General features: G+C 32.9%; 7 protein-coding genes across 10 annotated transcripts in view; 3 read left to right on the forward strand and 4 right to left on the reverse strand.

The window, feature by feature from the left end:
* The window catches only part of LOC144845460 (doublesex- and mab-3-related transcription factor A2-like), an 11,840-nt gene extending 6,986 nt beyond the window's left edge, over positions 1–4,854 (reverse strand). Inside the window, exon 1 of the mRNA XM_078702821.1 lies at positions 4,232–4,854. Within this exon, the coding sequence (XP_078558947.1) occupies positions 4,232–4,631 (400 nt within the window). The 5' untranslated portion in view covers positions 4,632–4,854. The remainder of the gene's footprint in view (positions 1–4,231) is intronic.
* A 15,368-nt stretch (positions 4,855–20,222) lies between these two features.
* On the reverse strand, positions 20,223–37,178 carry LOC144845473 (NADH-cytochrome b5 reductase-like). Of its 2 annotated transcripts, none has more exons than XM_078702847.1 (8): positions 37,041–37,178; positions 26,828–27,026; positions 26,017–26,221; positions 25,768–25,919; positions 25,146–25,233; positions 22,967–23,071; positions 21,114–21,317; positions 20,223–20,574 (listed from the first exon to the last, which is right to left on the reverse strand). In XM_078702847.1, exons 3-8 carry the CDS (start codon positions 26,209–26,211, stop codon positions 20,374–20,376), a joined length of 945 nt encoding a protein of 314 aa, XP_078558973.1. In that variant the 5' UTR covers positions 26,212–26,221; positions 26,828–27,026; positions 37,041–37,178; the 3' UTR covers positions 20,223–20,373. The 2 variants fall into 2 exon arrangements, with proteins under 2 accessions (XP_078558973.1, XP_078558974.1); XM_078702848.1 differs by having other exon boundaries at positions 20,400–20,574; positions 21,119–21,317.
* An 80-nt stretch (positions 37,179–37,258) lies between these two features.
* On the forward strand, positions 37,259–42,061 carry LOC144844683 (uncharacterized). The gene is made up of 6 exons (XM_078701707.1): positions 37,259–37,449; positions 37,744–37,900; positions 38,718–38,945; positions 39,215–39,287; positions 39,829–39,939; positions 40,897–42,061. The coding sequence occupies exons 1-6, from the start codon at positions 37,357–37,359 to the stop codon at positions 40,979–40,981; spliced, it is 747 nt and encodes a 248-aa protein (XP_078557833.1). The 5' UTR covers positions 37,259–37,356; the 3' UTR covers positions 40,982–42,061.
* Positions 42,062–42,457: 396 nt separating this feature from the next.
* On the reverse strand, positions 42,458–54,971 carry LOC144845441 (E3 ubiquitin-protein ligase TRIM23-like). Its single transcript, XM_078702785.1, has 10 exons — positions 54,847–54,971; positions 52,225–52,512; positions 50,500–50,778; positions 49,788–49,970; positions 49,223–49,438; positions 47,016–47,150; positions 46,441–46,570; positions 46,212–46,322; positions 45,759–45,883; positions 42,458–44,913 (listed from the first exon to the last, which is right to left on the reverse strand). Exons 1-10 carry the CDS (start codon positions 54,904–54,906, stop codon positions 44,734–44,736), a joined length of 1,707 nt encoding a protein of 568 aa, XP_078558911.1. The 5' UTR covers positions 54,907–54,971; the 3' UTR covers positions 42,458–44,733.
* Positions 54,972–55,149: 178 nt separating this feature from the next.
* Positions 55,150–70,840, forward strand: LOC144845456 (trafficking protein particle complex subunit 13-like). Of its 2 annotated transcripts, XM_078702812.1 has the most exons (12): positions 55,150–55,261; positions 58,057–58,125; positions 58,989–59,088; positions 59,428–59,643; positions 60,046–60,118; positions 60,400–60,444; positions 63,333–63,368; positions 66,396–66,529; positions 66,847–67,045; positions 67,723–67,823; positions 68,885–69,035; positions 69,324–70,840. In XM_078702812.1, the coding sequence occupies exons 1-12, from the start codon at positions 55,213–55,215 to the stop codon at positions 69,423–69,425; spliced, it is 1,275 nt and encodes a 424-aa protein (XP_078558938.1). In that variant the 5' UTR covers positions 55,150–55,212; the 3' UTR covers positions 69,426–70,840. The 2 variants fall into 2 exon arrangements, with proteins under 2 accessions (XP_078558938.1, XP_078558939.1); XM_078702813.1 differs by lacking the exon at positions 63,333–63,368.
* A 685-nt stretch (positions 70,841–71,525) lies between these two features.
* LOC144845465 (small glutamine-rich tetratricopeptide repeat-containing protein alpha-like) lies at positions 71,526–88,716 on the reverse strand. 2 transcript variants are annotated; one of them, XM_078702832.1, is made up of 11 exons: positions 88,683–88,716; positions 82,972–83,083; positions 81,451–81,572; positions 80,521–80,611; positions 79,663–79,867; positions 76,211–76,349; positions 75,579–75,665; positions 75,196–75,233; positions 74,526–74,687; positions 74,029–74,156; positions 71,526–73,191 (listed from the first exon to the last, which is right to left on the reverse strand). In XM_078702832.1, the coding sequence occupies exons 2-11, from the start codon at positions 83,069–83,071 to the stop codon at positions 73,184–73,186; spliced, it is 1,080 nt and encodes a 359-aa protein (XP_078558958.1). In that variant the 5' UTR covers positions 83,072–83,083; positions 88,683–88,716; the 3' UTR covers positions 71,526–73,183. The 2 variants fall into 2 exon arrangements, with proteins under 2 accessions (XP_078558958.1, XP_078558959.1); XM_078702833.1 differs by having other exon boundaries at positions 88,679–88,698.
* Positions 88,717–97,945: 9,229 nt separating this feature from the next.
* On the forward strand, positions 97,946–111,366 carry LOC144844478 (patched domain-containing protein 3-like). The gene is made up of 17 exons (XM_078701414.1): positions 97,946–98,106; positions 100,247–100,490; positions 101,100–101,167; positions 101,505–101,621; positions 102,307–102,448; positions 102,916–103,010; positions 104,701–104,821; positions 105,163–105,286; positions 105,553–105,662; positions 106,114–106,428; positions 106,619–106,756; positions 106,903–107,220; positions 107,625–107,783; positions 108,127–108,252; positions 108,687–108,831; positions 109,211–109,332; positions 109,534–111,366. The coding sequence occupies exons 1-17, from the start codon at positions 98,027–98,029 to the stop codon at positions 109,780–109,782; spliced, it is 2,673 nt and encodes an 890-aa protein (XP_078557540.1). The 5' UTR covers positions 97,946–98,026; the 3' UTR covers positions 109,783–111,366.
* Positions 111,367–121,896: the final 10,530 nt, after the last annotated feature.

Here is a 121,896-nt window from a genome sequence, read left to right on the forward strand (position 1 = left end):
TAAAAATAGTAGCCGTTACATGTCATATTTTTATAACGCCATTAGCGTCAATTATAAGTTTCAGCCGTAATTAAACTCTGTAAGTGTATCAATAAACATGCCTTAAGTATAAGCCGCAATTATGAGGTCAAAAAATCACATATTATAAGGTACGATATCCTGAAAGTTAGATAGCTATAATAACAAACAAAAATCGAATAAACTTATCACCATGGTAATAAAGTTCATTTATTTAATATATAATACAAATATATAAATAACTATGTGTTCTTATTTAGGACTGTTAATGTGAATCAATGTGAATATCTCTTTCCATTAAAACACAAAGCATTGTTTTTAAAGTAATTTGGGTTGAGAGTATACGGTATTGAAGAAAGATAAACCTCAACCGCAATTAACTGTTTAATATAAGAATCAGTTCAACAGCAGAATATTATTTACTATAAATTGTAAAAAATAAATAATAAGACAACTTTTGAGTTATTACCGTATTGATTATTTATAATAAATAATATTTTTTTCTTTTATTGTATTTTTCTTCAGATCTTCTTTGTTAAGAGTTTATCTTTACACGTAATACACGTGTTATTACTTCTAACAACCGAAACAAATAAGTTTGTAACAAAGAGATACAATCATAATTGATAGCCAAATATACATGATTCATTTTTTACAATTAAAGCAATGATAATTAATAAACAATGTCATATATTTAATTTCGATTTGACGGACTGGACTGGTGTTCGACGGTGCGCTTTATTGATCGTTATTGTTTAGTGTTTTCAATTTAAGTGCTACCGACAAAAAACACATTTCATATTTCAATTATACACTCAGCTTCAGATGCATCTGCCCGTAATATGGATAATCTTAGATCTTTAGAGTTAACTTTCAAAGTTTTACAAAACGCAATAACATGTTCGCTTGGTTAGTAACACTCGGTGTATCACACGTGTGAATTCCAAAACACTGTTACTTCAAAACAACCAAATCGGTTGACTGGTGTATTTTTTTGTTGTGTTTTGACGGCATAGTTATTTTCAATTTTATTACTGATATGACTGACTAATGGACCGGAACGAAGGAACCATTTCGGTAAACAACATATTCACAAAGTAAATAATTTGCCCACGCCTTACATGTCATTTAATACTTCTTAGAGGTTGGAAAATACTGAATTTATGGGATTATTGTTTGCCAAAATGTGTTTGTTTCAAGTGTGAGTAGTTGTTACATTTTATTTGGTAATAAGATCAGTGTCCATCAAAATTAAATCAATATGTCAAAAACAATCCTAGACTATTTTAAATATAAACAATTATCAATTCCTTAAATTTAAATTCTTCATGATTAACATTTGATTTTAAATTATAATTTTATTTCTCATTTTAATTACCGTAATAAACCTAAATATACACCATCATAATTTTAATTTAAGACATAGGCCTATTTGTACAGGATGCCAGGAAATAAAGCTGGTACAACTGGTTTATAAAAAAAAGAGACGTTACTACAGTGGAATGACGTTGGGGCATTAATATAGAAAAAGAGAAAATAGAAAAATTATTTTTTTTTTGTAATTAACTTGAACCTTTGAATATAGAAGTGAATTGTTGTATTTGTACAGATATTATATTAAACTGTAATGCGTAGTAGAAGTGTAATTTGTTCATTCTTATACCTTTTCTATGAATGAATGAAATATAACGAACAGTGTTTGGATAATATGAAGACCTATATATTATAAATTTAGATTATTACAACTAGGAGTGTTTGTTTTTAATTATACATTTTTTCATGTTATCACCTGAGAAAAAGTGTGAACAATATGGTGCAATGTTGAATCGTTAATCCCGCCCTATAGAAAACTGATTTAAACTGACTTGCCTTCGAGACACACTAAACACGTCTTTATAAAGTACTTTTTAAAAGAAAAACAATCGAGAGAGCTTTGTATTCATTTACGAACTCTTGTTACACTTTTTAGTAACCAAGTCAATTAAAACTAATAATCTTTACAACAGGTTTAATAATCTACTTTAAATGGTGAATACAATACAATATATTGTGTATGGTACCGGTAAATATTAAATGGTAAATTTATAATTTACAATGATTTAAATTGACGTACAAGTTGATGTCAGTGTTTGGTAGGTGTTAAAATGAGGAGGTTCAAATTGTTTAGAATATTTTGTACAGATATCAGACGTATCAGTTATTGTTAATAATAATACTATTGAACATTAACATTAAAAACATATTTATTTATATAAATCATTTATGTTACTTTCATTTTTAAAATGTTTCCAAATCAAATAGAATTTATAACATTACGCACGAGTTAAAATTTTGATGAAGATAATAGAATTGAACGAGTTTGTATGCGCGCGTAAGTTTTATGTTAATTCAACATTTTTTTCACAATTGTTTGTTTATAAATGTCTTTATAAAGGTAAATAATTAGGAAAGTATCAATATCCTAAAAAAAGGAGTCAGCCTTTATATTTTTGTTACATTGTGTTTGATTTTAATCACGATAACATTGATCTGAACCAACACGCGATAAACATCAGGTTTTCTACAGTTGAATTGAATAAAACGTTTGTAATATAACTTCCGCCGTATAACAAATAAGAAATCAAATACTAACAAAAGTTCATTCTTTTTATAAGCCATAATAATACGATTGCTGTGTATATTGCGGTACAAATTCAATGAAACAAACGGCTTTGAATGTATAAAATAGTAATTAGAAAAATATATAAGTATTTTTATAACATAATTGATATAGCATAATATAATGTATAAGTGTGCAATATTAGTAATTTAAATCATTGTAAATTAAACTATTTACCAATGTACAATACATATTATACGATATAATATTTAATATAGCATAATAAGTGATATTTGTAATATAATGTAACGGTAGGTATATTTGATTAAATAAAAAATCTATCAATTTATAACAAGAGATAAATGATATAATGTACGGTACTTATTTATTATATATTTATGTTGTGTGCACGCAGTGTATTTTTAGAATGATGTTGGTGTACCGGTACATACGAAGAAATCAGCATAGGCCTATCATTCTGTAATTAATGATAAAATAAAAATGAAATATGACTTTGTAACAATTCATTAATCTATTGTAAATATTGATTGTTGGCAGTGATGTCCGAAAATGACAGAAAAAAGGATCAAAGAAATAAAATTATTGTTGAAATAAATAAAAATATGAATTTCAATCTGTATGTGCTTAGCTTCGAAAGCATCTGAAAAATATATAAAGTAATAGACATGGAATAAAAATGCACTTTATAAAGACTTTGTCTATACGTTTTATGAAGAAAAGTTATCTCGTAGCTAATTAAGCTAAGGCCTATTATTATTGTTCTTAACGGATTTTCTATGTTTTTTCCCACCCTTTACAATCGATTCCTTATTAGGGAAACAAACCTTCAATTGCTACGCTACTGCTACACTATCGATTCAATGACTTTTGCACCTTGGGTCATAAATTATCGATTTTAAAACAAAAGTAACTTATAATCGCTATCAAACAACAAAGAAATCAACCGATATCAAATATACAAATGTATAAATGAATAAATATTCGTCTTTCATGCATGTTAAACTCATTAATTATGAAATAATTACTAGTTCGTTTATCATTGTAATTAATACTACTGTGCATATTAAACATGGTTTGGCTTAAATGAGGCATGTTTTATTCACGTTTTCGTTTCCCTCACCTAGGGCCTTCGAACAACTTAATGTTACAAATTATATAGACCTACTTGTTTCATGTTTTTGAAGAAAACATTGTAGGCCTAATAAAAGAAAAATTGATTTATTAGAAGCAAGAAGAAACAAAAGATATCAAATTCCTAAATTTCTTAGGGTAATTGGTACTCGCAATATTGTACATCGATTGTCATCACGTTTAAACTTTCGGAAGAAACTTAATCGAAAAACTAATCCTAAAGTTCTTAATATAACACAAGTATAGTGTACTGCCTGGTTCACTGGTATTGACTTTTTAAATTTTATTTTACTTTTTTTTTATTGACTAAAAGGGCGATACATTTAAATTTATGACTGTTTCATAGTTTATATAGAGCACAGCTAGATAATAGTCAATAGTGACACATTCATTTCGTTTATTATGAAATAGGCCTAAGTACTTTGAAAATTTGAAATAAACTGTACTTAAAGTTATTCTTACCAGGACTGTCAAGTTGTTGATATGGATCTGCTCTCTTATGTGTTTGTACTGCTACACCGTTCATTGCATAAATTGCTCCGTCAGTTGTCTCATAATAAAGACCTAATTCTTTTGCTTCGTTCTCTTCTTGGGCCTGTTGCCTTCGTAGGGCCACTTGCGCAGCCATCACCCTCTGTCTTTCTGCAATAAGGGTACATTTCGCACAAACACAGTCCCTCCATCTACAATATCGTTTATGTCCTTTCAAAGCGGAGACAACTCCGTGATTTCGGCATCTGGCGCATTTTGGTGTCCTGGGGTATGGTTTATCGGCCCGGATAAGTAAAGTCGAAGGGCCTCCAGAATGTGGTAAAGAAATATCTGACGATTGCTTAGCATCCATTTGTCCGCCTACACTCATTCTTCTTGTCGATCAGACTTCAACTCAACAACTAAATGCCGATTATTATTGAAATTCAATTTATTCTCCAGTTAAACCGCTTAAGAAAAATTGACCCGGAGGTGCCAAGCTCGTACTAATGTCACAACTTCTTAGCACGAATACCTTGTATCGTTCAGGCTCGTGGCTGTGTCTGTATTGCTACATACGACAAAGTGTGGCCCGCCCTCTTGACTCTTTATCGCTCGTTACAATATTTCGTCAAATGTGACAGTCACCTCGACGGGTTGTCCATTACTTGACGAGTTTCTGATTGGCTGTTGTCAACTTAAGATATCAAACTTAACCGTGACGTCACAAATACGGTATACGCTCCGACTGACTTTTCAATAAGGTCACCGCAAACCACAATAAGGTTTGGTAGTTACCCAATGTTTTGTCAAAATCGAGATCTGAACAAATATAACGGAAATAAAACATCATCAATGATAATAAAAGAGTACGAACAATTTAACTGTAGAATACTGTCAATACAGACCTATTGTATTTTCACAGATCTCATATATTTTCTTTTTTAACTGAATTAACTGAGGAGAGTATGCTAGACTCAATTACAAAACAAATTACTGCCTTGAATAATAAAATAGAACATAACTTCTCTGAAATGAGTGCTAGTTTCTATGAAGTAAATACTAAGGTAGATGAATTAAAAGCAAACATAAATGAAATAGATGAAAACGTAAAGATAGCTGACGAAAAAATTGATGTAATAAGTACTTCCATAGAACAGATTGAAGGTAGACTAACAGAGCTAGAGAAAGAAAATTCAGAGTTAAAAAAAGGAATAAATACTTATCGTCAAAAATAGATGACATTGAAGGTCAAAGTAGTCGGAACAATCTCATATTGTAAGGGATGGCCGAAAACGAAATTGGAATGAGAGCGAACGCCGTATAAAGGAACATGTGAAAAATACCTACAATAGGTATACAAAATGATATCGCGATAGAACGAGCACATAGGCTAAAAACTTTAACAAAACCAAGAACAATAATTGTTAAATTTAAATCGTTTTAAGAAAAAGAAGAGGTATTAGCAAATTAGGTATTAGACAATAATGAGTTACGTCAGGAGTTATTGCCAGTTACCTTTTATAATTTCCCTTCTGAAAGTAAGTTCATTATTTTAATGGCTTCCAGAAATATTATATTACTTTAATTGAAAATATGTCTAAGTTAATTTTGTGTGCATTTAAAAAAAGAAATAATTCTTTCTGCATCTAATTTTTGTAAATAATATATATGTACTACGGGTGCCGCTGGCCTACCGGTATGTGCTGTAAAAATAAATGCCCTAGACCAGGAGTCTAGGGAAGAAGAAGAATGAAGAAAGAAGAAGAATAAATTAAATACATTAATAAAATTAAATCAATAAAACCAAACGATGTGTTTAATCTCATGCAGATCCATTTCAAATATTTATTTCTTGATGTCTTGTAGTATTATAATTACTAAAATGTATAAGACAACATGACAAAATGAAATATTCGTTAATATCAATATCTATTCATTCGGTCATGTTATTATTCTTTTTATCTCAGCTCTAAATAAAACTTAAAATACAGTGTTAGGCCTATTTAATTTTGAAATATTTCGCACAGAACGGATTCGAATAAATGCAGGTTTGGCCAAACAACATTTAGGAAGAATCAGATAATTTAAGTTTTTATTTAAATTTTAAAAATACAGTTTTGTATAGGATATAACACATATTGTAATATTAGGCCAATACATACAGAAAAGTAGCTTTAGGTTAGCTCGTGTTGTACATTAGCCACATACAGGATCCGTGATCCTTGTGCTAGGCTGGCGAACTTATCCCCGCGTGACCTGTCCTCAGGCAACAAGCAGAAGCCTCATAAGTGTACGATAAAAATGTAATTTATCTTTTTCGTTATCGAATTTTATAACAATCAGTCAATTAATAAAATAAAAGTAAAATATGAATATATTCAATGACCAGTTCTTTATTTTTTAATCAATATTGTAAAATTACTTATTATTATTATTTTAATAATATAAATATAAAAATGGTATTTGATAATTTAATATATCTATTTTTCTGTAACTGTATTGGTTTTCTTAAACAAAGATAAATATTGTTGACTTTTGACTGGCTTTTATTAGGTGAAATGTTCATGTTCTTCTTCCTCTTACAGAAAACATAAACTGTATCGTTAGCCTTACTTTTTGTTTTAAGGATCCCTCTGGCAATATCCACGGAATAGCTGGTAACTCTCGACCCAAGGATAACGTGTAACAATTAGCCGATGATAATTAGGCCAATTAATGGCTTAGAAACCTGCAAATACACCACACCAACCTATCGTGAATAAACAAAAATAAAGAGCACGTCGGGAGAGCGCTACGAATGCATCTAATTATAAGTATTAAAATACACAACACACACTTCTCTTTCAAATGTAGGCCTAATACAGAAGGTCTACTAAATGAAAACTTTAGATTTTGACGTGTGTCTATTTTAAAATACACTGGTTTCTTTCAGTCCTGTACAATAGATAAATTAAAATGGTTTCTTGTAAATAACACAAACTCTGAATAAAGATAGTAAATAATATTAGTTGATTGATCAGCGAAGATACTAAGCGACAGTCAATCTCAGTTGACTAACCAATAGTTAGGAGCGAATTCATTGCGGCTATAGCTACAAGAGTAACAGGGTCAAAGGCAACTTTCGGCTAGGACCAAATCTTCAATCCATGTGTCCGTATTTTGTGGGTTATCTTTGGGTTAGGGCCTAAATAATCCCAAAGTTGAACATCTGCTGGTAACAAATCAGATCTAATAAGATGAAACTGAGAAACTAACGTCATCATAATGCTTTACAATAAGTCGATTACAATCAATGTAGCCTACACTGGAGAAAACAAAGTTACTATAAAATACAATATACAAAGGAACATAATTCGATGTACTTTAGTCGGATTGTACAGACAATGTTATTTTTGTCCTACAGTTTTATTGCTCTGGTACGAACAATTCACCGCCACCTGTAAATTTTGTATTATAAAAATATGTTAATAAAGTATGACATTTAATTTGATTCTTATAAAATATAGTCTGCGTCTTTATGCCTAAATTTCGAATGTTTACTTCTTGATTCTACAGTAAATGTTTATAAATGAATACTTCAATTCGTTTCTCGCTAGGTGTACATACATTATTGTTTGAATATTAAAATAAAATATGTAGGCCCAACATACTTAAAATCTTCCCTATCTAAAGAGGTTTGCAACAAAATTTTAAAACATTATAAATTATTTATGCCAAAGCGAAGTGTTTCTAATTCCTCGAACATCGCAAAATGTAATCAAAACAAACACTTTAATGTTTCTATTTTACGCAACCATTTTTTGTAAGTCCCTTGTGGAACTTTGTTGTTTGCCAAAAATATTCACCTAATGTGGTATTTATACGTTAGTGAAGTGTTTATTGATAATGTTTGCAATATATTATCACAACGTGTTTGTATTCTTGTAACTACTGTACTGCATTGGAAACTAATATGGTGGTAAACACTTATCACAAATGTGTTGTTACCTTCACGAAATAACAGTATCGGGAAACCTTATTGAAAATACTTTTGTTCACATAATAAAGATATATAGTATCTATCAGTGAACCACCGTAGCAGAAAACGAGGCGTGAAATGTGAGTTTTGATCTTGAATTCTTTTTCGGATAAAAGAATAGTTATATGAAGCAAAGGGCGGCGGCGGTTTTTAGATGCAATCATGCGCGCGAATTCATTCTTGCGTCCCGTCCCGAGTCCAGCTGGCGTTACAAGCAGTAGTTAACTTTTAGATTTCTTGAGATTAATTGATTTTCAACACCTCCAGAGACTCATCTCCGTTGAAATGAAAATAAAAATAAACAAACATTTAAACAAGCATAATCCTGCCATCACACAGTTGATGTTGTTGATCACTTGGTAATTTACCTTTGCCGATGTTAAAACAGTAATACTTATAAAGTACAAGTTCATAGTAAACAAGCATACTGTAATTCTATTAAAACATATTGAAAACTAATCAATTATAGGCCTAGCAAGTATAGTACTATAAATACTATAGATTTTTGCCAAGTAATATTAATTACGGTACTAATTGTCCAGGCATTTTTTTTCAAAATGATAATAATAAAAATTAAATAAAATCAAAATCAAATAAACAAAAAACTTTAGTATGTCGTTTTATTTCCTTATTTTGTTTTATTCATTTTTTAAGACAGAAAATTTGTTCACAGAAAATGGTGTGGTGGGAGAATAGAATACTTAAATTCCATATACAAACAATTAGTCATGAAGATATCTGTGAGTAAATCATCAGGATATAAATAAGGATACAACTTATTATGTGTTATAGAATTAATAGCAGCTGTTTAACCCAACAGATTGCTTCCTATAGTACCTCACTTTCCAGGTGAAGAAACTGAAGTTCTCACACCTAACGTGTTTACAACATATAAATCAACACAAATAGTCCATAAACAATTAGGTACCTGCGATTAATAATAATTAATTTCACCCCTAGAGAGGGCGCTACAAATTTCGACAGAAACGGTCATTGGCAACCTGACTGGGATCATTGTATTAAAACTCTAGCAGCCAATGCCCTTGCCTGGTCACCTCCGCCTGTCAGGGGAATAGATACTTCCTTATCTGAAATTGTTTCTGAATTTTCTAATCGTTTTTAATGGCAATGCGACAAAATTTAAATGTTTTCTTGTATGGAAGGTTGAAGGTGTCACTGTTAATTGCTCAATAGGTGAAATATATTCGGAATGGCGACCGTAAATCAGGAACATTAAGAGCGACAAAATGATTACTACCAGACACAGTATCCATAACGGGCTCCAAGATTTATCTGGATACTCAATACTGAATGTATCATTTCCCTGATAGACATATATATCATATCAATAATTTTCATTGCCGAATAACTGGACGGACACTCACTGTTTCGCTTCCCAATTTCAGAAATTGCCATCTCTAGCTAACCATAATAATACCAAGGCAATGTGGTTTGATCGACTTGCTAATACAGTACTAGCAATAGCAACTAAACAGCCTGATCTATATTGCTTAATATCAATAGTATTACTACCACTTCATGCATATTCGTAAACGTACGGTATACGTTCGGCTAGGAGACTAAACTTTATATTAGCATTTTACAAAAGCTACCTATTGCTCAGATCAAACTCGGCACCGGTAAAAATTGCCCAGATAAGCGGATGCATGTCATATTTAGGTTAATTCACATCACAATAATTAATATACCATTTTACAATAACTTTATAGTGACACACAGACGGAGCTGTTATGTGGGTGTCTTGTCATTACTCAAAGTCAATTTATGTCATATATCTTTTTAAACTAAATTCTATATTTGAACGAGACATTTTGTTAAAGTTTAATCTGTGATCAGAAGACGCGCCTTCCGATCCTTGTGACTTTTTATTATCTGTAGTGTAAAATCCCCGCCTCTTCTCGCGTGTAAAAGTTATAGATAAAACTTCCACGCTCCAAAAACAAATATATTAAGTAAGTGTGTAGAAATTTGTAATTTGCTACACCTGTCTGGTTTGCTACACTGCGGGGGCCCTTTTATTCTATTACATCCTTGAAATAGCTTTCAGCCCCAGAAGTTCCATACAAATTTGAATCATATCTAGAAATGAAATCACCAATATTAAAAACACAAAGAAATGTTTAAGTCAATTACAATACATAGTTCTCTTTGATCTTCCCGATACTATTGTAATAAAACAATTGTATTTTAAGCAAGAGGAGGTTGATATCAACATTTCTCTTTGTTACAATCAACGAAATCGACGACCGGTCTACAGAAATCAACACCTTTTTCGATAGTGTTAAATTAGATTTCATAAGCGACAATTTCTACTAATGAGTATAATTTCACAAAGAGATTAGTGTATTGGATTAAATAAGTTTATTTAAGATTTCGTTGATAACAAATTAATCAAAATAAGTTCGGATTAGGCTTTTCAGACATCTGCGCTTTTTTTTATTAAATTACAACATACAAACATAAAATAATTAAATAGCCATAATTTCATCATTTATCAATACTGAAGTAAATTTAAATAGGTAGATATTTTCTATATTACGGTATGTCCTTATTATTTATTACGCTAGAAAATCATCCAAGGAACCCTACTGAGGTTAATGTGGATGGCAGTGGTTTTATATACAAGCTATAACTCTAATTCGAGGAGGACATTTTACTACCGTTAATAACTCTAAATGAATGGTGGTACAATTTGTCTTTCACCAACATTCTAAAATTGTAATCAGAACCAGGGATATCTTTGAGACCCAACAAAGTTCCCCTGAATAGGGGTTGAATAGGGGTTGGTCATAATATAATTACACCAATATTGTCCATTATTATATTTCCGTGTCCCATTTATAAGGGTTATCTGAAATCGTATCTATACCTGCAAAACCATAATATACTTTTAAACATCACTTTGAATAGTAATTTTTTATTTCTTAAATATCCTTTATGGATATGTGATAAAAATTCAATTGTACAGTATTAAAACATATTTATGGTGGCAAAAAGCACGCTCTAGGCGTTATCAGAGGGTTGGACATTGTCGAGTGTCGGCGTCAACATTCCCGAAATAACCGTTCAGAATTTTGTCAGAACAGGCGCACCGTAAACCCAATCAAACTTTCCTAACACAACTACAATCCGATCGCTTTTATTAATGTTCAAATACTGGAAAAGTTACTCTTTACTTATAACCGGCTAAGGGGGACGGCACCTTTAAAGCGCCGGGATTAAGAAGCTTAACAATTACAAATCGTATGCACGAGAACAATCGACAAATTTCCGTCGCCTAACCTATACCAGAAAAAATATCAAGAAAGTTTCTTTTAGTCGCACCGCTTCTAAACAAATAGAAAATATAAGAGTATCAGTGTTACACACGAGGAATTCTGGGCACAAAATTAGTAATTTATTTAAGGGTGTAAACAAGCATATCGATGAATACTGTGTATACACCTGAGTGGCATCGGCACTTTGATGTTGGTTACGATTCGGGTTTCTGTTTGCTTTCATTATACAATTCGTAACTTTGACTCATGCAATTGTTATTATCAATAAATCACTTAACAATTACATTTCCTATAACTTGTAAAATCAATTGTATTTCTCTTATATTGCCTTTAGTTATATATATTTTCAGTATATAAATTATTTGTTTTTTTCTTTCTTTTCAATTATTTATTTAACGTCAATAACAGACTTGAAGTAAGGAATTATAAACTATGATTGGTGTTATAGTCCCTAAGGTCTCAGAGTAATATAACATAAATAAAATGCTCTCTGGATTTAAAAACGTTAAAAGTTATTATAAATTAATAACAATTAATGATCACAAACCCTCCATTCAGTTGGAAGAGAGTTTATAGTAAATAAAGTGACAAGCCCAACGATAGGTTTAAAACCAGCCAAAGTAAGCATAGCTTTATCTTTATAAAGACTAAAAATACATGCAGTTTATCATTTTCATTATTTGCTTCTGCAAATCTGTCTATGAGTAAGTTATTTTCAATTATAGAAAATCAGTGTATCTTTTTCTTTTCACTAACTAACTAACTAGAAAAACATAATCAAGGGACAACTTCGACCAAATAAAGTGTCCCCTTAACAGGCGTGTGCCTTAAATTGTGGTTATAGCCTCATTTACACATTTTTTTTTTATGATTGAAAAAAAACATAACTGAATATAATAGGCTTACACTGAATAACTAACTAAATACTTAATCTAATCATTGATATGCTGTTATGCAGGGCACGCATACGGAATATGTAATCATTTCGCCGTTAATAACAGAAAACCGTTGTTTTTCCTGTAAATCGCGAGCCAGATATGATTACAAAAATGATAGCTGTCTGCTGTTAGAAAGCCAATAAATGCAGCTCACTTTTGTGGTAATACCGAATAAGTGAATATTCTTTGTAATTTGAATCTAATTTGATTAAATTACTTGTTTGTAGCATTAATTTCAATTGTTTGAAATCAAAACTGACTTTCTTAAAAACTATTCATGAACAACGGGGTTTCACCCTCAACGCAATTTGTCGGCAAATCGCAGTTTCGTTTGAAGACATTAAGATGGCAAGTGCCCCTTACTTTCGTTCTCTTTTACTTCTTCCTTCTTCTAAATCCCACTCAAACTGCTGTATTGTTACGTTTTTTAATAATTATTTTATTCCGACCGTTGATGTTATATTCATGTGCTAATCTTTTATATTTGAAGTATAGGCCTAATTGTGTGTGTTGTTTAAATATGTCTCTTCTCAGATAGTTCTTCTATTAAATAAAATTCAATTTCAGACAGTCTATCATGACTCTTATTTTTGGCATCGTCATCAAATATTATCTTTTACCATCAGTTTTATGTTCAACCTGTTACTCCGTTCTCTATCTATCCCATGTGCTGTACATGGTGTATCAACAGGCATAAATAATCTTGTCAGGATTACGCAAATTGTTTTATGTTCACTTATCATGTGGTATTGCCTATATTTTTTTACACCTTGGTGTGGTCTTGCCATAACTTAATATATTACAGATATCGGTACTACCCCCTACATAGGCCCATACAGCACGAGGGGGATTACCTCACAACATGAACGGCTTATAGTATTTCAAGCTAGGTTGGTGTTCAGAGATCAGCGCAACAGTTTCAAATAAACCGGCACGGATACCTGTTGATGTTATACGCATGGTTTGTAAATAGTTTACTCCTGTGTCCTCAACACCTGAAAAGCGGTGTTGTTTCATCACATTCCTAACGTATCACCTTGGAGAAGCTAATTACTAACATTTGGAAAGGCAGAAGATCCCCGTGACATCACATTTAAGCATACAGGACTGGCTCTTAATCCGGTAATCCATCGCTATTAACTGTAGTTGTTCCTGCGGGGATATGAATCTCAAAGTTACATCTGAAAACATCTTTTGATCGTGATTGTCTCGGATTCCAGAGGCCTAGTAATCACTTCATAGTAGGTGCTCGTCGGTTCGATAGGACAGCCAATCGATTCCATTGATAGCAACCTTCTTATGGGAATTACAGATCAACATAATAATATCATATAGGGCCTAGAACTAAACTATGGTTTTAAAGGTTCTGTCGTCATCAATTCATATCCATACCTTGTTGGGTAATGAAATTCCAGTAACCACTTTTTATAATTATTAATAGAAAATGTTGTTTGTTTGTGAAGTAATTTTTAATTGATATAATAAATATCTAGGGCCGATAAATTGTTAATATGATAAAAAAAAGGAATAAATGTTTTCTTGGTTTTTTCGTTGTTTTGCTTTTCAACAATTAGTTTTAGTTCGTAAAAGCCTTTGAATGTTAAAAAAGTAACAACGGAACTCAGATCGGGAATAAATACCGGGTAATATCTATCTCTCTCCTACCCATTTTAAAATGTATATTTAGATTTATGTCTAAATTTCACTCATTATATTTTTTGTATTATATTTTATATACTTATAAAGACAACCAATTTTAATTGTATTAGGCCTATAACCTCATTCATACAAACCTCCATCGTTTCATGGACCCCCACCCCTATTTATAAAACACCGTAAATACTTTTTTTGTATTGATGTGATTGTATGATATGATGAATAAATGTATTCGTATTCGAATATTTCAGCAGTTCGGGTCTCGGTTGGCGCCGACTTCAAGTTCGGGTCTCGGTTGGTGCCGACTTCGAGTTTGGGTCTTGGTTGGTGCCGACTTCGAGCTCGGGTCTCGGTTGGCGCCGACTTCGAGTTTGGGTCTCGGTTGGCGCCGACTCCAGGTTCTGCAATTTGCGTAACCAATTTTTACATTTTGGTTTTTAATGATCTTTTTAACAATTAATATTAAACCTTCAAATGCACCGTTCTACTTTAGTAGTTGATATTACGTAAGTTTAAAATAATGTTAAAAATGCTTTTAGATGTACAGTCGCTTCGCTTTCGCGATTTCAATGCCAAAACAAATACTAATTTAGTAACTACTCAAAATACAAATTAACTCTGTCTTTTCATTGTCACTTGAAACGTACATTGATAAAGTAGTCTTACAATGACAAAATCATTTAGGCTAACAATACGAATACAACAATCTGCTTTTTACAGCCACCAGTTGAATATATACCAATTGATATGCAATGAAGTTAAAACGAATTCAACAATTGAATCATTAAGTGAACGATATCAGCAAATGTATAAAACAAGGACATTCTAGCGATTAGCGAAGGCGAAGGAACCAAGTACGTTGATTATTGTAAACAATACACTAAATACGCTAATTTGACAATTATTTTGAAGGGTCGGTTTTTAAATAATTTCCGAAATTGTGATGTTTATAACAGAAATACTTAAAAAGAACAAACTAATTGATATAGTTTTGAGAATAATATTGGGAAACTACAAACGAATTGTTTGGCATAAACTAAGGAATGGCATCTAAAGGCATACTGTAAAAATGTATAAACAAGAAATAATTATTTTTTACAAAAACTGCCGCTTGAATTTTTGAGGTAACTGTTTATAATGTTCTTTCTTCATTAAATCAGGGGCGGACGCAGGGGTGTTGTTGCCCCAGTTGCTTGGTAATTCATACTAATTTTCTTTCTGTTACTAAATTAAAATTTAGATCCCATTTAATCATAACATAATAATAACCATTAACGTCAGCATATATTATGTTTCTAAACATGCTCAGAATGAAGTTCTGACTGGATTGCTTGTGTGCGTCATGAGAAGGTACGAAAGGCCACATATCCATTGCATTTTGCCGGGATTCCCCATCATTTAAGTATTTCCGTAGTAGGCCTACCCTATTTATCTTCATTTCTTTACGTCCGTATATTGGGCCAAATTTCCGTATAGTAATTACGGACGTTCCGAACTTTGAAAATATTCAGTGTTCAATTTCTTCTTTCTGCAAATTTCGATCATATTTTCTTTTCTCTGGAGTGTGGTTTCTGTTTTAAAACTACAGGCATGATATTCGATTTATAGATATTTAGCACTTTTGCCCTTTCCTTGCCTTATTTATTTATTTCGTTTTGTCTTTTTCTTTGTATTGTATATGGCAAAAATTGAATAAATAAAATAATTATCCCCATATTTCAGACAATAATTTAAAACTTAGCAATACACTAGCTTTATAAATGATTGCAATACTTTTAAGACACACACATTGGAAGATTCTTACGGACACTGTTTCTCTATTCATTTTCTTTGTTTATTAAAAGTTTCACATTTTTAGGCAAACAATAATTATGACTAGCCATTATTGATTAAAACTAGGCTAGGTCCAGGCCTACTTACTTTTATTAAAGAAAGCGGGACCGAGTGCGATTTTTATTTTGAATAATTTTTTATATTTTTGATAACGTACTCTGTATCTTGGAAACCGCTAGTCACAGATACTTAATTATGGTGTCAAAATCGTTAGAATAGGCCTATATGTTTTTATATTCACTTGAATGAAAAGGTTTGTCCAAAAAATATGGCTCAAAATGTTCAGAAACTACACATTTATATTTAGTCTAATGGTATGTTTTTGCAAAAAATGGCCGATTATAACATTATTGACCTTTGAACTTTACACTACATAAAATCGCATAACTTTTTAAATATTGTACATATGAAATTATTTTTGGTATCAAATTGTTCAGAACATACATGTTTCTATAGAGTCCAATGACACATTATTTGTCCAATAATGGCCTATTGTATGGTTATTAACATTTGAACTATATTTGAAAAGGATTTAAACTCAGAATCTTCTTCATGTAGCCCAGGCATTCATTAGAACATGTGATTTGGCACTATATTGTTTAGAATATGGTGGTAATTTAAAGTGCATTTAAACAGTTGTTTTAATTTGGTTACTGAAAATATTCACTTTTTTTTAAAATATTAGACTATGTATACATACAGTATAGGTTTGGATTATTACTAAATTTGAAAAATATGTCTCACACGTTATTTAGGAGAAAGTTGGTGTTGACACTATTAACAGAGCCAATAAAGTTTTTTGATGATATACAGTATTGTACATATTTTGGAGTGGAGTTGTGGCTTGGTGGGTATGATGCTTGGCTACCACTCCAAGGGTCCTGGGTTCAAGTCCCGTCACATGTCAGGATTTTTTCTAAGGACAAAATTACAACTCCACTCCCAAAGACTTGTAATAAGAATTTGTTTATGTAGAGCATCTTGTGCATATGTTTGTCTTGTGAACCTCTGAGGGTCCCTAATGATCAGCAATTGCTGGATGGATCACCCTCTTTAAATATGGTAACAGTTTTTTTCAAGTTAGTAATTTATTTTTCGATCAAATTAAATTGGTATTAAATGACATATTCAACAAACAAATTTCTAAAGATGTGTTTTGTTTATTCTTTATAAAAATTTTTTCTTTTTATAGGGAAATCCGGCAACTTTCGCTAATAGATAATAGTTTAGCAATCATTGCAACGTAATGTAGAAAACCAAACTTGACACTATACAACGATCATCTTCCTCAGAGCCATAGTACATTGTGAAAATAATTCGAAGAGATTCATTTGCCCACTGCAACCAGCAAATAGCGTAAACCGCCACTATTACAACACACGCCCTAACACAAGTTTTATCAATTTATAGTTACCTTCTCAGTTCAATCTACCGGCCATTCGTTTATCACGTGAATGTATTTATAATATTGAAAAGTAAAGTATTAAAATCCCAATCATTATTACAACAACGGGGTATAATAACAATAATTGTATATACAATGAAATAGGATCAACATTTTAATTTAGTGGCAGAAAAAAAGATTTAGTATGAAATTAAGGGTGTTGTCTGGGCAACTATGACAACACCCTTGGGCCCGCCCCTGTAAATGATTCTTTTTATTGATATTGTAGTTAATAATTTAAGAAAAAATGATTTATTATCAATTATTTTTGCTTAACAATGAGTAGTAAAACGTTTGTGTAACGTAAATATTCTGACATGAAAAAAGTCCTAAAAGACTACTGTCTGTATATATCTCTTGCCAGTCCGAATTTCCAAATACTGTTTGTTTTCAGCCGTACCAATTTGTTTTCAGCCGTCAGTAAACATAAGCTTCCGCGTTTTCTAATGCGTCCGTCCTCTTGAAAATAAACTGGCTAACGACGCGCGCGGGGTGGTTGTGGATGGGGAGGGGAAATTAAATAGTGTAAAAACGGTGATCAAAAGACGTGCCAAATTGATAAAAAGAAACTTACATAATTAAGGAAGACATAGAATAAATGTTAGAAATCTGCCGATTGATAGCCGAGTTGTTGCTGCTATCTGAGACCCGGGATTCTGGTGACCCAAGTTGCAATCCGTTTAAAACGACTTCCTTAGGCCTAAACGGCTAACTGATGTCAGTGTGTGGTGTTTGATCAAGATTTACCAGATTTAAACTAAATAATGTATTGATTATACCACCAATTAAGCCTCGCAATTATTTGAATAAACGCCCTCCCCAAAAAACATCATTTGGAATAAACCTCCACCCTCTATAATAAACGCCCTGCAGCCCACCACATATATTTATACACACAATATTGTATGATAACACAAGCTCAATTCTATTTGTAGTAGAATTCATTGACTGCTATATCTACAATTTACCAAGCATTTTGATAACATTATACTGTATTTATCACTTGATTATTAATGACGGTGTGTTGTACAACAAACAAACGCCTCCCTCCCCCTAAAAAACGAACAATAAACATGGTACTGTACTTTAAACTGTTATATTCCTCACCTTTTTTAGTCTAAAAAACAAATTGGACAAACAGATTAGGTTTATTTTACGAAAAGCAAGCATTTCAATAAGTGTATGGTAACCGAGGCTTTTTACCCGAGTACGGTATTTAAATTTGTAAATTAATAAATTAGGCCTAATAAGAATTTATGGTGGAAATAATAGATGTTTCAGAATAAGGTTCTGGCTTCATTTTGATAATGTTCGATTAAAATGCTTTCTTTTTGTTCAAACATTTATTACAAATACCGAAATAAGTAGTGATTTTGTCGCACATGTGGTGTTAGGCCTCATGGTTTAGCGCGCCGTTTCTGTACGCGTGCGAATTTCTACAGTATTCATCATATGACTTCTTTTGTCCAATCGTAGCTTTATAAACTGTTTGCCATGGCACGTACGGCACTAGTAACATATCAACAGAACACATTCACATTTTTAATATCGGTTATTCACAGCTAATCTTGAAATTTGCTTTCGTTTATCTACGTATTTCTTCTTTTCTTCACTTAAAAAGAGAGTATACAAACAATTTAATATCTAAATTAATTTGGAATATTTCAACAAAAGAACAATAATAACACAGATCACAATATGATATTTCTTTCTTTATTATGAAATACCTGCGATCTGCTGTTTTAGGCTGACGATATGCCTCGCCGATCTTGGTTTCGCAAACTTCAAATGCGCAATCTTACTTTTTGGCCATTGATATCAATGCTTAGTACGTTCGAGTTCGAAACCGCGACAGGTGTAATTATTGAGTATCACCGCTAAAGCTAAAAATCAAAACTAGACCACAGTGTAATTACAAAACTAGCAAAAAAGATACGAAACCTCACACAAAATAAATTGCAAAATATAAAGAACCTTGAAATAAAAAAAATGTAATGAAAAAAAAATACACACACACAAATAAAACGAATCCAAATGGGTGCCGTGTTTCCGCTAAATATAAAATATCAACGAAAAATACACCCAAAATGTAAAAGTTTGTGTTGATTTCAGATTCCGTAAGCATTATTATTATTCCAATCCAATTCATATTTATCATTAAAATGTATTAATCTGCCGACTGATAACAAATCTCCCATACAGAAAAATTGCAAAAATAAAATGTAAATGAATAAACTTAACAATTCGTGTTTCCGCAGCAATGTGTTTCTCATTCGATTTTTGTCCACTTTTTTATTTCATCTCTAATGTATCAAATAATTAATACACAACAAAAAACACACAAAATAATAGTTTGGCATTTTATATTTTCGTTAGTGTTTGCGCGCACATCTAATTCACACAGCACAATTTTTCTTTAGCGTCTTTTATTATCCAGTCAAAAGTAAAGTCTAGAGTTCCATATCCACTGTACTATTGCTTTAATTTTTTAGCCTACATATATTTTAAAGTGAAGGGATAGTGTATAACAAATCAATGGCCGTAAATACAGTAATTCCGAATTTTATTAGTGATACAATTTTTCAAAGTACGTTTATCAGAGTGCGCTTTTATTATACTTGCCCATGCAAAGTATATAATCACATATTATGGCAAAAAAAGACCATGCGGAGCAGGAGTTACTGTTAGTGTATCATAAATCATGTCATCATGTTCCAAACGCGCGCGCGTGTGTGTGTTCATGTGACTTTTTCAGGCCAATCATAGCTTTATAAACTGTTTGCCATGGTAGTATGGTACCTAGTGTATTTAATTTTATTTAACAATAAACTATATTTCAAATGGAAAGTGAAAAAGTATAATATTACAACAGTGTAAATATGTTTTTCTTTTTTGTAAAAAGTTTATCAATATATAAAAAATATATTATAGTATTTTTATAATCAGAATTTGAAATAGTTGCCATCTTTAACACCAAGTTGTTTTATATATTTTATCATGTCTTTATCAAATGACTTAGTTCCACAAATCAGAAAGTGTGCTTTTGTTGGTGTTACAATCAATTCCTTTTCCAGTAGAGATTTAGTAAGCCGTGTATACTTAAGCTTCTCATTATACTTGCCAGTTACTTCTTCTTTTCTTTCCTAAAAAATAAATTATAGTCATGTTACATAAAATAAATTATTTTATTTGGTATAACATACAATATAAAAGAATTCTTGGTTTAAGTTTAATTAAAATTTATAACAGAACAGTACTTCTAATTGGTCTCCCAAAAGCAGACGTCCTGAAAATGGGAAACTCTAAAAAAAAACAGTCATGTTCTTCCATTCAAGGTTAAGTCAAAACACCATTAGATTTAAAAAGTTCTCCTATCTAAATATTTATTTTTACTATTAGGAATTGAATGCATTGCAAGTGAATATGAAAATAACACATTTATGAATGGTCCTTCTCCTAAAACAAAAAAATGGCTAGAAAAAGAGTATCTGGGTTGGAAGAGTTAAGCTTTGTCTACATTATCAAATTTTATGTGAAAAAAAATGTGATGTGCTCATATATGAACATTATGATGTCACAGTCATATAACTACCACATTTGGGCACATCACACTTTTTTGTAAAACCAGTTTGATAGTGTAGACAGAGCTTTACATATTTAGTGTATTGCAAAAAACGCATACCTTACTTAGTACATACAAGATGTTAATGTTCCAATATGAAGATAGCTCATCTAGCAATGGCTTCATAAGTAAATCTTGATAATTTCTACAAGCATAGATAAGCTGGATGACTGTGTCATCTTCATCGTTGCTAACTACATGTTGCATAACCTGCAGCATTGGGGCTAGTCCAGTACCAGCAGCGAGTAGTACTAAGTGCGAATACTTAAAAGAAACAGTAAAAATCTGTAATGAATGTGCAATCAAAACATTGTGCAACACACAGCTGATGGCTGGCCACTATCTTTTCAAATGGTCTAGACTGTCATCTAGCCTTTGACATTGATCAAATATGGAATCAGTGGATTTATTAAATATGGAATCAGTGGATTTATTAAATATGGAATCAGTGGATTGATTAAATATGGAATCAGTGGATTGATTAAATATGGAATCAGTGGATTGATTAAATATGGAATCAGTGGATTGATTAAATATGGAATCAGTGGATTGATCAAATATGGAATCAGTGGATTTATTAAATATGGAATCAGTGGATTGATTAAATATGGAATCAGTGGATTGATTAAATATGGAATCAGTGGATTGATTAAATATGGAATCAGTGGATTGATTAAATATGGAATCAGTGGATTGATTAAATATGGAATCAGTGGATTGATTAAATGAAGTTTACTTTAGAACAATAGGTGTATTATAAATATTCTCCCCATTTAACTCATATAACATTCATTATTTGTAAACTACTGAATTTATTTAGGAGGAACAAATTGAGAATTTTTGTTTGTATAATGCACCAAAATATATAAAATAGTTTCATTTCATTCATTTATAGTACAAAAACATGACAAAACAAAGAACATATAGGTCTAATATATTATACTTAATCGATCCTAATTTTGGTAAAAGTGAATAACTATTATGCGATATTAAAATGGCATAATCAACAAAAACAATTTTTCAAAAATTGTTTTTTTCAGGGGACACTATATCTTTAAGAATTGTGGCAATTGTATGTATGTGCATACAAGGGTATTTAAATTATTTACAATTATAAATCAGCTATAAAACTGTAAAATAAGGTCAAATTGAAGTCAAATACTTCAACACCTTCATAAATAACACTATATCAATTATATAGTAATATATTATTCAAATAAATAGGTCAAAACCTACTGTTTAATGAGCAATGAAAAACAATTAAAACATTCCATTGATAGCTTAGGTATTAGTAATGTTTCAATTTGCAATATCATTCAAGTTGACTAACATAAGTCATAGAAACATTTTGTGTGATGTTAATATAGAATATGAAGTACAAATGTTGGGTTTGATGTAAACAGTAAGGTAAAACAACATTTACACTAATACATTTCCATTTTATCTTATTAAGTTGTATAAAACTTGTGATATTGATTGATAAAATGGCACCTCTCACTAGTCTAGTTGACTCGGAAATGACACTCCCATGTATCGTACGCAGTAATCAGCAAAACGTAATAATTTTTGCGTATGTTAGAGATTCATGTTCATGGGAACCTTCACACAGAGTCGACAGTGTTTTGTTTTGATTTTTGTTCAATGCATAGTCACTATTTTATTTTTTTTAAATTGCTGAAGAGACATGACTGTTAAATTTAGCCTGTATAGCCTCATCTGGTACAGGAGTATGAATAAAAATATCAGCTGAAACAACGAGAGCAATAAATTGAAGGGTTGCCCACTGTTATTATCCAATGGCTGAAGTGGGGTACTGTACACATCCCCACATAGGTTCAAGGCAAAGTCTTGGTGGTGTACACAGGGGCATGCTATATTATAAATACTTTAGTTTCTGATACAATATTTTTTACCTGGTTATGAGAATATTTGAAGTTTCCATAGGGACCACGCCATTCCATTACTTGTCCTACCTCCCACTGTTTTATGTACTGTGACATTGGACCATCTGCATAAATCTATTCAAAATAGTAATTGAAAATAAAAAGGCCTTCAATGTATAAGTAACAGTAATTCATAAGTCACAAATTAAAGAAAGTGATAAAATAATGAAAAGTTAAGACCTGTATATATTTACCGTTTTCACTAAAAATATATCATATATAGGTATACTGCTATGCATTTTAACTTAGCTTTAACAAAAGAATAGTGTTTTCAGTTATATTAGAATTCATTTATGGTCAAACACAGTAAAATATGTACATGGTTTTAAAATTATTTTTGTTTGTTCAAAGTAAAAAATTCACATAAAAATATAAAAATGAGTTAAAAAGGTTAAAATTTGGTAAAATACAGAAAAAACACATCACTAGATTTGAACCGCCGATTATCCGCCGCTCAAACGCCACGTGCACGTCATCATGACGTCATCAAAATGAAACACGTAGATAGCAATTTGGAAAGTGAATTATCTGAGCAACAACATTGTTGAAGAAATTTGTATACCGGTACATAGAATATGGATGCGCACTCTTTTAAATGTCATGAACTATGACGCAAAATATGAAAATACGACTTTTATAATTCAACTGGCCATATGATGATGTCACAACATCCGATGCGCAAAATTTGTACATGAATTCGTATCTACAATTCAACATCTTCCAGAAAACGTTTTAATCATGAGTATTATGACTTTTCATTTTGAGGAGATATAACATATTGAAATTTACTGGAATGATGAAAATAAGTGACCCAAGTTATTCACGCTTTTGAACATGATGACGTCATCAAAATTTAAAAAGTGGTAAATCATTGGAAAGATAATTGATTGACCTAGACAATATAATATGGATAAGTGGAGATGCGCTCTATTAAATGTGATGAGCTATAATGAAAGAGATAAAAATCCTATATTTTATATTCCAGTGGCCATACGATGACTTCACAATGTCCGGTTAGCCATATTAATGCATGATCCGATATCTACAACTCATCAACCTCCAGAATATGTAATAAAAATAAACTGTTTAAAAAAGGCATAATTTTGACGAATTTTGAACTTTTTCATCAAAAACGTGTGCGAATTGTCCAATTCGACGTGCTCGTATGACGTGATTTTAAGTCGAAATTGTTTAAAAGTTAGTAAAATAACTAGAAAAGGTTGGAAAAAACATAATTGACACGGAAAAAAGATATTTTTAGCGCTACATGCGCACCATGCATGTCATAATTTGCGCACACATTGAAATTGTTACATGCTTAAAATGACAAGAAAGTTGATTGGAAAATTATTTTTCGCATTATAAACTTTAAACGTGCGTGTGCATAAAATTTTGTGTGCAACATGCCATTTTTACTCCACAGAAAATAATAATATAATAATAATAATATTTATTCGGTAAAAGTTCTTAAAAGTAGGTTTTACATTTCATCTTGCCAGGAGCAAGTAATAGTCATGAGCCCAAACAGAAAACTGCTCTTACTCCATCATTATATTTACAACACAAAAACAAAACTAAGTAGTACAAATTAATTAAAAACATTAATTAAAAGAATAAGTTGCAATGAATAAACAATATAAACAATTTAATATTTTGAGATCAAATGTTTGGTGAGTCTGAAATTGTAGAACATTGTTTAATTTCATTGGGAAGTTGCTCCCATAATCTATGAAAAATAATAAACAATGAATTTAAAAATGTATTGGTCTTAGCCTTCCAATGTATTAAAGGCCCTTCACACCTCTCACTTTATCTCACAAACTCGTTAAAGGATGAGGGACAGAGGTCATGCATTATTTTAAAACCTAATGTAAGTCTATACACTTTAAATATATCTTCAATACTTAAAATATTTAGGGTCTTTAACCTATATAAATACGAAGTGTACCAAATTTTGGTTACACATTTTGAAAAGGTCAAAAGGTTAAAATCCATGCCAGTAGAGGGTGACATACATGTACAGTATATAACATTAGTGCTAATTTTAGAAACTAATTTTCTCATAATGTAAACTCAAAAGGTGTATTCCACTGGGTTGTTTTGAGCAGAAAATGAATAGTTGAAAATGCCTAAAGGGTCATTTGCTTACCTTTATAAAAACATCAAAGTAGCCTTTTGAATGTAAAGAGCTGACAGGGGTGTACTGCCTGGTAATGCTCCGCCCTTCATATGTGCCTCTGGAAAATATAATATACAATTAAAATCTTAATCAAAGCACTCGAAAAGTGAGTGAAGTACTAAACTATATTCGGGGAGAGAATGCTCCATGTTAAAGGAATACAGAGGGTGTGCTACTAAATAAACAAATAAGTCAGATTTTAATATAAGCTTTTGTGACATAACAAATATAATCAATTTTCCTGAAAATTAATAGGCATGTTCTGTAAGTATATACACCCCTATAACAACCAAACATTCAGGACGATAACTTAAAAATTGTGGATGTTATCATGCTAACAAACAAAGCAAGTACTATACTAAGCAAAATGCTATTTTGCCAAGTAATAAGTATTTAAATAAAATACTATATACAGTAATAGCTTAGACAGATTCGGGAGGCCAATCCTACTTTATTTAAGCCCACTAACCTCAATTTCAAAATCCTGGATCCGCCACTGAATATTCCTCTTTGCTTTGCTATATTGGCACTATTATACGCATTGCTATTATCATACACATTGCCATTACTATACACAATATGCCTACTTTACCTTAAGACAACATGTTGTCCTACAGACAGATGTAAGCTTCCACCATTTGGTATCTTAAATCTGTAAAGATTTGTATCACCAGATACAGCTGTGATTTTGATGAGTTCAAAGGTAGTGAATGAAGAGGGGGTTAGAACAGGTGAATTATTTATCTAAAAAAAAAAAGAAAAAAATGTCTCTGAGATGCTCTTTGATAACTAATACATAAAATATAAATATTAACAATTACTTATTTTATCTAATACTTACTGCGACAACACTATGTCTGCCTTGATGATTTTCATAACAGTGCCGTTTCCAGTTTTGTAAGTCTTCGTCGTAAAGATCGAAAACACACGGTGTGCAGCCTGTTCCGCAACAATAACTCTGTAAGGGTTCAGTGGGCTTATCAACTTGGCATTCTTCGCATACAGAGCTTTCATCAGGGTATAGTGATGAGTCCATTGAAGATTATCTAAAACAGTAACAAAATATAAAAAAAATCATTAATAAAATTAATATGTGTAAGGAGGGAGTTTTGACGACGGTATTGAAAATTCATATAATCATTGGTGGATAATTTTAAAATTGGGGGCGGGCACAGGAACTTAAGATTTGTAAAATTAAATACCTAACATATTGTATCTTTTGTATTGTATTGACCAGGGCCAGTCAGATATAAAATTGTGCGCAGTGTGTCAGACTACTGAGATTGTGTGTTCCATTCCAAGACACTTATGGATACCTGGTAAAGTCAAGACACAACTTTGCACTGATTACTAAATGCATTATGCGAGTATGTTTACATACGTGTTAGATTAAAAAGGGGTTATAATATGTACATCTCTTAGAGGTTTCACAACATCAGGCGCTTTACAAATCCAGGATATTATTATATATGGACCTATAAATTAGATAAATAATAATTTATATTATAGGTCCATGATTATATTATAAAACTATTAAATTTCAATACACATTGGGTAACCAGGCTGTACATTTTGAAAAAAAACAAACATACAGTACATCATTATTACCCATTGTAATTAAAATTATTGCGATAATACTTATTATATCTTACCAATAAAGAGTTAGTACAATATTTATAAAAGACTGGGAAGCATATTATTTCTTATCATTATTAGTCTGTTGAACTGGAACAAGTCTTGGTTTTGTATTTTCATATGACATGTCAAGTTGTAAACATGTCCACCATGACATGCCTTCCTTCACTGCAAATTTGGTTGAATTTCCATCGTTTGTTTGCTTTCTTTTTTGTGCTGCAAAAAAAAAGTATAGGCCTATAAATAAATACTATGAAACATTTTAATTTTGCTTTAGATTTATTTTTTATGTTTTAATAGCATTTTAAAATAATAAATAAGGCCCTACCTAGACCTTATTTTAACAATTAAAATTTCTAAAGACCTGCTAGGTATAGGCTAGGCCTAGAGGTAAGCAGAACCGAGGACATATGGTGAACAGACGATCGGGGCCAAGGGCGATCGAGGTTACGGACGATCGGGCCCATTTTTTATGTGCCCGATCGTCTTATACATGGCCAGATCGTCTTAGGCGTTGGGCCCGAACGACCACAAAGTTGGGCCCGATAGTCTTAACATTGGGCCCAATAGCAAAGTGCATCGTTTGTAAATCCGTTCCATTATAGTTTATAATTTTTAATTAGGTGATCATTTAGAATAAAATGATCACCTATTGTTATTGTATCAAATCTTTATTAGTTATCCGCAACGAAGTTGCAGGATAACTCCTTGTGATTGTACGAAATCATCATCTTTTTTTTCTTTATCTTCTTTCTTTCTGTAATTTTTGTGTCACGCGTATCTGTAAAACTTGCAAACATAACATTTCGTAACTTTCCCAACATATCTTCATTCATATGAAGTTGTGCAGCGAACCTTTTCAGGATGTTTACAATTGCGCAACGTGACTTACGCGCGATTTAACGATTTTCTCGTATTTAACATAGGTCAAAAACCAAATAACATTTTAAATTGAAACTTTGCAAAAGTTTAATTTATATCATGCGCTAACTTTCTGTTGAAAAAAAATTGCGTGTTTTACAAAAAGTTACGCGTGCACGCTTATTTAAAGTTTCAAAATGCGCAAAATTAATTTCTAATCAACTTTCTACGCGTTTCATGTCGTTTTAAGCATGTCAAAAATTCCCACGCGTGCGCAAATTTGTACGTGTGCGGTGCGCACGTAGCATTAAAAACATATTTTTTTCGCGTGATTTATGTTTTTCCAGCCTTTTCTAGTAATTTTACCAACTTTTAAACACTTTCGACTTAAAGTTACGTCATACGAGCACGTCAAATTGGACAATTTGCGCGCGTTTTTGATGAAAAAGTTCAAAAATTCGTCAAAATTATGCCTTTTTTTAAACAGTCGTAATTTCTAAACTGCACGGTCAACTTTTTGTGGATGACATATTATGGAAGTTGATGAGTTGTAGATATCAGATCATGTATTAATATGGCTAACCGGACATTGTGACGTCATCGTATGGCCACGCGAATATAAAATTTATGATTTTTGTATCTTTCGTCATAGCTCATCACATTTAATAGAGCGCATCTCCACTTATCCGTTTTCCATTTTCACCCCGATTTTGATATTGTCTAGGTCAATCAACTATCTTTCGCATGATTTAAAAATATTTTAATTTTTATGACGTCATCATGCCTAAAAATTAAAATTACGTCTGGCATTAATTTCATCTTTATAGTAAATTTTAATCTGTTATAGCTCGTAAGAATAAAATGTGATAATCACGATTAAAACGTTTTCTGGAAGCTATTGGATTGTAGATACGAAATCATGTGAACATTTTGCCAATCGGATGTTGTGACGTCATCATATGGCCAGTTAAATAAAAAATGTCGTATTTTCATCTTTTGCGTCATAATTCATTACATTTAAATGAGCGCGCATCAATATTTCACGTATTCAAATTTCTTCTACACGTTAATATGTTGTTGCTGAGATAATTTCCTTCTGAAATTGCTACCTTCGCGTTTCATTTTAAAACCGTCAACATGTTAAAAATTGCAATAAATGGCAGGTCCCATAATTTCACTTATTCTACACTTATGTAATATGTATACATATTATACTATATATACTATACGACACAAAATTGACAGAAATCAGCACTAACAACATATCATATTCTTCAGTTCAGGTCATAATGCCATAATCTTTTTCTGTGTGCAATATTCCAACGTATGACGTGCACGTAGCGTTTGTCGTGCGGATAACTAACTCGTCAAAGTGACGAGTTACATGTCTAGTTAGTTATCCGCATTCAGCGGATAACTCCTTGTAACTGTCCTGTTTCATCATCTTTTTGGTTTTCCGCAACGAAGTTGCAGGAAAACCTCTTGTGATTGTACGAAATCAACATCTTTTTCTTGATCTTCTTTCTTTCTGTATGATTTTTGTGGAACGCTTTTCTCTAAAACTTGCAAACATAACATTTTGTAACTTTCTCAACATATCGTCATGCACATGAAGATGTACTGCGAAGCTTTTCATGACGTTTACAATTGCGCAACGTGACTTACGCGTGATTTAACGATTTCCTTCTATTTAACATAGGTCGAAAACTAAATAACATTTTATATTGAAACTTTCCAAAAGTTTAATTTATATCATGCGCTAACTTTCTGTGGAAAAAAAATTGCGTGTTTTACACAAAGTTACGCGCGCACGCGCATTTAAAATTTCAAAATGCGCAAAATTAATTTATAATCAATTTTCTACGCGTTTCATGTCGTTTTAAGCATGTCAAAAATTCCCACGCGTGCGCACATTTTTACGTGTGCGGTGCGCACGTAGCATTGAAAACGTATTTTTTTCGCGTGATTTATGTTTTTCCAGCCTTTTCTAGTAATTTTACCAAATTTTAAACAATTTCGACTTAAAGATACGTCATACGAGCACGTCGAATTGGACAATTTGCGCGCGTTTTTTATGAAAAGGTTAAAAAATTCGTTTAAAATATGCATTTTTTTAAACAATCGTAATTTCTAAACTAGACGGTCAACTTTTTGTGGATGGCATATTCTGGAAGTAGATGAGTTGTAGATATCGTATCAGGTATTAATATGGCTAACCGGACATTGTGACGTCATCGTATGGCCACGCGAATATAAAATTTAGGATTTTTGTATCTTTCGTCATAGCTCACCAGATTGAATAGAGCGCATCTCCACTTATCCGTTTTCCATTTTCACCCAAATTTTGATATTGTCTAGGTCAATCAACTGTCTTTCGCATGAATTATAAATATTTTATTTTTTTTGACGTCATCATTCCTAAAAATTTAAATTACGTGTGGCATTAATTTCATCTTTACAGTAAATTTTAATCTGTTATAGCTCGTAAGAATAAAATTTGATAATCACGATTAAAACGTTTTCTGGAAGCTATTGGATTTTAGATACGAAATCATGTGAAAATTTTGCCAATCGGATGTTGTGACGTCATCATATGGCCAGTTAAATGAAAAAAGTCGTATTTTCATCTTTTGCGTCATAATTCATTGCATTTAAAAGAGCGCGCATCAATATTTCACGTATTCAAATTTCTTTTGCACGTTAATATGTTGTTGCTGAGATAATATCCTTCCGAAATTGCTATCTTTGTATTTCATTTTGATGCCGTCGCCATGTTAAAAATTGCAATAAATAGCGGGTCCCGTAATTTCACCTATTCTACACTGTATGTGATATGGATACAGATTATACTGTGTATACTATATATGAATCAAACTAATAGAATTCAGCAATAAAAACATATCATATTCTTCAGTTCAGGTCATAATGCCAACGTGGACACTTCCTTTTGTCCTCAACCTATCCCCTTAATGTTCGGTACGGTAAGGTACGTCGTTACACGTTCATGTTGCACCACTTGCGCGGCGGAAAACCAAACTCGTCAAAGTGACGAGTTACATGTCTAGTTTTCTTCATCTTTCTTTCTGTCATTTTTGTGCAGAGCGTATCTCTAAAACATGTAAAGTTAAAATTTCATAACTTTGTCAACATATGAGCATTCACGTGAAGTTGTGCTTTTCTATTTTTGAATGACGTCAGAGTTGCGCAACATGACTTACGCGCGTTTTTATGATTTTCGCGTATTTAACATAGATTGAAAACCATATAACAATTTAAATTGAAACTTAGCAAAAGTTTAATTTATGTCTTGCGCTAACTTTTTGTGCAAAAAAAATGTCATGTTTTACAAGAAGTTACGCGCGCACGCGCGTTTAAAATTTTAAAATGCGAAAAAAAAATTTCTAATCAACTTTCTACGCGTTTCATGTCATTTTGAACATGTCAAAAATTCCCATGAGCGCGCAATTTTTTACGCGCGCGGTGCGCACGTAGCGTTAAAAACATAATTTTTTCGAATGATTTATGTTTTTCCAGCCTTTTCTAGTAATGTTACCCACTTTTAAACAATTTCGACTTAAAGTTACGTCATACGAGCACGTCGAATTGGACAATTTTCGCACGTTTTTGATGAAAAAGTTCAAAAATTCGTCAAAATTATGCCTTTTTTTAAACAGTCATAATTTCTAAAATGCACGGTCAACTTTTTGTGGATGACATATTCTGGAAGTTGATGAGTTGTAGATATCAGATCATGTATTAATATGGCTAACCGGACATTGTGACGTCATCGTATGGCCACGCGAATATAAAATTTATGATTTTTGTATCTTTCGTCATAGCTCATCACATTTAATAGAGCGCATCTCCACTTATCCGTTTTCCATTTTCACCCCGATTTTGATATTGTCTAGGTCAATCAACTATCTTTCGCATGAGTTAAAAATATTTTAATTTTTATGACGTCATCATGCCTAAAAATTTAAATTACGTCTGGCATTAATTTCATCTTTACAGTAAATTTTAATCTGTTATAGCTCGTAAGAATAAAATGTGATAATCACGATTAAAACGTTTTCTGGAAGCTATTGGATTTTAGATACGAAATCATGTGAACATTTTGCCAATCGGATGTTGTGACGTCATCATATGGCCAGTTAAATAAAAAATGTCGTATTTTCATTTTTTGCGTCATAATTCATTACATTTAAATGAGCGCGCATCAATATTTCACGTTTTCAAATTTCTTCTACACGTTAATATGTTGTTGCTGAGATAATTTCCTTCTGAAATTGCTACCTTCGCGTTTTATTTTAAAACCGTCAACATGTTAAAAATTGTAATAAATGGCAGGTCCCATAATTTCACTTATTCTACACTTATGTAATATGTATACATATTATACTATATATACTATATGACACAAAATTGACAGAATTCAGCACTAACAACATATCATATTCTTCAGTTCAGGTCATAATGCCATAATCTTTTTCCGTGTGCAATATTCCAACGTATGACGTGCACGTAGCGTTTGTCATGCGGATAACTAACTCGTCAAAGTGACGAGTTACATGTCTAGTTAGTTATCCGCATTCAGCGGATAACTCCTTGTAACTGTCCTGTTTCATCTTCTTTTTTTTCTGTATTCTTCTTTCTTTCTGTCATTTTTGTGCAGAGCGTATCTCTAAAACATGTAAACATAACATTTCATAACTTTGTCAACATATGGGCATTCACGTGAAGTTGTGCCCCTCTTATTGTGAATGACGTCAGAGTTACGCAATGTGACTTACGCGCGTTTTTACGTTTTTCGCGTATTTAACATAGATCGAAAACCATATAACAATTTTAAATGAAACTTAGCAAAAGTTTAATTTATATCATGCGCTAATTTTCTGTGTAAAAAAAATGACATGTTTCACACAAAGTTACGCGCGCACGCGCGTTTAAAATTTCAAAATGCGAAAAATTAATTTCTAATCAACTTTCTACGCGTTTCATGTCATTTTAAGCATGTCAAAAATTCCCAGGCGCGCGCATTTTTTTTACGCACGTGTGCGCACGTAGCGCAAAAAACTTTTTTTTTCGCGTGATTTATGTTTTTCCAGCTTTTTCTAGTAATTTTACAAACTTTTAAACTATTTCGACTTAAAATCACGTCATACGGGCACGTAGAATTGGATAATTTTCGCGAGTTTTTGATGAAAAAGTTTAAAAATTCGTCAAAATTTGTCAAAATTATGCCTTTTTTTAAACAGTCGTAATTTCTAAACTGGACGGTCAACTTTTTGTGGATGACATATTCTTGAAGTTGATGAGTTATAGATATCGGATCATGTATTAATATGGCTAACCGGACATTGTGACGTCATCGTATGGCCACGCGAATATAAAATTTAGGATTTTTGTATCTTTCGTCATAGCTCATCACATTTAATAGAGCGCATCTCTACTTATCCGTTTTCCATTTTCACCCCGATTTTGATAGTGTCTAGGTCAATCAACTATCTTTCGCATGAGTTAAAAATATTTTAATTTTTATTACGTCATCATGTCTAAAAACGTAAATAACGTGGGTCACTTATTTTCATCTTTACAGTAAATTTCAATCTGTTATAGCTCGTCAGAATAAAAAGTGATAATCATGATTAAAACGTTTCCTGGAAGCTATTGGATTGTAGATACGAATTCATGTGAACTTTTTTCCAATACGACGTTGTGACGTCATTACATGGCCAGTTTAATAAAAAAAGTCGTATTTTCATATTTTGCGTCATAGTTCATCACATTTAAAAGAGCGCGCATCTATATTTTACGTATCCAAATTTCTTTTTCACGTTAACATGTTGCTGCTGAGATAATGTCCTTCCGAAATTGCTGTCTTAGTTTTTCATTTTGATACCGTCGCCATGTTAAAAATAGGAATAACCGGGGGTCCCGTAATTTCACCTATTCTACACTGTATGTTATAATGTATACAGATTATACTGTTTATACTGTATATACTATATGACACAAAATTGACAGAATTCAGCACTAACAACATATCATATTCTTCAGATCAGGTCATAATGCCATAATCTTTTTCTGTGTGCAAAAGTCTAACGTATGACGTGCACGTGGCGTTTGTCGTGCGGATAACTAACTCGTCAAAGTGACGAGTTACATGTCTAGTTGTTATTATTGTTTCTGGGCACTATTTTGTGTAACAAATATCTAAAAAAGTTTAATGTCAATGATTACCAAAATTTCACAATGTCTTTCAAATACTTTAACTTAGTCCTAATAAGCTTTTCAGCGTGATCACTCATCCGTGACGTCATTTATACGCCATTTTGTGAAATCACATTATCAATCATATCTCCATAATTCATTATCACATATTAATGAAATTTATTACACGTAAACTTCAGGTCAAGGGTAAAAATATTAGCAAGTAAAAACGCACGCGCACGTAGGGTCATGCGCGTAAAATCGCGCGTTCAAAATTTAAAAAGCTCAAAATTAAGTTTTAATCAATTTAGAGCATGAATTAGGCCATTTGCGTGTTTCAAAAAATTACTGCGCAAAAATGCGTTTTTGAGCGCGCGATTCTTAAAAAGCGTAAAAATACGATTTTTTTGTAGAAATCGCATTCTACTCACCATCCTTAGTACATTCACCGAATTTGAGTTCGTTCCGACTTAAAATAACGCTATACGAGCATGTTAAAAATGACAAAATGCGCACATTAATTTCACAAAAGTTCTGAAAATGGTGAAAAATATGTCTTTTTTTAAATGAAAATAACTCTTCAGAATGGACGATGACCCCTAAATTTTTTAACTTATTCGGGAAGCCATTGAGTTGTAGATATAAATGTATATACACATTAGACGTACAAAATGGTATTACGTCATCACATGGCCACTTGAATTAAAAAATTAGGTTTTTTTCTCTTTTGTCATAGATTATCACATTCAACTGAGCGCATCTCGGTTATTTTGCGCCCGATTTTCGCTCAATTTTTTGTATATGATTGCTCATTTAATTATCTTTCTCATGAGTTGTCAACATTTTTATTTCGATGACGTCATCACGCGTAAAAATTTGAATAACCTAGGTCGTGTAATTTTAGCTACACCATACATTTGAATATCTAATAGCTCTTCAGAATTAAAGGTGACCTTGAAGATTATAACTTATTATGAAAGCTGTTGAACTGTAGATATGAATTCATATAAAAATTAAGCCTATCGGATGTTGTGATGTTATCATATGGCCAGTTGAAGTTAAAACGTAGTTTTTATATTTCTTTAGTCGAAGTTATACAAATTTCAATGAGCGCGCATTGCGCTTCTACGTATCAAATTCTCTTCCAATCCTTATATTTATTTGCTCAATTGATTATCTTTCGAAATTGTCATCTTCGAGTTTATTTTGATAATTCCATCATACCAACAAATTTGAACATGATGTGGGTCCAGTCATTTCACCTATGCTACACTGTATATAGATATACAGTATATACTGTACATAATAGGTACAACTCAGCACTATAAGTGTATATGCATCATGTCATAGGATGGCGTACATCAGCTTTTTACGATCGTATGTTAACGTACGTGCATGTTTAAAAAATGTTAATTTCATTAAAATGATAAAAATGATCACCTATAATTCGTCAAAGTGACGAATTAAATTCTAGTTTAATTAATTATAATTCTCGGCAAGTGAAGTATTGTGTTCGTTACAGTAACTAAATTATCGCACATGGGACCCACTCTGACCAGGGAGGTAGCAATGTCGTATTCGGTTGGGACTTTTACCTATGGGTATAGATTTTCCGCTGATTTACCTTTCCGTTATTATTTAACGGCCAGTATTTTGAGCGTTGAGATGGTTTTTAATGAAAAAGCTGGCTTTGTAATGTTTTCTATTCGAATGATTTTCTGTTGAGTACAATCCAGTTTCAATTAGAAATTGACAAACTGACTGTGCCTCCTGTGTAGAAGCAGTCGTCGTGGGTTTGATTGGTGTGCTTTTTTTTTTATTGGACACCAAACCATTATTGTTCCTTTGCTGAAAACACTTGTAACATGCAATAAGGTAAATACACGGTTGCTTTTTTTTCTTTACTATTACTTGACTAGATTTAATGACTTTTCTAAATAAGGAAAACTTTAAAACATTAACCACCATATTAATACTTTCTTGCCTGTGCTAAAAATGATCAAGATAACAAATTGCTTTACAATAAAATTTAAATAACGTTTAAGCCTACAGTACAGAGACATAATCTTGAAATAACTTATTATTCTCAACAGAATGGGCCGGAAAACTCAAACCCTATGCTCACATTTAAAATGAGTATTGTTTTATCCACTTATATTATTTAAAATATGGCGGATAAGTATCATTTTATGAATCCATTAAAATAAAGAAAAAGTGGTTTTATAATAGAGGTCATAGTGAAGAATATATTATTGAGACTGGACCGGTTCATCCGTTTTAAGAAAACAATCGGCTGTCAATATGTAATTTTTGTTGCATCCTAAGGAAACTTATTTTTTTTAAGGTTCCGATCGACGACTGGCCATCTTTGTCGGAAGCGAGGTCTTCACCTAGTATGAAAAAAAACTAAATGCATGTTTTTTTTTTATAAAAGGGAAATCCCAGCAAAAACATGTAGCACAAAATCTACGAGAAATTCGACCCTATAGCCCTCATGCAGGCTTTTTTGCATAAAACAGGGAGTTCTTTAATTCAAACAATCTTACATACCAATAAAATGTACATATTAGGGTTTTTATTGAATCTAAATTGAAATAGGCCTAATATTTACTTGATCAATAATTATAATCGGGGAAGATGGTGATAAGGATAAGTATAAAAATGATACGTTGTTGGTTGATACTTTATCTGTGCTTAATTGAATTGTAATACTATACTATACTTAACAGTAGAATGAATTTTTTTTTTAATTAAATGTTCTCTTACGTAAATAAAAGACACAAATGTACGTTTTCTCTATACATACATTTAAATGAATGTTAACAAATAAATATGTCTAATTAAACGATGTTTACAATCAATGGTCATTTTTATTTGGACACATTTCTCAGAGACCTGTAAAATTTAAAAAAAAAACAATTTAAATATAAAAATATTCACACGGCAAAAACATACCTTTGCGCCATCAAATCGGTAAGTATGTAAGCCAATGGGTACGAGTTGACCAGCACCCCTATAGGCTAGGCTCTAGTAGGCCTACCTAGCTAACTTTCAAATAATGTAGGCCTAGGCCTAGGCTAGCCTAACCTAGTTTAGGCCTACTTGTAGGTCTCCAATTAGGCCAGATAAACGATTACATTATTCTTATTGTATTACCTGTTCTAGTTGTATCCATTAGATTTACCACATCAGCAGAATAATTAAACAATCTTGGACATTTACTAGCTAGGCCTAGGCCTATATACTATCTAGGGCTAGGATAGGAAAAGAAACAACAAACCCCGCAACATTGAAAAGGAAGAGACCTAGCCTTAGTTTTAGGGAAATTTTAATCTCGCGCCCTCTCTATTTCCAATGTCTTACGTCATGGAGATGGTAAACAATACATTTATTTTGGATCTGACGGACAGATTTTAGGACGTAACATTTTTAAGATGTTCCTTTTTTGTAATTTATAAATACGTTTAAAAAGATGGGTTCAGCTGCAACTAAAGGACCAGTTATAGGAATGCCACTCAGTCCACGTGTGGATTTTGTTGAAAAACAAGCTAAAAAGGGAGAAACGGTTAGGCCCCTATTTTATTTTTACTACGTTATGCCTTTTACATTCTAAGTACGTACTTACGCCTATATAGTAAGCGTACTACCTTCGCCACTACAAGTCTAGGCCTTGCTTAATAAAAATTAATAAGGACTATTATTGTGATGTGAAGATTTATGTGCAAACATTCCGGATTGATCCAACTTTCCGTTTTAGATATTAATATTGTATGAACCAGAATTAGAATAGTTTTTAGTACATGTTGTGACTTTTGTGTGCGAGTATTATTAAATCATTTCATATTTTATTTTGTTTCAGCCAATGGTTATTGATGCTCCAGCATTGCTAGATTTGGGCCATGGTACCGTCCGATATCGACAAGGAGAAGAAAATAACAGAAATAGAGTCATAATTAGTGATCCACAAAATAAGAAAGGTTACTTTTACCATGCCCGCCTTGATGATTACAGTGAAGGTGAATATAAATATCTATTTTTACATATTTCATTCATTTCTCTTTATTTAGGACTTCATATCAATAGAATAAACAGTATGTAATAAATAAAAGTTACTCAGAAATCTGACAACAGTTTACATTTAGGTTGACTTAAAATAATGTACGTCATGAAACAGTTTTAGATAATGGCTATAAAGCTCTGTGTACATTATCAAAGTTTATGTGACAAAAACATGTGTTTGATAGTGTAGACAGAGCTTTACATGCATTTTATTAAAAAATATATACAGGCATTAGAAGAAATTTTAAACATTGATATACTGAATATGAATTAATTTATAAATATATATATGTATTAAATTATATATATATATAAATCAAAGAGCTGCATAGGCAGGATATAGAAAAAAATCAAGATCAAATAGGTTAAAACTGCCTCAATATAGATTTATTTTTACAACATGTTTCGGGCATAGCCCATCATCAGGTGAAGAGAATTGTAACAAAGGATAACATATATAAGTCACAAAATTACATAATAAAACAAATCAGCCAATCAAAGATGTTAACAAACAAAAGGCATAGTTATAAAGGCACACCTCCAAAAGCTATGGGGTACAAAGCAGAAATGGTTGCTTATAAAGCAGGAAATTTAAAACAAAGAAAAAAGCTTCAAGAGTAAATAATTGTTAATATGTGAATGTCTCTGGCAAAATTAATGTTTGTTAAAATTTAATATTATGTATTAAATTAATTCTCTCAATATCTATAAAACTGTGATAAGTATTAGTTGGATTTAACGTACAATCCTAAATGCTTGTTTTCATTATTTCAGCTGCAAGTGTAAAAAATGAAGACAAATTTAAGTTTAAATACATTAACAAAGCTCCACTTAAGGCAAAAGACAAAAAGCTATACTACTGTTATGGAATCGGCATGAAATCAACTGATGGAAGATTGTTAGCCAAGGCCCAGTACAAACCAAAGGGAAAGGGCTACATTTGGCCTAGCTCATACAGGAAATCAAATCATATGTATTACAATCTATCATTTGTACCACAAGGTAATCAATTGGCCAACACTTTACTGCCAGCCAAACACGGTAATAGGCATTGACAGGTTGTTTGAAACAACAAGGAACTTGGGAAGCTCCCAAGAATTTGAGAGTTGTTTGAATGTGGCGAATGATTCGGAAATATGCCCGTTTGAGTGGAGGAAGTTCCAAATTAGTTCCGACCAGTTAATTTTTATTTATATACCCATATATATGTTTTGTTTTACTTTTATCTCTGTTTTCACAAATAATGTGTAATTTTTACTTTCATTGACTAGACAATGAGCTCTCGGATTCAGATGATGAAACTGAAGACGTGATGGAGAGTAAAGTTGATGCAAACAAAATGAGGTGTGGTAACTCTTTATATTGATTTGTATTACTTTTAAATTAATAATGTATGTGTTTATGTTATAAATAAATAAATAAATGCCTTCTTTTTTGTTGGAGCAATCATTAGAGTGCATTCAGTAGTTTAGTTAAAGATATATTGCCCCCTGAAAAAAAAATGTTTTTGTTGAATATGTAATTTTAATGTTGCAAAATAGTTATTCACTTTGCCCCAAAAAAAAAAAAAATTATATATTCGAATCTCGGAGACTTTTTCTCATTCTCAAAGATTTCCTCATCTTATCGTTTGAAATTAGTTAATTAAATTTCAGTATATCACCGGGCGGTATAGAATTAACGTTCTTTGCCTGTTGTGTTTATATATATATATATTGTATGGAAAAAACTGTAAATTAAAGCAAAAAAATAGTTAAATTGACTGGATGTCAATGGGATTTGGGTTTAATTTTATTTTGTCTTTTTACAAGTGAAAACATTATTTTTAAAGTGATTAACTATTAGTGGCACAATACATACAGGTTACTCACATTTTTTTTCTTAGCTTCAAGTTAAAAAGTGCAGATAATGTGGAAACCTTAAAGAAGAGAGTTGCTGTTAGACTTATTATGCCTGTCTCCAACATACATGTCAGCTTTGGAGATAGTGAACTTGTGTAAGTTATGCAATTTATGTTATAAAGATAATAAAGGATGTACTATCTGAAATTCGGTCAAATGGCCGAGCGGTAAGGCAGGTGTGCCGGTTACCATACCTAAAGAGCCAACAATATCGGTATGGGTTCGAGGCCGGCTGTGTCCTAGTTCTGGTGGTGGATAAGGACTATAAATTGTAGGTCCAGTGTACAGTTTGTCCATGTGCACTTTAAAGAACCCAGTTCATTATTCGAGACAAGTAGGGGGTGAACTGAACAAAATAGCACTTGTTCAGGGGGGATTACTGATAGGACAGTGATTGATTTACTATTGGTAATCCTTGGCCACATGTACTTAAATACATAAATAAGAAATGAATGAATGAGGCTAACCTTAACACTTGATTTTCTCTACATAAAACAAATTACTTGCAAGTAACAACAAGCAAGTACTTGCCGTGCATGTTATATCTCTCTGGTATGGTAAGATGGGATCATTTTGAATATGTTGTTATTTTTTGGCTATCTTTATTCAACAAGAATCTTCATCGACAGTAAACCATGCCATAGTTTCTGGCCAGTTTACATTTCACAACCCAGTCTGGACACACACATGGTCTATGTCTGGCCAGTCCACACCCAACTTTGAGACAATGCTATTGTTTTTAGCTTGTCTCACCTTGCTTTTCACACCTATCAGAAACAATGCTCTTCTATAGCAAGTTTCCATCCCTCCCACTGTGTGAACTTGCCATTGTTTTTGGCTTTCACACCAGTCCCACGATTTCCACTTATATTCCAAGTTTCCTGGACTTTCTGCATTCTCACTCCTGAGGACGATCAAAGCATATTGATCGAAACGTCAAGAAACTCAACAGTTCTTTTCAGAACTAATACATGTGGTGTACCGCAAACTTTATATCAACATTTGATTTCACCATGCAAACCTTCAAACAATATGTTGTTATTTTGTTATAGAAATGAAGATGTGATTGGAGATCTGAGAACGCCAACAGAAGATGCTGAATATCAGAGGTTTACAGTAGAATTGACTGCTGTTTAATAAACACATACATGTTGATTTCGTAAATACTGTAGAGGAATTTCCATAACATTATTTTTATTTTATTAAATTAGGCACAAGTACAAACAAACAAAGAGCTTAATAATTAAAGATGCATTTTTAATAAAATTACTCACTTCTGAGTGTTAACAAAAACCAAAAAACTAGATTTGAACTTGTCACGGTGATGCTCAACGCATCGTAACATGCACATGCTATTTATTAGGCTTAGTCTACAGTAGGCTGCACCACAGCGATTGTACAAACAGCATAGCATCGGTCAAAACCGCTAAACAAGCGTCAACAGTTGACAGTATTGGCATTGTAAACGGTTTAGTTGACGGTTAGTTTTTATTTTACACCACTCACGTTTATTTAATTGTTTGAATATGATGACCTTGATGACCAACAAAAAATGATCACAAAAAAAATATTTGTTGAGAGCGATAGCCTAAAAATAATTATTTAAGAAACAGTTAATTAATTAGATGTTTTGCCCTACTCTGACACCAGGTTAGTGATCTGGAGGTCGTGGGTTCGAGTCCCACCCGAGAACTACTTGCAAATTTTTTCGCAAGTATTCTCAATTGTACTTAGTATAAAGTAGAAATTACGTCAGAGTAGGGCAAAACATCTAATCACTCAACTCCATGACGCAAAACTACAATTACAAACAGTTAATTCTAACCAAAAGCCATTGTCTGACAGACATGTAAATAATTTTTTTTTCAATCCAGTTTTTGGTCAAAGTGAATAACTATTATGTGACATTAAAATGGCATATTCAACAACAAATTTGAAAAAAAATGTTTAGGGTGACAATATATCTTTATTAGTTGATACACTGTGGCTAGCTATAAACGGGGTTAGATGTTTCTTGTTTTTGCTAATCTGTACAAAAGTCCAACCTAATTATTATAGGTATTAGCAGATCCAGGATTTTGAAAGATTGGGGCCATCTATGGTACGAATCAAAAATTGAAATATATTTTATGAATATTTTCAATGTAGGTTTTTAAACTGTAAATAATATTATTGATTTGAATAAATTATGTGAACAAAATTACTGTTGTATTGTTGATTTTCTGTTAATTTCTTTCTTCTTTCCATATATAATATACAAAGTATAAATATATTTTGTTTTTTTTGCTTTATGTAACTGGCAGCTAGCCAGACACATCTGAAGTCAAAATATACTATGCCTTCTTAAAGATGGTTATGGCATTGTTGATACTAAATCGAAAGTACACTCTACTAAAGGCCAATTTACAGAGACGAGCAGTAACGGAAAGCAAAAAATCACGTATCAACCCATGTAGAATCTGTATCTATCCTGAGCAGAAACCGCCCGTCCACTCCGCATTGTGTGTAAATGTGTGAAGGAATATAGATTCTATATTTTGATTACCGTTACTGCTCGTCTGTGTAAATTGGTTAAAGTCAATTCATACAAAACTAAGAACGAACAATTAACTGTTTGATTTAGGTAACCACTAGACTTTTATTGAATACTTCTAACTGTAAACACAGTCATTTAACTTTTTTTTACATTTTCAAATGATGATAAATATTGCATTATATTTCTATTAGATTATTTAAATAACTACATGGAAGAAATAATAATATAAGCAAACACTTTATACATATTTTTGACCTTTTGGTTGGTTCTTTGTTTTAAACATTAAAACAGAATAAAATATAAATAGATAATTTATAAAACTGAAAAAATGATTTCTCTGAAAATATCAATGTGGAATCAACAGAAAATCACAACATAGATTAAAAATACTGTACAATAGCTAGGCCATAGAAACATTTGCTTACACTTAATTCCGGTCATTGCAATAAAATGTTCATTATGGGGTGTATGTAAATGTTGTAACGTTCAGTGGAGGAGGATCCAGGATTTTGAAATAGTGGAGGAATGGATTTTTTTTTTGGATGCCTTGAATCAGTACAATGAAATGACAGATTTGCATGCATTTATATGTTCATGTTTTTAACAAACTAGTAAAGTAACTAAATAAATCAGCTGCTTTATAAAATGAAATAATTCGGTATATTCTTATGATTTGATTTTACTATATTATAAAAATTATCCTAATTTTTCCTCAATTTTTGTGCATGCACAAAATTAATGTTGATTTTGTTTATCAACAAACAAGTATTTTCCATACATTTTTAGAACTTTATATTAGGCTTGGTTACCACCAAGACGTAACACAATGACGTAAGTGACACCGAAAGTAATTTGACCAATACGACGCGATCTGTCATCCAAAATATTGCTTGTGATTGGTCAACTAACTTGTGCTGTGCCTACGTTGTTACGTCAAAGTGGGAACCAAGCATTATAAAAATGTTCAAATCCTCTTCCAAGGCCATGATAATCATCTTGTACAGGAATACAAAACACCTTGTACCTAAAGATCCTCAGAGATATACAGGTAAATAACTACAAGTACCTATCTTGAACAAACAAAGCCAACAGGTAATAATTAGTTTGACTAAGCAACAGCAACAAGTTTTTCATAAGCTTTAACTGGAAAATAGTCTATATACAGTGGGCATGTAATGATTAAATACAGAATTATGAAGAAGTATGGGCTTTGCTTTACAGAAACTATGCCGTATTATATAACACCTAAATAAATTTCTGTCATTTGATTGGACGAATGTAGGTCACATGGCATGCAATAGTACGCACTATTAAACGATCGTTTAATAGTACTTTTTTTCATGTACGAAAAAAAAAATCTGTTCGCCTTTGGAAAATATTTGTTTTATACTACTTTTGAAATACAACAGCACCACCTATTTTGTACTTTCACCGCGATTTGAATGTTATGACTGTTTTTTTTGCGATGGAAGTACATTTCTGGAGAGATATATGTACTAATTTAGATCAAAAAGGCATTTAAATTAGTTTTAGATCATTTTTAGGATTTTGATTAATTAATGGGAACACCTCTACAAGACGTGGAATCGTTGGAAAAAACATAATTAGCCTAGATGAGTGTCCAAGTTTTGCCTTTCAGCCAAGCTAGTACTAGGCCTAGCCTAGGCCTGTTAGTATTAGGCTAAGCCTATAGTCTAGGCGTTTTAGCCTTGCTAGGCATACGATTGTTTGGTCGTTTGTTGACATAATTAACACTAAACTAGGTGTGTTTATAAAATCCATATAAATATAACATTTAATATAATTTTATAGGAATCTATTTAGATGTTATATAAAACAAATAATGAATGTTTTATATTCGTGTAATGGTACAAATAATGGCATTTGGCACCTCATGCTATTATTTGTACCATACATTATTTATATACTGTTGTATGTTCATGTCATGAACTTTTTAAGAATTTGTCACAAAACTTAGAAATCAGTGCTTTATACACAAACTTTATGTGACAAAAAAATGTGATGTGCCCATATATGGACACAATGATATCATATCACTACCATATTTGGGCACATCGCACTTTTTTGTCGAAACTAATTTGATAGTGTAGACCGAGCTTTACAATGTACTTTCAAACATTTAGTACACACAAGTATATTCATTTTGTAAAAGCTCATCTTTTTAATCTACATATTCATACTGGCTTTCAGCTTGGCTAACAATTGATACACAACACCTACTTTCCTCTAGCCAAGAATTTCAGTAAAACATGGATTTTAAACTCACCGAGTTAATAAAAAAAATGAATTAACTGCTTAAACTCTAATTAAAGTATCACACACTTTTGACTTATTAGGCTATATCTAAAACACCAGCAGCAACCAGTTGTCTTGATAGCCACTCTAGCCCTTCTTTGAGGCCTGTACCACTTTGGGCATCACAAGGCTGGATAAACCAATTACGTCCAAAACATAACTTGTGTAAGGACAGTCGTTCCGAAATTACATCTATACCTACAGCACCGTCAACATCCTTAAAGAACAAGAAGTTACAGAAAAAATAATTTTTTATTAACTTGATTAGAATTTGTATCATGTGATGTTTATTAGGATGCTTTCGCAGGAGCACGTAAATGTTAATTTTAACGCTATATAACAGCATGTACTACGCAAGCTCTGTCCTCTTTGTAAACAAAACGATTTTCGCATGTGTAAGTATTACGAAAAACTTTAGTTAGGTGAAAAGAAAGAAAAACGTTAACTGAAAAAGTATTGCAACATTGAGGAATCATTAATTTCTGTAGAAGTAAATGGTAAATTTAAGGTAAGAATTTTTTTTTCTTCATTGCAATAAGCTACTTATCACCCAATATGCCTAGCTAGGCCTAGTCTCTAGGTCCAATTAAGGCATTCCATGTTTTGTTTTCATGCAAACGGCATATTTTGCGCTACATTCTACACTTTCCATCAAGCAAAATACGCAACTGAACTACGTTGTTATGCAACTGAGTAGAATGTTGACGTCATCTGTTAAAGTTGACATTTACGTGCTCCTGCGAATGCATGAATACTGCTCAATGGGAAAGACAACCTGACATCTGAGCACCAATTGGCTTAGCTTTTGACAAACAACTTAAGATGAAATAGCTGAATAAACATTTATTTAGAACAGTTGTAAGTAAAACAACTCATGAATGTTTTGTATTCATTATATATGGAGGAAATTAATGTGTTGTATTTGTTAAATGGATGAATAATTTAATTCATTGAAAGCATGACCTGCTTACTAATAGAACTGACAAATATTCTCCCACAAACATTTATATTGAGATCATTGTAAATTACATTTGGTTTCTGATAGTTTGCATGTTTTTATACCTGTTTGTTGGCAAACACAAGTACCACGGCATCTCTAAGCTGTTTCTCAGACATCAGTGACGCCAACTCATCATAAGCCTCTTCTAATCTATCAGAATCACAGCTGTCAACTACAAATAGTACAGCTGTAAAAGAAAAAATAAACTCATAAAAATGCCATAAAACAGTAAGCATAATATTGACAAAGAAGTATAATGCAATACTCATATAAGGTACCTTTCACAGCGGAGAACATTCAGCTATTTCAACATCAACCACAACTCTGGAGTTGACATCTCGGTGTGTGAAAACTCCGGAGTGTTGCTAGTTGATGTGAAAGGGGTATAAGATGAAAATTCCTAATCCTAAACAGTCTTTGAGTCTATACATAGTGTCATAAATCACTGAGAATTGTTGTGAATTAAGGTTGATAGCGGTTATAATATTGTGCTGAACATATAACTGTATACATACCTTGAGTGTTGAGATAATAATGTTTCCATAATGGTCTCAGTTTTGGATCTCCGCCCACATCCCAAATTGTAAAATTTAAGTTACGATATTCTACTGTTTCAACATTGAAACCTACAAAAAAAAATGAAAGTATTAAAATCAATTAAACTTGGAACAAAAAAAACAGATGACTATAATTATAAATTATCATAACTTTACTTGAAATTATATTTTTAGTCTGTATGTTTACCTATAGTTGGTATTGTCTGAATAAATTCATTTTGTTTCAGTTTAAATAAAATACTTGTTTTTCCAGCATTGTCAAGACCTAGCACCACGACTCTCATCTCCATCTTAGGCCCAATGTGGACACGATTATCCTACAAAATGCAAGCAAGTTAAAGAGAAAACCATTTTGAAAATTGTGATTTGAAATATTACCCGCAAGCTGTCAATTGGTAGAACTCAAATAGCTTTTTTTAAACTTAATAACTTAATATACTCCAATTAAAAAAACAAACTCAAGTTTAATCAAATAAAAATATTAGTCTAGACTATCCTCTCTTAATGTAGTTAACGTGTTAATCCTCCAATCTCAGGGTCTAGGGTTCAATCCTGACCTAGTGCCAGGGTTGTAACTCATGACTCTTTCAACTCCACTCCCTAAGCCTCAAATGAGACTTAGTTTATAAGCAGGATAAATTATGAAATAGTTTATACATCCTGTAATTGGCAAGATGCCCACATATGTTGGATGAATCATGCGTATGAACAAAAATTACATTTCCTAGAAATTGATTTATATTTAAGAACATTTTATCATACCTTTGTAAAAGTAATTGGAATCCCTGCACTGAGTTGAATGTTTTGTGAAAGTTCATTGAACTGTTGCTGGTGAACTCGCAAAGACTCCAGAAGTTTATTAATTTCTATCTTTGCTAACAGCACTCTAGCATTGTCCTAGAACAGTAAAAAATCATGGCAATTAATGTAGTTTGATGGAAAATAGTATTTTATTATTTATCCGCACCTTGGCGGATAACTCCTTGTGACTATATGAGATCATCTTTTGTTGCGGACAACTCTTGTGATTGTCAGGATCTTTTTTTTTCATCTTTATTCTACTTTCTTTCCACGATTTTTGTGCGCATAGCCCCTATTGCTTGTGAACATAACTTTGTATAACTTGGTAAAAAGATTGGCTTTGAAGTGTAGATAGACATTAGAGTCGCCCAGTTCTCCTTATGGTTAATCATAAATTCTAAACAAAAATTCATTTTTCAATGAAACTTTACAAAAGTGTATTTCATAATATAGAGCAAATTTTGACATGATAAAAATAGCGTGCTACACAAAAAAATATGCGAGTACGCATATTTGAAATTTCAAAATGCGCAAAATTAATTTCTAATAAATTTTTCTTTATAATTCCTTGTAATTATATGAAATCATTTTTTTTCTGTATTATTCCTTCTTTCATTTCATTTTTGTGTCTCGCATATCTCTAAAACGTGTAAACATATATTTCATAACTTTGTCAACATATGAACAGTTAAGTGAAGTTGTGAACCTCCTATTTTTGAATGACGTCAGAGTTGCGCAACATGACTTACGCGCAATTTTATGAATTTTTATGATCAATCATAGATTGATACGTTAATATGTTGTTCTTCTGAAATTTCCAACTTGGTGTTTTATTTTGATATCATCATGTTATAATTATAATTAAAGGCAGGACTCGTAATTTCAAGCATTGTACACTGTATGTAGAATGTATACAGTATATACTGTATATAATAACACAAAATAGGTCATAATGGCATAATTTTTCTGTGCGCAACATTCCAACGTATGGAATATGGAATCTCATCTTTACAGTAAATGTAATAGTTATAGTTTGTCAGAATAAAAAGTGATACTCAGGATTATAACGTTTTCTGGAAGCTGTTGAATTGTAGATACGAATTCATAAAACATTTTGCAAATCGGATGTTGTGACGTCATCATATGGCCAGTTAAATGAAAACAAGTTGGATTTCCATCTTTTGCGTCATAGTTCATCACATTTATAAGAGCGCACATCTCGATTCTATGTATCAGAATTTCTACTTGAAACATTTTAATATGTTGTTGCTAAAACAATTATCTTCTGAAACTGCTATCTTCATGTTTAATTTTGGTGACGTTGTCATGTTAAAAATTTGAATAAAAGTTGGGTCCAGTAATTTCAACTATGCTACACTGTATGTAGTTATATACAGTATTATACTGTATATAAATATAAGGCACAAAATAGAAAAAATTTAGCACCAACATATTATTATCAGGTCATAAGTGCTTTGATCTTTTTCTGTTTGCATTTTCTAGCGTATGTGCACGTGGCGTTGTTGTTGTGCGGATAGGATAACTAACTCGTCAAAGTGACGAGTTCAAATCTAGTTTAAATTTTATTTCTCATAATTTTAGGGCACATCTTATCTCTTTATCTTTTTAAGAATATTTGATTTGAATGAATACATGAATAAAATTAATTAATCATTAAATTTGAACTTTATCACACACCCAATAAAATAGTGTAATAATTTTACATTTAGTAGTTAAATAGATTTCATTGTAATAAACAAAATGTGTCATATCAAATGTCATATCAACTGTACTGTACTTTACATCATAGGAATGATATATATTGATAAGACCAAGGCAATCTAACAACAGGACACTGAGTTCACCTTGCCAAGATAGGAACTTGTAACAGTCCTTTGATCTTATGTCTGGCTGCGACAAATACCAATAGTACTGTAACATGTACATATTCTCTGTGGCGCGCAGTGTCTGTTAAACTAATCGTGTTGCAGCCACAGATAAAACCCTTTGATCTCCGGAGCTCAGCATACTATTGTTTTATTGCCTTGATAAGACAAGAAACAAGACCATGAAATCAAGAAATAACCACTGTAGTATTGAGCACTGGTCCCAAAGGTGGCTTATTATAATGCCCTGTGCTGGGATACAGTAGTTGACTGTATACTTACATATTGCAATACTCGGTCACACTGCATGCATATGACGGACACATTTGATATCATACTTGCGAAGGCTTCCTGCTGATGTCGAAGAACATACAATCGTTCACGTAAGTGCGAGTCAATCACACTCTTAGCTACTTCTTCTTGTCGTTGTAGTGTTTCGTGAAGCTCTTGGAAATGTTGACGTACGCGAGAGCGAACAATCTCTGCAGTTCCTGGAAACTGTTTCAAAATTTAAATAAATGAAATGATCAAACTAAATATTGCACTGTAGCGTATACTTACTTATAAATATGGTTCTGCCTCAGCTTTGAATTGGCAAATTTGGATAAAAATCGTCAAAATAATCATCAAAAAGGTTGATTTTCAGTTAATTTGAGTAATATTTGTAATTATTCATTTGTACAAGTACCTCTTAAATATCTAAAACCAATAAAACAATAATACTGAAAATTACTACTTATTATTTGAGTTTGGTTCTCTAATTCAGAATCATTTAAATACAAAAACAAAAAGCTGTTGATGTTGATTAAAAAATGAAAACTCAAATTGACATTTAAAAGTTGCTAACATGTCTTGGTTCAGCAATTCCGTCAAGATCTTCTACTAAACGTGTACCGCCTTCTATTTCCTCAATTGTTGTGTTCAACCGTTGCATTAGCTCTGAAATCTCATCGATAAAAGGTCTGATATGCGATACTGTCTCCGAGATGGTTGTCCTCGTTTGACTAGCTTCTTGACCTAATGGCGAGTACTGAATTTAAATAACATAGATTAAAACAAAATATTATAGCTTCACTCAATTCAATTTTAGTATGCAATAATATTCTATTGATGTGGCACAACATAGTATTCTTTTAACTAAATAATATGGTGTTTGTAATGTTGTTACCACCATTGAACAGCATACATGACTCTCTAATTACAGCATGGAAATCCCATTTCTACTGTAGACCTGTGGCCGTATTCACCAATCACACTTAGGCTAAGGGAAACACAATTTAAAAAAATCTCCTATCTAAGTGAATACACTTAACATTAAGTTAAGTGAAATACTTAATATTTAAGGAAAATATCTCAAAGTGTGATTGTTGAATACGGCCACAGGTCTCACTTGAGGTTTACTTTAGGTACAGGAGCTATATTGGGCATAAGAAATATCCTGGAACTATGAGAGGATTTGATCCAAGAACCAAGTGTGTCAACCACCAAGACTACTCTATGACACTTAATACTTAAATCAACATTTGCAATTTTATAGTGAAAAGTAAATATAAATTTACCATGTGTGATTTATGCATGCCATGATCTTTACAAACAGAGCACATCAATGGATTGGATTGACATTCTGGTTCAATGCAAGAGAACTCAACAAGATGTGGTGCATGTATGTTACACGCTGGACGTTCACGTGGCTTCTCGGATAGAGGAATACGTTTGTGTTTGGCAAGTGTACGTGTAGAGTGCGTGTTCAGAGCACATGGTGCACATAAATTTGTACTGCATACTGTACAATAGATGACTGCTTTGTGGTCTTCATTCTCATCACATGGTATACAGGTCTGTAGGATCAAATAGTAATGAATGTATTAGTAAACTAGAAAGCAGAAATCTAATCATAAACAACACTAAAACAGAAGAATATATAATCAAACGAAAAGGAGATGAATCATGGAAAAAATGTAAATATCTAGGATCGTTAATTGACACAGATAACGATATGAAACGCCGAAAACAACTCGCAATATCAGCCTTCAACAACTACAAAGAAATTCTAACACGCAAAAACTTATCACTAGAAGTAAGAATGAGACTATTCAATGTATACAATAACCAAAAAACAAGAGGACGAAATTGACTGTTTCCATAGGAAATTATTAAGAAAAATTATAAAAATTAAGTGGCCGTACACAATCAGAAATATAGAACTATATAGCAGAACGAAAGAACTAAAATGGTCAAACATAATAAGGAAAAGAAAATACAAATGGACCGGACATATGCTAAGGCTTCCGATGGACACTCCAGCCAAATTAGCGTTGACAGAATCCATTCGAAAAGTTAAAAGACCAGTGGGCAAACCAAAAACTACCTGGATAGGAAACATAAATAAAGAACTCAAAAAAGCAAATACATCGATCGCAAAATTAATGACAGACCATCAGACCACCGAAAGAGAGTCATGGAAACAATTAGCGTACGCAATGTCTACCCAAGACGAATAGCGTAATGGATGATGATGATGATGATGATGATGATGATGATGATGATGATGATGTATTAGTAACTGTATACATGCCTGTAGGAATAATTGTATTATTAACTGTACCAGTGTTAATAGTCAATTACCAGAAACTATCCTAACAACCAGATTGTTAATGTATACATTCCAAAGGGTCCCAAATTTAACTTTAAGTATGTATTCTGAAAACCAGTTTTTCAACAAATTCAGCTGTTTTGGGTGTCCAGTTTTTGGAGAATTATTAAATTATTTAAAAAAAAGATAACATTTCTTTTTTGAAAGAGCTATACAAAACGAAGTACAGTACTTACAGTACAGTAATAACATTTTTTATCTTTTATAAATTAGAAGCTAAATGGAATTCTTTGAAGATTTAAATTATTTTACTGATATCATTTACAATTGCATACCACATGGTAAAAAAATAGATATTTTAGCCTTTCTCAAATTATGAGCTTTATTACTGGCTATTGTATTGTTATATATTTTGTTAATCATCATGTGTATTGTTCCAAAAGTAAATGTTTCATTAATACTATCAATACATTCTAAATGTAGTACAGTAGTAGTAGTTTGTTTTGTACTGTATGTAAATTTGTTATTTTTAGATTTATATTTGTTAATTTCATATTTGAATGAACTTTAAAACGGAATTTTATATTTTGTTGTAATACCTTTTTTGTTATAATGTAAATTTGGTGCAATTCAGATGATTCTGCAATGCCACTTATATTTTTAATAAACAAGAATTGAATTGAACATGTACCTTATCTGTAGCAGTTGTTGTTATATTATCTCTCAAGATATTAAACTGCTCTTTTGATATGTGCAACCTTTCAATAAGATCAATGAGTGCAAAGTTTTTCTTGAGGCCAGCAACACCTGAGTCTGTTAGTTGAGTTGCCTGACGATCAAATGGACAAAGGAGAGCGCCACCATAAACAGGAAGCCGTGTTAAACATTCATGGCAAAGTGTATGGCCACAGTGAAGTAGACGAGGTATTTTCTTTCCTTGGAGAGTAAACACATCATCACATACTCTGCACTCCAACACCTAAATAAAAGAAAAAAATAATATATTCAAAAGTATAAATTATTGTATACTTTAGAACAATAATTTAAATACTAACATTTTTTTAAAAGTAGGCCCTATCTATTTCAAATGTTCATTATGGAATGTAACATTAATTTTTAAGTTTTAAATTTTTATATATTTTTACCTGTTCAATAATAGAAAGTAAATATATACAGTGTAGGCCTAGCATCTTTTTCAGTGTCATAAGTGTTGCAATTTGAAAACTGTGTATTAAACTAGCACTAACCCGTGCTGCACACGGTCTTTTTCTGCCATAATATGTGGTTATATACTTTGCATGGGCAAGTATAATAAAAGTGCACTCTGATAAAAGTACTTTGAGAAATTATTAAGATAAAAACAAATTGTATCAAGAAACAAATTCGGAACTATTTACACTATTTATACACTATCCCTTCACTTTGAAATGTATGTAAGCTAAAAAATGAAAGCAATACTGGATATGGAACTTTAGACTTTACTTTGCCCAGACTTTATGAAAATAAAAGACACTAAAGAAAAATTCTGCTGTGTGGATTAGATGATGCACGCAAACACGAATATCAAATGCCAAACTAATTTTTTTTTGGGTGTTTTTCGTGGTGTATTAATTATTTGATTCATATATTAAAATAAAAAAGTGGACATAAATCGAATGAAAAACACATTGCTGCGGAAACACGAATTGTTTTCATGTTCAACAATCAAACCATTTGGGGGTATTGCTAAACCTTGCAAACCTCCAAAAAAACATAGCAAACCCCACCAAACCAACATAAAAGTGATTGAATCATGTAGTGTATGACCCACTGGGTATATCCATGTAAAAAAATATTAAATTTCTACTGTTAACTATGGCTAAACAAAATTAAATGTTAGTGCTACTCAGGCTACTTTTATAGTTAAGTTGTCTAGCAGTAATCCGTTCTTGTCTGCCTTAATAATAATTCGCATGGGATAACTAAGTATAATAAAAGCGCACTCTTCCCGGCCCCTGACAAATTATTTTTAAAAAAAAACAAAGTGTCAAGAATATAATTCGGAACTATTTAGGGCCATTGATTTTGTTAATACACAAAGTATTTCTTTACTTTGAAATATCTGTACAGCGTAAGCTACAAAATGAAAGCAATACTGGATATGGGACTTTGTGCTGTGTGAATATTAATCTAGGGTGCGCCTCAGAAAGTGACAATGTGCATGAGAGGGGGACATGTCAATCAGTCGGCAGATTAAAATATTTTAATGATAAAATATGAATTGGTAAGTTATAAATAGAATTAAGATGTGAAGTATTGGAATAATAAAACTTCATCTGCTTACAGACTTTGAAATCAACACAAAAAGTACACATGGTGTTTGTCGAAATTAGATGATGCGCTCGAACACGTTCAATTTTGGGTGTATTTTTCGTTAATATCTGATATTTTTGTTCATTTACATTTTTTTTTTTTATTTCAATGGTTTTTTATACTGCAATTTTTTTGTGTGAGGTTTGGTATCTTTTTTGTGATAGTTATTATTCACACATATCGTGGATTCGAACTTGAATATACTAAGCATTGATATCAATGGCCACAGCGTTTTACTCACTGAGCCAAACCGTGATTTACGAAAATCATTCTGTTCCAAGGATAGGTGTAATTAATTAAAACTTCAACGACGCGATCATTCGATACGGTTGACTGGTTGCCGAGACTAAACACTGTTTTTTGCGGCCCGGCATGGTATTTGTAGATCTGGCATGGCAGTACACAACAATGTGTTGCGAACGACAGGGGAAAGGCCGCGATAATAATATACTTCCGATACGGTAAACTCTTTTGTTTGTTAATCTGTAATTCAACGTTATTTTCATGATTCTTAAATTTATTTTATTTAAAAATGTTTTTTGGAGGGTAAAAATTTAACTGATCCACCAACCAATGGCAAGAAAATTCAGCGCATCTTGGTGTTTCCCCTTTTATAAACGCACACAACATCATGACTGTGTCTGTCAGTCCAACATAGTAGTAATGGTGTGTCCGTGTGTGTCATGTGTGGTGGTGGGGAGATTTTTGTCAAAAATATCAAAATGAGGGCGCACTGCCACAAAACTTCAACAGCACACAAGCCCTCGTCACCCTGCATCAGGCGTGTCTCCGCCCGAATCACTCCCACAAACTGCGTGTCTGGCCGTCTGCTAATCTCTAACTATAATAAACAGTGCCTGGCCTGGCTAGAGCTGAGGGAGTAAATAATAATATGTCCACCTCAAGTCATATCATCAACAAAACGCAGACAATCGGCACTCATATATTAAGTTATACCTACATTAGATTTTGATTTTTTTTCGCTGCATTCTTGGGTATTTCTGGATGATATTGAAGCCATTCTTAATATGTTAAATTAAACATCTTTTTCCCCCTCGCTCGGCACTATTTTTATTTTCCACATCTATTATATTATATCTCTGGCCTGACCTCAAACGCAATTTGGCCAAAATTAATTTAACGATGTAAATACCTTTAAATATAGATAAATATATATTAAAATAGTAAAAATTATTGCTTTTTTGATATTTAAAAAATAATATATTTTTCAGTAGGCCTAGTATTATGCATATAATAAATACGCTATAAAGTAGTTCTTGCCCGAGCCTAGTAATAGTATGCCCCATCATCCACACAGAAAATAAACATGGAGGGGAGTAGCAATCGCGATAAAGAGCATTTACTGTCTTTAAAAGGTATCCTTTGTAAAAACAACACATTTTAAAATAAGTTGTAGTTATAAAACTGTATTTTGCTGCAAAACATATACTAACTATTTTTGCTAGGCCCGGTGGCTATACTAGTCAAGGCTAGGCCGGGGAACAGACGATCGGGGGACCACAATCACAGACGATCTGGGCGAAGCGTGAGACGATCGGGCCCGACAAGGTTTTAAGAAGACGATCGGGACCAATGACGATCGGGGCCAACAAACAAGACGATCGGGCACGTTTTATTAATTAATTAAAAATTAAACCAACTTTGAGAATTTTTTATCAAATCTGTCATGTTTTTTAAATCGCTTGGGTTTTGCGTTGCGCCATCATGTATTTGGCGCACTAAATAGATTTTCGTGATTATTATACATTTCGTGATCGTTTTTATATTAGGTATGCCTACTGTAGCAGCCTTCGTTCTGCTTCACCGGGCGCTTATATAGGCTAAATTGAAACTTTTACCCTTCAAGAGACAAACAAATATATTTTACATTTTTTACTATTCATTTTAAACCCGGAACCCCCCTTTAAATGCAATCATTTTAATAAATATAATGAATGTCAATGGTCGGATAATTTTATGTGGTTGTAGGAGATGAGACGAGTAAATCTTCCTGTACCGTGCGTCTGATCTTCAGCACATGATTTTGTTTACTGTGATTCGGGGTTTACGGAGATTCCCCTTACAGGATAATTATCAAAGCAGTAACAGTTGCCTGCCAAAAGTGGAAACAGTTTGAATTTATAGTTTTATTTAGGTTCTCAGTTATTATAATTGCAGTAAAATAAAAAGTAAATAAAAAAACTCTGTGTCTTATACATAATGGTTTGTAATTAACATCTGGTTAATTTCTGCATGTACACATTTGTGGGTAAATCGTATTCTTATATCCATAGTGTCAATATGCTACGGTAGATTCATCTTTCCTCAATCAACAGTATTATTTTATATTAATAGGCCTACCCTAAAACATGTACACTGTTATTCCACTTGTATTGTAGACATAGAAAGAACGCCCCATTGGTAATAAATAGGCCTATTACTAATTTTAAACTATTAATTTCTGATTTTTTTTTCAGAAACAACATTTTTACAATGATTTTCAAAGAGCACACATTCACAAACATCTTGCAACCTGTAAAATAAATTGAAAACAAACACAGTACTACAGTAAATAAACATTCATCCCTTTATACGTAACAAATATTGACCAGAACCAATTACAACCGCAAAAGCGTTTCAGCGACGCTCCATACCGAATACCAAATGTTGATTTTTATCGGAACCAAAATAAAACGCAAGCGATTTTACCATAACTGAACACAAGACTATCGGGCCTAGCGAATGAGGCGATCGGGACCAACATGGTTCCTAACACATGAGACGATCGGACCAACGCATAAGACGATCGGGACCACATTTTCTGGGCCCGATCGTCCGTGGTCCCGAGCGTCTGATAACCGGCTAGGCCTACTCTACTGCATCAGTGTGCCAAATGAGAGCATGTACCGAAGTTGAAATATTATTTAGAGTTTTGAAAATTCCACGTTTAGGTGTAATTTGAACTGTATATTTATGGTTATATGTACATTATTTCTAGTCATTCTCCGTAAACGGGAAAATGGCAACTTTATCATTCTCAAAAAGTTAAGACGACAGAATTTCACGCTATGCTATGCCCACTTAAAAACTAATGCATGAATTATTCATGAGCACTGTCTATGGCTTCCTGTCGTGTTTCATAAAGTCCCTATTGATGCATCCACGACGTACCTCTCCCTGGGGTCATATTATACAAATAATGAATGTTTATGAGTGTAATGGTACAAATAATGACATGAGGTGATAGATTATATTTCAACGAGGCGAAGCCGAGTTGATATATAACCTTTCATTATTCACCAAATGCCATTAATTGTACCATTACACGAATATAAAACATTCGTTATTTGTTTTATATAACATCTAAATAGATTCCTGTCATTTAAATCAAATAAAAGGTAGGCCTAGCCAAGACCTACATTTGATTCACATTGATTAAAATAGTAACATTTGGTTTTTAATAATATTAAATATTTATATTCATATGAATTTTATAAACACACCTACTGTAGTGTTAATTATGTCAACAAACGACCAAACGATCCTAGGCCTAGCCTAATACTAACAGGCCTAGGCCTACTAGCTAGGCTAAAAGGCAAATACGGAAATTTGACAGGCAACTGGAACTCATCTAGACTAATTATGTTTTTTCCAACGATTCCACGTCTTGTAGAGATGTTCCCATTAATTAATCAAAATCCTACAAACGATCTAAAGCTAATTTAAATGCCTTTTTGATCTAAATTAGTAAAAAAAATGTACTTCCATTGCGAAAACAGTCATAACATTCAACCGCGGAGAAAGTACAAAATAGGTGGCGCTGTTGTATTTCAAAACCAATAGTATAAAAAAGATATTTTCCAAATGAGAAAAGATTTTTTTTTCGTACACAAAAAAATTACTATTAAACGATCATTTAATAGTGTGTACTATTGCACACCATGTGACCCACAATCGTCCAATCAAATGGCAGGAATTTATTTAGGTGTTATATAAAGTGGGTTTGTACAATTGACGTGTATTAATAATATTGTTAAACTTGTAAATTTGTAATAACCAGGCCAGTCTGTAGCTTCAACGCCAAACATCACTCATCACTTCCATTTCTGAATAACCTAATCAGTTTTTTACATTAAAAATAACATTTATTGTTTTCTTTATTTTATTTTAGTGATGAGACTTACAAAACCATCATTTATTAGCCTAGCACCTGTGCTGTGTGAGGCTAATGACATAGCAGGTATGTAAAATAAACTGAAGTAATGAAAAATATTTATAACAATATATACTACTATATAGAATAGAATTGAGGATACGATATTGAAAGTACAGAAACATATCAATAACTAGAGGGTACTCCGAGAGTACAAACCTCCGCCTACTGTAAAATTCCCCTACATAAAATGTCTCCGGAAAATATATTTTTTTACATTTTTTTTATTAGTTCTACGTGTAAAAAGGCTAACTGCACACTACAAAGTTGTGGATGAGAGTTTGGTGTAATGGTTATGTATCCAGCCTCTCACAGTTGAGATTGCTGGTTCAAGTCCCGCTGAGGGTTTTTTTTTTTTTTTTTTTTTTTTTTTTTTTTGGACCTTGATCTTTGACCCTGACCCTTCAAAATTTAACCAAAATTATATGATGAGTCATTGACCATTGTGGCTAAGTTTGGTGAGAATCGGATAAAAACTGTGGTCTCTAGGCAGTAAAATAGTATTTTGTTAGTTGTGACCTTGACCTATGATCTTTTCCCCTCAAATTCGAACTCGTTCGAGCTTTTGAGGTATAGATCATTGTGGCCAAATTTGGTGAGAATCAGTTAAAAACTGTGGCCTCCAGGCTGTTCACAGACACACACACAAACACACACACACAAACATACAGGGGTGAAAATGTAACCTCCTTGGCGGAGGTAATAAAACAGTAAAAATGAAAATATAAAGAGCAGGCATTTTTTTGTTTTTATATAGAAAATTAAAAATGTATTAGTGGAAATGTAAATTACTATAACCCATAGAAAGATTACTAGACAAAATAATCAAAACTTAGCCAGCTAATTTATTAATAGTTTGTATCATTATATTTTCTGTGTGTTTTTGTTAGGTGGAGATAAGTTAACAGATGTAAAACCAACCTTAGCAAATGTTAAGGATATTCCATCTTTTGCAGTTAGTGAAATGTTAACTCTACCACAGAATTTTGGGTAAGTTATCTTTTTTATTTATTTTTTTAAATTACAGTATTACATTACTACATACAATCCTATCAATGAAGTTTATTGATTTTATAGCATTTTTATCAGATAATTGAGGAATACTTTACAGTTATTCAAATGGGCCTGGAAAGTCATGGAAATATGGTAGTGATATGACATCATCGTGTCCATATATCACATTTGTTTTGTCACATAAAGTTTGATAGTGTAAACATAGCTTACTATTGAGAAAGTATATTGCGGATATTTGGTAGCAATTTGATGAGGTTTATACACAATACAGAAATTAATTATTCAAATTAACTAATTTATTGTTTATAAAAACAGGAGTATCTACTTAGGAGAAACTTTTGCAAGTTATGTGAATGTGCACAATGACAGCCAGAGCAAAGTATCTGACATTCAAGTTAAAACTGACCTGCAAACAGCTTCTCAGAGATTGACTCTATCAACGACGACAACTCCTAACAATGCTGACTTAGATCCAGAGGGCTCTATTGATGATGTAGTCAACCATGAAGTGAAAGAGCTTGGCACTCACATGTAACAAGTTTAATAAAATCATATTATTTTATATCTTCCAAATATTTGTCTTACTCTTAATGTCAGTTTAAAAGTTAAAAAGAAACATCCATTAGTGACTGTCTATGGTAGCTTTCGTCTCTCCTCAGTGCTCCACTTTCATGTTTAATGTCACATACTGACATTTTAAACAATTTATGAGTCCTATTTTGTTATTAAAAGTTATAATAAATTAAAGTATTATATTACAGTATGCATCGGCCATAGGGTAAAATTCTGCATAGTTAGAATACAAAAAAAAATCAAAAATGATAAATGTAAACTTAAATATTGTTTAAAAAACTGTCTTTATATTTAAAAAAAATTAAATACTTAAAAAAAAAAGTTGAATGTCATGGTAATAGATTTATTTCTTATTTGTAGCTTAGTATGTGCAGTAAGCTATGCAGCGCCTTCTGGAGAGAAAATGTATTTTAGAAAGTTTTTTAAATTCCAAGTAAGTAAACAATCAATTGTTGTGTTATAAGATAGATTTAAAGGGAATACAATGTTTGTTGGGCCACTGTTTAACATGGTTACAATAGTTGCATTGACCGTGTGGTAACATGACGAGACTCGAACCTGCAATCTCTCGCTGACATGGCATTAGACTCATGGTAAACTGATTAATTGTATCACACAATAAGTTCGTATTCAACAAAGTGTTTTGTTAAATAGATATTTGCATGCAAACTTTATTTGAATTTACATAAATATGCTTCTACTTTTTTGATATAGGTTTTGAAACCACTTGATGTTAAAACGAAGTTCTACAATGCAGAGGTAAATTATCTAACATTTTCTAATACACACAGTAATTTAATCTTTGTGTCTAGGTATTAATTCACTATTTATTCCGTGCACTATGTGTGCAAATTATGCATAAACATTGTATGGCATAGTAACAAAGTATATCATGCTTTATTGCTTATATCGGGTGTCTAGGTTCAATTAAAATAATTATTCAGCAACAACCATGTAAACTTCTACTCAAGTCTCGCAAGAGACCAGACAAGCCCACACTGGGCTTAAGAGAATGTTTAAGATTTGAAACTTTTCAATTATTATTACTAGGTTTATAAAATAAAATTGTAATACTTTATATATTAAAGTGGTGCACACTGAATAGGGATTGGCCATAGTGTTTAAACATGTATTGCACTTCGTTTGTTTCATGTGAATGTGTCCCCTGAATAGAGGTGTCCATTTAATAGGGATGTCCCCTGAATAGGAGTGTCTCTTTAATAGGGATATCCCCTGAATAGGAGTGTTTCTTTATTGCGTGTGTCTCTTTAATAAGGATGTCCCCTGAATAGTGTCCCAAAAAACTGTATCTATTGTAAATAACTAGGGGGTTCGCTCGCTTCGCTCATGCACCCACAAGTGGGTGTACCCGAATGCCTGTGTGAAATTTGAACCTGTACTGAAATAAGTCTGGTAAAAGATGTGAAATGTATGCCAATTATGATTATGATTATGATGATGATTATGTCCCCTGTCGGAAATGATGTATGGACACTTGACAGCAATTGGTGGTCATAAGAACATAAAGAGAAAAAAGATATTCAATAGAATTGATAATTTGTAAACGAAATGTATATACATTGGTTACTCCTGTAATAATGTAAACACTTTGCAACAATTGGTACTACTTTTAAGAACGTATAATGCAAATAATATAATAAAGAGCAGTATAATTAACATGAAACCTGTAATATACAGTATTACATATATATTTGAACGTTACAGAGGAGGAAACCGTGAATAGGGGACATCAATGACTGAAACAGTCTCTTAAAGTGACAGTATTAAGAGGCCAAAAGCATAGTTTATCAACTGAAGTGACATAGTGGGTGGCAGTGAGCAGTGCTTTCCACATTGTGTCACAAAATATCATGACAACAGCATCTTGTTAATTTTGGAACAAAATAATCAAATAACAACTTTCGTACTTATAAATCTGTCGTAGCAGACACAATTTATAACATTTTTATAAACAGAGCAAGAACTCAAATAGGTTTGAAATAAGCGATAAAAACAGACGTGTCACACCTCATCCTGGTACCAGCTTTCCTATAGTAGCATTGAATCGCACCCAAATTTAATTAGGTAATTAATAAATAGCATAAATAATTAGTTAAATTACTAAAACAAATTGTAGTTCACATTTATAATTAGTTGATCACTAAAATCACATAGTTCGTAAAAGGTAAAGGCATTAAATAATTAAAATAAATAATTAGTTGAATCACTAAAATCAAATTGTAATTAGCACGTAAAGTAAAAGCCAGTCATTTCAGCCTTGTCCTGCCACTCCCTGTCTCATATAGAATTATTATCAATGAGTTATTCATTGTGCCGTGTATCCATATATTTTCCGGACTTATCAAGTCTATGTTTCGCGGTACATCTGAGATACATTTCCAAGAAGGAGATTTTTCCCAATTTGTGCTCGCCTTTGTCTGAATTAAGCATAATTTATATATAGATGCTCACTAATTTAAAGACACCTTCCCTATGTTTTTTCTAATTTAAGATCACAAACTATAATACTATATGGTCCTATTGCGATAACATTTTTCGTCTTTAAATGGTTAAAAATGTGAAAAATAAGTCGTTTCTAATAATTATAGCGGCCTGCTATAAATCTCAAAATGCATTGCGCGCGGATTGATATTTTTGTTTTTCACCTGTAATTCACCCACTTTTCGATCGATCGTGAGGCCAAAACAAATGGAAGACTCCTAACTTTTCAGCGAAAATACCCGGTTTTCCGGAGTCTGGGAAAGACAATTAATGCAGCAACTATACAACGTCAGGCTAGGTATATAGCTAGCGTACAATGTTCGTACGTTACCGATGTTTACCAGCTAGGCTTACAAAACTAAGCCTAGCTAGGCTAGGCCTAAAGACCGTCCACGAGAGGTCATTCGCCGCGAGATACTTAGTGCATTATTTCTCACTTTTTATCATAATTTACCATAAAATGTGGAGCACTGTGGCGCAGTGGTTAGAGCATTAGACTTGCAATCAAGAGGTTGTCGGTTCAAGCCCCGGCTCGGTCACTGCAGTGTTGAGTCCTTGAGCAAGATTCTTTATCCACATTGTTCCTCCCCACCCAGGTGATAGAAATGGGTACCGGTATGTAAAAAGTGCTGGGAAGGTAAATCAGACTTGTTTGTGCGGGAGGAGTGGCGTACCCCCCACAAACATACACACTTAGTGGAGTCTGGCCCAAACGCTAAAGAAATGGAGATGGGCACCACGGCCGTTAGCATTAGCTTAGGTTTCGACTTTACCTTTTTACCATAAAACGTATACTTAAGACAAGGAATGACCTGGTTTAATGTTATTAAAGTAATATATATGTATTATTTTTACAAAAAGGGAAGGTGTCTTTAAGTGAAATGTAATTTAATAACAATTTTTGTAGTAAAACTTTTTTAATCTGCTATGTGTATTTAATTGGGATTGAAGACTATGAGGGTCCCTGAATTTCATCTGGTACTATTTTGTCGAGCTGGAATGGTTACCCTCTGTAAATAATGTTTAAATAAAACATTGATTAATTAATTCAAATTTAAGCAAAAGTAATAATTTAGTATTACAGTATTTCTATTCTTTAAATAATGATCACTTCCTCTCTTTTAACGTGCTTCATTTAATCACAGGACTACAGACGCTTTCGTGGGAGAGTGTTTTATGCAGTATGAATCTTGTCTTAATATTGGTGTATTTTTTGTAAATTCTGTTTAGCTGTCAAGTCAGATTATTTTTAGTTTGCAAGTAAACTGTTGTTTTTATTAATTGTTTTGCCTGAATTATATGTAGTAGGTTTTTTTTATAGATAGTGGTGATTAAAAATGTTTTCTTAATTTCATTTTTGCATCTCATTCTCATATACCGTATTTATTCGAACAAGCCCCTTCGTGAATAAATTCCTTTAAAATAAATGTACCCCTAAAAGCCATCCTAAACATTAAACGCCCAAGAAGCATTTAATCGAATGGATATGGTATGTATATTATATGTAATATATAATATTCTTATACTGACACACTTTTTTGTAAGAAATCTATTTTCATTTTAGTATAGAGTTTAGTTTTAGTCTTGTAAGTTGAATAGTAAATGTTCATCTGGTCATCTTAACATTGTAAGACATTTCTGTTCAGTAAAATTCTTTTAACAATAACATTCATAACCATTATAGTTTAGGAAATTATTTGTGCTATAGTTTACTAACTATTTTAATCGAAAATTTATAATTCTCATTATATTTAAGTAGGCCTCATGTACTTGAAATTGCATTAACATCAATTGATATTAACATCCGAAAAAAAGTGAATAAAGTAAATGCTGTATTGAATTACTGTTTTAAAAACTATTATTTATAATATTTTATTCAAAATTGATTATTATGAGATTACCATATCCCTGTGTGTGCATAATACCGCTATCTCTTTCTCTACTTTGCTGTATAAAAAAAGTTACATGAATGTTGATATTCGCTTAATTTAACTAAATGATGTGTATTTCTTAACATGATATAATATTTACCTGTGCATATAGTATGATTTACTGTAGTACATTAATGTAGGTGCATACATTACACCTGTGCATATAGTATGTACCTGTGCATATAGTATGTTCCTGTGCATATAGTATGTTCCTGTGCATATAATATGACAGTAGTTTGCATAGAGTATGAAATAGTGTGTACATGTGCAAATATGGTATTCATAGAAAGCTTTTTTTGTGTTGATTTTTTACATACATATTTACCATTAAAGTTGAATGATAAAAGTATATATAGACAACATCTCTCCCTTATTAATATTAATTAATAATTAAACATTGATTTTTCTTAATATGTTGTGATGTGTCTGCATGTGTATATACTCACTGTATTTTCCTGACACAGGACTTTGTTGTAAGTTGTAGAAGATTGCTTTACATTTTTTTTTGGCAAGGCTATTTTTCCCATATATCATCATGTTTTCTTTCTTTTTTTTTCATTTTAAGTTAATATTGATAGAGTTTTACTACTTGCATGGATATCACCATTTTGTCAGTCTAAAGAGGTTAAATAATTCACTAGAGTCTAAACTCGAATGTAATCCCAGTTCAAAAAGTCCCTGTTCAGACGCTAGTTAATTTTTTAACCTCTTTGCTTCAATTGTTTATGATACTGTAGATATTTTTCTAACCACCTCTCAAAATATATCATCTAACTTCATCTTTCCTTTTTTTCTGGTGTCATATGTAGGGGTTTATGGATATCTTGTACATTAATTGTTAACATGCTAACTTATTTCATAAATGGTATATTCACCTTTGAATATTAGTTATGCTGATGTAATTGTAATCTACATACAGTTACTATACATTACCATAATTATCACAGTGATTATTACATCAACTTTCTGCTTTATACTCCTTTTATTTTTGGCAAAAATTGTAATAATTTTTAGGAATCTTTGTAAAATCTACGGATTAATAGGTTACAGTTTTTTAATCAGCTTAGGTTTAAAGTCAAGTATTGTTTTAGCTTGTAGAAGTAAGATTTTAATACAAACAAGATAGCAAAATAATTTTGTGTAAAGGCTGCTGCTACACACTAGGTCTATAACAATAAAAAGATAAGCATACATTTTTCTTACATAAAACAAAGGAAATTAAAAAAGTTTTTCTTTCTAGAACTATTATATTGGACAACCATTTATGACTTTGATAAAAATAATAAAATCGTAGTATCGTCACAATATTATTGCTCTACTACAAACAATCTTTATTTAGGTAAAATTCAATATGAAGTGTTCTGTGTTCGATTGAATACTTTTTCACTCTCCACTCTCTGTCAATATAGTTTTTTTGTATTCATTCAAAATATAAATGTTTTTATTGGACTAACAAACAGTGAACCCTGCAGTTGTCCATTGGGCTTTTCTTTTTATTTTCCTTTTACAATTCATGTATCAATAGATTTATTTTGCATGGGTGAAAACTCGATGTTTTTATGTGATGTTGTGACTTAACAAGCTCAAGCTTAAAAGAAAAATACATTTTTTGATACTGTAGAGATATTCGGGTAAAAAAATAGTAGGCAGATAAAAGATTTATGAATATGACAACCATAATCCTGCAAATCTTTCAATTTTCTCCATCTCTTTGATATCGTTGTGAGGTGTTTTCCCCAATGATCATAAAATAAAACGGTACTGGGTATGATCAACTAGCATTCCTTGATAACTAGATTAATTTAAAACAATATAATGTATTATTATATACAACCGTGCCCCACAAATCTTTCCATTTTATCCATATCTTTTTGTAGCATTTCAATAATTCATTAGGCCTACACATGTTTTCTACAGTATCTTAGAATGTTTGTTTCTTATCTTTCTGAATATTGAGTATTTATAGATGTACACATTTTAAATTTGTTTTTTGCACCTCATGCTATTTTTTTTTATCATTAGAAATTGTTATTTCCCTATGTTCATATGAAACATATTCAGTGCTACATGTTGCCTATATTTTTCTCTATTATTTTTCGGGTGTCTAGAAAACTCAGATATATCTGAGTTTTCTAGATCTAGAAAACTCAGATACCTGATTTTTCTAGATCTAGAAAACTTTTCTAGACACCCTTATTTTTCTTTATTTAATGTGACTTTACGATCTAGAAGTGCAATATTGGTTGTATTAAATCAAGTTTTATCTTACTTTATTAGTCAGATGAGGTGTACTTAGAAGCACAAATTCAAAATATTACCAACTCACCAATGTGTATGGAGAAAGTAAATCTAGAACCATCAGCCAAATACAATGTCAGGGAACTAAACAGTGTTGAAAGAACTCAATCTAAGTAAGTAAAAACCCACCCTGGAAATGGGGAGAGAAATTGGGACGCTCTGGGACAGATATCTTTGCTAGTTTAGAATAAACAATGCCGCATTCTTTTATTGATAATATTCATTCTTATATAACACTCATTGCACAATTCTTCTAAGCACTTTACATTATTACCTCGATAAAATATGTATGAAAATATAATCCCATAATGCACCTAGTAATCGGCACAAAGTTGTGTCTTGTCTTGTCTTGGTAATCCAACGTCCAACACACTATGCATGCCACAAACTCTCTATTATTGTTGTGTCTTGATGTTTTTTTTTCATTTAGTGAAACCACATTTGGCAAACTGAGCTACTTAAATCCAATGGACGTCCGGCAGTATCTTTACTGCTTAACCGCTAAGCAACATCCAGGTTCTCAAAAGGTGATACTAAAAGGTGTGTCCAACATTGGCAAGCTTGACATCGTGTGGAGAACCAACCTTGGCGAGAGAGGTCGTTTGCAAACCAGTCAACTTGAGAGAGTGGTCAGTTTTCTTTGTCATTGACAAGACGCAGAGCAGATTAGTTTACAAGCATGATTTATTATAAAATATTTTATCCATCCTGTAATTGGCGAGTTATTCGCTGTTGGATGCACATGAAAAAAAATTACACATCAAATAGTTTATCCTTGAAATTGTAATTGGGAAAAATCTTGTCCAAAATAAAATGTCATTCTGTTGCTATGTAGTGGACTTTTTCCATGTAATCATGCATCTTGCATTTCCATTTAGTATGAATTTATTCAATTCAACTTCAGAGAAAATATACCATAACAAGAACCATTACTGAACAAAAAGCAAAAACCCCTCTAAATACCCTACAGAGTCTTTCTTTAAACATACATTTCTAAAAATGAAAAAAAATATTGTACCACGCTGAGAGTGTTAAAGAGTCGCTATCCAATCGAGTTTGAACAATACCATAAAAGCCCCAGTGGTCTAATGGTTAGGACATCTGCATATCAAGCAGAAGGTTCTGGGTTTGAGTCTCCGTTGGGGCTTTTTCTCATTCTCACAGATTTCCTCATCTTCTCAAATTAATTAATTGAATTTCAGTATATCACCGGGCTGTTTAGAATTTATTCTGTGATGTTTACATATTATATGTATATGTATACATTTGTGTTGTGATGTACATACTGTAATGTTTTTCTTTTAAGGCACCTGGCTATGGTGATGTACGACTTGCAATCAACGAGGTTCCAGATGGTGTACAAATTGAAAAACCATTTAATTTCAAGTGCCAGATTACAAGTTGTTGGTAAATATATACTTTTCTTCATCTGACATGCAAACCAGTACCCTTAACTATTCAGTACCTTTGTTGTGCTGACGATTCTGTATGTGTGAGTACTATGCCTACTTTTAGATAGCCCTAGTCTAGGCTAGGTAGAGATGCTAGGTTGGTCTGCCCAGTAATCAGCCTAGGATTGATGTTTGGCTTTAAGTAGCTTCTACACTTATTTTTCTTGATCCTCACCATACAAATTAGTCTAGGCCTATATGTTTATTTATTTGTTTTTGTTTTGACTGCCATTATGTGGAAGATGGCTGTGCAGCTCATTTGTAATAGAAAATAGCCTCAGTCTAGGCTACCTAGGCCTAGCTAGGTAGAGATGCTATGGTCTGCCCAGTAACCAGCCTAGGATTCATATGCCTCAACACAGACAGGTTTAGGCCTACACAGATGTTTGGTTTGTTAGTAGCTCATCATTTCTTGATCCTTATCATACAAATTAGTCTAGGCCTAATAGTATTCATTTATTTGTTTTTGTTTTGACTGCCATCTTTTTATTCATTATTACATACATACACTTCCTCCTTCCCGTCCCCCAATCCCCTTACTCTTTTTTTTTTAAATATGCAAATTAGTGTTTAGAGAGGAAAGTGATTGGACCATAGAGAAATTAAATCCTCTGTGATTGGACAATGCAACTCATGAATATTTATGATTATTTTTACCCTTAAGGTTTACCCTTAAATTATGTGTTTTCGTCAGGTAAGTGAATCCCTTAACTCATTTGTGAATACCTCTTACGTGTTTCCCTTTGTTACAGGAATTCTAAAATTTTAAGGGTAAGTATTTCCCTTAGCCTAAGTGGGATTGGTGAATGCGGCCACGGATTTAATCCTAGGGTCACATGAATTGATTTTCAGTCTTTTCATGGTCATCCTCTTCTGTAATGTCCTGGGTTGGCATTTATCAGTATTTTAGCTTAAGTAAAAATAGTTAAAAAGTGCTTAAGTGAAAAACTGAAGCAGTTTAGAAACTGGATTATAATAGTTATTGTATGATCAAAACCTTTTGGGTTTGTGTTTCAGTGACCGAACAATGGAACTAAGGTTAGTTTTGACCAATACCACAAAGGGTCTGCACTGGATTGGTGTATCCGGCAAACAGTTAGGCAAGCTTGGACCAGGGGCTAGTATGGACATTGATCTAACACTGATGGCATCTGTTCCTGGGCTACTGGTAAGACTTCAGGAATTAATTGTGATGCACCATATTATATTAGTACTGTAGTTGCATTTATGCCCAAGAAGAAGAGCTACTAGAAAGGGCTTTGAACAAAAAAAGTACATGGCAGGACATAATTGTCTGGTAGATGCTCCAGATAATAATTTCTTCTAAATGTTACTATAATATGATGAAAATGAGATGACGATTTGAACAGCAGAATTTCTTATAGTAATAGTTCATTTTGAATTTCTGTTAAGTTATTTTCATATAAAAGTATATTTTTGTTATCTTCATTTACAGAGTATTTCTGGTCTAAGACTTACAGACCAGTACCTTAAGAGAACATACGAACATGATGACATTGCTCAAGTCTTTGTGTACACCAACTTAGAGGGTGCTTGAAAGTATGATCCAATGAGCACTCTGTGTGCATGACATTGCTCAAGTCTTTGTTTACACCAACTTAGAGGGTGCTTGAAAGTATGATCCAATGAGCACTCTGTGTGCATGACATTGCTCAAGTCTTTGTTTACACCAACTTAGAGGGTGCTTGAAAGTATGATCCAATGAGCACTCTGTGTGCATGAAATTGCTCAAGTCTTTGTTTACACCAACTTAGAGGGTGCTTGAAAGTATGATCCAATGAGCACTCTGTGTGCATGACATTGCTCAAGTCTTTGTTTACACCAACTTAGAGGGTGCTTGATCCAATGAACACTCTGTGCAATATCAAATATTATAAGACTAACATTATCTTGAGTGATGGTAATGGTACATGACATTGTATAGACTCACCACATGACACTGGAATAATGGAACACTATATATCAGTAGAAGCTCTTACACATTTGATGTAGTCTATAAACTTCATGTGATGTGTGCCCATATATGTACATTATGTCATATCACTACCATATTTGGGAATATCACTACCACGTTTGGGCACAACTAGTTTGATAATGTGGACAGAGCTTTACTAAAAATCCTAATAAAAAATCTCCAAAGATCTAGGTGATGCCATCAAAATAATATGAATTCAAGTGTTTTCAATGAAGGTATTCACTGTGTCAGTTATAGCGGAGAAAATGAATATAGATAATGATTGACAATGCGGAATCATCTGTGTACTAAAAGTATTTTTCAAACAAGGTAATCACTAGGGCCAATTTACACAGACGAGCATTAACTGTAAACAGAAAACCTGTATCCTGAATGGAAACCGCATGTTCTCTCCGCACTTTGTGTAAATGGTCATAAGGAATAACAGATTCTATATTTTATTACCTTTACCGCATCTGTGTAAATTGACCTTTAAGGGTATATTGGACACATTCCTATATAAATATTAAGTGTTCACTAATAACTATGTATAGAACGAACAAAATTATTATGGTAAACCTTATTAATGTTGCATATATTATTATACGATTCCATGTCTTGTAGAGATGTTCCCAAAATCCTTAAAACGATCTAAAGCTAATTTAAATGCCTTTTTGATCTAAATTAGTACATAAATTATATATCTCTCCAAAAATGTACTTCCATCGCCAAACCAGTCAATATACAATAACATTCACCACGAAAGTACAAAATAGGTGGCGCTGTTGTATATGTATGTATATAAAAAAATTATTTTCCAAACGTGAACAGATTTTTTTTTTCGTACTAGAAAAAAAGTACTATTAAACTATCGTTTAATAGTGCGTACTATTGCACGCCATGTGACCCACAATCATCCAATCAAATCAAATTTATTATGTTATATAAATTACAATAGGGTCTGTTGAATAAATATTGTATACCTATATCAGATTGTATTATCATGAGTATGGTTTTCTTTTTCATTATGACACACTAGTTTTTCCTATCAACAACATTATTGTATGAGTGGATGCGAGTTGCAATATTAACTAGAAGCACAAACCTCCGCCTAGGAATATGAACATTTTATTACATGTTCCCATACAGCTATGAAACCATCACCATTATAAAAATCGGGCAATAACTTTTTGACTAATTCTGCTAACAAATAGATAAAAAAAGAAACACACACAAACATGTAACCGACCACAAAACCTCTTGTCATTCTGGCTGAGATAACAATGTGTTGGTGTACAGTAGAGTGTATTTAATACATATTGTAGTGAGTGGCTGAGCAGTTAAGACAGGGGAACCGTACTACATAGGCATAACATTAGCAATGGTTCGAGGCTCACTAGCTCCATGGTTCTGGTGGTAGAACGATTTATTTTGGATAAAGACTATAAACCATAGGTCCAGTGTACACATCTGGTTCATGTGAACTTTAAAGAACCTAGTACATCTTTCAAGACGCGTAGGGGGTTACCCCGGTGTACTAGTTCACACACAGCCACTGTCACAGTACTATACACTGGGCCTTCTTGGACAACAGTCTTTGACTTAAGAGGCTACCCAGAATAAAGAATAAATAATAATTATAATAGTTACAAACTACCTTATAAAAAACACAACAGAGCAATATTGTGGTATGTTAATAATTTATTGAACAAAAATTGAGAACTGAGCGAAATACTTGGCAAAATGTAATTAATATTTCGGCCCAATATTGAAGATAGACCTACAGATACCTAACAACAATTCAGGCCGATAACTTGAACATTGTTGATGTTATCGTGAAACGAAACAAGAAACTAATATTGGCATTCTGCCATTATAAAATTTACTGACTATAACTTCAATCTTCTGAATATTCATATTCAAGCATGCTTTGGACATTTTTTCAATGGTTAAAAAATGATTAGTTATCATTATTTTTTTGGAAAGACATTATATGGAATGTTCACTTTCCTGTGACCATTTACTGACTTACTATAAATTGTATGCATGTTTCGCAGATTTATCAGTAACAAATTGAAGATCAATTTAAAATTTGGTTGTGGCATTAAATAACTGCAATGGGTACTAAAATATAGTAGTGGTATGTATGCATGTTTCGCAGATTTATCAGTAACAAATTGAAGATCAATTTAAAATTTGGTTGTGCCATTAAATAAACGCAATGGGTACTAAAATATAGTAGTGGTATTTAAACACTTTTAAAATAAACAAGTTACCATCAAGTGTGTTGAAACTTACAGTACTAGCAACATATTGTAGGAACAATTGTAGTAATGTTTAGTAAGTAGGTAGGTAGAATAATTAGCAATGCTTTTATGACAAAGCATGCCGTTATAGCTAAAGATAATATAAACCCAGGATACTGAGGTGGGATAGGATATCACCCAGATGCAAATAGAAAATACTTGATACTTTACATACTGTATGAAATAGATTGTTAGCAATGGTTTTGAGTGTGTTGCCCTTTGGAAACATAAACAAATTGACACAAGCCTCATCTGAGTGTTCATTAAATATCCTTTAAGTATTTATTTGGTATTTTTGGGTGATTAGGTTACTATTTTTGTATCTTAAAATGCACCAGCTTATTTGCATGTCATGAAATATTCAAACATTATGTGACGTCCAATTTAATATGATTTTTTCAGTTTTAAAATGTATATCTACAGCCTGTTCAGACTAAACAATTTACACATGTAATGGTCATCGTGTGGTGTAAAAGATAAACCAGCTGTTTCAAAAACCAAACTCATGAGGTGGATTTTTAAATTACACCTTAAACCGCAAGATGATTAACCACAAGATAAGGAGCAATTTGATCTTACTAGTGTAAAAAGATGCACGAAATGTGAATTTGCTGAGTAAATTTTTTCAGTTTACACGTGTAAATGTTTGTAGTTCGACTGGTTATTCCCAAGAGTAATTTAAGTTACACATGTAAGTGAGTTTAAAGTCTGAACACAGCCCTAGTGTTATTTTTTTGAATGAATAAAACAAAACCTTAGACCAATAAATCAATGCCCTTTTAAATTAACAACATTCTACATAAATTATTCCAGAAAATATTTAGTGCAACTTGTGCCAATTTTAATTCATTATAAAAAAGTAGTAGTAAAATAAAAATATATTTAAAATTAACATTAAAAATAAAATTGTAATTTTGAAGAGTTGTACGTAAAAAATACTGAACTCTATAATAATTACAACCTTGTATAATAATTGATTAGTTCAATTCATCCTTCATATTTTGTGATTGTCTCAAAAGTTAGAATTGAAGACATTCAAACACCTGAAATAAAAAATAATGAAAATTAATATATATTATCAAATGTTACAGTATCGTTTATTCCTCGGTGTCTCAGGCAGAAATCATGAATAATCAGGGGGTGGGCTAAATATTTCTTAAATGATAAAAACGAATCATCGGGTTCTAGTTGTTGAGCTGAAGACCTGGGTTTCGAATCCCATCAAAATCTTTGATGTTTTTTTTAATAGTTGAGAGAGAATAGTTAGAGGGTTAGGTTTAGTATATTTAGGAAATAGGTCAGCTATTTAGGAAATAGATCTCATGCATTATTCATGATTTCTGCCTGAGACGTCAAGGAATACAAATTTCACATCTTGGCCATGAACTTGGTCCTGCATTGAAAAAGCAATATCAACTCTAAATTCGATTTTCCACTAGGATAATTTGTTCACACGAATCCAACATTTTTCAGAGAAAAAAAATTGTTCTACCTTTTCAATTACAAGAGCAAATAGCTGCGACTTTCATGTTTATCGCGTGTCTACTGTGCTTTTTGATGAACATGTTATAGCACATTTCCTGAGCTCTGATTGGTTGTGCAATTTTTCGCTTCGCAAAAAGTACAAACAAATCGAACTATCATATTTGCTGAATCGAAAAAACCCAAGGAACTAGAATTCGTTGCAGAGAGGGATTTGGAACATGAATATGCATGTGTATAAGTTGATGTTTTTGATTCATGCCAACAAATTTGTCTAGTGGAAAATCGGCTTTAGTAATATAATGCTTATCTATAAGCAGCAATATCATAAAACATTCTCAATCGAACAGAGGAAAGTAGCAGACCTCCCTCTAATTAGAAAAGCTGTTTACACTTACTACCAGCACCACCTCCTCCATTTGGAGGGTCTTCTTCATTTCCTCCTGGCATTTGTTGGAATTGTTGTTTTAACTGTTCAACTAATTCTGGGTTTTGCTGCTGGACTTGTTGTGCTAACTGCTGCCCTCTATATTGTGGGGAAATGATTACATTATATTACAAATATTACAAAATAATATATAGTATATAAAGGCACAAGCAAATTCTAAAGCTCTGTCTACACTATAAAAATGGTTTGACAAGTGTGATATGCCCAAATATGGTAGTGATATGACATCATCATGTCCATATGGGCATATCACATTTTTATGTCACATAAAGCTTGATGGCATAGAAAGAGCTTAATAATTCTATAGTGTTATAAATATAATATTATTTCTTGACTCAGAGTCTAGCACTGGATGATAGAAGAGAAATTCTGGTTTTCCAGACTAGGAAAGTCGATTATGGGAGTCGATTTTAAGACAGAAAATTGGAATAACAGCTGTGTACATACGCCCTGAGTAGATTGGATATACCAGCAGCTTGTTGGTTAGTGTTGGTGCCTTCTTCTGTTGGTTGGGTTTGGTCTGTACTTGTTTGAGTTGTTGAACTTTCACCTACTTGTTCTGCACCAAGTGATCCACCACCCATTCCTTGTCCTAATATTCCATGCATCCTAATAATTGAGAACAAATATAAATAAATATGTAGTGGAGCTGTAACTTGTTGGTTAACGTACTTGCCTTCCAATCCCAAGGTACAGGGTTCAATCCTGACCTAGTACCAGGGTTGTAACTCACAACTTTTTCAACTCCAGTCCCTTAGTCTCAATGAAACTTTGTTTATAAGCACAATAAATTATAAAATAGTTTATCCATCCTGTAATTGGCAGGTTTGTCCTCGCTGTTGGATGCGTATGAAATAAATAAATAAATAAGAGGTTTCATCGATTGTTTTGGTTATTTTTAAATTCAGTATTTAATTATCTTATTTGATATATCTGTTTCAATCTACTTACTTGTATAACTAGTAATTAGAAGAAAGAATTCTTAATTTTTATCTTTTATATTTTTGTTGTTTCAAAGTTCATTTCAAAGTAAACATAATTAAAATATTTATGAAAAATTATGATACAATAATAAGAATAAGAATTTAATAAGAAATTTATTTTTAAAGTATCTTACATTTGTTGCATCTGTGGGTTTGACATCATTTGTGATGCCTAAAAAATAAAGGTAACATTAAAGTTTAGTAAAACCAAATTGAAACAAGATAAAAGGAAAAGAAAACCACATTCAATATAAGGACCAGTTTATGGAACTAATATTTAATTTTGAACAGTAGGTGTAATAATATAATAATAATATAATAAAATATAGATATAATATCATGTATTCGTTGAATGAGAAATTGTTTATATATTGAAAGCCTGCCTATCCTATTTAATGAGGTGGAGTCAATCGTTCAACAAATAATTGTTGTTGAGAATAATATATTCTCCCCATTCAACTGACAAACTTTCATCTGTACACTATATTATCAATAAAATGTAGATGGAATTACATACCATATTCATTAACATTGGGTTATTTAAAACAGAGCCTATATCCATACCACCAAAGCTTGGTTGTCCACCAAAACCACCCTGCATTCCCTGATGATGACAAAACATACATATAACTATAGTTTTATTTTCTTGCAAGAATTAAACATCAAACAAATAAGACAAGTCTGGCAAAGCGCGAAAATTTCTATTAAACACACTTTTTAAATAAATCGTAAAAAATATATATGTTGATTTTTTTTATTGTTTCTTTTGCCTATCTGGATAAGTGTTTCTTCAAAATACCAGAATAAACATTTTGGCAAATTTAAGCCTAATACAGGTCAAATTAGCAATTGAAGTAATGGTACCTATATCTTGTATGTTAACAACAGTGAAAACTCATTAAGTAGATTTTGCCATGCACTTGTGACGTCACAGCAATTTACGACGGCGGCTGTATGACAAGCGCGTGCGGCAATATCGTTAATCTCGCGATTGTTCTGAATCATGTACATCCCTAAAACGTTGTTAAAATATGGTTCTCGGTAAAGTTGTCCTTTTTAAGACAAATGTATATTATTCATTTGAGAAGAATATTCAACAAATTTTTGCACAAATTTAATACACAATTTTGTGAATTGTTTACAACATACCCCCAAGTTGGAACCCTGAATTTTCTGCTCTGCAATCTTAAGGTTTGCTCGGTGGCCTTCGTTTGTTGTGTCTAATTCCAACGCCTTTGCAAAAGACTCTTTTGCTTTGTGGTGGTTATTCATACAACTGTAAGCTAATCTACAAAAAATAAAAATACATATTGTTATTGTAGACTTAGAAAGAAAATAGAATTACATAATAGTTAAAATAGTTTACAGCTGTCATAATTGCCCAAATAATTAATTAATAGATTGTAAATAATAGATCTTTGATGATAAAGTAAAACATTGCAAACAAATAAAACAGTATAACAATCTCTAATGGCTACGGTGGATGGAATATCAAGAGTGTCTAGTCTCCCCTCATATCACTGTCCTTGATAACGTTGATGCAAGATCAACCGAGTAGCCCGTCTCTGGATTTGAAATTTGTGATAAGGGTCCAGTCACAGTACTTTATATGTGGGAGGACTAGACACTGGCATAATTTTATAAGAACGGGTGTAGAACAACCGCCAGCAATTGCTCTAACAAGACAATATGGCCCAGGACTGAACCCCGAGAGAGACCTGACTTAACTAAACAATGAGATTGGACACCATTGAAAACTACTCTTTGCTTACGACCAGATAAGAAAGAGTGAATCCATTTCAATAATAAAACGCCTACATACGTTTTTGAAAGCTTATTTACCAGAATGTCATGCGAGATAGAATCGAATGCCCTACTGTAATCAAGAGCCACGATATTGATCCGTGGTGGCCCATTATCTAAAGCCTCAACCCAAGATGTTGTAGCCTCAGCCAAGACTGAGGAACAAGATTTTCATGGAGTAAAACCATATTGGCCATCAAACATTCGTTCAGGTGAAGACAGAGATCGTCAATACTCTTGAGCACTATTGAGAATAAAGTGCAATCGGGCTATAGTTGCATAGATTCGTCTTGCTAAGCTTCTTATGGACTGGTGCGATGTTTGCACATTTCCATGCAGAAGGAAGATCACCATTTTCATCGGCACGTAATGGCGATAAACCTTCGGCACAGAGTTTTAACATTTGATGTGTAATGCCATCGGGCCCAGCTGCTTTGCCAACAGAGAGATTTATGATCTTCTTGAAAACAGCAAAGGGATGAACAGTAATGTTCGCTAGCGTTGTAACCTCTAGTTTGGGTGATGTAGAGTCATCAATCAATTGTTCACTTAGAGTAAAGTAAGATTCGAACAGTGAATTAAAAGCTTTCGCAATTGGATCAGAACACAATGTATCATTTAATCACAAATGAGGAACAAACAGACTTCCTTTTAGAATTTACATACTGCCAAAATTGCTTCATGTTATCTGCTTTTCTAATTAATTCATCAATGTGTTTACTGTGGGAACGAATAGTGACATATCTTTTTTTTTTTGCGGAGCATTTTATAAGCATTCCAGTCATAAATATTATCACTACGTCTTGCGCGGTTAAATAGTTTTCTCTTTTTCACTGCCATTTTCTAAATTTCAGGAAAAATCCTAGGCTTTGTCTAATACGACGTTGATTTCTGTGTGGGATATGTAAATTCACACATTCCATAAACGTTGTTACAAAAATTGACCATTCTCCACTAACTGATTCACATGCAATGGATTCCCAAGTGATGTTTTGAATGGCTTCATTGATAGCTTTGACCTTAGTTTTGGCGTAAAAATAGTTTGTCTTTAAGTGGGATTTCGTTTAACCCTCGGAAAACCGCGAATTTTGAAAGACACCACACAGTGGTCAGAAGTAGAAAAAGGATCAAGAACATTAATGTTGCAAACACATTTAGCAAACAGTAAATCAATGAGGGTGCTGGATGACGATGTTATGTGTGTAGGATACCCGACCATCTGAGAGCGACAAAATCGAGTGATGATGTCCAATTGTTAAATCTGCTGTGCAAGTTGTTGGTAGCGTTTATATAAGCCAACCAATTGATGTTAAAATCTCTGAGAAGCGTAACTCCTTTATATTTTTCAATATGCAGTTGCAGAAAAATTTCCTCAAGTTCCAGAACAGTGATTGTCAGGATCTTTTTTTTTTCACATGATTTATTTTTATTACGTCATCATATAAAAAGATTAGAATAACGTAAGTTACTTAATTTCATCTATACTTTATATTTTAATTTGTTATATCTCATCAGATATAATGCGACATTTATATAGCGCTATTTCATAAAGATCAACAACATTCTTCTCTCCTAAGGGTCACATCGTGTCATCGGCAGCCATTACGTCTGTCCACAACAGTGTGTGTGAACTAGTACACCGGGGTAACCCCCTACTCGTCTCGAAAGATGTACTAGGTTCTTTAAAGTGCACACGAGCAATATGCATACACTGGACCTACGTTTATAGTCCTTATCCGACTTGTTCTACCACCAGAAATAAGTGAGCCTGGAACCCTTGCCGATGTCATGGCTATGGATTACGGTTCTACTGTCTTAACCGCTCAGCCACTGACTCGCTATGGAAGTTGTTGAATTGTAAATATGAATTCATATACAAATTTTGTCTATCTGACGTCATCATATGGCCAGTTGAATTAAAAAAGTCAGATTTTCATCTCTTTCTTAAAAGCTCATCGCATTTAAAAGAGATCTCACTTTTATGTGCCCAAAATTCTTCAAATTTTCATTAATGTAATTACTGTATTTAGATATAGTTATCTTTATACGTCAATTTGATGACGTCATCGTGTTAATAATTGAATTTAAAGATGGGTCTATATGTACAGAGTATTCTGTAATATGCTGTATGCTACAAAATAGGTACAATTCAGCACTGTAAACATATTTAATTCATGTCATAGGATGGCATAATAATTGTCGACATTCATATAGTTTAACGTATGTGCATGTTGCGTTTGCGCAGATAACCCGAACTCGTCAAAGTGACGAGTTCAAATCTAGTTTATCTTTATTCTTCTTTCTTTCCACGATTTTTGACAAATCTGACATTTCAGGATACGATTTTTGTTTTTTTTGTGTCCTAAAATCCCCTGAAAACGCTGTTATTTTGGTTGGTTATGCTCGGCTGGTCACGACACGAATGAAAATCGTCTATAAGCTTGTTTGCAGTGTTAATTACCGTCATGTGACACCCATTGCTGAATCGGTTTTTGACTCACATTGATTTATTGACATTTGCTATTTCTAAAATAAAGTATTATCGCTGACCAGGCCTAGTTTTTTTTTTTGCTAATGACGTGGAACACGAAAGACAATGACATCAGGATAAACTGCTAGCCAGAAAAATCGCTGCTCGAAAAAGCCGTTCATGTGTGGATTGTGACCTTAATGTATTACTCAAGGATAGACGCTTGTGATTATCGCTAACAATACTCAAATAACGCTCGGTCATCACTCGTTCAAAATATGTGAGGAATGTCAAAAGTCCTCTGACCAGTACTGTACAATTTGCTTACCCTAATCTTCCAAACGCTTTACTATATGTTGGATCTAAGGTAATTGCTTTGTTTCCATCATCTACAGCTTGTTGATGTTTGTTTAACTTGTGGTAGGCAGCTGCTCTATTACAATAATAAACTGCATTGTTTATATCAATATCAAGTGCTTTGCTGTAACAGGTCACTGCATCTTCAAACTGCTCCTTCTTCATAAATTCATTTCCTAAAAAAGAAAATGATAATATGAATATAAGATAGATTTTGAATGATTATTTGTTTGTTAAAACTTTTCCGAATCACCATAGATAACAAATACATTCCATGCAGAAAACAATGTGACTAGATGTAGGCCACTGTAAGTTGTGGCCCTCATGTTTGAAGTAATTTTGTTATCTACTTCGTATAATGTAAAGGGTGCAATGTAATTGTTTTTTAAACCATGTGTAATACAGTACCAAGGTGTGCACAAACAGGTATGTTAAACAAGATTGTAACAAGCAACACGTAATGGTTTAAATGACAATAATGCACAGAGAAGCAAAGGGAAGAGTATATTTGCTATATTTAGAATTTGCGTCAAAACTAGTTAGTTATTTAAACGATTATGAATATGGATGTACTGTGGTTGTCCTACTTTCATACAAAATACAGTAGTAGCAGATATCAATATCTATAAGTTTTACAGTATATTTTTTACTCTGTCTAAAAAGAACACTAGTTTAGTACACTGTAGTACAAACAGTATATGTCTATGGTATAAACTCTTGATAATATATTATAAATAAAACATAGAATGAAAATATACTAAAGTATTTATCTATAAAAATATTTATTGATTTCATGTTCACAGTCTATCCCATAACCCATTTTTCATACCTTCACTTTTAAGTTGTTCAGCTTTTATTTTATCTTCATCTGCAACTACAAGTGGTACATCAGTAGGTTTTGTTGCTTCTCCAGCTGCTGACTGTAACATAAACATTATATACAAGCCATAATGCATGTGGGGCTCACTATAACTGAACTTAATAGATACTGTAGACAGTGGCGACCTGAGGCCCCTGGTTTAGGAACCCCAAATGGCCCTCCAACGCTGAGGCCTCAAGACATATTTAATGCCTGTTTTTTCCGGCATATTTAATGCCTGTATTTTCCTCTGGGCACAGCTCAGGGGGCCCTGGGTTTAGCCAGTAAGCGCTCATAGCCGTTACGTCACTGACTGTAGAATGTAGGGGTAACAAGTCTGTCTGTTTTCAGGTATTTAAATATAAATAGTATAATTAGTACATATTGGATGCATCAGTAATTGTTTTTGTTTTTTGTACTGTATTATGGTCTCAGTTAAACTGAGATAACTTATTTTCATCCTGGGGAGATACATGGAAAAACAATGAAATGAACATGTCTTTGTGCAATCATACCATCATATCATTCCAAATGACCAAATGGTAAATTGTCAAAGACCCTAAAAAAAGTCACTGTGTGATATCATGCCTAAGAAAACGACACAAATGACATAATACAACACAATACAAAATAATAGTATGTACTGTATCAGCAAGGCAGTCTAACAACAGGATGCTGAGCTCCGGAGATCAAAGGGTTTATCTGTGGCTGCGACACGATCAGTTCCAAGCCCCTTAACAGACACTAAGTGCCGCGGAGAATATGCACATATAGTACAGTACTGTTGGTATTTGTCACAGCCAGACATAAAATCAAAGGACTGTTACAAGTTCCTATCTCAGCAATGCGAGCTCAGTGTCCTGTTGTGTCAAAAGATCCCTATTGTGGTCTATGACTTACAGCACTAATTCCAGAAGCTGCATTAAATATATCTAACAGTGATCTTCCTGTACTAAGTTGTGTACGTATAGCATCATCCGTTGTACTCACTCCATAGGCACTTTCAAGGCATTGCATTGATACTTCAGGAAAAACAAAAACATATTAGGTTGTCTAAACCTTAAGTTTAGCTAAATTACACATAACACAAATCACTTTTTAGTATTTTTTAATGTGATGGTAGCCCTGTTTGGTGTCTAGAAAACACAAATCTAGAAAGTCCGAGGTTTCGAGATCTAGAAAACTCAGATCTAAATTTTAACGGTAATGTGTACTGTATTTTCTATATGATTTAAGTCGTAGCCTGTTAACAGTAAACAATAATAGTAAGAAAATGTTTAATACTGTAGTATTTCAATAACCTAACCTATGATAAATGGGCCATTCCATCTCAGTTCCCCCACAAAAAATATGCATTTTTAAACCTTACCTCCTTCAATTTTGATTCAATTTATGAGTAATTTTTAGCGGGTAAAGCCAAAATTTCAAATTTTAACTTCAGTTTTCGAGATATCACAATTTCAATTTTTTCGCTTTTATGCGAAAAACAGTGTGGCGGCCACATTTCAAATAGCTATACCTCTAGAAATACATGTCCGTTTTGGTATATTCCAGGTTATTCTTTAAGGAATGTAAACCAAATTTCCCCCGAATTGACCCCTGTGTATAAGTAACAAGAATGGGTACGGTATATCAACTTCAAATGGCAATACATTAAATAAAACAGAAAACCCCTCCAATTTTGTAATATGTTGTAGTTCACACGTAGATCTATATATGTCGTAATATGTCCAACAAATTGGGTGCGTTCCACAGGGTCAATTCGAAGGTCAAAATATCGCTCAAAGTTTCATCCAACACAAGAGTACACAAAAACACAAAATATAATAAATAATTTCCCATATACCAAATTTCACCAAAATTGAAGGAGGTAGGGTTTAACTCATTGGGTAATCTGAGATGGAATATGGAACAATCCATAAGAGGTCTGAGTTTTCATATAGCAGAATGGATCTAGAAAACTCAGATCTTGAAATCAGAGTTTTCTAGATCTGCAAAACTCAGATATATCTCAGATCTGATTTTTCTAGACACCCCTGTTTTGAGCCTCATTATTTACTAAAACCGGTAATACATGCATTTCTCTTCGATCCAAATAAGTATGAGGACCCTTGGACCAAAAGGAAGGCGATGGTACGTTACATTTTTATCTCTTGTAGACTTGTTGTGGCAATTAAATACTAAATAATACTTCATTCTGAATAATATGCTGATCAATAGTCGATATGAAAAAATAATGGTAAGTGCGGAGGATCGAGGCGGCATGTGTACGTGTGTGGTGTAAACAAAATAAACGTGTGTGTATTAACAACTCCACAAACGTCTTCAGCCAAATGACGTCATGAGTCATTTATCGGTCAAATTGGATTCCCCAGCTACTGAAAAAGTGTAATGTAATAAAAACAATCTGGTGCTACTTACCTTCAACACTCTCTGTTGCATCTTCGTTGAGTGTTCCGCCCTGAATCTGTTGATCTAAAAACTCTAAAATGGCGTACACTAGTTTATTTATATCCGACATTTCAATCTAGGCCTGTAATATATAACATTAGATCATTATTAAAATATGGTCACTATTTAAAGATGTATTGTCCCTTGAAACACAAAAAATGAAGGTCAAAATATTCTAAATTTAAATTGGCCATATCAAAGTAATGTTAAAGCAAAAAACAACAATTTTACGTAATTAACAGCTAAATTAATTTGATTACATTTCGTCTGGAAAATCGTCGCGAGCGAAAGTAAACAAAGATTTTAAACCATGAGTATACATTATGCATGATACTAATTGGGATTATTTACAACTCGTCACGGTTGAGAAGGTGTTTTCACACAGATCGCGAGGAAGTTTTATGATTATGCATACAGAGTAGCCAAATATAAGCGCGTTGCATTATGAGATATGTTTTGATCGAAAACTTTGACTGGAAGTCAAAGTTATTTTTTGAACCAAAATCCGTCTGTATTTCAGTTAAATGTTTTTTTTTTTTTGACTAATTTTTGGTGAAAGTTAATAACTATTATGATACTTCAAAATGACCCACTTTTTTTCGAAATCTTTTTTTTTTATTTTTTTTGGAATTTGACAAAGGGACAATACATCTTTAATAAATCATAAAGGATAAAACACTGGGTATATTTCCAGCTACTAAATAAGTAAAATAAAAGCCAAGTCAGCCTAATAATTCGGACGCAAGAAAATGTAGATAAACAGGCTTCAGAAATACAACTATGCGCAAAATTATTTTTGGCCTTAATTTATAGAAAATCTCCGGCAGGCAAAACACAATCATTATGGACAAATTGACGGGATTTGACCGTACCTCTCATGGCGCACCGCGTGGTCAGAAAGATATCTACAAAAAATAAATGCGTGCTGAGCACTGATACATTGTGCACGGTATTGGTGACTCTGGTGTTTTTACTGTGATTTTTTAAATGATTTACAATGCGCTAGAACCATTTCCGCAAGGTACCCTGAGACGATTCGGCCTGGGACGATTCAGCCCACTTTTGGGTCGAAACATCCCACTTTGAGGGTCGAAACGTCTCACTTTATACCAAATTCATATTCATTTTTGGTTGGTATTTATTAGGTTTTTAAAGGTGTTTAACAATCCGTATTTTATTGATATTTACAATGTTGATATAATATATAAAATAAATTACTAAAAAAATGTAATTTTATATTAAATTTATTACTTCGAAAACTTTTTTTTGTGCATTCGCCAAGCGGCCAACAGAGGGCGTAACTTGTTTACATCGTTTGCGTGACTGAAAAATGATCATTTTCGACAATGTTTTCAAAGTGTTTGCTTTATTGCATCTTTATCCTTAGTAGTACTAACCCATACTAGTCTGGGGAAGAAAGCTTATTTTATGCATATCAAAACCGATAAATTTAAGTATGCCAAATCGTTTCAGAGCTGTCCTGGGCTGAATCGTCCCAGGGCCGAATCGTCCCTACCGGTACGCCCTCTGCAATCCTCCCTCTTATACGTCGGTAGAGGAACTACATCACCTCCGGCGAGACGGATTCGAGGTGGGGATCGGGGTGCACCCCAAGAAGGATGTAACGCTAGGTCAGCTCTCCCGCCTGAAGACCTTGGTACGTTTCGGTGCAACCAGGGTGCCTGGGGAGATCGGCCTAGACTACTCGGTGTCGCTATCAGATTGGTTTCGCCAGGAGGAGGTGCTGCGCTGTCTCCTGACACAAGGCTTTTCTGCCCGAGATCACCTGTCGATTTGTCTGCATCTGAGGGGCAGCCAGGAGGACCCAACGGTGCAGATCTGTTATCAGAACTGCCTGAACATTCTGCAGTTGCCCCACCTCCCGAAAAAAACATCCGTATCATCTTACACAATTTCTCATCAACCGTGCTGATAGGTTTAGGAGTGTCTTTCCCCTAACCTACTTCGGCTTCACACGGGCAGCCAAGAATTTCAACAGTGAGCAAAAGAAAGCGTGTCGACACATATACGACACCGATGACCGCCGCCTGCTTATCGAATCTGACGGGCCATACTTCGCTCCGCCAGGCCAACAGGTGGGTGCGCCTCATCTAGTGTACTCGACCGCAGCGATAGTCCGGAGGATCCTGGACCAGGACGCCGAGCAAGTCCTATACTTGACTCGAAGAACGGCCGGGATCTCTTCCTGGTGTCCTGAGGTCTGAGCGAACACGCTACAGTACTCCAGAGAAACCTTTTATTTTATTTTGGACTAATCTTTTTCGCAATGGAATTATTTAATTTCATGTTAAGTACTTTTTGTTTTTAACCAAGTTTATTTCTGTTCCGTTTCAGCACATGACAGGGGCATTCCACGGTATTTGGTCCGTGGGTTTAAAAATTTTATTTACTGATTTTGATGTAACTCTTGGCCATTTCTCAAAGTAGACATGTTGAAGTTTATTAAATAACATTTTTTTTATTTTTCTGATATTGATTTTTTAAGTTATTGAATATTAAATATGAAAAAGTCATATTTGGCGTTACGGACGGGACATTTTTAATCCTATTTATTTCATAAACTATGCATCTTATTACTGTTTTTTCAACAGATATAGTTACTTTATGTCTCAATAATACATAATCAAGTATTTAATTAAAATTTTGTTGTTTATTAATTTCATACATCCATTTCAAATTCATAAATGTCCCGTCCGCAACGTTTTAGGCTGTTTTTTTACATTTATTTTAAAAGTAATGATGCAAAAATCTTGATATTTCATTTTCTCCTCCTGAGGACTATAAATCATTATATCATGAACAAATTTTTTGGAAATTTTACATTTTGATGAAAATATCATATTTCAAAAATATATTGTTACGGACGGGACATTTTTGTTACGGACGGGACGTATCATTTAAATCCTAATTATTTCACAAACCATGCATATTTTGAACATTTTTTTGCCAGATATAGTTACTCTATGTCCCTATTGTACACATTCAAGCATTTTATAACACATATTTTGTTTATTAAATTTCATATATACATTTCAAAATTCATAATTGTCCCATCCGCGACATTTTAATAGTAGTTTTATGGTGTTTTTTACATTTCAGTTAAAAGTATTGATACCACAATTTACTATTTTGTTTTCTCCTTTTAAAACTATATGCAATACATTATAAAGAAATATTTTGAAACTTTTGGTGAAAATATCATATTCAAAAATATATTGATGACATTTTTCGTAGGCACCGGGACAGACATTTTTGTTAAGGACGGGACATATCATTTAAATCCTTTTTATTTCATAATAAAACCATGCATCTTGTTAACATTTTTGCCCATAAATATACTGCAGTTACTTTTTTTTTAAAGTAAGCTCCAATTATTCATAATAAAGTATTTTATTAAAATTAGTTATTGTTTATTAATTTCATACTTGCATTTCAAAATTCATAATTGTTACTTCTGAGACATTTCGGTTGGGGTTTTTTCCTCACTTGTGTTTATTGAAGTAATGGCTTTAAAATTGTTATTTAATTCCTAATTTTAAATCTTAATTTTCAACTCCTAAGGATATTAAATTGCAATAGATTTAAACAAGTTTTTTAAAACTTGTATTTTTTCATTAAAAAAACATTACTATCAAAATTTATTAAATGTTACGGATGGGACATTTTTTTTATGAATGTGATGACAATATTGTAAGAATTAAAAAGTGTTTTTGTACTGTAGGCTGAGAAGTACTGTACAAAGGTGTTAACTGTTGTTTATTAATCACAAAACACAGTGGTCTGTATTTAAAATAACAATCCACAAAAGAACAATACCTAAATCCAAAACAACATGACCAGTATGAATGGGAGTATTGGGTGCGGTCATCGCTTTGTAGATTTCATTCTTTGGTGAATTTGCAACCAAGAACCTTTTATAAATCAGATACTAAATAAGTAAGATTGAATTTTAATAGAAGTAGGCCTACAGTTATTAAATCCAAGCAAGGATAGAAGAAAATTTCAGATGCAACTTGGATCCACTAACAAATTCAGATGTCAAACGCCAACGCCAATTTTTAAAGATTCGCCTTAAATGTGTTAATATCTTGAAGTTTTGTTTAATATGCCAAGCATAACTTTTATATTAGTGTAAATAAATATTTTGATAACATTTTACAATATTGCTTCTCATTATAACTCTTCGAATAATTAATTTTATAAATAATATTTCATATTTATGAATTTTAATGTTTTCACTTGACATAAACTTTTAAACAGTGTTTCAAAGGTTGAATTATATTTTTATTTGTAAATAAAAGATTACATTGATGTAAAAAACTAATTATTTTTTTAATAGCAAAATTATACAATTTTTTAACGTGGACAAAGTTGTCCTGTCCGCGACGTTAGAAATGTCCCGTCCGTAACGACATATAAATCATATTTATTAATAAATTTGCAGTTCAATTTTTATAATTAACATCTAAAACAACTATCTGGCAACATAATAATACAAAACAAATTTTAAAATCTCTTTTAAATGAGGAGAAATATTACAATATGTAAACCTTCTCAAAAGTCATGTCCATTTGCCGTCCCATCCGCGATGCATACAATTTTCATAATAAAATTTTTTTTGTACAGTCTTTTTTCTTTTTTTGACTTTCATAATAAACATTGGCCATATATGTATACATTTATTCTACTTTGAATCTTGTATTCTTTTTTATTTCTAAGATATGTCTAGTTATATTCTCAAAAATGTCCCGTCCGTAACAAAAAAATACTGTGGAATGCCCCGACACTGGATCACCGGACTCAGCCTTTATAAAACAGGGGAAAGTGTAGTGAATGCACCCCACCCCTGAATAATGTTTGAGCCTCCTACCGTGACACGAGGTCATGTGAGCTCTCTTTGGATTTAACTGTGAATAAGGATACACGCGTTTTGATTACCCTGATTACTGCTACTAGATAGTAAAGGCTAGTATCAGTCCAGGGAGCCGGAATTACTCCGGGCACGCCAAACACAGGAACGGAAAACGTACCATGGTACGCCTGTACTTGACAGTTAGTGTGCTGCCGGAAGTATATATTATTCGTATATTACGGCCAAGATTGTGCCTCAGTATGATATTCATGACAAGCAAGGAGAACAGTCCCTCTAAGCAGGTAAGCCTCTCTTTTTACTAATCATACACACTCGGCGATTCACAACACCACCCCATTTTAACATGTTGTTAGATCCGCCCCTGTGTTATTCTGTTTAAAAAAATTAAAATCCTTTTTTCAAAGTTGACCGAAAACTTTACACTTATGAACAGTCAAAATATAATAAATTAAACGCACGACGTTAACCGTGCTGATGATAGCCACTTCCTTGCCCATAAGACCTAGGCCTACTAGGCCTTAGTACCCTTCCACCAGCCAGCCAGGCTGCTGTGTGTGGTGTGGTGGTCTAGTAGGCCTAAGTCTAGGCCTAGCCTATGTGTGCCTTCTGTGTCTGATGAGTGTGCTGTGGTTCGTACTGACGGGGTGGGCCTAATAATAATCATAATTATTTTTTCTGCCACAACTTTAAATTATTTAAACTTTAATTAATAACCAATGTTTATATTCAATGATTAACCATTAATAAAATAGGCTTTTAATGTAGCTAGTACTAGGGGTTTACCTACCTTCCGATTTGTTCATGTGTTTTCAGTAAAAATCAGGCGCCCTCAATTATCAAAATACCATATCTATGAAAGGCCCTTTACGCAATACACATTATCACTTTTATGATATGAGAGATAAGTAACAAGGCCATACATGGCTGCAGTCGCGTGCGCAAATTTGAATTAGTGTGGCGTTTGCACGCGACTAAAAACAAGACATATTTACGCTTGTTGACGTAACAGTTTAAAAAATATTTTGTCTCCCAAATTTGCTTTTGAATGTGTCATTTTAATGTCACATAATAGTTATTCACTTTAACCAAAAATGGATCGAAAAAAAATTATTTACCTGAAAAATACTTAAGAGCCATTGTCTGTAAGAATCAAAGAAATATCAAAAATAGTGGCAGACTCAAAAAAATGGATTTCTTTCAAATTTTGCACATGGCTATATATGTGTTGAGAGAAATCAAATATGAAGTATTTTTTATTTCACACATATATTTCCATGGCAACGGCCAAATTTGTGTTTTTGACAAATTTTGTCCTTTTTTAAGGTTTTTTAAAATGGATATTGGTACTACTTTGATGAACGATATTTTTGTTTTGTTCATTTAATTATAAAAAATAATTAGTGTATGCATAATAACAATGCATTGTGTACCTGTTTCATATTTTTTTAAAATTTTTGATTTCATACTTTAGGAGATACCATTTATTTAAAAAGGGGTGTTTTTCACTTTTTTTTAATTGTTAAATGCAACTAAACTTTACTTCACCATAACGCCCAAAGTGGTGTATTTTTTTAGCTGATTTATTACAAATAGGTAGTTCTAATGTTTAATAATTGATTTCTAAAATAAAATACTGGGGTAATTTAAAAATCTACAAGCAATGTTGCGAGAAACATAGGCATTTTTATAAAAAAAAAACATAGTATATTAGTAAAAGCATTTTATTTTCTTTGATTATCTGATTTGAAACTCATTGTTTAGAAAAATTCTTAATGTTTTATATAGTTCTAGTTGTGTTGTGAGAAAAAAAACCAATATTTTTAATTATAGATTCAGTAATTCCCAGTTTTATGTCATTTTATAGGTTTTCCTCTGGAAATTTGAATAAATTATCAGATCGTTGTGAATTTTAATCTTTGCAACAAATTACTCCTCTCTTATTTTGAAGCTCCTCTTTCATTTTTTTACTTCTTTTATTTGCTAACTTAAGCAGATCCCACATGCCCATCCACCACCACTTTCGACTACCACCCACCCGCCCCCCCCCCCCCCCCTACCCCGACAATAACCACAAAAAGATAAACTGGAACACTTTGGTCGATCATCCACTATAGAGTGTCAAATGCATGCATTCAAGCACCACCCACACTGCCGCTACCATCGCCCCAACCAATATACGGATTCAAACTCCTCAATCCCACCCCTCCCCCTTTGTCCAAGCCCCCACCCACCACAAGTTAACAATTGCAATGCAAAAGATAGGACATAAAGTTAAGTTTTTAGACCGTCGCCTCCAACCCGCTAACTATTTCAAACTCCTGGATCCACCACTTTCCCCTCCCCAAAATTGAACCAATCAAAAGTCAATGATATACTCAGGTATGTTAATGCTACATAACAAATATTGAAGCCCTGATGTGAAATTTCATTTCATTTAAGGTCAGCATGTAAAATATCACACTTTATATTAAACATTGGTTTTAAATTGAAATTCTATATTTTTGTTACTGTGATGGTTGGATTCAGTAATTATAATTAATTAATAATTATCTGATAATTATTTAATTTCCCTTAGTTATGCATAGCAACAGTTTTTCATACCTATCTTATACAAATTTAAATTTGTAGATTATTAGCAGGCATGCCTTATTTGCATTTTCAAATTACCGTTTTACAAGGTCATATTCGTAAGGACTTTCTTCTGTGATTATTTTTATTCATGAAAACCCCATATTTTATTTACAGCGGGCACCTCCCGTAAGCGGCCAGTTCTTCCTATCTAATTACTGCATTTGGTACCTACCGTAAGCGGCCTCCCGTAAGCAGCTGCGGGCACCTTTTTATACTAAAAATGAGATTTTTTGTATGATATATGACCTCCCGTAAGCGGCCACCCGAAAAATGTGATACTTATTGCATGGACCTATGAATTAGAGGTCCATGTTTCTTTATATATTAGCTTTATTTCGAAGCGGTTTTAAAAACATTACTGTGAAGAGATGAGAAAACTACACAGATTTTGACCGACCATTTTTCATATGATAAATTTAAAAGCTTTTAAAATTTGTCTGAAAATGCTAAAAAATACTAAACCACCTGATTATAAATAATAATACAATTAGCTGGAAAATTGAGAGGCTCGTTTTGTTAAGAATATCGTGTATAGCCATAATACGTGATTTTGGCCCTTTATCGGCAGAACCTCCCGTAAGGGGTCACCGCCCGTAAGCGGCCACTTTTCCAGGTCCCGAGGGTGGCCACTTACGAGAGGTTCAACTGTATTTAAAAAAACAATTATCCTTAGTTACGCATAGAAACAGGTTCTAAGATAACATAAATAATACATTTTGACATAATTTGACCCAACAAATGACAAAGGGTCAGACATTTTCTGGGATTCAGTAGATAAGTAAATTTGGGAAAAAGTAGTAAAGCTATGTAATCAATTGTTTATAGTCATTAAACCCCATATTAAAAATATTGTACTAAGATACGTAGAGAAACAGTTGCTACAATACACTATAGGTAAAATGCTGCTGTCATTTGACCTCAATATGTAAAATATATGTTTAAGATAACACTAAAGGTCAATTTTTTACCTTTATTCAGATTTGTCAAGACTTTCTTTCTGAGATTATTAGGATTCAGTATTTAAAGTAAATTTGGCAAAAAGTAGAAATGTAAAACTATGTAGAAAAAATGTTTTGTATTTATGAAAAACCCCTTATTTTTAAAATATTTTCGCATAGAAACAGTTACTATGGTAATATCTTGACCTCATTTGACCTCAAAATGAATTTACAAGGTCAAGTTTGTAATCACTTTAAGATTATTAGAATGCAGTAGAAGTAAAATTGAGAAAAATTACAAATGCAATCAATTCTTTGTATTCATAAAAACGCCATTTTTTACGTTTTTTTTAAAAATTACTTTCCTTAGTTACACATAGAAATGGTTGCTAAGGTAACACTATAGGTAAAAAATGAAAATTGTTGAGAATTGTTATGAACTATCTTGTAAATTTTGATCAAACATTAATAGTTGTAGTAAAGTGGGGACCTGTCCTGTTTTGCATTCTGACCCCTTTTGACCTCAAATGACCTATTTACAAGGTCAGATTTTTTGGGAGGTCTTTCTGTATCTCTTTACACAAAATAGATGTAAAAATTTATAAAAACCATTGACGCAATTATTTCAAAGTTTAACATTATTTTCCATCAACTAAATATTTCAATGCAAAATACTGTTTTTCTGGCAATTAATTGAAATAAACCTGGCAACACATTCTCCTATTTTATCTAAACTATTCGTATGACTCAAGTAGCATTATGACAAGCCATATATACATTTTATTATTGGATTAGCCATATTTAAATTGTGTTTCACGTGTTTTGTTTGTTGATATTTTGTTTGTATGTTTTTGTATTTTTCGTATTTTCCTGGCAGCACAAAACCTATGTAAAAAATTTACCCCAGTGTTTTTTTCGTGATTATTGTTGACAAACCTATTGACTATCAAATTACAAAACCTCATTGATATAAAAACACCACTTTGGAAGTTATAGGTACGTTTATGAGTTATACTTTTATAAAAAAAATATTTTTTAAAAACACCCCTTTTTAAAATAATGGTATCAACCAAACTCCATTTTGTAAATTTTTTTTTTCTACATTAAATGGAACTCAATACATGTTGTTTACACTGCTATAAACAAAAACTGTATAATGTAAGTATTTTTGGTTAAAACAAGTATACAAGTTTGTACTTTTTCACTATAGAAAATCTGTGAAAAATGGCAAAAACATCAAAATTTGGATAATTGACCGTTGTCATGGCAACGGAGGCTAAAAATTAAAATGAATGTTGTAGATATGCTTTTTATTGAAATGTCTATTCATGGTAAAAATTTGAGAGAAATCCATTTTTTTACATCTGCCACCAAATCTTTGATTTTTACAGACAATGGCTCTTAAATTGTCTGTCAGACAATGGTTTTGGGGTTATAATTAAACGTTTCTTTTCTGTGTTTATACATGAATAAATATTATGTTTTTGTTACAGAAGTAAAATACAACAAGAATTCATACTTTGATATGTCATAATTGTGCAGTTGAAATTGAAAAATAAAAAATACTGAATCTGTAAAAGATGATGTGCTTATTAAATTTTTTAAATAAAAATGATGTCTAAATAATATTACTTTATTATACTAAACATTGCTCATTGCTGGGGGTCACTTCATCAAGCCTAGATGCTTCAAGTGTCAACAAATTGTATCCTATTACATCCAAAAACTTTACTATTACTGTATATAGACTGTTTTGATAATAATTTAATGATTATCTGGGCTGACAGCGAATTACATATTATCTATATCGGTCTAGATTGACAGTCAAATGGGACCCATTGTAAATACCAGAAATAATGTTTTAATTATTTGACAGTGAATTATTATAATACTGGCCTATGTTGACAGCAAGAACAAAGTCATTTATTTATTGAACAAGATTTTACAGATTACTGTCTACATGCATCTATAATACTGTATTATCAGCAATATGGTAATGGTAAGCATAACGGAACATTGTGGTCATCTATGGAACGTTCAGTAACGCCATGTTCCTATCAACTATTTTATACATGTGATCTTCCACAAAGCGGATAAGTCACTGATGAGGCAAAACTGGCTTACTGCCACTAGAAACGCAACGCAATGACGTCAGCGAAACGTAAGTGATTTGACCAATCACAAAAACCGATAGATCATCCGAACTGTCGCTTTTTATTGGTCTATAATTGCGTTGCATCTCGTCCTTTGCGTTGCCTCAAGCTTTATGTTGAATTATTTCACATAATTTACTCATTCAATGGCTTCTTCACCTCCTTTCGGGAAAAAACATGTAAGTTAAATTACATTGCGGTATAATAAATACATGAAATGAAAAACAGACAGATTGTGTTTGTGTTTTGGGTGAACCTGAAGGTTTTTGGGAAAAACGCAATTTTAATCGAATGAATGAATGACGATCTTACAGTACCCTCAAACCTGAGTAGGCCTAAAGGTGACTCCTTAGTCAATACAGCAGATTTTACACTTACTAGGCATCTCTGACCTGATATATATATCTGGTTGCTTTAGACTTGATCCTCCTTAGTAGATTATATACGGTAAGTTCAGTTTAATATTCGTTAAGAGTAATACATTTGCCACACATGGCGTATCATGACTACCTTTGCTGGAAAAACAAATTTAAAACGACACTCTGTAAAAGAAAACAAGGCCATATACATGACTGCAGTCGAGTGTTCAAGTTAGTGTTTACCGACCAACCGACCGACTGACCGACATAGTGAGCTGTAGAAACTAAAGAATTGAGGCAATCCTCCATTATAAAACTATTTTGTAGCCTATTCCGCTGCCTCACTTCAGTGTAAAAAAGTGTTAAACACGTAGTTACATGTTTAGCGTGCTTAAAACCTAAACGTGTTTATAGCTATATGTTGTTTTCCTCCACTCGTTTAGCAGTCAAATGTCACTATTTTTTTCAGTAAACATGTTTAGGTACGTGTTTAGCGTTGCGTGCATACCCTGGCGGACTCCACACATAATAAGCTCCACACGTTTAAAACCTAAACGTGTCTTTATATTGTTCCACATGTTTAACAATCAACACGTCACTGATGTGTTGAGTTGGATACAGACTACATGTTTAGAATGTATTTAGAACCTAAACATATGTTCATATCTAAACATGTTTAAGGCTAAATGTGTGGAAAAAGTGGGTACAAAATACATGTTTACGATCTAAACATTATGTTTAGATAAACCGAACACATCGACGAACTGCAGATACTTTTTTATCGTAACATTCTTTGTAGGATAATTAGCCAGACTCTACAGCTCACTATGCCGGTCGGATGGATGGTCGGTCAGTTGGTCGGTCGGTAAACACTAACTCAAATTTACTTTACACAAGATACTGAAAAAAATATATTTCTGAATCATGCCTACGATATTTTAATGAAGTTAATTAAATTCATAGAAAATCAGACATTCAAATTAACTAACTTCTAATCAAACTAATGATGAAAGGCATTTCCAACCATACATGAGCTTCCAGAGTTAAATAATTCACTGACACAAAAAGGTAACAAAAATATTAGCACTCATACCATTTATAATTGAAACTTTATACAAATAATTTCAATTTAGTATGCAAAATTTGGATCTCAATTTAAAAAAAAAATTCCTAAACATATTTGAGTTCCTCTATAATGTTGAAATAACTGAGTGACTATTCTGTTCAACTGCTGTTAGAATGCTTTTCAAAGTTCAACCAACCAATAGTATATCAAGAGTTTAATCATTTCGATAAGCAAATAACAAATTAAACAATTTTTTTTTTTAAAGTTATATATAATAATTGCAGTAAAACATTCAAATTGCAAACACATCTGTGAGTTCTCCATGTGTTTAAATAATCAAATATATTATTTTCTGCTATATAGTTATTCAACCGCTGTTCAACCTAACAACATTTAATTAAAAGATTTGTATAATTTCGATTAGCAAATAGGCCTAAATCGTAAATACAAATAATTGTTTATGTAGGAATTACGGTCATACCTACTGCCCTCCTCTGAGAAAAGGCCGTTTTTGAGTAGTGTGCAAAACGCGCGTTTCAGTTTATTAAAATGTAATCGAAGTGATTTACATGTAGTTGATGGTGCATTTTGTAGAAGTACACTATTACCAAATATGTCATGCACTCTGATTTGGGTGTCAAAATAGAGTCTTAGTTATAGGTGGTAAATTGAAATAAAAATTATCAGTATCCCTTTACAAGCAAATTTAAGATGGGATACTCTTGTTAGCAATATGATTTCTAATAGTAGCCGTAGATTATAATATGCTTAATCGTCTTAAGCGTTTTGGAGTTTCTGCTTCCGATTTGGTGTCCGTTTATGTGGTGTACGTTCGTCCTATTGTCGGGTATGCCTCACCAGCGTGGCATAGTTGTATTTCTATAAAACAGTCTCTCATGATTGAGCGAATTAAAAAAAGAGCGCTTCGGATTATATTGGGACCTAAGTACGACACATATCTTAACGCACTTAAAAGTACTAATCTTCAGACACTTGATACGAGAAGAATTAAATTAGTAAAGAATTTGCACATCGATGCGTCTGTTTCAATTCATTCAAAGAGCGGTTTCCTATTATTTTTTGTTCTCACAATATGCTCCTTAGAAAATCCAACGAATTTCTCATCCCCGTGCTCAAACCGAAAGATTATGCCAAAAGTGCTATACCCTTTCTCGCCAAACTCCTTAATGACAAATGATTCTTGTTTTATTGGTCGTCATGTGCAATTTCTCCTCGCGTGCTTATGTGCTACTTTTTGTCTATTTTCAATTTTGTATATTTTTTATCGATTCTTGAATTCTGTACCTTTATATTTTTATATTTGTAATTTTTTAGATTTTTTGTCCTCTTGATGTGTACATTATCATGTTAATATTGTTTTAATTCAGCCTTGTGCTGCGATTACGATATAGGCCTATTGAATAAATAAATAAATAAATTTTTAAAAAATCCTTTTCTCAGCGTTTATGAACCTAGTATATTATTATAATGTAAATGTGAATTATATCCAATTGTGGTTTTAAATTATTTAAACGTTTAAATTAGCTATAAATGCATCATGTACATGTTTATATTGATTAAAAATACTTTTAAGGCATTATTATTAGGACAATTTTAACGTCAATTACGTCAATTGTGCATCTTATCTAATTAGCTACCGTATTCATAAAGAAATTATCTGATTGGATAATCGTTCTTTGTCATTCAGTTTTAAAGCATTTACCCAGGGTATTTAATTGCAGATGCAGATATTTCATATTTATAGCTGTATTTTTGGCTAGCTGGTGATAGATTACACCACTAAAAGCCAAAGAAACAAAGAGATAATGCTTTTAAATGGACCCGAGAATCGGAGGTTCACGAAAGGTGCTTTTAAAGACTGGAGTAAAATACAACCAGACTATCACCTCGGTAAAGAAGATGTGTTCATCTTTGGATGGGTAAAAAGGGGGAATGGAATGACGCACCATGTGCTCATAAAATGCATTATTAATTATTATTATTATAATTAATTATTAATTCATGTTACAAAATCTGTTATAAATTAGAAATGAAATTTACATAACATTCACAGCATTCATTATTTGTTTGTGTTATAGTCACTGAAATGATGAACTGTTAATGCAAACACACAGACCGTTTCAATCAGAATTCATGTAACGTTCTGTATGAGATTGGCATACTATAGGCCTATGACGATAATCAAGATGATAAAATAAAAGTAAGTAAATGTGCTATGATTTGATGATCTTTAAATTAAAGACCATCAATACACAGTAATAAATCGCGCCACAGAGAATATGTTATAGGCCTACATAATATACAGTACTGGTATTTGTCGCAGCCAGACATAATATCAAAGGATTGTTACTATACGTTGTTAAGGCGAGCTACTAGATCATTAATTATTGTTTAATCACTTTAGAATATCCATTAAAGGAAGAAACGCGAATCCCATTCATGATTTTTGCGGATCTTCTCAGCCAAGTCATTCGCAAATTTCATTCAACATGCGGCGCGCGCACGAGAGTGACAATGGACGTGTGCTGCTGTAAATGTTGTATCTCATTATATTTCTAGCTAACGCCTCAATACTTTTAAGTAACTTTTAAAAAAGTCTTGTATAGTCCATTATTTTACAGAATACGTAACGTTTCACAGATAGGTCGGAGGAAACAACGCGACCATTCTCTGGAGAGGTCATCAAACTAACGAACGTAGTTATGTAATCACAACAAAACGCATTTGTAAAACAACAATAAACTCAACTAAACTCAGCATCAATGAAGAGATTAAACGCGTCATTTCATTTCATACATATTCATAAGCTAAGCGACCTATCAGGTGAAACGTTTATATTGACCTGTCATCCACCATCATGCATGCAATGCATCAGAGATTCAGATTAATATTAAATACAAGGAAGAAGAGAACGATGGTTTAAAAACATAGGTCTAGGCTAATCATTTGTTTTAACTGCAATTATGGAAGCTGACAAAGGGGAACCTTGTTGCAATAGAGTGAGCAATGCTATTATATCCACATTCGAGTCATTGTTTAAAAGGTTAGTAAAAGTATCGGTAGGCCAGTCTATTATACACACAATGCAGTGCAAGCTCGCTCCTGTTCCACGCTCCTGTGAGAATGTCTGTGTGTGTATTATTTTACCGTGCTATTCTCATAATATTAAATGATAATAAGTAGGCCTAAAGTAATGTAACGTTGTAAGTGTTGCTTGTGTAAAGTGCAGAAAGACTATTTCATTTAATATCTCAAAGAAAACATAGGCATACAATATTGATATTTTATGAATGAGTTTGAATGCAGGAATTACTTTTATTTACGGTGTGGTGGTAGGTTATACGCATGTGCAGTGAGCGCTGTTACATAACCTTCACATATCGCGTATGGCCGATATTATTATGATCTATAAAATACAATAAAATGATATGAAAAATAGTAGCTCTTTTATTTCCCATCGTCATCGGCGTCATGTTATCGTCAGATCGTCAAACCAACATTATCATTTTAGTTTTCGTCAAATAATCGAGTCACGTCACTTGTTCCGGAATACCTAGAAAAGTCAACAACCGTACGTACGTGGTTGATTCATCCAAAAACTACAGATTATCAGTACAGGTACAACTTTCCCAGCAATAGGCCTATGACCTTAAAGCTCAGGTAGAGGCATGAATTTTAAATATAATATCTGGTTAATTGTACATAAATCAAATATTTGTAATAGAAATCAAGACGAAAAAACATGAATTTCCCTTACATGGTCAAATACAAAATTTGGCAAAATTCTGCCATAAAAACCAGGAAGACTTTTTTCAGTAGTTACTGTAGTTAGTTTAACCTAATGTAATAACATGTCTAGTGACTGCCTAGAAGGTGAAAAAAGATGGTGGATATACGGTGGATAATGTTTGTTTTAGCATAAAAATAAAATCTGAAGTTGAATATAAATACCAGAAATGTAAAATTCAAGTTATATTGCCTATATTTAGTCATCTGATAACATTTTTTACCACAACGTTTATTTTTCATAGCTTTTTAAAATGCCTCTCTATTTACAAAATTTGTGTATAAAAGAATAGAGATTTTACTGTATAATTTGAACTATCCCCCCACTGATAAGAAAGTGCTTATTTTCAACAAGCTCGTGTAACACAAATAAAATCCCAAAAATTATGAAACATAGGGGAAACTATAGATCGATAATTATTGGAATGTACTTAAAAACCACAGTTGTTGTACAGGCTCGGGTTGTTAAATGTGGGTTCATCAATCGACTGTTCTTTCAAACCAAATCTGGAAATATGCATTATAAAATATTGGATTTGATGTAGTTGTGACGTCATGGTCAGTGACATCAAGGCAATCTAACCAAAGTCAATATTGACTATGTCATGAGCTATTCTAACCATGGAGCTATAACTAACATAATATTTCCTTTGGTAGCGCTAATGATTTGCATTATATTTTAATAAGCCCTATTAGTAAGGAATATTAATTATTTTTTGACCTATGAACCAAAAATAGAGATCATTAAAATTGTCAATTAGACTTAACATTGTACATAAACACACTAGAACGATTGCAGCATCTATCTAAAATGTATTGACGTGTGCTGTAGGCCTACTGTAGGCTACTGCCAGGGAGTTTCAGACCTGAAGATATGGCATGTCAAATCAAGTGGCATGCAGGGACAATGCTAAGGTTTGCTTAGTAGTAGCATGGAGGTTCATAGTAGTAGGCATATTTAATGGAGGAAATATACTGCGATGAAGCTCCCAATAATAGGCCTAGTAGTAGCTGACCTATAAACATTATGAATGACTATGGACGTAACGGTAATCGTAGACATATACGGCGGTAACACTTATACACCTATAGATCGTTAAATGAATTTGGCCTATACCACTGACTTTTACTTAGGCTAGGCCTACCAAAATTATCGTAATAGTTATTAGGCACATCATATTACTTTATAGAAACTGCACCACAAGCGGAAGAATCTGCCAATAGTACGGAACCCATCAAAGTTTTGTTATTTGAGTTCCAGGGCTCAGAAATGGTGGCCATGAAAATAACCTAATCTTTATGATTACTGAATTGTAATTTAATAAATTGAATCCGGATATTTAATATAAAGTCTTTATTACTACCACAGTTATTTGTGATCATTTTCTTTTTTTCAGAATCGGTTCTTTTGTCGGTCAACACTCTTGGATATGCATCTTTGTTAGTGTTGTTGTAACTATAGGATTTGGTATTGGTTTTACCATGATAAAAATAGAGAACAGACGAGAGAAACTTTGGGTACCTGCCGAGTCTGACAACCAGGATTATCTAAGATACGTCTCCGAGAACTACAAAGACCCATTCCTCGAGACAATCATCTTTGAAAATGAAAATATATTAACTCCAGAATCATTTAAGGCCGTAAGTTGAATTACTGCTTCCGAAATTTGGATCAGTCTGTTAGCTAGATGCCCATTTAGCGTGTCTGTAATAAAAATAATATGTTTTCGTCGATTAATACGACGTCACCATGCCCATAAAAGGCTGTGATTTTACATTGGTTCTCAGTTTGTCGTACCTTATTTTTATTTTTTTTAAATTAATATTTCGGTATTAAATAGCCTATGGCTGAAAATTGATTTATTTAGATACTCAGTAGCTCATATAGCTCATAATTATAGCTATCTTAAGGTCTGTCTACACTTTCAAACTTTATGTGACAAACAAAATGTGACCAGTACAGTATATGGACACGATGATGTCATATCTTTATTTTAATACTTGTTTGATGAGGCTATTTTGTTTTTACTAATTTTAAACCTGATTAATCGATTTACATAAATAAACTATTTTAGGTCAAGTGCTTTGACACAGATCAAATCGAAAGTTGAGTTTTAAGGATTTAATGACGAACAGTCAACTCTAATTACAGTAAATCGTTGGTTAGATAAATTAGAAATTTGTCTAATACCCAGTAATATTGTATTAATTTAGTTAAAACTGATTTCGTTTTATTTGTTAATATTACAGATGTTTCGAATTGATGAATTGGTTAAAGCCATTGATATTGGTAAAAGTTGGGAATCTATTTGTTTTAGGTATGTGAAACGTTTTAGGCCTACTTATCTGTAATGTATGTATAATGTAATAATATGAGGACGAAATCAGACTTACTGTACCTGAAGATTTTGCTTACATTTGTGATGAATGAGAACGATAAGGAAAAAATAAATGAAATTAAAGCGCTAATAATTGTTTAATTAATGGACGAATTTGTACCATCGATATTTGATGTTTCCCACTAGGACGCAACGCAAGTAGTTTGACCAATCACAAGCGATAGATTAATCGAACTGTCGCTTATCATTGGTCAACTCGCTTGCGTTGCGTCCTAGTGTAAACCAAGCTTTAAATATTTACCTTTCCATGTTGTAGGTCTGGAGAAAGCTGTTTCGTGAATAGTATTTTTGAACTTTGGGGATTTAATAAAACGGTTATTGAGAGTTTATCGCAAGAAGAGATTCTACAGAAAATAAATGAGGATCCTATAAGGTATGCACTAAACGAGTGGCGAAGTTTATCGGATATTAAACCAATCGGACCCCAATATTTTCGGAACTACTACCAAAACATGATTAGTGATAATAGACCAATCAGCTAAATGTAGTTTTGCAAAATATAAGCTGTAGCAAATTAGACTTCTATTTCTGAATAACATAATACTTGTACAGAATATGGAGGATGTTAATACAGGTAGTTTGACCTTTCGGTATATAAACATATTAACAAATACTATTATCCCCTCTTCACTAATGGCTTTCTAGCACTAATTATTTCTAAGATAATTATTGCGTTCTTAAAGAATTAATGATTAGATTCATCTTCTTATGCATAATTGGCAACAATATAGATAGCCTACCATTTTCCTTAGTGTATCAGTAATTATGATATACATTCATGTTTGAACTATAAATCCATGGAAACGGATGTGTACTTTAAATTAAAATATGTTTTCTATTAAAAAATTCCGTTAATCAAATCAGGGAGATCTCCCTGATCAAATATTATACGTGACACCTCCTCTCCTTTTACTGACCTTTTTTTAATTCTTTATTCAACAAGGCCATATACATGGCTGCAATCGCGTGCTCAAGTTAGTGACCGACCAACCGACCGACATAGTGAGCTGTAGATGGTCAGATACCCTTTTATGTATTCAATATTTTTTATCCCGTAGCGCAATGACGGGTAATGAAGTTGATGTACTATCGTATCTTGGCGGTGTTGATGATGAGACATATATTACTTCAGCCAGTACCGCCTTAGTAATATATGGGCTGCAAGACAACAGTGAATTTGATGAGTCTGCAGGCGAATATGTAAGTAGTGACTAATAGTACTAGTAGATGTCACACGATGTAATGTGAGGAACGATTTCAATGAGTCACAAGTATCGATTTTTCTTTAAATATATTGTAAGTTGGCCGTGCCCTCTTGCAAATATTATAGTCTGTCTAGCCTGTGCCAAAATGTTACCGGTAGATAAAATGCTTCCTTATAATAATTAAATGCCTCCCAATTGAACTGTAAAATTATATAATATCCCTGAGGAAAGTAGTTCAAAAAGGTTATTAAATTCCCCTTCTCACCCTGGGTACAATAACATACTAGATGACAAAGGTTTGTACACAGTAGCTTACTATATTGTGTATGAATGTGGCGGGGCGTTTATTCCAAACGATGTTCCATGGTGGTGTTTATTTGAGGGGGAATTTATACAAAACAGGGCTTTTATTAGAATAAATATTAAATATAATGCAGTGCAAAAATAACAATCTTTATTTAGGTTGACCCAGATGCTGAAGAATGGGAATTAGAATTTATTGATATTTTTACAGCAGACCACGAGAATGTGACAGTGTACGGGTTTTCCGAAACAAGGTAAATGGTATAACAATTCACGTTTCCTTTGCTTCAAACTGCTAAGGCTTTGTTCCAACTTGAGCAGCAATGCAATGACGTAGACACAACGCAAGCAAGTTGACCAATGAAAAGCGACAATTTAAATAATCCATCGCTTGTGATTGGTCAAATCGCTTACATTACGATTACGTCCTTGCATTGCGCCCTAGTGTGAACCAAGCTTTGTTACGTTCCCACTTGAGAAGTAATGTAAGGACGTAGACGCAACGCAAGCGGGATGACAAGTTACAGTTCGAATATCCCATCTGGCAATAAAGAGAATTGCTGTCTGTACATCTAACTTAACGTTCGCAAGAAAATCCTTTATTCTAGCCTGGCGTAGGGGTTGCTCTTAGTAAATCTTTCACGCTATCGCACTCTTTTATGACATTGTTAACAATATGCTTTGTGTTTGTTTATGAGGTACTTGATCGACAACAATGCAGCCTCACAATCGGAAAATAATAATCTTTTCAACCTCGTTTTTTTAGTCATTTTTATATAAATAAACGAAATTAGTTACATAACAAAATAGGTTCACAGAGTCTCTTGCTGGAGGATTGTACAAGATAAAAACGGAGACATTTTTAGAAAATGCATTTTGATAATCTGAAATCAGCGGAGAAAGAAAGTTTCGTCTTAAACGATATTCGGAGTTTCTGATGTTTCCTACCATAGAAGTGCCAACAAACTTGAATTGTTCATACGTAGTCATGTTTTACATTATAACGTTTATATTCGCCATAAAGACACACTCACCAGTTAATTAGCTATGTAGTTTGTAGGCCTAGTTATCCTACCTTATAACATGATGCTCATTTTGTTTTCAGAAAGTCCATCTATAGGGGATATTTGTAGACACGGTTTTTGTCCCCTTTACCTTGAAAAGACACGCCTCTCCCCTCTAATTTATGTCCCTGAATCATTTCTTGGAAGTTATGTAACCTTATAAACTTACATAAGCTGTGCATTAAATTTATATAACATATATTATAACTTTGCTGTATTGTTTAGCCATAAAGTATTTATAAGCTTTATGTAGACTTATAACCAAGCCACTTTGCTCCTCTCTTGCCTTATATAACGAAAGTAAATACTTTTCATTCAAACAATACCGGTACACTTACTTTAGTAAGCCTACATTGTATACATTCCAACTGTTTATTGTATGTACAATATACAAATCTTTAACTTATATAACTTAGCTTTTCACTTACATAATGTACACTACTGTAGTAGTACAACTAAATTTATACCATGTCCTATACATTAGGTTCATACTAACCTGCGCTCATTGAATAACTCAGTTCCAATCAATATTCATTTTGATCTGCGAATTGTTTCTAATATAGGTCTCTCAAACATTGTAATCTCCCAGACACTTACTGTATATAATAAATATTTATAGTATAGTATTTGTACTGTTCTATTGTATTGTTGCGTGAGTGTAATAAATGCTATTAAAATATGATTTTAAAAGTATCACATATTTAAACACATTATCACTTTTTATCAGATCATCTCTTTTTTAGGTAAATCTATAGTAGATGACAAATATTGGTTGACCCCTGGATAAGGTCTTTTTTGTCCACATAACATTTATAACAAATTCAATGGAAATGCGTATTCTCAAAATTTGCCATTTAACAAATCATTTTTTTTCCTTCAGTTTTTCACTTGAGTCTAGTAAGGCCATAGTGGGCGACACATACTGGCTTGCCGCTGGATACGGTCTTCTTTTTGTCTACATCACATTTATGTTGAGCAAGTTTAATCGAATTGAGCATAAAGTAAGTAAAGTTATGACGTCTTTAGTGGGAAACAATCATTAAGGGCAATTTAAACAGACAAGCGGTAATAATAAGCGGTAAGCGGAAAACAAAAATATAGAATCTATGTTATTTCGTATGATCGGAGCGGACGGGCAGTTGAGCGGAAACCCGTCCAGGATATTATATTATGTAGATTCTACGTATGACAAGCACGCGGTTTCTATGTAAATTGGCCTTTAGCCCTAGCTGAGTTAATATTATACGTAACTGTACTCGTTGACACTCCTAGAAGAACTTTTAGTTCGTTAACTTTTTTATTTATATATTCACCATGATTGGTATACTAATTTTTCATTCAGGTTTACATCGCACTAAGCGGCATCATAACAGTCGGCTTCGCAGTTTGTGTCTCCATTGGGTTTGGTTCAATCCTAGGCTTCATCTACACACCGGTTCATTCAGTTCTGCCGTTTCTTTTACTTGGTAAGAGTATTACACAAGTTTCATATCATTCTAGATTTGAAATACTGTATAATTAACACATCAAAACCACAACTGTGTAGGTTATTACTCAAATGATTATTTTGGCTCTGTCAGGTGGCGTACGGCCATACCGTACTTTGTTATATTGTGCGTTGTCTTACCTCTACCAAGGCAATATAGATTGCCTAGTCTATACTAACTAAACTACCACTACAATAGTCCTTGCTACTACTATTTATATTTAACCAAATTCATTATTTATTTAGGTATTGGTGTGGACGACATGTTTGTAATAGTTCAGTCCTGGGACAATTTAAGTGAGGATGAGAAAAATGAACCCGTTTCTGTGCAGTGTGCGTTAGCACTGCAACATGCGGTAAGTCGTATGTAATAAAGAAGCTGTCTGTATAATAATACAAATGCGTGGAGTTACTAAAAACGACCTATGCTACTAACCAGCTCGGCTACGACTAGTGTCCAACACACGTGATGGAAATGAAAATCGCAGATGTTCGCTCTTCAGTGGAAAGGGTACGAATGAAAACATTGGATTCGCGCGAACACATTCGCCTACTGTGGAAAACAGGCTTAAAGCGGTGCCTTTAATGGATATCTCGAAAACGATTCGATGTTTTTTTAGGAAGTTTACCGCGAGTGTGTTTTGCGTAGCGGATCTGAACCTGGCATTATATTTCAAATATGCGCTTTTTACAGTATTCAGTAATGTAACCATACCATGTATTATAGTATCGAGAAGAAGTTCATTTAATGTTGAAATTCGATGTTAGTATATTAAATAATCATTTATTGTCCTGTTTGTTTTATAGGGTGTTTCTATTACGGTTACATCAGTAACTGACTTTTGTGCGTTTGTGATCGGAGCAACAACCATTTTACCAGCTTTACGTTCCTTTTGCATTTTCTGTGGAATCGGCATCATTTTCTTGTATTTCTTCAGCGTAGTATTTTTTACAGCGACGCTTTGTTTAGATATACGACGCGTTAAAGATAGACGTAACGCGTGTTGCTGTTGCTTTCGGGCTTCAGATGACTATGAACCTTCACAATGTTCTCGAGAAAATAGGTTACAACGGTTTTTTGAAGATATTTACGCACCTGTCTTAATAACGACTTCTGCAAAGGTAAGTGTACCGTGGTTATCCAGTACCGCAGTGGAACTTTAAAAGGCTACCCTCCCAGTAACTAAATAATAACATTGAGACGTGATGATTTGTTCTGTTTGATATTTATGCAGAAAATGTTATATAAATACAATTGGCTTATGAATACAAGAGGCTTACAATTAAAACGGGAATTATCGTCTTCTCTTAGGTCGTTGTATTATTAATTACCGCTACTTTTCTTGGATTTGGTATCTGGGGTTTGTTGGAATTGAAACAGTATTTTGACTTTAGATGGTTTTTACCACCGGATAGCTACACAATAGATTTCATAGATGTCTCTGAGAAGGTAAGTACTGTTTAGTAGTTAGGCCTATGCATATGTTCGTGTCAAATATTTAGGCGCACCTTGAGACTGAGAGCTACAGGTTTAAGCAAAAGCATACAAACATCGAATCGTACACAGTGTTGATTATGTTGTCGTTCTATCAACAGTATTATCCACGTAGTGGTCTACCATCGTCAATATACTTAAACGAAATAGATGTTTTTAACGAACGATCTACTATTGATGCTCTTTACGAAGATGCTAAACAAGATCCTTATGTAGATCCTGTGTCGTTCGAGAGTTGGTATAATCGGTTTGGAGAATGGATTCAGGCAAATAAGCAAAACACACATGGATACAATAATGCCACGATGTGGCCTGACACAAGGGACACCTTTTACACGTGGTTGTTTCAGTTTTTAAACGATCCTACTGGAGGAATTCATACACCGGATATTATTTTTGATGAAACTATGAATATTACCGTAAGTGTAACACATTGTAGTCTATTTTAACACTTTAGGCATTAAATTGGCATGATCTATAATACTGAGCGAGTTCTCAATGGTTTGGGTAGTGGGATAATGTTGTAGGCCTATTGGGGAAATAGAAACGTTTAACCATGCTAAATATATAATTATATACTGTACATAATATTCAAAGATTGTTAAAATTGTATTTGTGTATGTGCATGGCCCAGTAAAAAACAAACAAGAGTTGATCTGGTCCTACGTGGTTAAATAAAGTTTAATTGAATTGTCATAATTACTACTGTTTTATAGACCTTACTTATCATGTCTTTCTGTATCTTGTGAAACAAACACATTCATGTCTCCTGCCTGTCCTGTTTAGTCTTAGCTTCAATTGTATTTAATCGTTTTTTTAACAGTCTTCTCGGATTAACTTCAATCACGTGGTTTTCCAAGGATCAACGGAGGAAGTAAAAGGCATGGATTCTATGCAGGAACGTGTCAGTAGCGTTCAATTCGAAGAAGATGGAAATGCATTCGTTTTCAGTCCTTTTTACTTGGACTACGAGTCGAACAAGGTTTACGAAATGTCCAATACTTCTTGTATTTAATTTGTATTGATCTTGTTAGTAGTCCTAGTAATGACATTTAATTTACAAAATGAAATATGGCAAACCAATAAGTGTAACACTGTAAAGCTCTTTCTACACTATCAAACTTTATATGACAACAAAATTAGATATACGCATATATGGACACGACGAGTCTGACGTCATATTACTAAACAAATTTGGGCACATCACACTTTTTTGTCAAACTAGTTTGATAATGTAGACTAATACACAATATAGGCATAATAGTATAAAACTTTTTTTATATAAAAATAAATAACACAGTCTAAATTCGTTACCTCTTTTTAAGGTGATTCAAGATGAACTACTTCGAAATATGGGCCTGGCATGTGCTTGTGTATTTGTCATAATTTTGCTGCTACTTGCAAATTTACTCACTTGCTGTCTCGTCTTCATGTCAGTTTTCTTTACCCTGGTAAGTATCACATTTTTAAAGATTCGAAACAATAATATTCACACACTCTGTGATTTGAGTAAAAATGCTCTACTCGTACGAACTATTTGCTTTAGGAAGCCAAACATGTCTAACAATAAAACAATTTTGAAGAGGGTTTGTTGTCGCCACCTCCTCTATGAATCGGAAACTGAAATTCCAATATACATCGTCTGTTTATGAATAAAGTCGTAGCAGGCATGATATTTTCGTTAGTTCTATTCACACTGGCGTCAGTACTGCGTCTATTACGCTATCTTTATTTTTGTAATTCATAATATTCAGATTATTAATTGGACCCCATTGAAAACAATGTTTTAACTGTTACGGGTTATCCTTGTATTAATATCTATCTGGTTTTGCTTTTTCTTCTTGTTGATTTTTGCCAAATAAAATCAAACTAACTTTCCTTATAGATTGATCTAGCTGGATTTGCTCATCATTGGGGTTTGACTATTGACACAGTGGTAACAATTAACTTGATTCTATCTATCGGCATTGCTATTGATTATGCAGCTCACATAGGTCATAGTTTTATGACAGTAACAGGCACTAAGAACGGTAAGTTGGGCCTACTTCTTAAGTAAAGACTTTTTTAATAACGGTAAAAAAATATATTCTGTACATTGTATTTATTACTGCTTGTGCCCTCCGTAACAAACAAGTTAAAAATGGGAGAATTATTAATCATAAAATGGCATTGAATAAGGTTTTGTCTGATGTGTTCCTGCTAGTTTGACAGTCAAAATGTAGAAATCTCCTACAATAATTGGAATATTTTATCATTGTAAAATAATTTACATATTTTGACATTCTTGATCATATCAGTTGAATGTTGGTTGATTAAATATTTTGGTCTTTTGAATATGTATTGTAGGCTAACTTTCAATCTAGCTATTGATGAACCATTTCTGTTTTAATTTACGTTGTTGCGATACAGAACGTGCACAGAAAGCAATTACTTGTATTGGGCCTGCAGTTTTCAACGGCGGCTTGAGTACATTACTTGCATTCATTATGTTATCAATATCTCAATCTTATATATTCAAGACATTTTTTAAGGTAAGTTAAGTTTATGACAAAAATAACGTTCTGTAACTGTCTGTAAATAAATCAATCAGAGTAATTAGCAAGAATTGTTATGCGCGGAGTTGAAACTATTCGACGCCTTCGTTCAAATGAATTAATGACGCAGCACTACACGAACAGCAATCGAAATGCGTTATTATTAGACTAATGATGATATTTTTTATTTGTATATAGGTGTTTTTATTGGTTGTTTTATTCGGTTTATTCCACGGCCTAGTATTACTGCCAGTTTTACTTAGTTGGTTCGGCCCAGCACCATACGCATCAGCGCTTATTTCACCTACTGGTACCGATATCAATGTAAACGGCCATGCCAACGGTAATGTGGAATCACAGATCAGTTCGGACACCAAACACTTTGATAACTCTGCCTACAATTCAGCAATCGACGAAAAGGAGAATGGCGAGGTGGAAAAGATTTAAAGTATTCGCCCAGCAACAGTTTTTTTTTTAAATTGCCTCTATCCGTCTAGAGATTGATGCAAAGTCACTCTTAACTTGTATAAATGAAAATAGATTATAGATAAGATATTGAAGAGATACAGGTTCAATTACTACAAATTCATTTTGATTTACGATTATAAGAGCTAAAGCAAAGTCAAGTGGTTGGTGTTGACATGCAGAATTACATTTTTAAACAAATATCATTAGTTGATGATGTGGCCCTTTCATTCTACTTAGCAGCGTTAACCCTACATTACATTCCAATACCTCCTCACAATTCTATGTATTGTCTATTTATAAAATTAATGTTTATAGTTATATCAGTATTGTTGGTACTAATTAATTTAATATAAATCTTTTAATCTAAATTATAAACATTTCGTAAACGAGTAATATAAGAGATAATCATTTAGAATTTTCATTTGAAGTGAGGTGCGTTTGTATTAAGCTTGTTTATATACATTTGAGTAGCTCAGGTTGTAGTAGTTAAGCATGGATAAATTAATTTCTCCGTGATTTAAGCAGGGAGGTGTAACTCTCAGGTTTAAGTAGTTTAGTCGCAGGGAAAGGACTTTCAAACGTTATTCACCAAATACTGTTTTGTTACCTTTGTGAATTCACGTGTGTATATATATATTATACTATTTATTTAGTTCTAGTTGCAAGCATAACGTATCTATTTTCTACTTTCACCAGTACTGATACCGAGTACAGTTACTAAATACCTCATTTCTATAGCGCCTTTTTCATGAATGCAAAAATGCATTATGACTGGGATTGAAGCTTGGTTCACACAGGTAAATTAATCAATCACAACTCGTTAGATCACATGAACTGTTGCTTGTGATTGGTCAACGCACTTGCGCTGCCTAATTGAGTTGCGTCCTTGAAGTGGGAACCAAGCTTCAGAATTTAGTAATAATATTACGAACTCGTAGGCTACTGGGTCCGTCTCCTTTAGAGGCACCAAATAAGTATTAATGTATAAGCCATTTTGGTAAATATTTATTGAGAAAGACAAAGTGGATAAGCAAACCCAAGCAATACCGTATTTAAAAGAACAATAATATGAGAACAATATATATATATATAGGCCTATACCCCCAATTGGGGTACTCTGAGAATTATTTCATTTAATACGTAGAAATATATTGGTTGATTGATTGGCTATATTGGTATAACAGATTAGAGGTCGTAACATCGAATAATTAATTTAATCAGCAAAGAGTAGGCTAATGTTACCGAATTCAGAATAAATTTCCGAAGGAACACAATAGGCCTAGTACTTGAAAGAGAGTAGACTCCACGGTGTCAGTGAAAGATATAAGATTGAATACAAATTTTAAAGCAATATCAATTTTAAACGCACAAACTCTAAAAGAATACGAAGTAGGTTATGATTATATTGATAATATAAAGTAAATGATGAATGAATTGCTTAAAGCCAAATTCGATGATATACCTCACATCTTGACTATCACTATATTGTTAACATAGCAGCTTTTAAGTTAATTAGTGTACCAAGGTTTACATTTTTACAATAATAAATTATACTATGCTTTACTTTAATTTTTTTTTTTTTTTTGTAATTTTTAGTGCGATTTTCCCTCTAGTCTAGTAATGCATTCTTTTAATTGCACGAAACGTCTTTCGCTGCACCAAGAATACCACCAATGTACCCAAATTAATGGGTATGTCAGGCAAATAAGATTTTACAAACACATAAAATGAATCAGAAGGGTTGACGATGTTTGGGTTATCAAACCCATTTGACAGACTTTAGACTTTTTGTAACTAGCATCATCAATCTTATAATGTATAGGTCCATGATCAAATGATTGTGTATGTATCTTGCATATCAACAAATCCGAACCATAATACATGACTTATAGTTATCTGACGTCATTTCAATAATCTTTTGATAAGTTAACGTTTTCTTTTTTCGACGCTTAACGAGAAGACAAGTAATTCCAATCCCAACAAAAATACAAGCAGTGATGCAGACAACACAACACAGTATTATACGGTAGGATTTTGTCCGTAAACTTTATACTAAGAGGCGTACAGTGATTTATAAAACATAATTGTTTTTCTAAACAGAACTACATGTTATAATGATATTTATTGAAGCTACACTTTTACAACCGTGGCACACGGTGCGTTCTTAAAAATATATGTAGGCCTATACAAAATCAAAACAACAAACCGATACAAAAATAATAATCACGATCGCTGTAGTAGTCGGTCACTGAGATATAGGCCTACAACAAATTACAAAAATTAAGTAGTAATAACTAAAAATAATAATTGACAATAGTAATAATAGTGAAGAACTGAAAATAATAAAAATACAGTAAAAAACAACAGTAAATAATAACTGACAAAAAAATTAACAAAACAAAACAACTGAAAATATATAATACTCTATACGCAACAAGACAAAACATTTACAGGCTATCTGCGAGTTGTACAGTATTTGTAAGATCATTTCGTTTTTTCCATGATCTTGTTAGATACTGTACGTTTATTAGTGCTCATTTATGTTTATTTCTTACACGATGCATTCGGAGATCAATGTCCATCCTCAGTATGAAGCTTTCTATTTAGGTGCACTTATTTATAGTGAAGTTTGACCGTGTATTTAAATTCAGTGAAAGCACAATTAGTGCATATATTTCCATTGTCCTTTTTCGCCATTTTGTGTATAAAATGTTTTTTTTTCTTTTTACGCATATTATGATGAATCACCGTCTGTTATTCGAACAATGATAAATGTTGAGAACCTTATTTAGTCGCGTGCAACGTGACTCTATAGCTCACTATGTCGGTCGGTCTGTCTGTAAACACTAACTCAAATTTGCGCTTATTTTATTGTTGCCACAGTCGGTGGCCTATTGATTGGAAATGAAATAATATTTAACAAGGCCAACAGCCATTAAGTCGCGTGCTATGCATAGTGATACCGGACCGACAGACAGACAGACCGACAGACCGACAGACAGACCGACAGACAGACCGACCGACAGACAGACCAACCGACCGATCGACCGACCGACATAATGAACTATAGAGTCGCGTCCACGCGACTAAAAAACAAAAGAAGAAAAAAGGAATCGCCGTCCGTTTAGAATCTCAGCAGCAATCAACAAATCAAAATGATTTCAATTTTACATTCCTGTACTTAAAAACGTATTTATTAAACATTGACGTCATTATTCTTATAAAGCACTAAATCAACCATCCTCGAATTTCCATATTGGATTTATTTTCTTTTAAAATTATCTGACGTCATTAATCCAAATACAAGTTCGTTAAATCCCATCCTCCTACGAATACTAATTGTCTATGAGGTCGGTCTGGTGCTAATAATCTCTGCTGTATATAATGATAATAGGTATTTACAAACAAACGACGTAGTCAATAGTCATTTAAATATCTAACAAAGGTATTGTATAGGATACAAAAAGTACGTATCGGACCTGACTCAGGCACTTGGCGTTTGAAATTAATGCAGATTTGTAGTTCTTCTATTTGAGTATAGAATCTTGATACACACGGACCTATTTGGTAATTTGTCATCGACAGTAGGTTAACATTGGAGTCGCCATGACTGTTCAGAAAAGCGAGAATTGCTGCAACCACATAAGTAATGCAGTTATATCGACATTCGAGAAACTGTTTTCAAGGTTCGTATATTGTTTACCTGATTGTATAGATCATATAATTTCTAGGCCTAATGAGCTAAAGTATCATTAACAATTCAGACAGTATTTCTAAATTCTTATTACCTTTCTAAATGTTTTATCCGTTTGTACTTTCTTTTCGTGTTATGAAAGTAAAGAGAAAATAGCATAGAATATCATTATAAATTATTCAGAATATACAGGATTTCTCCGAGCTCTAACCTCGGCTCTAACCATTTAAATAGAATCTATCTATGAGGCCGATCATATCTTTCTCGTATCCTAAACTGAAGGCATACGTTATACCGTAACGAACAGTTAGTCACTAATTTGTTTTAGTATCATTATGGTACTAAAACAAATGAGTGACTAACAAACTGTGATAGTGCTACTAAGTCTCTTGTTGATAAAACCATTGACCACTGCCACATAGTATAGGATCTTTATTTTCAGTGGCTAGGCCCACCGTGCTTTAACTCATCCATGGTCAAAATACGAAAATAAGTTAATTCTTTTATTGTAAAATTTATCTCTTCTCACAAAAAGGAATTATATTATATAACCCTAAACCTTGACGTATTTCATAGATTATATCAGTGTATAATTATTATTGCACAGCCTACTTACAGCAAAAAAAACAAGCAGTTTAAGTGCATCATCCGGGTCACATTAGCAACAGCCAATTAACAGTGGTGACAAGGAGCAATTATTAAATTTTTCATTTTATTCATTAATTATATTATTTAAGAATTCATATCCATGGAAATACAAATGTACAAGAAATAGCATTAACAAGCACAAATGTGCGATACTCGAGGGACAGCAAAAGAAGCTGTAATGACGTCATAAGACCGGATGTAATGTCACATATACATCAATAACCTCGCTACCAAATACGGCTATACGGTACCATCTTCGAGACGTGATATGGCTGCATCCGATCTATAGGTTTGAGGACATGTCCCTGTAGTATATTCATGCCAAATCCCAGCTCAATACTACAACGAATAAGGGAGGAGTACTACTTTATAAATCGCACTTTTTACTCAATAGTGTCCAGATGCAGAAGATTAGTCCTAGACTCGGGTACCCCGAGTAAAAACTAATTTCTGATGTATTACATATAAATAATTGCATTGATGCTTAACTTGAAACAGTGTGGTTCTCTACTTCTACTACCACGCGGCCCTATGCGGCCCTCTCCCCGGCCCCTGATGTGGCGCGTGTGAAGCGCATACCGCGTGTGCGTTATCTAGCGCGCTCATGGTAACAATCTTCTGTTATAGTGACCAACCATGGAGATCAACCTCAGATACAAACCAAACTTGACTCGGTAAGTACTGCTTAAAAATATCTCTGTAAATATTTGATTTGTTATCATACAATATATACATTATTTATTTAATCATAGTTCACAATTAAAAGTATTAATTTAGATTATATAAACACACATTTCATTCCGAAAATTCGACACATCTTTAGGCAAACAGCGGAAAAGAAAATAAGGCCAAACTCTAGGCCATGAGGTATACTCCCCATGCTCTAGGCCATGAGGTATAACTTCCCATGCTCTATGCCTAGCCCTTGGACGTCGTGGTCCTCTTGCAGAGGTCTCTTTGTCTTTTGATATTAGGTAGTAATAGTACTGTAGGCCTACTATAAATATTAACGAACAAATAAAATGTTTTCAATTCGTAATAAATTATATTTGTTTAATTACATTTCAGAAATATACTAATATTTTACGAATAGTTTACTTGAAAAACGGTAAGAACACTACATTTATTTTGAGTTCATTTAACCTTCGAAAACTTGACCAGTAGGACTATTGTTTATTGAACATTTTTTAAAAATTAAAGTATTTTTTATTTTGTGTTCTTTATAGATCATGCCCGGACGGATAACACGTCTATTTAAACGTAACCGTACTGTTACTAAAATAGGTCAAAAAAGGTTTGTACGCTGTATTATTATTTCATATGATATATATTATAAATATCTCAATAAATATATCATTTCTATAGCGCTTTTTTTTTTGACGAACACACATTCAAATGCGCTACACACAATAGATATTTTATTTAATTGTTTTTGGACTCTTTTTATTATTAGGCACTCTATCTTCTCGAAGTTTTTCGACAAATACTTCAAGTGTTGTTTAACTTTCGAAAGACATGAGAATGCCGAGGATGTTGACCATCAGCCAACTCCATCCAGTAAAGTCTGGATAAGACTTCCATCCCATGCCCGTGTGATTCTGTTGAAGATCATTTACGGTATTGCCATTGATCCTCTTCGACCAGATGCCATCACTTGCTCGGACCCAGAGATTGGTGTCAGGCTTCAGGAATACGCAAGAGCACTCCTTGTGCTGGAAAACAGTTGTGTTGAGGTCAATGATGCTGAAGCAGAGGTCATTGACAGTGACGTGGAATCAGAGTACATGGCAGCATTGAATCTCATCAGAAGTCTCTTTTCGATGGATAGGATTCATTGTTTACCAGCCTTGAAGGAAGCCTCTGATGTCAAAGGTCAATTTGCTGACACGGTGTCAAGACTTAAAGTTGGTAGCATCCACTCAAGAGTTGTCCAGAAGACTCGTTTTAACTCTGGTGTCGACAACATATTGATGTCACCATTGTTCACCAGTTTAGCAACATGCTATCAAGGTCTTACTGGATTTTTTGGCATCACTGAATCCTTCAAATTAGTACTTGCTGGATTCAATTCAATGACCAAATCAATTGAGGTATCGTGCCTTCTGTCAATTTTTAATTAATCTTTCAGTATTTATAATATATATGTATTGTCCAAGAATGTTAGGTCGTTGAATATTAACATAAGTTTTATTTATTTTCGCAGCCTTGTAATGATGTTATTAGAGTGACTTCAAACACTCTCATTGCACCAATGACACCGATTCAACTAGCTATTAAACCCATGGAAGCTGAGGTATATTATTATATACCCATAATGCATATTATATAAAATACAGATAGAACACCAGTACAGTAAGGGGACAACTTCGAGACCCAGAAATGTGTCCCTTTAATATGGGTGTCCCTAATTAGTAGTTGTAGTGACCATAGTATTGAAACATTATATTGGCTATCTAATCGTTTCTATCTAAACGTCTCCCTTTATTAGAGCCGGAGTTTTACTGCAGTATTTGTGTACATCAGTATTCGACAACACAGTATTGTTAATACAACTTTTTCTTTTGTCCTAAAGGCACTTGCTCTAACACAACAACCAGTATTGGCCACATCGTCTCAGCTTTTCAGTTCATTTGAAAAACAACCCGTCAAATTCACGTTGCCTTGTGAGCTCTTGAAGCTCGAAAAACTCTTGCCAAAGGACGTTCCAGAAATATCTATGGACAACTTGTACCCAGTGGTAAACATGAACAACCCGGTAATTTAATTGTGTTACAATATTTCCAAAAACAATCATTGCAAGATTATAACAGAGCTAATTTATTGTTATTTAATACACAAATATCTAAAAACTACCATAAAATAGATCAATATCATTCAAGTTAAAAGTATTAAATTATTAGTAGTGGAGCTGTAGCTTGGTGGTTAACGTCCTTGCCTTCCAATTCCAAGGTCCAGTGTTCAATCCTGACCTAGTGCCAGGGTTGTAACTCATGACTTTTCAACTCTCAACACTCCCTAAGCCTCAAATGAAACTTAGAACTTATAAAATAGTTTATCCATCCTGTAATCGGCGTGTTAATCGCTGTTGGATGCGTATGAAATAAAAATAAATTATGAGATAATCTATGAAAATTAATAATTTATAGATTAAACTTGGAAAGGGCACATATGGTGAAGTGTTCCTAAATCGGTTGAATCATCCTGATGGCCCTCTTGTTGCCGCCAAGTCCTGCTTCCTCTCAGAAAACAAAAAAGAGCAATTTATAGAAAAGTTTGAAATTGAGATTGAAGCTCGTGTCCTGAAGTTCCTGTCAAGAAGAAGCAGACTTTTCCCATACGTGTACGGAATCTGCAATGCCACTCCTGTCGAACTCAGAAGCAGGATCATTATGGAATACGTTGGACATCCAACACAGTATTTATCAGTCACGCTCCTTAAAGCCATCAAATACAAGAATCCTCGGCTTACTCTTCGCGATGGACTGCATCTTGCACTCGATATGGCAGAAGGCATTCATATACTGCAAAACCACGGCTTCATTCATAACGACATCGCCAGCAGGAATATGCTTCTTTACCACGATGGTAACCGCTTGTCGGTAAAGATCACAGACTTTGGTTCCATCTGCCATGTGGATGCTGCTTACGATTACTTTAAAATTAACGAAACTCTTGCAGAGGAACGCAAAGAACTCATGGCAGCTCATAGAGGCTACGCACCAGAACTCTTTTATCCGAATTCACCGCCGACATTTAAATGTGACATTTATAGCCTCGGAAATGTGTTTCTGGACATGGGACTATGTCTAAATATGGTACCTCTGTGTAAACTCGGCAGGAAGTGTACACGTATAATTCCAGAGCAAAGACCGACCATTTACTACATTGTCGACAAGCTCAAGAAGAAAACCAAATCCCGTGTTTCTCAATGGTTTAATATCTGATTTGTTAAACTGATGCAGACTTCATTCATCAACCTTACTATTGTGCAATGTTACAATTTAATTATACCAATTTATCAATCAATTTGAATGCAATAAATATATGATATATTTTTTAATGCCGTTTTTATGTTTACTTTTTTTTAAATTCCTTTTATTTAATTATAGAAAAATATATATTTGAATGTGTCACTTTTTTGGTTCCAATATCCCGATTAAGGGACCGTATGACATTCTCGATATCCACATGGAGACAGAAACTATGGCGCGCCAAGTTGCAATTTATTACAATTTGAAATAAAGATATGTTAGTTTTTAACTAAATTATCTCTATTTAAAACTAAGATATCTTATAGTTATTTAGAGATGCCTCTGTTAATAGCGATATTTCTACTGATGAATATATCTCTATTGAGTATTGGCAGAGATAGGCCTATCCTCTATTAATAGAGATATGTCTATATTTCTCCATGATGAAAAAGAGATATCTCTTTCTTTCTTTTTTTAAATAATGGTAGTCTGGCGTGCCATAAGAAGCCTCTCTGTTGCTTTACACGCGCTGAGAGATTTTATTTTGCAAACTTTCTGGCATATATTCCCTTACCACAAATAAGTTGAACGCAATTCGTTTAAAAATGATTAGCCAATGCAGTCTTAGCGTAAAATCATTGACAGATTCATAACTCATGTTTTTCTGTTATAATTCAGAATCTGTTTCTTCCAATATTAAATATTGAATAATTCGAATTTCCTAAACTATAATATAGAAATTGCGGTCATAATTTGAGGGACGGATCGAGACAATTGTTGACGGAGTGACATACCAGCTGGCAATAGACGAAAATTATGCACAATATATGTTGTGAATTTTTTTTAAAGATTTAGTAAAAGTTTCTCTTGTGGACACTTCTATTAAGGGGATACTTCTCGTGAAATGAAACTAGGGGAATATAATGTTTTAAAGCCAACCCATATTTATAATTTGAGGGACTCCGATCGATCAATTGTTGTAACAGTGACACGTGTTTAGAAATACACTAGAGTCTCTTCTTTGGGAAACACCTATTATGGTAAATATAAGACTATGGCCAACCCCTATTCAGTTTTTGGGTACCGAAAGGTGTCCCCCTTAATATATATAGAAACCTACCCTAACATTAACATAATACAGTCTCGCAAAAACAATGTGTGCAGATGAACCCCTTAAAGTAAATTGTGTTTCTTTTTGTATACTTTAGAAGTATTTTGAATTCGCGATTTAGTATGCATAGGCCTATATTTCGTTTTCTTTTAGTAATATATATCTATAGTACAGTAAGAATTTCGTCTTTTCGTTAAAATAATTCATCTATCGCTGTAGCCAGTTTCGGCATCATGTAATCGTGTCGCTGTAGTTACAGTTGCACGGAATGGTGTCCAGTTTTTAACCAACATCGAAACCAGTTTATAGAAGTACCGGGATGGTGTCCGGCGGAGGATAGTTTCACTAGTAGTTTAAGTTCTATTTATTCATTTCAATGTAAATGTGTTTTATATACAAATGACAATGAATTAATTTACTTACTACATAATAATTGTAAAGTCAACAATAACTTTACCTTTCTTCCCTTAGAATCGGATCTTTTATTGGTAGATATCCATCCGTATGCATTGTCATATCTATTGCTGTAACGATTATTTTTGGGACGGGATTACTGTTGATAAATGAAGAAAATAGACGAGAAAAATTATGGATACCCTCAGAATCAGACAACCAGAACTACTTTGATTATGTCAGTAATAATTACAAAGATCCTTTCTACGAGTTGCTTGTTTTTGAAAATGAAAATATGTTAACGCCAGAATCAATGAAAGCTGTAAGTAGAATAAATGATTCAAGATGTATTTTCTTAATTCCAACATTTTTACCTAACATAGCATCACTGCCAACATCATTCATAACCATGATCATCTATACATTTACGTAAGGGCAAAATTCGGTAAATCGCGCGTTACTTCTAGAATTTTTTACTCGATGGTATATAGGCCTAAAGTTGGTTCATACGTTCGGTACTGATTTTAACCACCTAACATAACCCTGTTTACTAATTAAGTTGCGTTAGATAATTAGCTATTGACGATTAAAAACGAATTTAGGTTCAACTATTCAACTGTTTTTCGATCGTGGTATACACTGTTTAATGGATGTCGATGCTGAAAAAATACCCGCACACTAATACGAGGATGCTTCGCATTTATCTGTCTCCTTCTACGATTATTGTTTTTAATAGCTGAAAAGCGGCTAAAAATCTATAGAGTACAGCATTATATGTTCATCAAATATTTTCGATCTATTTTGATAGATTTAATATTCACTTATACAATGTATTGATGAATGGAACATTCCAATGTCTCAGTCTCAGTATAATTATTTGGTTTAACACAAGTAGGTAAATTTATGCGTTCTTGGGGATAAGCTTTAAACCTTTAGATATAGTATTGCAATACTTTGACAATACTGTAAATACGTATTCAACATTTTTGGTCGCCATTTGAAGCGCTAATGTCTTACTGTACGTGTGGGTACTGTTAGATATATACATATACAAATACACTATTACTGACAGTTGCTTCTCAACGTTTGTATTAATTAGTAATTACAAAAAATATAAACGTCGTGGTGTATCGTGACATATGTACTTTACTATTTCAATCAACTATGACAGTGACAGTTTCAACAAAGTATTAAATCGTAAATGTTTTATTAGTGGTATATTATTTATAAAACATGAAAATAAATATTTCAGGCAATTTTAGGCAATACTATAAACTGGAATTAAAATGATATTAAGGTTCATTAATGAGTAGTCCTTTGCATAACATACATTGTGTCATTCATTGTATTGTGTCCATGTTATATTTGATATTTCTTTCGTTTGTAGATGTTAAAAGTAGATGAAGAGGTAAAAGCAATAAATGTCGGTAAAAGCTGGGAGTCCATCTGCTCTAGGTATATTGTATATAATTTTAATTATATTTCAAATAGGGTTCTGATTTGAATTTTAATATGCCTACATTTAAATTGATTTGGTTATCACTGTAAATACACATTTTTCTTATACGTAAACCACACTGGATATAAAGAATATGGAAAGACAATTTTTATATAACAATTAAAAGATGGTTCGTGGAAAGATTTGATAGATTGGTTCTTTAACGCTAAACCATGGAATTAATAGTAATCTCCAGGCTTACCGGATGATTGGCCGACCTCTATATTTGCAATCGTATACATACAACAACGGGTGTAAATAACAATAATACATAAATGAATGTATACGTAATCATTCATATTGATCTTTATCTCTCTAAACAAAGGTTTGGTGGCGATTGTTACGTCTCAAGTATACTGGAACTTTGGGGATTCAACAGAACTGTTATAGAGAGTTTGACACAAGAGGATATCATTAAAAAAATCAATAATGAGTCAGATTTAATCAGGTGGGCCTAATCTGCCTGAATTTTACGTTATATCTTATCGGGAGTTGTAATTAGATAACATCTTGTCCACTAATTTATTCATTAATTTATTTTTATTTATTTTATTTGGTCAAAATCAATTTCAATAATAATATACAACAAGAACAAGATTACAAGCAATACAGTTAAAAATGTAATTAAAGGCAGAAAACATGGGATAACAAAATACACTAAGGCCTATTTTAAAAAAGTATACAAAGTTATAAGTACAAACTTCGAAATTCATGCTTACCCAGTTTTGTATTTGTTTGTTTGTATTTATATTAGTGAACGGTAAAGGCTACATATACT

The sequence above is a fragment of the Antedon bifida genome, chromosome 6, assembly GCF_963402885.1.
Source record: "Antedon bifida chromosome 6, ecAntBifi1.1, whole genome shotgun sequence".
NCBI lineage: Eukaryota > Metazoa > Echinodermata > Crinoidea > Comatulida > Antedonidae > Antedon > Antedon bifida.

Excerpts from the sequence above, each read along its gene's own strand:
- LOC144845456 (XM_078702812.1), top strand. The coding sequence starts at position 55,213 with ATGGAGGGGAGTAGCAATCGCGATAAAGAGCATTTACTGTCTTTAAAA. Across the intron at positions 55,262-58,056 it reads GCATTTACTGTCTTTAAAAG|TGATGAGACTTACAAAACCA; the intron begins GTATCCTTTGTA and ends ATTTTATTTTAG. Across the intron at positions 63,369-66,395 it reads GTGGGAGAGTGTTTTATGCA|TCAGATGAGGTGTACTTAGA; the intron begins GTATGAATCTTG and ends TTACTTTATTAG.
- LOC144845441 (XM_078702785.1), bottom strand. The coding sequence starts at position 54,906 with ATGGCTTCAATATCATCCAGAAATACCCAAGAATGCAGCGAAAAAAAA. Across the intron at positions 49,439-49,787 it reads GAATTGCTGAACCAAGACAT|TTTCCAGGAACTGCAGAGAT; the intron begins GTTAGCAACTTT and ends ATTTTGAAACAG. Across the intron at positions 46,571-47,015 it reads TTCCAATTACTTTTACAAAG|GATAATCGTGTCCACATTGG; the intron begins GTATGATAAAAT and ends TGCATTTTGTAG.
- LOC144844478 (XM_078701414.1), top strand. The coding sequence starts at position 98,027 with ATGGAAGCTGACAAAGGGGAACCTTGTTGCAATAGAGTGAGCAATGCT. Across the intron at positions 101,622-102,306 it reads ATAAATGAGGATCCTATAAG|CGCAATGACGGGTAATGAAG; the intron begins GTATGCACTAAA and ends TTTATCCCGTAG. Across the intron at positions 107,221-107,624 it reads ATGAAACTATGAATATTACC|TCTTCTCGGATTAACTTCAA; the intron begins GTAAGTGTAACA and ends TTTTTTTAACAG.
- LOC144845465 (XM_078702832.1), bottom strand. The coding sequence starts at position 83,071 with ATGTCGGATATAAATAAACTAGTGTACGCCATTTTAGAGTTTTTAGAT. Across the intron at positions 80,612-81,450 it reads CAGCTTCTGGAATTAGTGCT|TCAGCAGCTGGAGAAGCAAC; the intron begins GTAAGTCATAGA and ends TTTATGTTACAG. Across the intron at positions 79,868-80,520 it reads TGAACAACTTAAAAGTGAAG|GAAATGAATTTATGAAGAAG; the intron begins GTATGAAAAATG and ends TTTCTTTTTTAG.
- LOC144845473 (XM_078702847.1), bottom strand. The coding sequence starts at position 26,211 with ATGGACTCATCACTATACCCTGATGAAAGCTCTGTATGCGAAGAATGC. Across the intron at positions 25,234-25,767 it reads GGACAACATGTTGTCTTAAG|AGGCACATATGAAGGGCGGA; the intron begins GTAAAGTAGGCA and ends TATATTTTCCAG. Across the intron at positions 23,072-25,145 it reads ACTTTGATGTTTTTATAAAG|ATTTATGCAGATGGTCCAAT; the intron begins GTAAGCAAATGA and ends TATTTTGAATAG.
- LOC144844683 (XM_078701707.1), top strand. The coding sequence starts at position 37,357 with ATGGGTTCAGCTGCAACTAAAGGACCAGTTATAGGAATGCCACTCAGT. Across the intron at positions 37,450-37,743 it reads AAGCTAAAAAGGGAGAAACG|CCAATGGTTATTGATGCTCC; the intron begins GTTAGGCCCCTA and ends ATTTTGTTTCAG. Across the intron at positions 38,946-39,214 it reads TCTATCATTTGTACCACAAG|ACAATGAGCTCTCGGATTCA; the intron begins GTAATCAATTGG and ends TTCATTGACTAG.